General features: G+C 42.4%; 1 protein-coding gene and 1 long non-coding RNA gene across 3 annotated transcripts in view; both read left to right on the top strand.

Moving 5' to 3' along the window:
* The window catches only part of LOC120374620, a 6,883-nt gene extending 5,083 nt beyond the window's left edge, over positions 1–1,800 (top strand). The window contains exon 3 of the long non-coding RNA XR_005586177.1: positions 1,371–1,800. This is a non-coding gene — a long non-coding RNA (uncharacterized LOC120374620). The remainder of the gene's footprint in view (positions 1–1,370) is intronic.
* A 71,979-nt stretch (positions 1,801–73,779) lies between these two features.
* On the top strand, positions 73,780–141,987 carry ZPLD1 (zona pellucida like domain containing 1). 2 transcript variants are annotated; one of them, XM_039494233.1, is made up of 16 exons: positions 73,780–73,925; positions 94,090–94,213; positions 95,331–95,547; positions 95,644–95,782; positions 97,485–97,665; positions 97,790–97,902; positions 107,763–107,876; positions 120,735–120,955; positions 124,663–124,844; positions 125,537–125,609; positions 129,204–129,301; positions 131,469–131,549; positions 133,082–133,253; positions 135,107–135,215; positions 138,668–138,697; positions 140,101–141,987. In XM_039494233.1, the coding sequence occupies exons 7-16, from the start codon at positions 107,771–107,773 to the stop codon at positions 140,274–140,276; spliced, it is 1,248 nt and encodes a 415-aa protein (XP_039350167.1). In that variant the 5' UTR covers positions 73,780–73,925; positions 94,090–94,213; positions 95,331–95,547; positions 95,644–95,782; positions 97,485–97,665; positions 97,790–97,902; positions 107,763–107,770; the 3' UTR covers positions 140,277–141,987. The 2 variants fall into 2 exon arrangements, with proteins under 2 accessions (XP_039350167.1, XP_039350172.1); XM_039494238.1 differs by having other exon boundaries at positions 97,485–97,676.
* The last annotated feature ends 2,192 nt before the right edge of the window (positions 141,988–144,179 follow it).

The raw sequence follows: 144,179 nt of genomic DNA, 5'->3' as shown, positions 1-144,179 counted from the left end.
TTTTGCCTAGTAGTTTATGAAACCAAATCTCAGCCCATTGGGGCTTTGCAAACTGTTCACTTTGACTGCATGGTATTTGATTAGTCACATGGTATTGCTTCCACTTCCTGGTTGGATGAAAGAAACTTAAGATGAGACAGGGTTGCTTAGTGGCTAGAGCACTGAATAGGGAGTTGGAGACTTGAGTTCTTTTCCTGGCTCTGCTACTGGTCTGACTTTGGACAAATCACTTCCACGCGCTCTGCCTCAATTTCCCCATCTATAAAATGATACTGGCCTCCTTTGTGAAGAACTTTGACAGCCACAGATGAAAAGTGATAGGTATTAGTAGTAGTATTATGGCAAATAGCAAATGAAGTTATTTGTCCAAACAGCATCCGTTCACTGTATATATGTGTGTGAACACAAACCCACTTATACAGAAGTTTGCAAATAGTGAATGAGATGAATGTGGTTGAATTGAACAGCTGTTTGGAGTCTGAATGTCTGCAAATAATTATTCTTGCTGTATTCATCTAGCCTGACTAGCGTTCAACAGTCAAAAATGCCTCTGACTTAGGAACCCTTGAAAATGGGATTCAGGCTCCTAAGACTTTTGAAAATTTTACCCTAGTCAAGATGTAAATAGTAGTCCTTTAAGTAACTTACAACAGAAATTTTCTAGTCTAGAAAACTTAGTAAAAGTGTTTGCAGGTGTGTTTCTTACATTAATACATTCTTGTATTGTACTAATTAGAAAATGCATATAATTCAGAGATATACATGATACTTAATCCTGCTTTAGTGTGGAGGAATGGACTAGAGGATCTCTTGAGGTCTCTCCCAGCCCTACATTTCTATGATTGCTTCTCCTTATATCAGAAAGCGAGACATAGCTTTGTCCATGAGAACTAACAGGAGTTTCATGACTGATTAAAGGCTTTATCCTGCTAACACTGAACTTGGTTGCAAATTTCCTATTGACTTCTATGTATAGAGCCCTGCATGGATACAAAATTTATATCCACGTCCGATTCACCATCTGCAAAAATGATCTGTGTATATAAAGTGGATAGCCCTGCAAATCTGTGGATTTAGATATAAAATTTGGATCCACATCCATCTGCAAAAATGTTCTGTGGATATCTGTATCCATGGAATCAGTGGAATTCACATTGATTTGCTGTTTGAGTGTCAGACTCTAGGCATCAGATATTCTGATGTAGTGGCAAGGAAACTGGGAGTATAGAATCATGAGGCAAAATCTTCTCTGCTTGTGTAACTCTACTGAAATTTAGAATTACACCAACAAAGAATTTGGCCTCTCAAGTTTCCTTGGTGATTAGAAAGGGGTGGTTCAAAAGGGATCATAGTGTTTATCCTTCTTCCAGAAGTGACATGGAATTTGGCCTTTGAAACATGAGGATCACCTGCAGTCAACTGCAAGCCTTGTTCTTTTGCACTAACTCCAGCTTCACCCAGCACCTTGGGAACACAGTTCCTGGCCCATACTGCAGTGGGCTCCCCTGTTGGCAGGAGCCCACCCGGGGATTGGCCGTGGCGTGATGAGACAGCACGACAGGGTCAGCATTAACTTACTATGCATTACACATTGCATGGAGATGATGCTATGGAGAGCAGCCTGGATAGCCTGATCCTTGTACAGCTCTCATGGAAGAAAACTATGCACACTGCTCACTTCCCCTAAGTCCAGGGAAGTTAACATTTCCCTGTACTGGGCTGCTGAGCTGGGTTCTTCTGTGTTATGCCATACTTGATTTACAGAAGCAAAGGGGACTAAAAGGGCCCTTGTTTGTTAGCAGAGGGTATTTTGGAATTAAATTTTGAACACTTGTTCAAACACATTATTTTGCAATGGAATTATTATGCGCTGTGCAGTATACAGACTTTTTGCTGTATAGAAGTTTTTTTTTTTTCTGGTCAAGTTGGGCCACGCTATTACAGCAACAAATTGTCAGAACTAGATCATTCTCAGTCACTAAACAGAACAAGAAGTCATAAATATCCAACTGCTGTTATTTCTCACATAGCACTTCCTCTTCCATTTTGATGAGGAAACAGTCACTGAAGTCCTGCAGCCAGCTGGGGGTCAATTGAACCTTGGTTCTCTTTATTTCAAAGATGATATAAATCTTTTCTCTCCTTGAGATGATACAGTCTGTTGTGGGGGCCCAGGCAGGTGCTGCATGACATCAGAATACATGCTATAGAGCTGCAGAGAGGAAAGAGCAAGTAAACGTCTTCCACTTTGGGTGACTGTGTACTCTTCAGGGCCTGATTCTCCATTGCACTTTGCTTCCTCATTTGCACCTGTGGAAAATGGATGTAAAAATCCACCCTGTTGGAATTCTCCGTTCACTTCCCTAGGGGCAGCTATTTATGCTCACTTTGCACATTTGTAAATGACCAAAGAAAATACAAGGCAATAGATAATCAGGCCCAAAGGGTTCACTTTCGCTTTGGAGAGGGAAATGAAAAATACTATTCAACCATCTATCTATGGTACTTATCGGCCCCCCATCATAGTATCTGAGTGCATCACAATCTTTAATATATTTATCTTCACAATACCCTTGTGAGGTAAGAATAAGATGTTATCCTAATTTTATAGATGGAGAACTGAGGCAAAATGAGGGTAAATGATGAGTCCAAGGTCTCACAGGAACTCTGCAGCCGAGCAGGGAATTGATCCTGACACTCCCAAGTCTTAGGCTAGCGCATAATTGTTGTACCATCCAATCAATACTCTACTTCAAAATCATACCATGGATTAAAAAACGTACTCCAGCACCATTTTCCTAATCCAGTGCTCATCACTTGCCTGTCCCCAGGCTGACCTCATGAGCACAGAACTATCATTCAACAAGGAGACTACGTAAATAAATTTCTCATCTTCAAAGTCAAACAGCTTGCCGATTATAATGGAAGAGATGACACTGGAGATTGTGCGACCAAGACAGAAGGTAGGGTCACTGGTATATGGATGGGAGAAGAGGGTAGGTATAAATGGACAGCATGTAATCATAACTAAGCATGTCGTCTACAGTGAAATTCTAGATATTACTGCAGGAAAACTGAAGGAAGACAGAAAGATATTCCTAACTAATCTGACATCACTATCCTGGTGATAGTACCACCATCTACCAGCAGCTATGACTATGAACAAATGGACTGGGGTTAATGACTAATAATGGCAGATGTCTGATTAGATAGGAAAATTAATAAGTGGCTATGTTAAAGGAGCAAAGCAATGGTGTCAGCCCACATTCTGCTCTCATCTATGTTCTTCTTTTCTGTGCATCACAGGTCGATATCTGGCTTGGTCAATCATCCAAGCACTGCATCACCAAGCATAGCAAAGTGTTGCAGTTAATTCTCCTGAATTTACACATTGGGGCAACTCCCCTGAAGTCAATAAGTCTGCCTAGATGTAAAACTGCTGAATTTGGCCTGCTGTCTGAGCCATGACCTACATATCCCAGAAAAAGGGAAAACAAGAGGTTTAAAATGATCTTGGAAATTATCTCTGGGGATATATAGTTTAAGAGGAATTAGTGGGTAGGGTACAAAACAAAGCAGTATTTCCCTGTAGGATTCCACTTGGGTCCACTTGGTTTACATGACACTTCTGTACTGTACACTGATTCACTGAATATTACTCTGAAATGCATTGATCTCATTAGATCACAGGGGTGCTGCAATCAACAGAGCTGCTTCCACCTTTCACCACTGGAAAAAGCAATCCTGGGAGGAGGCAAGGGAATCAAATATAGATTCGGTGTGAGGAGAAACATTAGAGATGTTGTGGCCCAATTTTATCCTGGAGGGAATCTTCATCCCACAGTTATAGAACCCCAGATATCAAGCATTCTTAATGGAAAACCAAATAGTGCTACTGAGGGGCATTAGATGGGGGTGTTTCTGGCAAACTGAAGTAGTCAGTCTGTAGGAGTTCCATGCACACGTAGCAAGCAGAACATTTGATTTGATATTTCTCATGTGGCTTTGTAGAAAGGGAACAGTCATGGACTGGGGTGGGTGAGAGAGTTTTTTTTTCAGGATAATGGGGGCTGCAGAAGGACCCACACAGTAGAACTGCTGAGGGTCCACAGTAGGGTGAGGGGTGTTACTGGTGGAGAAAGTGAATGCGGGGGATCCATACCGTGTGTGTGTGGGGGCGAGGGGAGTGGGGTGGACTTCATGGGCTGAAGTAGAGGTTGTGTAGTTGCTGCATACGCTGACCATAACTGAGGGAAAGGGGATTCTATTCCCCTATAAAGTCCATTTACTTAGATTTTTCTGGGTGGGTTGTAAATTTCACCATTAGTGAAGACGTTGGGTTGAGTTTGAGTAGAAGTGGAGAAAAAGGGTTAAGTTTTAGGAGGGAACTGCTTTGGTCAGGCACTAGGGCCTCAGGAATGTGGGCTATACAGCTAACACACAGACACTAAAGTCCAGATCCTCACAGGTATTTAGGCTCTTAGGGAGTTAGGCACCTATAGCCCTTTGAGGATCTGACCCCAAAGCCTCAGCATTTAATGCTGGGCTCTCAGCATGCTGAATAAAGATGGTTTTTCCTACAAATCTGTCTGCTGCATCATTTATTGCTGTAAAACTCTGGCAACTTTTGGTTGAAAGTAAAAATATTGCCTTGTTATGCATTGGATTCACTACATTTCTTAAGTGATTACTACTGTTATATGATGGAAAAGCAAAGCCTGCTAGAGTGTGACAGTAATGCTCCAGTGAAAGCAGAAGAGCTATATAGCAACATTGTGCAATATCCAGTTATCACCATCGGGAAAGGAATCAGCCTGAACCATGAAAAGCAAATTATAGCTTAAAAAAACCCACCCTGTAAATATTTTAAAAATTCTTTCAACTACTTATTGGATTCTATAGTGTAGCTGCCACTTCATGGTGAAGCAAAAGATAAGAACCATAAAACAGATTAAGCCCCTCACCATATGAATATTTACTCCCTAAAGCCTGGGAAGTCCCTCTCAATTGTTTCTATTTCCCCTCTTCCACTGACTTCTTCTGTTAGGTCCACTAAGACTTCCTTCACAGCCTCATACTGCAGAGAACCACAGTAGGACATAAGGCCAGATAAACTGTAATACTGGGCTTTTCACTCAGTTTTATTGAAAGACAAGAATGCATGGTGAAGATCTTATTGTTATAGTTGTAAGTGTGCTGGGAAAGGTTACATTTAACAGTAGATGTTGAGAGTGACCCCTGATACAGCAAGAGCTACAATCCAGCTAGTACTGTAATATAGCAGCAGATCATCTGCTTTCTGAAGGAACCTGAATGCATGGCTCTCCTCTTACCTGTGTGGAAGGATGAGACAGAAGGACCAGATGACTCCGCAGCACTAATTTAGGTGCCCTTGACTCTGCAGTTTGTGGGGAGGGATTGAGGCTGCAGATGGAGGGTTATACATCATCCCCTGTGCCAAATCTATCTGGACTCTGAAGAAAAGTTAAAGCAGGTTGGGACTTCTTGAACTTTTCTGTGTCATCTCCCCCTTTAAGGGGTACATAGGAGCAGTAACAGGTGGAGAAGTTGCTGGGACTATAGCTCAATTGCATTTCCACTGCCAGGAAGCTGAAGTGAGGAACAAGGGTCTAAGCTGCAGGTCTGAAGAAACTGAGCCTACATGTGGGAGGCTCTGTATAGTTCTGGTGGCTCTTAGGGGATCCAAGGAATAACAAGGTGGCTTGCTCTGCTAGAGAGCCTGGGGCTAAGCCAACCCTGATTAATGAGCCCCACCTTTGAGGAATCAGGTGCTTCCAGTACAAAAGGAGCAGGAAGTTGTAGTAAAAGGGAGTCTCACAAAATTGCAGCTATGGCTGTAGTGCCTACAGAGAGTAGAAGAAGGCTCCTGTAGCCTTGAGTCAGGAGGGGGTAAAAGGTGCTACTTGAGTGATCCTGTGGAAAAAGAGATGCTCCAAGCAGGAAGCATGGTGGAGTAGACTGACCCTTGAGGAGGAAGGGTTGTGCCTTGCTGAGACTGGGATGAAGACTGTGAGTTTGTGTTCCATTTTCAAAGACTGTTACTTGGGGCTACTGGGAGGGAGAGACAAAACTAGGGTTGTGGCCTGGAGAGCCACTGTCTATCCAGAGGACTAAATCACTGGGACCCTTTGAGGGAATTATTTGGATTGGGGAGTTCTTAAGGAGCTCTGAAGAGGAAGACTAGAGGGCAGGCTGCTACAGAGTGATCTCTGCCCACGGGGGGCGGGGTTACGCTCAGGAGGCAGCTACTGCTTGTTAAATAAGCCTATGGAGGCTGACAGGGTGGGACCCTGTCCTCCCAAGGTGTGATCAGAGGAGCCAGTGGCATAACAGCAGTGTAAAGCAGATTAAATTTAGGCTTGCTAAGTGTGTGTGTGTGTATATATGTATGTGTATGTATAAACCAGGTCCTGGGATGGGACACCTGGCAGAGTAGTCACCTTATATCCTATGCAATGCTGGCATCATGTGGCCATTTCATTTTGCTCACCTAAAAAAAAATTGTGATCAGTTCTAATTGCAATGTTATACAATAGAATAACAATTGAAATGTATTAAATATTTTTGGCTATTTTCAAATATATTGACTTCAATTACAACACAGAATACAAAGTGTACACTGCTCACTTTATATTTTTGATCACTTTTACAGTGAAAATTATTTGTAGACAAAAGATAGTATTTTTCAATTCACCTCATACAAGTACTATAGTGCAATCTCTTTATTGTGAAGGGGCAACTTAAAAATGTAGATTTTTTTTGCAGTTACACAACTGCATCCAAAAATAAAAAAATCTAAAACTTTTAGAGCCTCCAAGGCCAATCAGTCCTACTTCTTGTTCAGATAATCGTTAAGACAAACAAGCTTTGTTTACATTTACAATCTTTTTCTCCCAAGTTTATCACCATCAAAGTCTTTTGTAAGGTTCTAATTTTCAGTCAAATCAGAATCCTGATTTGACTGAAATTTCTCTACCTTCCAAGGGGTTTCCTTAGTAAATGGGTAATGTCTTTTTTGCTTTACCTTATATTTCCCCAAAACTCATGGACTGCCAGATGCTGGGACTGGATGACAGGGAATAGCTCACTAGATAATTGCTCAGTTCTGTTCATTCCCTCTGAAGCCCCTTGCACTGGTCACTGTCAGAAGACAGGACACTGGGCTAGATGAACCATTGGTCTGATCTGGTATGGCCATTCTCAGGCAGGAATTAGTGTACTACTTTCTTCTGATTGGGGGCTTTAAGGCTGCATAGTTCAATGCCTTACATTGTGATATCTGCCCAAAGGCCAGCAGCTGTGCATTGCTTTCTCTCCCAGGGCTATGAACAGTATATTGCCAGCAGTTAAGTTACCACACAGCTCTTTCTAAGCAAGCACACTTATTCTGAGAGTAAAAGCATTACAGAGAACATTAAAAAAATAGAAGTTCATATATGTATACTAAAAGCTTACCAGAGGTCACCCCTCAGTCATCTTGCCCCCGTTAGGGGCCCCATTCTTTCTACCTCTTCCAGAAGGCTGGGACGGGAGTGCTTTGGACAAAAGGCCCTGTCTATTTGCTGGAGCAGAAAGAAAGCTCTATCAGTTCAAACTCAGCCTTCTAATATCAAAAGCTTCTCCCCCCTCTTTTGTTTGAGTCTCTGGAAAACACAACCTAAACCAGTATATGTAAATGATCTGGGGGTGATGCTTCTCTGGAGGAGTTTGCAGGCCCCAGGGTTAATCTCACACTTTTTTTTTTTTTAGTTCCTGGAAAAGCAGTGTGCTCCCGTATGCAGCAGAACACAATCCTACAGAAACTATTCATTAATTTAATACAATAGTCCCCAAAGCTACTGCATGGGGTTGCACCATATGTCAGTCTGAATCATCAAAGCTGTTGGGCTGCGATTCAGGAGACCTGGATTGATGAGTTATTGGGAGGATCTCCCACAGCTGTTTGTGCTGCACTAAGCGGTGCCACTCCATGAATTCTTTTGCAGTATATTGTGGGAGAACTTGCCTGTTCTTTCTGGGCCCCAGTATGGAAGTGCTCTTAACCCACAAACGTTTTAAAGTAAAACCGCTTCCAACTGTTGATAAGGCATGGATCCAACCCAGGATGACTTGTTTATATTGTTGGCCTCAATGCAGCTCTCATTTTGGCAACAGGAGACAGATGCAGAGTGTGAGAAGGCAGAAGGTATCTTGTTAGTGGCTTGTCTCCATGAGAAGGCAGTGGTGTGCCTTTAAGGAGCTCATGTGGACAGAATGCAGTGGAGACAGCAGCTGCAGGTTTTAATTACTTGTTTCCCCCCTCCTCCCTTGCTGATGGGCGGCTCTGGATCAGGACCATGAGCAAAATGTGGTGGAACTACTGACATGCAGATCTGAGAAGACGAGGAGTGGCTCCAGAACTTCTGCATGGCAAAAGTCCACCCTTTCCGGCAGGGCCGGCTTTAGGAAGTGAGGGGCCCAATTTGAACAGTTTCGGCGGGGCGCCAGCAGGGATGACTTTAAAAAAAAAAATGTGGGGCTTGTACTCACCGGTCAGTGCTCTGGGTCTCTGGCGGCACTTCGGCAGTGGGTCCTTCACTCACTCCAGGTCTTCAACGGCACTGAAGTATCTGCTGTTGAAGTGCCGCCGAAGACCCGGATCACCGCTGGGTGAGTAAAAATTAAAAAGGTGCCTCTAGCCAGGAAAGAGATTCTCACTGGGCAAGGGGCCCTTTTAGGCACGGGGCCCGATTCGGGGGAATTGGTGGAATAGGCCTAAAGCCGGCCCTGCCCATAGGAACCCTAACCCTAGGGCAGGAAGCCCTACCCAGAGAAACCCTAGGGCGGGGCGACCTACCCATAGACACCCTAACGCTAGCTAGAAGTGCCCTAAGCTTAGGAACCCTAACCCTAGGTCGGGAAGCCATACCCATAGGTACCCTAACCCTAGCTCCATGTGCCCTACACATAGGAAACCTAACCATAGGGCGGGGTGCCCTACCCAAAGTAACCCTAATGCTAGCTCCAAGTGCCCTACTCATAGGAACCGTAACCCTAGCTCCAAGTACCTTACCCTTAGGAACCCTAACCCTAGGGAGAGAAGCCCTACCCATAGGAACCCTAAACCTAACTCCATGTGCCCTACCCATAAGAACCATAATTCTAGGGAGGGAAACCCTACCCATAGGAACCCTAACCCTAGCTCCATGTGCCCTACCCATAGGAACCATAACCTTAGCTCCAAGTACCTTACCCTTAGGAACCCTAACCCTAGGGCAGGAAGCCATACCCATAGGAACCCTAACCCTAGCTCCATGTGCCCTACTCTTAGGAATCCTAACCCTAGCATCAAGTGCTCTAACTTTAGGAATCCTAACCCTAGGGTGGAGTGCCCTACCCATAGGAACCCTAATCCTAGCTCCAAGTGCCCTACCCATAGGAACCCTAATCCTAGCTCCAAGTTCCTTAACCTTAGGAACCCTAACCCTATGGTGGGTTTCCCTACCCATAGGAACCCTAACCCTAGCTCCAAGTGCCCTACCCATAGGAACCCTAACCCTAAGGGTAGGGCTTCCCACCCTAGGAACCCTAACCCTAGCTCCAAGTCCTGTACCCATAGGAACCCTATTCCTAGGGCGGGGTGCCCTACCCATAGGAACCCTAACCCTAGCTCCATGTGCCCTAGCCTTAGGAACCCTAATCCTAGGGTGGGAAGCCCTATCCATAGGAACCCTAACCCTAGCTCCAAGTCCCGTACCCATAGGAACCCTATTCCTAGGGCGGGGTGCCCTATCCATAGGAACCCTAACCCTAGCTCCATGTGCCCTAGCCTTAGGAACCCTAATCCTAGGGTGGGAAGCCCTATCCATAGGCAGGGCCGGCTTTAAGAAGTGAGGGGTCCAATTCGAACAGTTTCGGCGGGGCCCCTCAGGGATGACTAAAAAAAACCAAAACATGTGGGACTTGTACTCACCGGTCAGTGCTCTGGGTCTTCGGCAGCACTTCAGCAGTGCGTCCTTCATTTACTCCAGGTCTTCCGTGGCACTGAAGGACCTGCTGCCGAAGTGCCGCCGAAGACCCGGATCACCGCCAGGTGAGTAAAAATTAAAATGGCGCCTGGTCGGACTGCATCCCAGTTTATCCTGATTAAAAGAAGTGTGTGTTTGTGGGAGGGGCCAGGGATCTGTTACTAGTGATGGACTTAACATTGTTTTAGGCACTAGACTAGTGGTCCCCAAGCTTTTTGGCTGGCGGGCGCCAGCCGAAGGACCACTGCGGTGGTGGAACACCTGCCGAAATGCCGCTGAATTTTGGCGGCATTTCGGGGGCGACGCATCTCAATGACGTCGCTTGCCATCAACAAGCAGCGTCAGCGAGAGGGCGTCACTGCTGAAATTCGGGGGTGATGCCTCTCTGATGTCACTTGTCGATGGCAAGCGGCGTCAGCGAGAGGCGTTGCCCCCGAAATACCGGCGGGTGCTCTCCCGGGGGCCAGGACGCAGGAGCATTAAGATGCCCCTGCGGGCGCCACCACGTTGGGGACCACGGCACTAGAAGATGCCAACTTGCTGAAAACTCCAGATTGGAAGAGGACCTTTTCCAGGCCTCTGGTTGAAAGCCATCCAGCTAAACCATGGAGAATTTTAGTCACCCAGTGACTGACATGGAGATTAATGCCTGGTGGGCTCTAGTGAGTGGAAACCTTACTCTCCTTAGAAACCTGCAGCAGTTCTCAAACTGTGGGTCAGACCCCAAAGTGAGTTGCAACACCATTTTAAGAGGTTTGCCAGGGCCAGTGTTTAGACTTGTTGGGCCTGGGGTTGAAGCATGAGCCGCACTGCCCTGTAGTAATTTTTGTTAGAAGGGGTTCATGGTGCATTGAAGTTTGAGAACCGCTGTGACCGACCATCTGGAATTCTTTCTATATGAGAAATTCCTTGGCTTCATTACCCAGCAATGGACTAAAATTTGGGCAGGGTGCTAGACATGTCATTGCAGCCTCCCCGACTTTCCATGTGTAGTAGCCAGACCTCTGCAACTGTACTACTGAGACTTTGCACGTACTCGGGACTTAATTTTGCCACAGGCCATGCAATGGATTTAAGAGCCAGGCTGTCTCTGAAAACACTTTGCCTTGGGGTGGGGAGGAAGAAAGCATACTGCAATATAATATACATCTCTGCTCATTTCTCTGCATTAGCAGACATTGCTCTGCTTGTACGAATACCTGCTTTACTTGCATGCATCAGTGCATGTCCCTGTAAATTACTGGTTACTTGGAACCCCCCCGCCCCTGCCTTGGAATCAATCTTCAATTATATAGGGCCAGGGAGGGTGTGGGGAATAGTGGGGACAGGGAAAATGGAGGTCTCTACCCTCCAGTAAAGCTTGACTAAAAAGTCTGCCCCACAGCATGTAAAATCCCCCACTAAAGGAGTGATCTGGGTGGCTAGCTTTGCCGGTTTATGACCAATAACAATTTACAGACAGCTTATTTTTTACAAGGCTGCAGTGAGGCTAGGTCCTCTGCCATATCCTCCCTGGCCTGTTCTCCTGTCTCCTACCCAAAGAGGTCCTTGACCTCTGGCCAGAGATCATCCTGGCTGATCCCAGAAAGAGGGTGTTTACTCTGGTCCATCTGCCCTCTCTGGCTCCTAGTCCCAAAAAACCTGACTAACAGGAAGGCGGGGAGGGGGCTGCTGCTCAGGGCGGTGCTGAGCATTGAGTCAAACTGTTTGTTGGATGGGCACATCTTTAGGGAATTGAGTCTTTGTTTCCCTGAACTGAGATGTCTTGACAACCCCTTCTGCCTACTTCTTGAAGACTTCCTTGCAGAACTGCTTTTTTGAGGAGTGGGGGTGTGTATCTCTCCAAATTTTGTATCTGGTAGATCTCACACCAGGGGGTTGCTGGCAGCATACTGGGAGGATGATTTTTTTTCTAGATGGCATCTCTCTGTTCATGTGATGTAGCAGAGCATGTGCAATATGGGATTTAAACAGCTGACTTACAGTATAAAAATTGGAAGGTGACTGCAGGTGCAGAAGAAGGGAATATGTAGAGGGGAAGAATATATGGCTCTGGGGGAATTGTGAGGAAGGTGCTGGAGGACTAGCAGCACCTGTATTTGATTAGCCTGTGTCCTTACTGCAAAGTGGGAACCTGGGCTGTAGCCCATACCCTTACCTATGCTAGCTAGCCTGGGTGTAAAGTACCATCCAAGCCTGAGCCAGATGCTTTTGGGTTTGGCTGGTGCAAGGCAGGGTTTTTAGGGGCACTACCCAGGTTACAGCCTGGGCTAACTCTCTGCAGTGAAGACATAACTATGTGACCTTAGGCAAGTTACTTCATCTCCCTGTATGCTGGCTTCCTCATTCTTAAGAGAATAATAGTGAAGGGCCTGAAGAGACATGGGATGTAAAATGCTGATAAGTGTTCATCATCATTGGAATTGGTAAAATGTGTTAATTTCCAGAGTTTGAGAAAATCTGAACTGTTATGATTTTTCTACTGCCTAGAGAGGTGTTTGGGTGTGTGTGGTTAGTGGAGGGGGGGGGGAAGAAACAGTCTTGAATTCATCTCCCATCCCAACTCATTCTTAAACCGGCTCTCTTAATAATCAGTGGGTTCAGTTTTTGTAACTAGAATCTGAACCATGAGGGATAAGGGGCAAACATTTTGTGGATATATAATTAATGTACTCGTTTTAAGACACGGGGTGTGATCTTGAAGCCTTTGCTCACAATGGAAGTCTTATGAAAGTGGTCCCATTCACTTCAAGGCTGAAAGAATAAACAGTATGTGACCAACATGCAGTCATGTTGTTTAATGCACTACTGGAAGATGCTCAGATACACCAGTGGTGAGTGTGGTATAGAATACGTGAATAAGAACTACCGTCAGAAGTAATGGCAGAAGAGCTGGTTTCCAGTGCCTCTGTCCTGAAGCCAATAGGACTACTCGCAATTATAAAGTTAGGCACATGTATAAGTGCCTGCAGAATCCAGACTCTGCTTATGCAGAATTAGTTTGAAAAACAAGAAGAACATGATCTCTAAAGGCTTGTTCTTAATCCCCTTGGATTTGAAGGCACATGATTATAGTCATAGACCTTAAGGCCAGAAAAGATCGTTAGTTGTCCTAGTGTGATCTCCTATATAACACAGACTGTAGAAATTTAATTTTCAATTTAATAGGCCCTATAATTAAAAAACTAGCTGGATCACCCAAAATGTTGTAAAAGTACCTTCCAGCATACCACAACAAGAGTCTGATACCTAAATCAATGGAAACTAGGAGCCTAAATATCTTTGAGGATTTGGGCCTTAAATTAGCTGGATGGAGTTGCTTGAGAGAGAACTTGATCAGGAGATGGATGAATAATGCTACTGGTTTGGGGAAAAGTACTAGGGACTCTCCGGTAACCGCTCAGTCAGGACCTTGGTTTTTCCATCGCATCAGAAAGGCAGCACCTCCAGCAGTACAGAGTCCTTAGCACCCTGCTGGAACATGTGTTTGGCACTAACAAGCAAGACAAATGTTTTCTGACAGTTTCTTAGGCAATTGAGAGGGACGTGTGCTTTAGACAAATATACAAGAATACACATGGTGATATTGAATGAGGATGGATGATACTATATGTAGGTGTTTAGCTGCTAAGTCTGCACTCATGCACCTCCCTGTTGCTACTGATGAGTCTACAGTTCTGTTAGCAGAATCTGCAGGCCAGTCCAGTATCCTTACATGCTGTATCAGCCCAGCAACATAAAAATGGCTCTGGGAGTGAGGGTTTTGCAAAGTAGGATTGATCATGGAGGTAAACAGGTCTGGATTTAGAGGCAAGCAACCCTGGTGACCATCTAGGGTGCTAGGCTTGGGGAGTGCCAAGATCAGGGTGCTGTTTTTATTGTATAAACCCTTCCGTGTAAATTATCTTATATGACAGGGCTAAGTCAGGCATGCAAATCGTGCGTCCAAATCGTGAAATGTTCTACAAAAACAAAAAAAAATAAGGTATTTAAAAGTTTAACAAAAGGGGAGGGAGGCCCTGAAGATGCTCCTTGCCTGGGGTGCCATTTGGTCTAGGCCCAGCCCTGGAGGTAGATAGCATTGAGATTCCAGCCTTCTCAGTCAGTACTTATCTGGCACAAACTCTCTGTTTGACACCTTTGTTCCACTTTCCATCTTCCTTCCCTGGTAATGCTTTTTAGATTTAGTTCATAATCCTGGCTTATCCCGTCAGGTGCCTCTCTCAAAACAACTTTCACAGATGTCTGCCTTGAGGACATTTTGGTTATGTGTTTGTACAGTGCCCAGCACAATAGAGTCAGAGCCATGACTGGGGCTCCCAGGTGATAGAACTACTTCTAATACAAATAAATATATTTCAAAATCATTCTCTGATGACAATGGGTCTTGTTAAATTGGTTTAAGTTTCCTGTTGGGTGTACATTTCACAGACATTTGTCATGAGGTCATAGACTCTTCAGCCCATGAGCATATTCTTGCTTTTGGGTGATTTTTTTTTCTTTTTTCTTAACCAAAGGCATTACCTATGGACCTTTTTTTTTTTTTTAATGAAGCTCCAGTTTTCTTTAGACATGTCCATTACCAGTATCTCAAGTCTATATACCAAGGGTTGGCAACCTTTCAGAAGTGGTGTGCCGAGTCTTCATTTATACCCTCTGATTTAAGGTTTCGCGTGCCAGTAATACATTTTAATGTTTTTAGAAGATCTTTCTATAAGTCTATAATACATACATAAACTATTGTTGTATGTAAAGTAAATAAGATTTTTAAAATATTTAAGAAGCTTCATTTAAAATTAAATTAAAATGCAGAGACCCCCAGACCGGTGGCCAGAACCCAGGCAGTGTGAGTGCCACTGAAAATCAGCTCGCGTGCAGCCTTTGGCACCAGGTGCCATAGGTTGCCTACCCCTGCTATATACAATCGATCAAATATCACATGTCCTACATATATAGTGCAGTATGGCTATTGAAAGCTAAAGTGTGGGCTACTGTGGAATATTGTAGTGTGTTTGGGGCTGATGGCTGTTATAAGAAAAGGGATTTTGGACTAGTGGGGTGGGAGTGTTCTAGGCTAGACCTGTACCAAAGAGGGAGAGGAGAAGAATGGGCAGTGCCCTCACACCTTTCATACCAATACCACCTTTGCATTCACTACTCACTGGCGTTGAGGGTCAATTTACCTCTCTGCCACAGATGTAAGTAAGACTAGCCTCCTCTCTGGTTTGGGAAAGCAGTGCTCTATTAGCAAGAGCTCTCCCTCTTGTTTAAGCACTAGGTGGCCATATGGGTACAGGGGATGTTTGGGTGGCCTATTGAGAAGGGGCAAAGTGGGGTGATGGGAAGGGAAATGGTAGGATTCGGGATGGTGATTTGTGCGCAAGTAGGGATGAATAAAGACGTCTGTCTTCAGTCGGCTGAATTCTGTGCAATTTGGTCCAGCATAGTTTCTGTGTAACAGCTGCTGTAGCCTCTCTGTGGACCTAAACTTGTAATGGCAAATAAATCTCTCCCATCTCTACTTATTAGGAACTAAATGAGTCAACAATGTAACACTATTGCAGGGGGAAAAAAAGAACATCAGTCTGGGATGTATTAGCAGGAGTGTTGTAAGAGAGACAATGAAGTAATTCTTTCATTCTGCTCTGCCCTGACAAGGCCTCAGTTGGAGTAATGTGTCCATTTCTTTAGGAAAGATGTGGACAGTTTGGAGAAAGTCCAGAGGAGAGCAACAAAAATGATTAAAGATGTAGAAAACATGACCTACAAGGAAAGATTGAAAAAAAATTGGGTGCATTTAGTCTGGAGAAGAGAAGACTGAGGCAGGACATAAGGTTGTTATAAAGAGGAGGACTGGACAAGAAGTAATGGGCTTAAATTGCAGCAAGGGGGATCTAGGTTAGACATCATGAAAACCTTCCTACCTCTCAGGGTAGTTAAGCACGGGAACAAATTAGTAATGTCACTGGAGATTTTTAAGAGCAGGTTGGACAAACACCTGTCAGGGCCGGTCTATATCAGTGGTTCTCAAACTAGGGCCACCGTTTGTTCAGGGAAAGCCCCTGGTGGGCCGGGACAGTTTGTTTATCTGCCGTGTCCGCAGGTTTGGCCTATCGCAGCTCCCAGTGGCAGCGGTTCGCCACTCCAGGCCAAGGGGGCTGCAGGAAGTGGTGGCTGGTATGTTCCTCAGCCTGTGTCGCTTCCTGCAGCTCCCATTGGCCTGGAGCGGTGAACTGCAGCCACTGCGAGCTGTGATTGGCTGAACCTGCGGACGTGGCAGGTACACAAACTGGCCCGACCTGCCAGGGACTTTCCCTGAACAAGCAGCGGCACTAGTTTGAGAACCACTGGTCTAGATAATACTCAGTGCTGCCATTAGTGCAGGGGACTGGACTAGATGGCCTCTCGAGGTCCCTTCCAGTCCTGCATGTCTGATTCTATGTTCCTTAAAAATATTGAAGGAATAGTAAGCAAGCTAAGCATGACCTCTAGTGGCACATCATATAATCCTACTGTGAGGCAGTTCCGGCTTTGTTGGTATCCCAGTTATTCATCAGTCAAAATAGTGGACTTTCTGTGGTAAAGGTGAACTGTGTAAATCTATGAAAGAAAAAAATGAATACCAGAGAACCTTGATAATTAGCACAAAAATCACTGTCCCCATTTCTCAAAACAGTGTGAGGGTTTATATCTTGACTTGTCAAATCTCTTTAAATCTTTTATACCTTGCTGTAGTCAGGTTTCATTACTAAATCATGGATATGTTTACTAAATACACAACATTTCTTAGTATTCACCAGTAAAGAACAATGTTAGTGCAGAGTTAAGGCTGCATGGTGATAGGTCATCCCCTTGCATAATGTTGAGTTGAGCAAACCTTGAAACTCTTGCAACCTTAACTCTGCCCTCTTTCAGCAGTGCCCCAATATACTCTGTTAACACATACACTTTTACTCTGCCAGTCCCACACTTCCTGAAATGTACAAACTTTTTGCTTCCTCTTACATACTGGGCCAAATGAGCCTGTAGTAGGCAATGCTCATGCAATGATGTACTCCTTGCTCTCCCACAAACTTTGGTAACCTCATGATCGAGGAATTGTCCAGAATCCACATGTTGACAATCCTGGCAGCACACATATTTCTTTCCCCTCAGCAGTCAAGGCTCCTGCGCTGTCAATTCCAAACCTCTGTGCTATGGGTCTTTGGAAATGCCACATTCATCTGCCCCAAGACCAGGAAGTAGCCACTTGTCTCTCTGTGTTCCCCGTCTAGTCTAGTAAAATACAGATTTTTCTCAAACAGCCAATCCAAGGCTTGCTTAGCACATGGCCTCATTGCAGGGGGAAGGGACAAGGGCTATGCAAAGCCCTCTGGCTCCCCTGTAACTCCATATAACACAGCTTTTGGTTAGACTGGCTGCTGACTATTCTGCTGTATTCACACACATGTCCATTATAAACATGTACATTTTCTGAAATAGTGTTCTTAGTTTGGGTCCCCTAAAGATTTAGTGGGTGCTACCTTGGGTAAAGTTCAACAGAGTGAGACCATTTTGACTTGCAACACACCAATAGTTTGATCTCTAGCTCTGGGCAAAAAAACCCACCCAGAAACTTTTAAAAAACAATAGCTTTTTATTTTTCAGGGCTTTTCTCTGCAATCCTTTGCTGAAATTACTCCAGATTTGGGTCACTTTCCCTACCCTACAGCCTCCTGAGGCACACCAAATTTCAAAGAAATTTGACTAAGCATGTCAATTTCAGAGGACTTAGAAAAGTTGACATTAAACAGATGTGATGACGCAACCTTGCCTGGTACTGCACTACTCTAATATGATAAGGAGTTATAATAAATAATTAGTCCTAATAAATAACTAGCTCTGTCAGGGTACCCTCCCAACTCTGAACTCTGGGGTACAGATATGGGGGACCCACATGAAAGACCTCCTAAGCTTATTTCTACGAGCCTAGGTTAAAAACTTTCCCAAGGCACAAATCCTTCCTTGTCCTTGGATGAAGACTGCTGCCACCACCAAGTGAGTTAGACAAAGATTCAGGAAAAGAACCACTTGGAGTTCCTGTTTCCCCAAAATATCCCCCCCTCTCCAAGCTCCTTCACCCCATTTCCTGGGGAGGCTTGAGAATGACCAATGTGAGCACAGACCGGACCCGTGGGTTTTTAGAACACTAAAAACCCAATCAGATTCTTAAAAAACCAGAACTTTATAATAAAGAAAAAAATAAAAGAAGCACCTCTGTAAAATCAGGATGGAAGGTAATTTTACAGGGTAATCAGATTCAAAACATAGAGGATTTCCTCTCTATGCAAAATGTTAAAGTTACAAAAACAGGGAAAATTCATAAGCTAAAACAAAAGATAATCTACCACATTTTCTTGCTATTACTTACTATTTCTGTACTATTAGATGCTTAGTTCAGATACGGCTTAGGGAGATGTATTTTCCCTGCCCTGGTTCCTCGCTGACCCAGAGAGAATAAAGGAACCCAAAACAAAAACCTTCCCCCACAGATTTGAAAGTATCTTCTCCCCTTATTGGTCCTTTTGGTCAGGTGCCATCCAGGTTATTTGCGCTTCTTAACCCTTTACAGGGTAAAGAGGGATTTTATGCTACCCTTAGCTGTATGTTTGACAAGCCCTATTTGTCAAACAAAAGGACAAAGTAAATTGTAGGAGGCAATAGCTTTGGATTATTAATGTGTTCACTTATAAACATTCAGCAACTTGTTATAGGACATTCTATTCTTATTGAGCGGTTCTAAAACTACCCAAGATTGCAGCATTGTTATCTGCAATACAACAATAACCTGACTATCTTGGACTTCATGTCTGTCACTGCAGCGCCAGGTTAGAGCGGAAATCCTTCTGCTTTAAAAGCACAAGCCCTAATCGCTCCAGTTAAGTCAGAATCCACTTTAGCTATTAGCTGTATATGGCCCTGTGATACACAGTTGAGCAGCAACCAATTCACTCAAAACAAGTGATTGCATTACTAACAAGATATTGGTGAATTGGTCTGTTTATTTATCTGCCAAGAACAGAATTCCAGCTCCTGAATTTGTCCTGCAATAGCTGGTGACATCATAACCACTGAACTTCAATAAGACCTCACATGTCATAGATAAAGGGGGTGTCTGGATTCTAACAGCCTTTCCCCTTTTGTGGTCATTTACACCTGTGAAAAGTGTGTGGCATAATACTATTGTTCTGATTTGTTAATATTGTACAGTCACTTTGAACAGTTGTAAATGAGTAGAATGTGTATCATATACTGAGCACTCAGGGTTCTAGTGTAGTCAGTGTGAGTTGTGCCTGCCCAGCACCCCTGAAAATCAGGTCCTTGGTGTCTTAAGGTGGGTACCCGTAATTACTGCATTTGTTCCAGTTAGAGGCGAGCTGCGCTTTAGACCCCGTTTAGTCCTTTTTGAGAGCATGTGCATCCCTCTGGTGATGCAGGTTTCACTGCCATCACCCTTGCTGGGTGAAATCACATGGTCCAGCTAGTCTGGATCTCTGAGCTGCAGCCCCCCCCACTGCCCCTTCACTAATTGTGCTAACCTGACAGATCCAACTATCTTGGTCACGTGTAAGCCCCTTTCCTCTAGGAATCTGAGACAAGTGGCTGATTAAAGTGACTCAAAACAGCTTTTTCAAACTGTAGCATTTTTTATTTGCCCACAGGTATGTAGCATGCAGAGCAAAGGGATAAAATAACAAAAGACTATTTGCCTGAGTCTGACCTAAACTTTATTCCTTCCTTGCAAGTTCCATCTAGACCCCAACTGACTTGGAAGAGAGAGAGTGCCCCTGCCACATTCTCTGTGTCTTTGCCCGACATTTCCCTCCAGCTGCTGCTGCCTACTTCCTTTCCAGGCTGGGTTATTTAATGGGTTAATGTCCCTTTGTTTGTAGATTTGGAAAAATTTACCTGCTAGCCTGGTTAGCAGTAGGCAGGTGGCAGTAGCTGCCCCATTGCTCACTTAAGGGCCCTGAGTATTCTATCTGGTGTTATCTTATTTCTGTCATTGTTTTGTTTCCCAACAGCCTCCTTTGATTTAACTCCATGCAGTCAGGATAGTATCCAGCAGGTAAACAGGTGCATTTGATATCCATGAAAATGCTGATAACTCCATATTTCTGGACACTTATGAAAATGTGTGTACAGCTGTACCTACATATTTCACAGAGGAGTTAGGCTTAATGATGTGTAAAGCAACTTGAGATTGTTGGATGAAAGCTACTACTAATGCTAAATAAGTGTTAATGAAAGCACTCCTATATTCACACCCTACACACTTTTGTAATAACTTGTATACAAAATATACCTTGTGAAGTATAATCTGAAAACTAATAACACACTGGTCACTAATATCATGGTGAAAGATATGTAGCAGCAGTATATGTAAAGTTGTGAATTCCCCCTGTATGGTGTTACTAGCTTTAAAAAAAAAAAAGGAATGTGTGTTTAACTCAATTTACATACAAATTGTAAACAGGGTCCTCAAGACAGTAGGGGGAAGAGATGGCAGGAAACAGAACAACTTGCATTTTAGCAAACAAGTGTGGAAAGAGCATGGAGCTTCCTTCACCACCAGATTCCATGTTGCCTTCCTTATTGCTTGAATAAATGTTGCTTTGAAGGGTAACCGTCAGAAGAATCCACTTCAAAGGTTTACTGGACTATAAAAGAAAAGGGCAGAGAACCCCAACTTTTCTCTTTTGCCTAAGAAGACAAGGACCAGCACCTTTGAGCCTTTGGGGGAGATCCTGGCTGAGGAGAGGGTCAGTCACCATCTTTCTGGAAGGCTGTGGGTGAGAGAAGCCATCTTAACAAAGCCTTGAACCAAAATTTGCTAGACAAAGTTTTACATTTTTAGATGTTTTCATTTTTATTTTCTAGTACCTATTTCTAACTTTATCTCTTACACTCAAATTGTCTTAAAATCCTATCTTCTTTTGTTAATAAATGTTTTGTTTTTAATTGAAACCAATCCAGTGTTGTGGTTAAACAGTTTGGTAACTCCAATTAAAGTAACAAGCTGTTGAATATGGACTCCTTACAGGGGCATCAAACCTTAATATCTGAACTGGCCAGGAGAGGGCTGGACATTGCAGAACACAGGGAAAATCTGGGACTGGGAATGTGTTGAGGTCATCCTTCAAGTAGTAATCAAAGCTGGTGGAAGCCAGAGTGTGGCTGGAGGGTTGCTGACAGGCTGTTGGACGAGGGGCTATACATAGACACTCAGGGTGTGACCCGCAGGCTGAATGTGAGCAGCCCAGGTTGGGAGCTACAGCAGCAAAGCATTGTGAGACACCCGGAGTAGGTGGCGAGACATCCAATCACGGGTCTAGATGGCACCCCAGACAATATATATTTTTTAAATTTATCTTTATAAAGCTGTACTCTGCTTTGGACCTGATTTGTTTGGCTGTGTCATTTCACTGTTGGCAACTTATCCATGTTAGTGGAGACAGGTGTTGCCTAGAGGGTGGAGCATAGAACTGGGAATCAGAAGCTCCTTCTAAATTCTAAGGTCATATCTAGATGAACACTTATTGTGTAGCAAGCTTGGGTGTAAATCTACAGCATGCCAGCATGGCACATGCTAATTGTCCCTGTAGACATGGCTACTGTGCACTAAAAGTCCTTAGTACCCTTTGTGTACTCCTGTTTCAAACAGTGGTAGGTCAATGTAGCTGCTCATCTCAGCTGTGGAGCTAACCACCTTCTGGCTTTAGCCAAGTTGTTTGTTTGTGTTTCCCCTCCTGTAAAATGGGCATAATATAGCTACCTCACAGGGTTGCTGTGGGGCTGAGTGAGATAACATTGAGAATTTAGGGAGAGTGCCACAAGTCCCGTTGCCTACCCCCAGGCACTTCTGAGAATCTCCCCTTGAGTATGTTCGCCCCCAATTTATTTCAGATATGCTGATATTTTTAATAATAAACACTTGTGGTTTTTATCTTTGACTTTTATTAAAACACTCATCCTTTCTGACAGGGTTAGTCATCCCACCCCATGCTAGATCCCAAGTGAGAATATTCGTAGGGAGTTTTCTGGGTCATGTGGTATAGATCGCACACAATGGTCACTTTCTTTTCCTCCTGGCTGCACTGAGGACATAGTAAGAAATCTGAGAGCAAATTTCTCGTTAGACAGAAGCACCCTTTTCCCTTCTGTAAGGGTTGTGCAGGGCCAAAGGCTCTTTGTGGGTGCTGGAGAGAAAGCAGCCTTCCACTTTGTGTTTGTTCCTCTGGTTCAGTAGAAGCTATTAACAAGCTAACAATTGCAAACCATTGCTATACCTATTTCTTCTTGTAACTATGGTGGGGAAACTGTGGTGTCTGATACCGCTGCATGGTAACTGTATGTAAATGTGGACCCTACCTCTTACTCAGTGAATATGCCTCACAGCTGCCCCCTGGAGAAGCTAAGCCTGCCGACAGATTTTCACTGCAAAAAGGGCAGATGTTCTTCATATGAAGAACAGGGGATTGCATTTGGAACAGAAAGGGATATTTGAACAGTGGAACAAAAGGTGACTGTGTGCCAGACTCCGAGAACTGCATATCCTATCTGTGCTCCTTCAGCGAGAAGCTCTCGGACTACCACTGTGAGCAATCGCCTAGCACTCTGAGCACCTGTTGTGCTGAGCTGGGAGCATAAGGACAGGCAGGATGGAGTCAACTGCCTTGGTTTATGTATATGGTTAGTGTTCACTGCTCAAGTGGCTAGGGAGAAGAAGTCCTGTTAAGGGGAAAGGATTATAGGTAAAAAGGACAAGTTATGAAAGCTCCTCTTTGAGAGAGTATAATTTTCCCAGCATTCTGTGTTCCAGGTCGCAGGCTTAAAGTCAGTTTATTTAATAGTGAGAGGAAAGCAGGTTTTTCCTGATTTTATTTAACTGAACGAAGAATCATCGTAGATATTATGTAGGATTTTCTATACTGTATCAGGCCTTAATTTAATCTACTCTGCCTTTGTCTGAAGCATTGTCTAGTGCAAGAGTCAGAATAACAAAGAAACAAGACAAGTATCTAAAAACATCATAAACTATGCAGAGCCCTGCATGAGAAACCCACTTCCTAGTACAAGTGGGTGATCGGCTTGTGCAGTGAAGCATGAGATTTGATTATCCTTATCTTATTCCAACCTTATTGGACTTGGTACAGCTGAAAACATTATTAGTGGTGACAAAATGATCTGGCCCTTCTGAAAGTCGAGGCGCTGCAGCCAGGTTAATGATTTTCTGAGGCAGTGAATCTTACAGGCTGGCTATGTGCTGTTGAAAGCTTCCTTTCAAAGCTTCTACATTTGCTCTCCTTCAATTTCACTGAGTTTCCTCTTGCCGTGGTTGGATTGGCTAGGATAAAAAGACTGCATTATCAGAATGCATGCATTGCAAAGCATTGACCATTTTGTCATGCTACCTGGACTAAGATTCTGAATTGCATGTTTATTTAAAAAAAAAAACAACCACCGCATATCAGCCTAACGTATCTGGGTTTTGCAGGCAGTGCAGAAGCAGATTCTGCTCCTGTCAACATACAGCAACGTCAGCAGAAGTTTCAAGAAAACTCATTTTAAATTATACATTGAGACTATTGGATTCCAGCAATCTCCAGACTGTCAAACTGATGCTATTGAATCCGTGTACCCTAGATGGCAGCAGAACAGTGCTACATTGCTCAGTAGGCAGAGAAGACTGTCACATTACACAACTAGAACTAAAGTTTTGTCAACATTACTGCGGTTTTCAGGGTGGTGTTTTTCTCAATACTTATACAAAACTGCCTGAGACTGCAAACTGCACCTAAATTCTTGGCAATGTTTTTAGTTCGTTAGATTGAAGACGAATCATCATTTTGGACATTTAAAACATGCCTGTGAATCCCAAATTGGAGTTTGCATTTTTCTGAGCCATTTTAAGCACTTATGTATGTGGAAATCTATTTTGCTAATGAAGATACTAGACCAAAACATACATTGACTGTATTTACTTAATCGATTATGCAGGAATAGGGTAGTACTTCTGCACTACCTTCAGAGCAGGGTGCCTGGCCAACAGGCACTGCTCTCCGTCTGCCCAGCTTTGAAGGCAGCACAGAAGTAAGGGTGGCAATACTATGATCCCCTAAAATAATCTTGGTGACCCCCCAACTCCCTTTTTGGTCAGGACCCCCAATTTGAGAAACACTGGTCTCCCCCGTAAAATCTGTATAGAATAGGGTAAAAGCACACACAAGACCAGATTTCATGGAGGGAGACCAGATTTCATGGTATGTGTTGTGTTTTTCATGGCTGTGAATTTGGTAGGGCTCTATCCATAACTTCCTGACTATGTGTAGTTGAATGCAGTAATCTTGCACGCTCTTCAGAAAAGATGTCAGTATTCCAGTTTTATGTCTAGAGCTGTGTTTCTAATATCGCTTTCCACAATCAGCATGCAAAAGTGAGCAAGAAGGCAGTGTTCTGTGTAACTTGTTTATTCGGCAGAGGAACGATGAAACAAGATCAGACAACCTGCGTATGGCAATGTACCCTTCCTAAACCATGGCCGTCCTGGCTGCTAGCATGAAAGTGAACTAAAAGTAGGGAGCCTGTGACCATGAACATAATTGTTAGTGCAAAGAACGATTTTTTCCTTCCTCCTCACCAACACTTTCGCTGATCATTGGTATAGGAGATATTGTGCTCTTATAGGAGCTGGCTGAACTTGGATATGAAAGTCTGGGCACTGCTGGAGGCTCTTTGTGATTGAGACCTGGTCCATACTGGATTTTATTGGTAGATCATATTTTCTTTGATGGTTCTGTGAACTTGATTGGGCACTGTTACTTCACACCTATAAGCAAAAATTCAGGCAGAAAGGGCACTGGGAAGGGGATAATATTAGTAATCTTACTCTAATAATGCTGCTTGCTCAGGGTTAAAAGAAAGTGACTTTCCTTGATCCTTTTCTAGTGTGACATGACAGAACAATTCCTATACTATGTGTAGGTCAAGGCGATTAGCATTTTGTTTGTAAACTGTCTTTAAATCTTTTCCCTTTATGTTCTCTTCTACAGAATCACAGTGCAAGATTTATTTTTATTTAATGCACATCCATACTGGCATGATCCATCTCAGCCTGGCAACTGCAAGGAGCTTCATGTGCATTTGTCTGCTGCTGCTGCTTACTAAATCTCTTCCATTCTGAAGAGCTGTGAATACTGCCAGAGGGGAGTGCTCTTGCCAATATTTATTTGCACTGGCTTTCTCATGGCGCTTTTGCCTTTTGTGAACATTCATGAGAATAAAAATTCACTCATCAGAATGCTCAGGGGAGAATGGTCAGATCCTCCCATTGATGTCAATGGAAGTGCTGAAATGGATGTCAATGGAAATTGAGAGCACCAGAAAAGTGAGTTAGCAGTTTTTGCTCAATGAGATATTTGTTTGCTCTATATTCCCAGCTTGAGTAAGGATGTTAGGTTTTGGGCCCATTAGTTGGATAAAAATCCATAAGCAAATTAGTCCTGTGAATGATTGTGTTTCTCTACACTGTATCTGCATCTACAGTATAATTTGTGTTTATGTATCACTTAGGGGTCCATTTACTAAAGAAAATGAAACAAGTGGGCAACATGTAACCACAAGTTAACATTTTAGCCTAAAGGCAGGTGACTGGGAAAATGATTAATGCACAAAATAATCAAGGAAGACTTCACAGAAGGCTATGTAATGCTCATTGAATATGCCTGCTGTGGAGCAAGTAGGCTGCAGCACCGGTGTGTAGATGGCACTACCATTTTTACTGTTAGGATGAAGTGCCACCAGGTGGCAGTGCAATCCAAGAAATGTAGGAGCCTGGCACTGCGGTTTTTCATGACCGGTTCTCTAAGAACTCATCATGACTATTTTAAAGGTGCCGAACTTCTTGAATGTGACAGGTAGATTTAAGAAAAACACCACATCAATGGGCCTTCATCACTTGAGATGACAGACCATTGATGTCAGATAACTAGGTTTCTATGCATGTCCCCAGATCACCTAGGAGCCCTTGAAAGAGCTTCCTAGATGGTACTTTTTGGCTTATGATCTAATCTCTTTCTGATGCTGCAGCAGCATCTCTGAAAAGGCTGCTTTGCAGGGGTAATTTGGAGAAATAAAGTTAAGTAGAGTTGGGAGGCCATTACATTTAATCTGTTATCAAAGATCTAATCCAACCCTAGGTCTTCCAGCGGGTGAGAGCTTGCACTTTGGATCCTGATGTCATTTGTACTCTTAAGGTTTTATGCTGCAGCTCTTCTAATCCTTTTATAATGCACCCATCACCATGGTATCTAGGTACATCTTTCTGATGTGTTCAGAGTTCCGTGACCAGAACAGTAATTTTGTTACCCACATCACTGAAGAATGGTTGCTTTAGAATAATGTGAAATTTGTCATTGTCATGCTGAGACTCGCTGGTCAGGGTCAAAGTGTGTTATGTGTTATCCTCTGTGTTCTCTCTCTCTGTATGTATGTATGTACTATATATACTTAAAACTTCAGGGAACGTTTAGGTCATCAGACTGTAATCTCCTGAATTGGAATTTGGTCACAAGGGTAACTACCCAATCTCTTATGATAGAGGTTAAAAGATTCTTTGTGGCCTCCTCCAGCAGCCCGTGCTGGTTCATCGCCTCATTACTGACTCAGAGGGAAGAATTCCACCCACTGGATCAAACTACTTTTCCTGAAGCACGTATCATTGTTTATGTGTTATGTGCTGACAGTCTGATTGATGCTGTCTAAGACAGACACTTTTGACATTTTTATCCCATGCTATCTTCTAACTCCCATTTTCAATGGGCGTTAAGCACCTAAGCAGCTTAGGCACTTTTGAAAGTCCTACTAAGTGCATGGCTACATCTCTGGGTACCTAAAAACCTTATAGAATCTGGCCTTTAGTTGCTTAGGAGGCTAAATCCCTTTTGAAAATGAGTCTTAAGTTCCTAATTTACTGAGGGGCTTTTGAAAATTGAACCAGTTGTTCCTGACATAAGGAATTTACCATCTATATTAATGGTCTTCCATTCAAATACTCACTTTGTCTGAGCCTGCTTATCTTGTGAACTAAGACTGGATCAAGCATAAGGTGCTATGACACTAGGCCAGCGTTTCTCAAATGCAGCCACTGTGGTCATATGTGGCCACAGACCTCCTAGGTGATGATTGGGGAGGAGGGGAAGCATCGGTCCCTCTCCCTCACTTCCTCTTGCTCCTGGATGCACCACCCTGCACTGCCTCTGGAGACAGGTGGGGCACAGCGCTGAAGGAGCAAGGTGAGTTCTCTACCTATGGGGGGGAGGGCACAGTGGGGCTTAGGCTTCCACCCTGGGGTAGTTGGGTGGCGGGACTTAGGGAGCCTGGCTGCGCAGAGCAGGGCTCAAGCCATGGGGCTTCGGGCACTAACACCCGGCTCCAGCTGCAATGTTTCAGGTGTTGACCCCCAGCTCTGGCCACATGGCCCTGGGCCATCGCCAGGCCCATGACACTTCAGGCTCCAGCCCCAGGCTGTGCAGTGGTCGGCTCCGATCCCTGGCTCTGACCGTGCATGTTGCCAACCCTGGCCATGCGTTCTGACCCCCAGCTCTGGTTGCTGACCCCAGGCACTAGCCCTGGACACCAACCTCTAGCTCTGGCTGTGTGGCAGCAGGCGCCAAACCTGGGCACTGGTGAGTGCTGGTCCCAGGCGCCAATCCCCGGCAGCAGCCACTAACCCCTGGTGCCGGCCCCAGCTGTGGATCCCCAGCCCTGGTCACTGACCACAGGTGCTGGCCCTGGATGCCGACCCCTAGCTCTGGCTGTGCAGTAGTGGCCGTTGGCCCCAGGTGCCAGCCCCTGAGTCCTTGTCATGGTTGCCAGCCTGGGCTCTGTTGGGTGCCAATCCCCAGCCCAGGCCATGCAGCAGCGGGTGCTGACCCGTGCTCCAGAGGTGGTGGCCCTGGGCACTGAGCCACAGCCCCTGGCTCCAGCTGTGCAGCTCCTGGCCCTGGCTCCAGCTGTGCAGCACCTGCCCTGGGCACTGACCCCCAGCTGCACAGCTGCTGATCCCCAGCTCTGGCCACAGGACTTACCACCCACCCCCATCACTCCTGGTCCCTACTGCCTGCCCTGGCCCTCCATCCATCTTCCCCCGGCCCCATTGCCCGGCTGGACCCTACTGCCTTTCTGGCCCTGAATCCAGGCCCTCTGCCCCATTGCCCACCTGGGCCCTGCTGATTTCCCCTCCAACCCCCCCGCCCCATCCAGGGCTTAATTTTTCCTGGGGCTTGCTGTGAAAAGCTATATTAACAAACATGCAAATATCACTTTTCACAGCATTCTTTTTTGTGTGTCTGCCAAAAAAAAAAAAAAGACCCTACATAAATAAAATACAATGATTTGGCCATGCAAATGTGCATATTTTTCCTAAAGTTTATCAAGTATTTTAGGGAAAAGTGTCAGTGCAGCCACCAACAAGAGTTGGTGGCCACACTCTGGGGCCACCGAAATAATTGTTGCGAGAACTCCTGCTCTAGGCAAATGGGGTGTATGTGTCACTAGGGAGTGACACAAGAGGCACTTTAATTCTCTCCCTTTCCTTCCCGGGCCTCTCTCCATAATACTCCCAGTTCCTGAGAGGTGCAGAAGGAAGGACTGAGGTTGTCCTGACCTTTCTGCATGGTTGTACTGTGTTTTTGTTTCTGTGGAACTGGATAGGTTGCACTGTTTACACTGAGATTCTGAAGGGAAATGATGGGTTTGGTTGTGTGATAAACCAGATGCAAACTGCTAAGCTATTACACACAGCCTGTGAGTGTTTCACCTCTGTCCCTGGTTCTCTGGGAATGAAAGGAAACGTTTCGCTATTTGTATAGCTGGAAATGCATTTAACATGAATAATAATGATCTCATTAAGGTCTGACACCTGTTTTTTACATGGGGCGGTTTGCGTTTCCATAGATAAATTGAATGTTAGCCTTCGAGTATGTACAAACTTGTAGATAATTATAAATCCGGATTAGTCAGATAGTAGATGAAAAATGAGGGTCAAACACAAACTACTCAGGGTCAGGCACAATCGCCTTTGCTGTCACACAAGCTGGTCAGTCAGGTTTTGGATAGTTTGCGCTATGAGACCTTCTTAAACACAGCCAGATTTTAATAAGGTATTGGTAATTTCTGTAACCTATTTTAGCCAGAAGAATATACTCATCACCCCACTAACTTTCTGAAAACTTGACCAAGGTGTCTAGAAATGGATTTAGGAGCTCATATTTCTGACTTCATCCTTGGGGGTGGGAATGAGGAATCTTCCCCTTACTCTAAAATGTACAGGATGTATGTGTACGTTTAGGGCTGTGTCCACTTGGGATTTACGTCAAGGTATTTGTAATTCAGTGTATCCCTCCATTTTAACATTGTGTGCCTCCAGCTATCTTGCCTCCTGGCAGATATTTTATGTGGATGGTGGACAACTGTATTCAACTCAACCCACGTAAAGTGGAGATAATATTCATGGACTGAGGAAAATGTTTGAAGGAACATATCAGTAGTGAGGATTCTTACTCAGGGAGTAAGACACAGGTTCATGCGAGAGGTCCAGAATTTAGGAGTTGCTTTGGATTGCTCTCTGATCGTGGAAGCCTATGCTGTGACAATGATCCTGAATGGCTGTCCTCTCTGAGTTGTCTGGAAAGCATGCTCTTCTTTCTCCAGCATGGACCTCACTGTTATGCCAGTCCAACATGTTGCTACTAGGGAGGGTTCATGTGTAGTCCTGAGTCAACAGAAGCTAGAAGCACAGAGTGCTTCCTATCTGATTCTGTGTCCTTCATTTCCACATAGCAAAGTCAATAGCTCTGTGATTCTGTTTATCCTTCTAAAGTATTCAGATATTATAGTGATGGATGAAGTATAATTACGTAGGTAGAAGCCCCTTTTCCAGCCCAAGACCTCTGCCATTCATATTGCTTTCTGGCATATTGTGAGATCTACTGTTTATGCATATTTTTCTTTATACTTAGGTACCTAACAGCTGTATATAGCACTGGTCTTCAACCTTCTTAACTGGTCTGAGTTAAACTCTAGAGTCTAAGTGAAATTACTTTAGTAGGTGGTGGTTTCTCTTTTCAAAACTACATGTCACCATTCATTTAGTAATACTCCAAAGAGTGGAAACGTCTCTTTTGTCTTAGGAAAGTTAAACAGCACAAGAGATCTGTGTGTTCTGATAGGACACGGGTTTTGTGCAGACCCAGCTCTCATCATATTTTATTTTTAAATGTATTTTATTTATCCTTTATAACAAGCCTGCAATGTAGTTATATCTTGATCTCTTACTACAAAATTCAAACAGACCTAATTAATTTTTTGAGTCAGGGGAAAAAAAGTGCTTTTAATCAGAGAAGTCTATAAATTCAACCCGGATTGGGAAGAAATATTTCAGTGCGGAATTATTTGAATACATAAATACTGCACAGGAGAGCCAGATCTCTGCATTTCCCTGGGTAGTTAAAGTCAAGGGGTTGTGAATTAGAGTCTAGTGTGGCTGGAGTAAGATTTATGTTTTAAGTGGTGATCTCATAGACTTTGCCAGGGCTGTTGACATATCTGTTGTATAGCTGAGCGTAATGGAGTGAACCAGACACAAAGTAAATCTGGGACAGTTACTTTTTAAAAAAAAGTATAGGAGTGTATGGGCAGATATCTTAGGTACTTTATTTAAAAAATTAAAAAACCCCTAACTTTAGAGGTTCCAAATCCTATGAAACGCACTCAGTTTGTGATTAAAATAGGGTCCAGGATGAGGGTACACCAGGTTGTCTGCTGTATGCAAGTTAACAGGCTGTAGCACGCATTCTAAGTGAAGAGGAGTACACAGTCAGAACACTGAGCACGATGTAAGTGCTCTTTCATCAGTAGACCATAAAGAATTTTACAAAGATTGGTAAGTGTCCTTGTCCCCATTTTATGGATGGGCTAACTGAGGTGCAAAGTGGTAATTTCCTGTCTCATAGAAGAGCCAGGGATAGAACCCAGGTCTTGCATCCCAGTCCAGAGCCCTATCCCAGTCCACTAGGTTATCTTCAAATAGCCTCTTAAAATGGTATTTATAAGAAGCTGTTTTTCTTTTTACAAATAGTGGTCTAATTTCTCAGTAAAATATAATGGCCAGATGTTAGGGTTCCGCTTCTGTTCAGGGTGCATATATGGCTTTGAGATACCTTTGCACTTCCTTGATCCTGGGGTGAGAAGGGGTTCTGAATGGGTCCCCTGGCATAACGCAGAGCAGCTTGGCTGCTCTGTTCTGGCTGCCTCCAGCCCCAGTGGCCCTCTCCCAGCAAGACATCACTGGGAATAGGGATGCCCTGGCCAAACCCTTTCCCTCAGCTGCTCCATCTGTGCTGGCTGCAAGGAAGTGGGTGGCGTAGAAGCCATTAGAGTGGCCCTATGCCACCGGAGCACTTGCCAGTGCAGCAGGATTCCTCAGGGGTCCTTTAAAACTGAGGTTTGTTGGCTGGCGTAGTATCTGTTGTGGGGGTGGTGGTGTCAGGATCTGGCCCTTTACCCAGGGGCTCAGAAGAAATATTCCCCTCCAGTAGGGAACAATTCTGCCCCCCCGCCCCAGGAGCTCATGCAAAGAGGGTGGGTGAGATTCCTTCTGCCCCCATCTCTAGTATCTATGATGCGGTGATGACAAGCTCAATCCAGTACTGTTTGAAGGAGCAGAACCTTGATTTCCTTTAAATGATTTCTTGACAGGAAAAATGATCAATGGCAGGTGTGTTCCCTCATGGTGGCACCTGGGAATGTGCTGAAGATAGTTGGTGGCAGAGAGGACAAAAGTGCTCTTCTCATTCCCAAATCCAAGCCGGATGGTTCATCTGCTTCACGTGGCAGAGGGAGCCTGCCCAAGCGAGGGCCAAAGCAGCATAAGCAGGAGTGATAGCTCCACTGTCCAGACCCCCCCGTCATCCCAAAAGGCCACTTTCATTCCTGCACCTCTTCTGGAGTTGGGGCAGGGGCAGAGGGCACCAGGCTACTTGCTCCTATTATGTCATTGTCTGGGGCTCAAGGCACAGGCTAGGGCAGCCCCAGTGATTCTCCAATGGAGCCTCCTGCTGCCAGAGCCTGGATGCGGATTGTGGCACTGGGGATCGTCAGGGTGCAGGTCTGCTGAAGCGCCAACACTTCGTTCTTTGATTGGCCCTGCTCTGCCCCATCCTCAAACCCCACCTGTGCCAGGCAGAATGTACCAGGAATGGGGAGGAAGCTGTGGTAGCAGAGGGATGAATTTCACCCTCCCCACCCTCCGTGGGTTTGCAGAAGCCTATATGGGTAACATATGCTTGGGGACTTGCAGGTTTTGGGAGGACCTGTCCCAGGCCAGGGTGGGCAGAGGGAGGACCGTGAGGGATTGGCAGGGCAGAGTCCAGGAACAATTGCTCTGTACAGGATGCTCCACTGGGTGGCTGTCCCGCTGGTCAAACCAGTATTCATTCCCTCTGTGTACCCCCTCTCCCACTCACAATGGGGAGCAGGACACAGGTCTGGCAAGAGAACTAATGGCAACATGGCTCCTACAGGGGTTGTGATTTAGGAGGACAGTTCTTATTGCAGATGCTCTTAATTGCTTTGCAAATCTGCTGTAACACCAGGTTTCCAAGGCTACATCTCCTTGCTCCTTTTGTGAGGCTCCAAGCCCACTCACCTCAGGGAATCACTCCCCAGAGACTCCAGGAGTTCATTGTCTGTGAGCCTTTCCCCTGTTGTGAGCATTTCCATGGAGGGGGGCACGTTTTGTGGAAAATAACTAATTGTGGCTGGCTACTTACATGTTAGAATTGATTAGACATTATCTGCTGATAGTGGCCCTTATGATATAGATTAAATGAAGTCTGGACATAAAAGCAGTAAGAGAAGATACTTGCTTTTCATAGCTTGTCTGGAGTTCACAAACGTTGTGGTGTTTACAGCTGTGCATGCTTATGAGTTCTGAGAAGATTATTATTAGGCACTAAAGACATTTCATGGCAGTGATATAGCTTTCAATAACTCCAGCACAACCAAAGTTCCCTGCAAATAAAGAAAAAGTTGAGTCCAATGAATTTACTTTTTATTATTTGAAAATTGCTGCTGCAATTGTTATAAATGCTTGGGAAGCAAGAATAGAACATTATTAGAAACTTGTCCCTGCATGTCTCATACAGTATTGCTAGCAGAGTGGGGAGAGGGAAGCACTCGCATGAAAACAGCCAGGTCTGAAAAATACTGTTATAAGTAATATGCTACTAAAACTACAAACAAGTGCCCCTTTAGTGGTCAAGGAAATGAATGGTATTCCACCTAGCCAAGGATTTCTTTCAGGCCCCCCAAAAACGTTGTCCTTGCAATGCCTTCTTCCTATAATAGATCACAAAGCATTGGGGAAATGTAGCCGACAGCTGCCATTTGTATGTTAACTAAAAGTTATGGTTTTCCATGCATATATTTAATATCCAAAAATTCTAAAACAGTATGTTGAACAGTGAATAGACACTTCTGGTTTTGATCGATCTCTACTATTCGGGGAGGGATAGCTCAGTGGCTTGAGCATTGGCCTACTAAACCCAGAGTTGTGAGTTCAATCCTTGAGGGGGCCATTTAGGGATCACAGGTAAAAATCTGTCTGGGGATTGGTCCTGCTTTGAGGAGGGGGTTGGAGTAGATGACCTCCTGAGGTCCCTTCCTAGCCCTGATATTCTGTGATTCTATGCAAATGAGAGAGTCTCTTAGTTTAGGTCCTGATTCAGCAAGATACTTGAGTACATTCTTAGCTTTAAGCACATGAATAGTCCCACTGCAGTTAGCTGTTTTGAAGTCAGTCGCTTTATTCATGTGCATAAAGTTAGGTACTTGCATAAGTGCCTTGTTGAATTGGGACCATAGCAAACAAATCCAACAGAAAAGAATTGTTTATGGGAACCTGTTCCTACTGGAGCCAATTTGCAAAACTTCCATTGGAATCAATGGAAACAGTGTTGGGTTCTAACTGTTAAGTTTGTGCTCAATTTTTTGTTCTGAGCTCAGTAGTAAAGAGTTTCTTTCATATCAACAGTATAATCCAATTATGAGCAGATATGATGGGACACTTAAAATCCTAGGAAAATGTACTTTGGTACGTTAGATGTATAGCTTCAGGAACCAGCGGAATGCCTAACTGGTGACATAAACAAATTGTTCTCTAATGAGGATGAGGGTGATATTGTGTGTCCTGGAATAAACTACACCAACGGTTCTTAGCCTTGCCATACTGTAATCCCCATATTGGGGGGTCGGGGAATCTCTCCTTCCTTCCATCTAGCTGTAAAGAAAGGGAAGAGGATGTGACTCCTAGGTTTAGTACAGCAGCAAGACTAGAATAAATATTTGGGACCAAATTCTATTTTTCATTCCACAGGTGTAATAAAAAATGGAGCCAGGCATAATGGCAGGTAAAATTATTTGTGGACTTTCTGGTGAATAAGAAACTGAGTTTGGATTTGGCACTGTCACACCCCTGTTCTCATTTTCCCTAACATTCCGAGACAGACATGTATTCACCTGACTTCATATAAAACAAATTCCTGGCTCTTGGTTCTGAGATGAAACAAATTTGTTTCCAGCAGAAGTCTACTGTCATGGCCATCTAAGAATTCTTTTTGAGGGGGCAGGGAGGGCTGCATAAATGGAGATGGAAGCAAGTAAAGGTGAGAAGGAGAAAATGAATGGATGAAGAAAGGGTTGAGAGGGGCAATGAAGGAGAAACAGGTTTTTTTAATTGTTTCTGAAGGATTCTCAGTATCCTCCTAGATTATTTGACTGTATCTAGTCTAATAACCTCTTATTCTACTAGCTGCCCACAAGATTGGCTGCCGTTGCAACCTAATCAGTTGCTGCCCAAGGAATTGTCCAGGCAGGATGCTAAGGAACTGTATGCAGCAAGGTAAGAAGGGTCTTAAATACAGTTTTTTGAAGTTGTGTTTCTGTCTGGGAGTGTGAGACCTGATCCACATGCTTAATCTGCCAGCCAAAGTCCCTAACATTGGGCTGGGTGTTGCACAAGAAAAGGCTTTCTTGAAAAAATGTGTGGTGTTCTCGTATCCAATCCTGATTGGAAATACCTTGGATGCCCTTTCCTCTTAGAATTTGGCACTCCCAGTTCCAATGGGACAGAAAAAAACAACTATCCACTTACCTGAACGCTTCAGTACCCCAGAAAAGGTTCTCAAAATGGGGGACGGTTTGGTGAGTTTGATCTTATCTTTATATGAACCCGTTTGCCATTCTTCACTTACGAGACGTGGCAGCAAGTTGAGGATGCCTACAACAATTGTGTCACAACATGATGATTTTGTCCTGTGTGATGAAATGCAAAGAAGTAGAAGCTTTTACCCACTCCCCACTACTAACAGTTGAAGGTATGATTGTTACAGTAAGGACCTGAAATAGATGTTCAAAATCCCTTTAGCATTTAAAGCAAGGGGATGAATCCCCACAGCAAACCCTTGCCAATTTCAGCAGTCAAGACTTCTTGGATTAAAATAGCAAATTCTATTTGGATCAACCCAAGTGAGTCAAACATACCTGGATTAGGGGAGAGGAGGTTGGAATTGGAACCTTTTTCTCATGGCTAATGTATATAGATGATATTCTTAATAGTACAATATTTTTTGCTTCCCACTTCCCAGTCCCCTTCATCCCTTCAAATATTTCCATGGATAACTCTCTATATACAGCAGCTGTGCCATCTGCCTTAAATATTATTCCAGTCCTCACTGTTTTGAGATAAATTTCATGAAGTCTATTGCACATACACACATTTAATTGAACAAATGTGAAGCCTCTCCAGTTAAGAAAGCTTTGCAAATGACAAGCCATGCCCAATTTCCATTCAAATGGTTACTCTGGGGCTTTAAAATATGTGTGAATTCATCTAGCTGAGGCAGATAGTATATCTGAGGCAGATGGCTTGGTTCGGCATAGAAAAAAATGTAAGTGCCTTTTACTATCAATCGTATTTTTTGGCAAAGGGCTGACATAATAAAGATGTGAGTATTACTGAGAATGCTCTTTAATAATTATTCTACCTTATGTTTTCCCTTAAGAATATGGTTAACTGACTGGGAAAATCTACTCAGATTTTATGTTTAACCATAACAAACAGTTTAGGAACACCCCCTCCAGGAAAAGAATCGAGAGCACACTGGAAATCAAACACGTTCCTCTAACAAAGAGGATCAGCCATAGGTTTTCGTGATGCTCCATATGGAAGCTTTCATATAGTGTGTGACTGTTCTCAGGGTACCAAGGGCTGCGGCTACATCTACACTACACACCCCGGCGGTGGCATGTGGTGTATGCGTAGCTAGATGTTGCACTGGAACGCACTCTGTGGTGTGTAGCTACATATGTCGGTGAGAGGCTCTTGCAGAGGTGAGTGCTGGGGAAAGGCTCTGGCAGGGGGGAAGCAGTGGGAAAAGGCAGAGCCTTTCCCCGCTGCTGGCCCTTCTCCCTGTGTTGGGGGAAAGACTTCAGCAGTGGGGAGCTGGTGGAGTCTTTTCCGTGACACTGGACTGCTAAAAATAGCAGTGTAGACTAGGAGGCATGGCTTGAGCAAGTCGAGAGCCACGTAGGGTATGAACTGGAGTGCATTTCTGCACCCTTCATGCCTGTCTGTGTTCTACTCTCCTAAGGCGGGCCTCACTGTCTATACTGCTATTTTTACTCATGCTGTGGGGCAGGGATGTACTTTACACACTGCCAAAAGAAACATGCAGTGAAGATGCACCTTGGGAGTCACGTTGCTACCTTCTTGCCTCTAGCATGAAGTAGGCTTGCTTGTGCTTAACTGACATCACCAGCCTGTTAGCCACCCAAGCACTCTCACTCTCAATGCTAGACCTTAGTTTGTGTTGTAGGTTAACAGTTGGTGCAGCCAAATCTCCGAGCACTTTTGAAGTGTTCCTCTGTAATGTCTAGCCTTGTATCCACTCACAGAAACATTGAGTCTGCTGTCCCCAAGGGAATAGTGCACAGGCAGTTTGTATGATTCAAGTGAGCATCAGCACTACTGATCTATTGATAGTGAAAACAATACATTTATTATCAAAGATTCAAGTGCTAGTGCGGATCTTGGAAACAAAAGATTGCATATAAAACAAAATCCATAATGTGCTTTCTAGAGATTAAATTTACCTGTTGGGTTAACCTCCTGTCCAGTGAAGTTTCTCACCCAAAGCCCTTGGCGTAGTCTTCAACTTAGGCTGTTGTGACCCCATTTTTATGCATGTAAACGCACTGCCTATTTGCTTCCTAGGTATGTATTCTTTGCTTTCTACATATATTCTCAAAGTTCATTTTCTGTACTCAGACAGTACAACCCCACAAACTTGTTCTCCAGTCTCCTGCTGCTTTGTTGACTTCACATCCCTTCAATAATTTCATATGTAAATTGATATCCATTGTTTACAATGCTTAATTAACATCTCAACAGAGAGAGAGGTGAATAAACAACTGTTGTTTGACAGAATCTATTTCTCCACCTCTGCTGTGATACAGAATCAAAACACATTTCCAGTGTATATACATAACTCCTCACATAGCATCTGTATGTACATTTCACAATGATAATGTGACTCTCTTTCATTTAAGAGCTCACATGACATTGTTTGGAGAACCAGAATGTACATACCAGAATCAGGATATAGCTGTACTCCCTTGCACATTGGCATTAAGGGGTTCTTGGGTCACACATCTCCCCCCACCCTACCTCTGATAGCGTCCATTATGCACTTAGTGTTACCCAGAATTCCCTCTTTCCTAGGTGCTGCGTGTCTACTCTAAAATTAACGCTCAGTCTAGAGCTTTCTCCTTTCTCCTGCACCCGTTCATAAAGTTCTACAGTTCTGGTGACCTTACATGGAGTTGACTAGCCAAATTGCCCTTTGCTGGGGTGAAGGAAGTGGGAAATAGTAGGGAAGAGGAGAGGTATGTTAGAGAGCTTCATTCAGGAGTCAAGGGAAGAACTGGATGTCTAACTGAACCAGGAGATGATGGGTTGGGTGAGATGTGGTTAAGTGCACATCTCGTATGTGCACGATAGCACAGACCTCATATCACTAGAGACACACTATAATTTATTAGGGTAGTGGAAGACTAATAATCTCAAGCATTTATCTTGACAGGTTGTACAATTTAATGCTAATTAGCTGGTGGTGTGATCATAAACATTGATCCCTCCGCCCCTGTTGTTTTGTGGAAGATCATTAATGGGTCCCAGCAATGAAGCTCGAGTGTGTCTTCATTATGAACCTGTTTGGTGGGCAAAGAGTCAAGTGTCTGTTTTCATAGGGTAACTGATGCATCAGATATGAAAATACTTGCAGGTAATGTAGTGTGCTTGATATGGGCTGTATTGTCACCCACTGTTCTGAGACTTCTGTAGGAACTTCTTACTGCAGGATGAGCTGAACATGGAGGGGTAAAAATTGTTTGCTGTCGACTTCAGCTGCACAGTTGGACCTGACCCACAAGTGTGAGTAGTAGGGGTGGACAGCCTAGTTCTGTCTAAATAAGGATCCCCTCCACAAACTTAGTCCAAGCTCTGAATGTCCAGATCAGAGAGAAAATAGGTGATTGTTTGTTTATAATTGGATTCTCAAACTATTGTACAGTAAGCTGTAAGCAGGCCTGGAGGCTGTTTGGTAGAGATGGGCCCAAACCGAACCCCTGGATCTGCAGACCCAGAGGAAGAATTGGGGAAAAATGGTAGTGGTATTCTCCAAAGGCCCACCAAGATAAGATGCCACTCACAATAGAGTTGTTCAGCTCTCATGATCTACGATAACTCCTCACTTCTATTTTGTGTGCTTTGATCAGCAATGGAATAATTTAAAATATTTGAAATGATCATTTTTAAGTTTCAGAGTTAACACCCAATTTAGATGAGTAGGAGCCTCTTACAGGTATTGTTTCATGGTCTCTGTTACACTCTGTGCCCCTCAACCCTCTCTTCCATTCATACTCTTGCTTGGGAAGCTGAACAAAAGTGTACTACTGTAAACATGAAAGCTTACAGTAATTTCTCCTGGTGCCTCTTTGTCTTCTGTGGGTAGGGCTCTCCTTTCTCTACAGACTTGCCTTGCCTTGTACCCTCTTTGGATTGGGCTTCACTGACTGTCCCAGTAGAGAACAAAAATTCACCAGTTATGTTGCAGGGTCCAGTCATCTCCCATCACTGTTTATTGGCCCTTCCATCTCATTCCCTCTCAGACCTCATGGAGTGGCACTACTGACTGGGGTTATGGTTTGGAATTGTGTTAACCACTTTAGCTTTCCCTTTGAAGAAAGCACTCAAGTTAACTTTCAAAGATGCCTCTTGGATATAAATATCACTGCATTCTACCTAAACACAGCTGCTGAAAATAGACCTTGTTCTTCCACTGCTCTACATGTACTGGCAAAACATACTGCACTGGTTCATAGTTAGGCTATCCTTGTACACATAAGGGTTAGACACTTCCTTTTTAAGGAAAAGTCTAGTTCTAGCACAGAGAACGGCAGTCTCCAAGAAAAGCATTGGCTCACGGAACCACCATGAACTGGGCTGATTGAATACTATTGAACTGCAGGGGGTATTCTGAATAGAGCTGTAGATGTGGGGAAAATATATTTTGGGTTAAAACAAAAACCATCCTGGAATTTTCAGCTTTCAAGATCTGTATTTTCCAGCTCCAGGCCATCTTCATGGTACGTATTGCACTGAAGGTAGTGCAGCCAGCCTCCAAATGCTCCCCTGTCAATGGTGGGATCACGTACAGGCTGGAGATGCTAGTTTTGTTCTTGCTCATTCAGTAAAGGGCCTCCGTTTTTAGTGTCAGTTGTGGTGTGGACACTCATGGAATATCAGGGTTGAAAGAGATCTCAGGAGGTCATCTAGTCCAACCCCCTGCTCAAAGCAGGACCAATTCCCAACTAAATCATCCCAGCCAGGGCTTTTTCAAGCCTGACCTTAAAAACCTCTAAGGAGATTCTACCACCTCCTTAGGTAACCCATTCCAGTGCTTCACCACCCTCCTAGTGAAAACGTTTTTTCTAATATCCAACCTAAACCTCCCCCACTGCAACTTGAGACCATTCCTCCTTGTTCTGTCATCTGCCACCACTGAACAGCTGAGCTCCATCCTCTTTGGAACCCCCCTTCAGGTAGTTGAAGGCTGCTATCAAATCCCTCCTCACTCTTCTCTTCTGCAGACTAAACAAACCCCTTTCCCTCAGCCTCTCCCCGTAAGTCATGTTCCCCAGCCCCCTGATCACTTTCGTTGCCCTCTGCTGGACTCTCTCCAATTTGTCCACATCCTTTCTGTAGAGGGGGGCCCCAAACTGGACACAATAGTCCAGATGTGACCTCACCAGTGCCGAATAGAGGGGAATAAACACTTCCCTCGATCTGCTGGCAATGTTCCTATTAATACAGCCCAATATGCCATTAGCCTTCTTGGGAACAAGGGCACACTGCTGACTCATCCAGCTTCTCATCCACTGTAATCCCCAGGTCCTTTTCTGCAGAACTGCTGCTTAGTCAGTTGGTCTCCAGCCTGTAGCAGTGCATGGGATTCTTCCGTCCTAAGTGCAGGACTCTGCATTTGTCCTTGTTGAATCTCACTGATTTCTTTTGGCCAAATCCTCCAATTGGTTTAGGTCACTATGGACTCGATCCCTAGCCTCCAGTGTACCTACCTCTCCACCCAGCTTAGTATCAACTGCAAACTTGCTGAGAGTGCAATCTATCCCATTGTCCAGATCATTAATAAAGATGTTGAACAAAACTGGCCCCAGGATCGACCCCAGGGCACTCCGCTTGATACCGGCTGCCAACTAGACATCAAGCCGTTGATCACTATCCGTTGAGCCCACAACTAGACAACTTTCCATCCACCTCATAGTCCATTCATCCAGCCCATACTTTAACTTGCTGGCAAGAATACTGTGGGAGACCGTATAAAAAGCTTTGCTAAAGTCAAGATATATCATGTCCACCACTTTCCCCATGTCCACAGAGCCAGTTATCTCGTCATAGAAGGCAATCAGGTTGGTCAGGCATGACTTGCCCTTGGTGAATCCATGTTGACTGTTCCTGATCACCTTCCTCTCCTCCAAGTGCTTCAGAATGGTTTCCTTGAGGACTTATCCCATGATTTTTCCAGGGACTGAGGTGAGGCTGACCAATCTGTAGTTCCCCGTATTCTCCTTCTTCCCCTTTTCCAAGATGGGCACTATATTTGCCTTTTTCCAGTCATCCAGGACCTCCCCTGGTTGCCACGAGTTTTCAAAGATAATGGCCAATGTCTCTGCAATCACATCAGCCAATTCCCTCAGAAGCATTAGATCTGGACCCACCGACTTGTGCATGTCCAGCTTTTCTAAATAGTCCTTAACCTGTTCTTTCACCACTGAGGGCTGCTCACCTCCTCCCCATACTGTGTTGCCCAGGACAGCAGTGTGGGAGCTGACCTTGTCTGTGAAGACCGAGGCAAAAGAAGCATTGAGTACTTCAGCTTTTTCCACATCCTCTGTCACTGGATTTCCTCCCCCGTTCATTAAGGGTCCCACACCTTCCCTGACCTTTTTCTAGTTGCTAACATACCTGTAGAAACCCTTCTTGTTACCCTTCATATCCCTTGCTAGCTGCAACTCCAGTTCAGGGCTGGCTCCAGCTTTTTTGCCACCCCAAGCGGCGAAGCGGGGGGGGGGGGGGAAAGAGAGAAAAAAAAGCTTAAGCCAATTGGTGGCACTTCGGTGGCAGCTCAATCGCACTGCTTCATTCTTCTGCAGCACTCAGTGGTGGGTCCTTCACTTCTTCTCTTCCTCTTTGGCGGCACTTCGGCGACAGCTCAAAGAAGAACAGAGAGACTGAGGGACCCGCCGCCGAATTGCTGCCGAAGACCTGGATGTGCTGCCCCTTTCCATTGGCCTCCCAAGCACCTGCTTCCTTCGCTGGTGCCTGGAGCCGGCCCTGCTCCAGTTGTGTTTTGGCCTTCCTGATTACACCCCTGCATGCTTGAGCAATATTTTTATACTCCTCCCTAGTCATCTGACCAAGTTTTCACTTCTTGTATGCTTCCTTTTTGTGTTTAAGCTCGCTGAAGATTTCACTGTTAAGCCAAGCTGGTTGCCTGCCATATTTGCTATTCTTTCCGCACATCGGGATGGTTTGTTCCTGTGCCCTCAATAAGGTTTCTTTACAGCCAGCTTTCCTGGACCCCTCAAATTAGCCTCCCAGGGGATCCTGCCCATCAGTTCCCTAAGGGAGTCAAAGTCTGCTTTTCTGAAATCAGGGGTCCATATTTTGCTACTCTCCTTTCTTCCTTTTGTGAGGATCCTGAACTCAACCATCTCATTCATTTATTTCTGAACATTTAAATTTATGTTTCGTAGGGTCTTGTGTGCGTGTTTTTTTTAAAACAGGCTTGGTATCTAGCTGAGACTTTGGATGGCAGTTTTTTTAGCCTGGGACAAGTTTTACTAGTGAGTTAAAAACACCAGTAAAAACAAATTTATAATGGAAACATTGACAGATCCTTAACTATAGTAGTGTTGGCAAGCACCACTATAATATTCATATTTCAGCTCAATAATTCTTATTCTAACCATAATAAGCAGATATTGACTTCTGCTGAGTTCAACATCAAGATTTATTGACCCAAGAGGTAAATATTGGCTAAACAAAAGTCAGGGTCAGTATGTCTCTTAAGGGGCTGTTAATCTAGTGTAGACTGGAAAAAAGTCAATATCAGAATTATTACATACTTCTATTATAAAGATTTCTATTACATGAACACACAAAGGAAAAAAAACTTCACAAAAAAATAGCAGAGCAATTTTCTCTGAGGCCTATGACAACACTGTAAATCAGACTAGAGCACCCATACATTGAAAAAAATACCGTGAAAGAGCTCTTTATTTACCACCATACACTGTGTAGCACCCATTATTCAAAAATGGGGTGGGATACAGGAGGAGGGAACTGGAGTTTATATTGCTGGTCACACTAAGAACTCAGTCCTGCAAGGTGCTGAGCGGTCTGGCCCTGACCCAGCAAAGCGTGTGCTTTGCTTTAAAAATATGAATAGTCTAAGTCAATGGGAGTACCTCTATTTTTAAGCACTCATGTGTTTGCTTACTTTGCAGGATCAGAATACTCAGCCCCTTGCAGAATTGCATTCAAAATGTGGCTGGGTGAACTGGGTTGCGTAATAATCCCATCCAGACCTTCTTAAACATTCCCCTGAAATTGAACCTTTGCTGAGGTTAACTTTTTTCCTCATCTGTTATTTTCTGAGGCTTCTGCTCTGCTCCTCCAAGTTAACTGAGATGGAAGCATTGGAAATCTTAGAAGCCAGCTTGTTCTTGTCTGTACCTCCTCTAAGTTTTGTGGACTCAACTGCCTGCACCTGAAGTTTGGCATGCTTATCTATATAAGACCCAAACTCCCATCCTCTCAAGGTTCACCATTACTATAGCTGTCTGTTGCTCTTTTCACAATATACATAATATGAGGGAACAATATGGGCACAGTGGGGTTCAAATAACATTGCTTACTACCTATAAGCAACTTGCAAGGCCTAGCTACATAAGTGCACTGTGTCTCTGGCAGAGACCTAGTGGCTTCTGAGCAGAGATGAAAGTGGGCCAGTACGGCATACCAGCATGAAGTGGCCGCTGGTGCAGGTCCGTATGCAGCCAATGTTTTAACATCGTTGCCCCTTTTGCTTCCCTGCCTTGTGTGTGCGCGCTGCCCAGGCCCGGTGATTTAAAATGGGCCAGGGCTCCTGGCTGCTGCCGCTGCAGCAGCTGGAGCCCCGTGCCCTTTAAATTGCCACCAGAGCCCCAGGTGGCGTGGGCCAGGCAGCGTGGAAGGGCTGGTGGGTGGATGCTGAACCCCCAGCCCCGCCCCTTCTGCCCAAGGCCCCGCCCTTTCTGGGAGCCTGGAGGTGGGCCCCCGTACTGGTAAGTCTTTTATGTTACTTTCACCCCTGCTTCTGAGACAACATGAGGGCTACTGGAAGGGGTCACAAACTATTTAACATTACTCAGTACTCCCAATTCCTATATACTATAACTACACTCAGCACAAAACGAAGGGAATTTTCAAATGTTGATTTTTGATTTGAATATAATAGGGTAATTCTAAAGTGGAATAAAAGGTCCAGGAAGAATGAAACATAAAGCAAAATAAAAATAAACCAAAGAATTGACTAAAAAAAGTCTATAGGCTCTAGACCCTGGCATAGAGCTGAATGCGATGTAAAATTGCTCTGTAAGGCATCCAGGGTGTAAAAGTGGCACACATTTTAAATGTCATTTGCTTTTTTTGGTAATGCTTAATGTTGACCTGATATTGCAGTTAGAGAGCTTGCACACGTTTCCTGATATGCCATATCATCAACTACTAAGGAATGGAGCTCAGCAAACATCTCAGGTTTCAACAGAGAGCAAGATTTGCTGTTCATTATTCATGATTTGTTGTTTCTCATTTGATGATCTCATGTTTTTCAAGTTTGTCACCCATTTAGGGAACAGAAGTAATATTGTGTGACTTAGGAGACCTGTCAAACAGCTTGGATAGTGAGTAGGGAACAGTCAAAGTAAACAATCTTATAGGCTGAAATTGTCCATATAAATTATTTGGTGAATACTTGCAAATAAAAAATACATTAGTAGAAAGTAGGATTGGGCCACAAATGACTCTTAAAAAGGAAATAGGTTTGAATTCACCAGACCCATTTATTTGGAACAAATAATTTGACCAGGTGTCGTTATCCTAATGAAGAAAATATAAAAATAAAAATTCACATTTTGTAGGGCAAAATAAAGCATCTTTTATGCAAATAGCAATACATATGCACATTTTTATTTACATAAAAGACTATTTCATCCTGTAAAATATGAGAATTTTAATTGTATAGTACATTAAAAAATGAGTGTATGTTACTTGCATAAGAGATATTTTATACAAAAAAAGGCACGCACCCACAGAGAAATGTTTTCATTTTTGGTAAATGTCACACTAACTTATTTTACTAAGTTTTTTGTAAATCCTTTATATCACTTATTACAAAACATGAACTGTAGGCCTGAAATGTAACTATCACGTTCTAAATCTTTATATTTTGTGTAGCTAAATACTGTGTTTTTTGTTTCCCCCCCCCCCCACACTGCAGGACTGATTGGGATCCGTGCAGTGAGATGGTGTCACGGGGTGTATTCATCCCACACTGGACAAGACGGGATTAACTCCATACTGTGGTCCAAGGAAGCCATGCTCCCTCACCCCTGCTGGGCATGCTCCAACTATAATAGCAGTATAAAAGGGAGCATCTCAGTCTGGGCTGACTGCCGAGGATGGAGGATGCATCTTGCAGGCTCCAGCCCGGGGGCTGGTGATGTCCCAGACTGTGGAGGCCAGAGGCGCTGAGACCCCAGTGGATGCCCAGGTATCTATGGATGCCCAAGAGAGGTTAGAGCCATTGGGAGTTGCCCCGACCAAGGAACCCGGAGTCTCCCGGACCACGGCATCAGGGACATGGTAGGAAGTAGCCCAGGGGAACTAGACATTGATCTGGTTGTAGAACTGAACTGTAAGTCAGTGTGTTTCTGTTGGATCCCTGCTGGCTCAGTGGCAAACACATTTGCCACTGCCAGGGCCCTGGGCTGGGATCCAGTGGAGTAGGGAGGGCCCACTTTCCTGTCTGGCCACTAGGCCATGCAGCCTTGTGAAGGACAGCAGGCATATTGACTCTGGCCATTGGGCAATGTTGCCCTGAAGCTAAGGATAGCCAGTTGGACTCAACCGTGGGGCTATAATCAGGGGCGGCTCTACAAATTTGGCCGCCCCAAGCAATCATGCCCGGGAGGCGCCGAGCGCCGGAGCAGCGGCAGCGCGCGGCCATGATGACGGAGGAGGGTCCCGCTGTGCTCGCTGGCTCTCTGGGACCTCCCGCGGCTGCGGCGGTTCGGCTCTCCGGCGGCTCGCTTGCGAGCGCCCATGCGCCGCGAGGAGGTCAGCCGCCGACGGGCCCAGCGCCCTGGACTCGCAGCATGCCTGGTCGCGCGGTCCGGGGCCCCGGCGTGGCTCTCCGCAGGCATGATCGCGCAGGTCCGCCCCGGCGCCCCCCCCCCTGGGAAAGGAACCGCCCCAGGCGTGCTTTTGGCTCTGGGCTCTCTCGGCTATAATACCCTTCCCTCGCAACCCACAGGTGACGGGTGTCGTCGCCCATGACAGATGGCAAAAGAGGCCAGATGTGTCAAATTCTATGTTACCGCTTGTGCTTCTTCCAAAAAAGAATAGTCACCATAGAAAGTACTCCATCTGTGGGGGAATAAGGGTATCTATGGTGACTCATAAAGCAGGATTGCTTTAGCAAGTTATAAAACAGCACGTCAAAAGCTGACTGAGAACTGCACTGGAACTAGGGGACATTTCAATCCATTCAGCATATATGCAGTTTCCATTTAGTGGTGAGTTGAATCAGTAATAAGTATCTAGCAAAGAAAGTGAATTCTTATCTAGAGCATTTTGTTACATAAAAAGTTACCATAAAACTCTACTGATGCATATATGAATCTGTTGTTGTTGTTTTTTTTTTTGCCATCTCTGGTTTATATTAAACAAGAATGACATTTCCATATAGAAGTGTGACTAAGCCATTATTATGAAGGCTAGGTGAAGGGCCTCATCCAAAGGCCTCTGGTCAGTGAGAGTCTTTCCATTGACCTCAGTGTTTTTTGGATCAGATTCTGTATGAATTTGCCCTGAATATAACAACTGAGGCGGCTCCCATTTATTGTAATGGAGATTGCAGATGCTTGGGCTGCCAGTAAGAGACAGGCTGCAGTCACCAGAGCTGGATGGTCTGGTCAACACATGACACGTATGAGCATGGGAGGGTAAGTGGAGGAGCACTAATATAACTTTCAAAAACTTTGTTTTTGCAGAACACTTTGAAATGGCTTGTTTTCATTCTCAGTTGGAATGAAAACACATTTTTGAAATGTCAGAATATCCCACAGAATGGGAATTCCGAGTTTTGAATATCTCTAGCAAGTAGATCGACCTTCTTCATACTATTTATTATTTTGTATATCTCTGTAATATCTGCTTTTTAAACTAAACTGCTTTAATCTTTTCAGTCTCTCCTTATGTCAAAAGTTCTATCTCAAGCACTCACCACCCAGGGATAAGTGAGTATGATCATATATAGAGAGGTAAAATGTCTCTCCCACTCCTAAATCTCTTTAGCTCTATGTGATCCTTTTCATCTGTAGGACCTTCCCAGAATGCAGTGCTGTACACACACACTATGCAGGATTCAAGGAGCAGTGATAGGTTTTTTTTTCTATGTATGTGTTAGACATAATTAGACACACAAGGTGGGTGAGGTAACATCTTCTATTGGGCCCTCTTCTGTGGACCTCAAGAAAAGTTCTGTGTAAGCTCAAAAGTTTGTGTCTCTTGCCAAAGAAGGTGGTCCAATAAAAGATATTCCCTCACTCATCTTGAATCTTTAATATTCTGGGACCAACACAGCTTCAAACACACTGCATAGAAATAATTAGAGCTGATTACAAAATGGAAAGTGGTTTTTGTGTGTGTGTGTGTGCGTGAGAACTCTTTTATATAGAGTAACTAGAACCAGGTGAAAATGTTTGATTGGTAATTTTGACCAACATTTTTGTAAAAAATTTGAATTTTGACAAAGTCAAAATTTTTGCATACATCTCATCCCATTTTTCGACCAGCTATAGATTTGGTTAAAGATCCTCAAAATTCTAAATTGGAATGTATTTAATGTATTTGTTTTGTTGTTGAAATTTCAACAACAAAAAAAGGGATGAAACTTGAGTGGGAAATTTTCACTGTAATGGTGACCTGTTTTTCAACCAGCTGTTAAGAGTAACTTCCCTACATAATGCTCAGGGAAACTATACTAGAAATTTGCTAGTACCAGCCATGTCAATCCATGGTGGCTGTTACCATAGCATGGTTAAGAGATCCTTCAAGATCTGATGGCTTTTGGAGACCACCTAACTTTCCCTAATTAATACAAGGCTTGATTTTTCCCTTCAGCGGGATAAGTAACTCCTGTTTGTTTAAATAAGAATAATTTGTATCCTGGGGAGAAATAGGGCCCTGGGGGAAAAGCAACTGGTACTGAGATCCTCTCTGCTGAAAAATTCATTCTTTTTTTGTTTATGTGCTAAAGGATTGAGCAATATAGTATAACAGACTAGAAGCTATTGAAAAGTGGACCTTCTAAGCAGGAAAGTCTATCCTGAGGGACTGCACTTAGCATTATATGCGTACGTGTGTGACCTTTCTAGTGCAGTGGTTCCCAAACTTTAACATGTGAACCCCTTTTACTAAAATGTCAAGTCTCGCGAACCCCCTCCTAAAATTAAATATTTCAAGGGATTTTCTCTTTTACCTGAGTATAAGTTATAAAAGCAGTGATCTTGGAAATATTAAATTTGTTTTTATGACATGCTTATTACACACTATTTATTATTAATTATTATTTATCATTACAATATTTTTATTACATTATTAAAACAGCACCACTCTTCCAAGATCTCACTTTCGTAGCTTGTATCACTTTGAATAAGCCTGTTATAAGACAAGGCTCCTATGTTTAATCAAGGAATATCAGATGTGAAACAGCATGAAGGTATTTAAGAAGCCAACTCAAAGAGTTCCTCCTACACAAGCATTCAGGTCTTGAGCAGTCCAGGCAAACAACGCACGTTACAACAAAGCTTAAACTTGTTCTTCATAATAATTTTAAAAACAATACTAGTTGCCTATTTAATTTAAAAAACAGCAAAAAATATCCACCTCCCTTTCCATTACTTATAAGGAGTCTTGAAGTTTAAATCTCCTCAGTGTGATAGATATGCTTGCTTTGATCTGCTTGGCTCTTGGAAGTCCAGGTGCTCCGGGCTGCTGGCCCCATGGTGCCCGGGGTTCCTAGGGACAACTTTGTCCGCCATTAGGGAATTTTTCCCTGAGAACCCCCTGTAACATTTCACGAACCCCAGTTTGGGAACCACTGTTCTAGTGTGATGCATTGTACAAATTATGCTCCATTGATCTGTCATGAAAATACACATTTTATTAAAATAATCAGCAGCGTCCGAGTCAGACTCATGTTTCCCTTTCATTGTGGATTGGTAATGCATTTTGTTTGAATGATTATTGCGAAATTTCGGTTTCTTTCCTTTAAACACAAATGATACCAAGATCAGAATAACCTAGCAAAAGGGAGGAAATGTCTTCTCACAACCTTGATATTTGAGTGCAAATTGTCTCTGTAGCTGCTGGCTGGAAATTTTTGTTGCTGTTAGTATTAAACGAATGTTCAATTTCCATGCCCACAGCAATGGAGCTAAAGAACATTACAATCAGGATGACTATGGGAATCAGACACATGGCACCGGACTAACAAATCCACACACCATGCTTCACGTTAATTAGCTTTCTAATTTCTGTTGCGTTTCTTTTATAAGGTGCAAACTGTCCATTCAGACTGAAAAACAGATATTACACCATATGTTGGAAATGCATCAGAAAAGTTAAGATGATGTTAGGCTAGACAGTATCCATATTTCATCCTGGGTTAGCAGCATATTGGTAGTGCTTACAAGGACTATCTAAGCAGTCTCTCAACCCTTTTCTTTATTACTTTGGGTTGGCCCATCTCTTTTGTACATGACACTGAACAGTCTGTATTAGGGTTTCATTCAATTTCAGTTTTGGGGGGACTCCATTCTTTTCTCTCTCTCTCTTTTTTTTTTCTGTAAAAACCAGCTCACTGTAGCTTTCATAGATTTGGTGTATGAAAAAATGGCTGTATTGAGGGATATAGCTCAGTAGTAGGGCACATGATTTGCTTGTATGAGGTCCCAAGTTCAGTCCCTGGAATCTTCAGGAGATTGTTTCGGCCTCTTCCAGGATGAGACACATGGATCTCCCCACAGGCAGGCTTTGGGGGTTGGTGGCTGCTGCCTAGCCCTGCTGGGATTTTAGCTGCTAGAACTCCATGAGAGTCTGATGCTCATGGGAGCAGCTGCTTGCTCCTGCACATGGGGTGACTTCCCATGCCCATGTGTCTTGTGCACACCGTGGGGGTGCCTTGGGAACTGCCCTGCCAAGCTCCCATATGTGGTGTCAGCCCTGCTGCCCCCTTGGCTCTAGGCAGGAGGAGCCTGCCTGCCTGCCCCAGCACAGGTGTGGTGGGAGCAGGATGAGCTCAGGGGCTGCCCCTTTCCAGGGTGCTGACAGCCCTTGCAGACCCCTCAGGTCCCCCCGGCTGGGTCTGCCTGAGGCTGGGGCTGCCATCTATGGGTCAGGAAAGGTGAAACAATGCTGTGCCCAGGCTACCCAGCTCACTCCCTCAAAGGCTTGCTCTGGTGCTTGGCATATGGATGTGAAGAGCCCAGTAAGTGTGTTTGGCATGCAGCAGCTTCCCACTATGGCTGAGCTGGCATCTTGGAGGAAAAAGCCATTCCCTGTGCATGACGGTCATTTGCAGGAGGCTGTAATTTATTCCTGCACACACATGCAGATGGCGTCATGCTGGGCTGGGTCTATGCAGTCGTTCTTGCACCTGAGGTGGGGACTCACCCTGTTTTCTGACATTGCAAGTTCAGATGGAGCTACTCACAGAGCTCCAGGAAAGTGGGCTAACCCAGAGAACTTATGAATCCATTACTGTTCATCACAGATCTCCAGACCTATATGGGTGCAACTTCTCCTGGGTCCAGGCTTCAAAAAACTTCATAAAGTGAGGTGAACTTGCATACCCCCCGCCTCCATCCTGCTAGAGCAGGATGCTGAAGAAAGACTGAAACAGGTACTTTTTGCTCCAATAGCTGAAATAGAAGTCCAAGAAGGATATTTCTTCAAATCACCAGGAATCATAAGTGACTTCATGAAACAAGCAAGAGGGGCATACCTTCTAATGGAGGATAGACAACAGTACCTGGTCACTCGGAGCAAGCAGTCAGGGAGTGTCTCTGTTGTGGACTACATGGCATCTAGCTCTTTGATAGTCAACATGGGAGCAGTGAGTAGCTAGGTCTTTGACTCTGGTTGCCTTGGCTTAATGCACTGAATTGAAGAGCAATGAAAGGGAAAAGTCAGGCAGGCAAATCCAAACCAATTTCACTTTCAAGGTAGAAGTCAGTGTGTGATCTTAAATGTTTCCAGACCTAGTCCTCCCCTGGAGACCTTTGCCTGACAGCTCTGTGAGGGGGGAAAAATATCCATTCTAATTAATCCCCTTGTTTGGAGAGGCCTAGCTATGAGGAAACTTGCAATGCAATGTGGTGGGATCTTCCTCCACTTTTATCTAATGCTTGTTTCAGTGTCTGCACAAAATGCTCTGCCAATCCATTTGTTGCTGGGTGACATGGTGCCACTTCTGGCATGTTTAAATGGCTGTTGCAGGAGTCACACTGGATACTTTCCACTTTCATATCTTGATCTGAAGCCAGAGCAAAAAATAACTTCTGGACACCCCTTTCATTTTTACTACTCCTTGGTGCTGCTCCTGTAACTCCACTAGAATCTTTTTCTGTCAACTGTGTAGTAGTATTTCTCAGTCTCCATAGCAAACAATGTTCTCCATAGATAACTCCAATTTCTCAAAATAGTAAGGGCTAAGCTGCTCTTCTTTTATGTGATTTGGCCACCCCAAAAGTGTACAGTACATCACCATAACCAAAATGGGGTATTTTCTTGTTTCTAGAGCAATTTTCTTAGTCGTAATAGGGAGGTCATCTAGGAAAGAGACTTTATACCCAGAATTTTCCTCTCTTTCCCTGTGTGAAGGGGTAAACTGGGAGAGTAAATTTGCATTAGTGGGGTTTTTGATTATCTATCATACTGGTAGGCAGAAAGATCAAAGCCCATCTCTGCAATCTAGCTGCCGCTAGTGGAGGAGCTCTGACCTTTGGGACCTATATTTTTACCAGAGGTTCCAAGCAGGTACTCCTGGAATTTAATAACCCCTAAAATGATGCCTAAATCCTTTTCTATTTGTGAGTAGTTTCTCTCAGTCTTTGACAATGTTCTGGAAGCCAATGCTATGAGTTTTTCACTCCTATCTTTACAAATTTCTATAGGAGAGGCATCACTGGTTGTTATGGGAAGCTCTAGATTAAAATGTATCAGCAGACTGGCACTGCTCCATTTCATTTTTTTTTCTTCCTCAGAAACCTTATTCTCTTCTTCTGTCCAAACACACTTAATATTTTTAGGTAACAGGGCAGAGTTTGATTCCAAATTTATCAACATTAAATCTGCCTAGTCTTCCATAGTAGTTTAACATGACCAGAAACAATATAAAGTCAGAGACGTTCTGTGGTAGTGGTGCATTCTCAAGGGCTTTTAAATTTCTCTTTTACTGGGTGTACCTCTTCTGCAACTATACAATGACCCAACTAAGTATCTTGAGTGTGTGTTTGAGGAAAAAAGCTCATTATCGCAACATTAAAACCACATTTTTAGAACCTCCTGTAGGTTTTTAAAATGCTCCTCTGAATTCCTCTGTTATTAATGTCATCAAAATAACAGACACCACCAATTATCCCCTGCATTACCCAATCCATTATTCTTTGAAGCACAGCAGCTGTGCTGACTACCCCACAGGGTAATCTTTTATACCTAAATAACTCCTTATGTGTGTTCACTGTCAGATTTTTTTTTTAAATCTGTCTCCAATGTCACCTGCTGGAAGGCTTGGGACAAATCTCGTTTGGTAAACTTCAGTCCATCTGCTAGTTCTGCAAATAGATCTTGTGGTTTAGGAATTGGATTTGGTTCATTTCCAGCTTGGGATTTATGGTGACGTCATAGATCCCACAAATGCTTGTGCTGTCATCACCCTTCAGCATACACATGGCTGGTACAGTTCATTCATTGAACTCATAAATTAAATTATGCCCTTATTTGCAATTCATCCAGTTGCTTTTTTCACAGGCTCCTGCAGAGCATATGGCACAGGTCTAGGCTTCAGGAACTTAGGTTTTGTCAGACACAACCAGCCTCACAGTTATTCCTCTTTCCCAACTCATGTCTGTACTGCACACAGCTTTGTATTTTTCAATTCCTCCATTCTGTCGGGCATGCGGAGCACCACAATCCAATCCAGTTTAAGCCAGTTTGTGCCCATCGCTGAGGACCCATTTCCTTCACTCACAATTAACTCCTAATGGTGAACAGATACCTTTATGAATTACAGTGACGGGAGACTGCCTAACATGGCTATCTGCCCCTAATTGTAATGCTGTAAAATCACATTAGTTTCTCTTGATTTTTATCCAGGAAATGGTTTTTTTCGTAACCTTCCCCTCGCCCCCCAGATCAGACATGACAATAGAAGCAAATATAGGAATGGCCAATATCACATTTACCTTTGTTACCATAATACGGGGGATGATATGTCCGTCCATTTCCTACCACATACAGTTCTGTGAAATAATATAATTCATGCATGTTTTCATCCAGGGGACAACCTGCTTCTGAGCCAGGCTTCTCCCCAGTGACATAACTGGGACAGTGGCTCCTATTTGTAGGCACATATGGCTTCCTCTTGACATATCCTTTGCTGTACCCTGGTGCAGCCTGGAAAGCCTGCAGTCGTGTCTCCTCTTGAAGCCCTCTTTGCTCTGCAGCTTCTTAAGGAAACACTCCTCCTGCTTGTGTGATGTCTCTAAACCAGGGGCAGCTCTAGGCACCAGCAAAGCAAGCAGGTGCTTGGGGTAGCCCATTTGCAAGGGCAGCAGTGATCTAGCCTGGGAGCTGAGAACCAACAGGGGGCCCTGGGAGCTGTAGTTCCTTGGTTAGCTCCCTGCCTGTAGAGCCAGCCCTGGAGCAGGGAAAGAACTACATTTCCCAGCATTCCTCTGGCCGCTATCAACCGGAAAGGGAGGGGTGTAGGGAGTATGGTAATTGAAACCTCATGTAAAAGCAGCAAAGAGTCTTGTGGCACCTTATAGACTAACAGACGTTTTGGAGCATGAGCTTTCGTGGGTGAATGCCCACTTCGTCGGAAACCTCATGCTGCAGCTTGCTGTGAATGGAGAGCTCACTAGAGCGGGGTGGCACTGTGAATGGAGAACAAGTGTGCCCAAGGAATAGAAGGCTTTGGCCCAGATATCACCCTCAGAAGACTTGGCCAGACTGGATTAAGGATACTGGTGTGACCTCACCTTGTAGCCCCCAAAGAAGGAATTGGGCAGACTAAATGGACAGTGCCCCTCTCTATCTGAAGCCTAGCAAGGGAGGTATGTGGATCCCACTAGAATTTAAAATGAAAAGTAAGGGAGGGGAGGCTCTGGCCCTGGGCAGCTTTAGATACAGTACCAGGCACGTAGGAGGATTTCCACTTTTGAGCCATGGAAGCAGAAATTGACTTTTCCTTTCCAGATTTAGCTAATATTCAGAAAGGGAATCTAGCACCTGCCTTCCAGTTTTGAACACCTCAAAATTCAGGAGTGCTCAAGCTCAATTTGGGCAGCTGTTACTTCATTTCTCCCAAATCAAATAAACTGATCCACTGTAATTTGCTGTAGAAAAAGTAGGATAAAATTGAGCAAGAAATGCTTCCCAGTGGTTTTTTAGGACTGGAATTGCTATTTTCAACAGCCATTGCCTTTTTAATTTTTTAATTTTTTTACAGTTTTGTTTAAAAGGAAGACAGTGATATTGCATTGGGAAATTCCCCATAGAAACAAAGAGTGGAACAAAAGAATAATAAAGGCAACTCAACTTTTCCTTATTTATGGAGGACAGTCTTATAATATGCATCCAGATATCCTCCAATCACGCAAGCTGAAAATTGTTCCACTTTACTGCAGTTCTGTAACCACATGGGAACCAATCCTGTCTGTGTTCTGTGCACATCCAAAATTCCTGCTGAATGACCTGCTCTGGGAGCAAGTTACCAGTGACGGGTAGGAAGGAGGGTGCAGAAGGAGGGTGCAGGTGTGGCGGGGGAGAACTCAGGCCTGGGGTGGCAGGGAGTGTGGGTGGAGCGGGGAGAGCCCAGGGCTGGGGCAGCAGGGGGTGTGTGCGTGGGGGGGCACTGGTGAGCGGGAAGGGGGGAGCCCAGAGCTGGGGCAGCACGGGGTGTGTGTGGGGGGAAAGCCCAGGGCTGGGATGGCAGGGGGGTGCGGGTGGGGGGAGGCCCAGAGCTGGGGCAGCAGGGGGTGCCGGGGGGGGGGGGAGCGCGCGGGGCGGGGGAAGCAGGGAGCCCAGGGCTGGGGTGGGGGCAGCCAAAATTTTTTTTAATGGTGCAGGAAGTGAAACCGGATATTATAGGGATAACAGAAACATGGTGGAATAGTAGTCATGACTGGAGTACAGGTATTGAAGGCTATGTGCCTTTATTTCTGTCTTTCCTAAACAGCAAAGGTGGTGGAGTAGCATTGTATGTCAATGATGAGGTTAACTGTAAAGAAATAAGAAGGGATGGAATGGATAAGACAGAGTCTGTCTGGGCAAAAATCACATTGAGAAAGAAAGCTACTAGAGCCTCCCCTGAGATAGTGCTTGTGGTGTGCTACAGACCGCCGGGATCTGATTTGGAGATGGATAGAGACCTCTTTAATGTTTTTAATGAAGTAAACACTAATTGGAATTGTGTGATCATGGGAGACTTTAACTTCCCAGATATAGACTGGAGGACAAGTGCTAGTAGTAGTAATAGGGCTCAGATTTTTCTGGATGTGATAGCTGATGGATTTCTTCATCAAGTAGTTGAAGAGCCAACAAGGGGGGATGCCATTTTGGATTTGGTTTTGGTGAGTAGTGAGGACCTCATAGAAGAAATGGTTGTAGGGGACAACCTTGGTTTGAGTGATCATGAGTTAATTCAGTTCAAACTAGATGGAAGGATAAACAAAAATACATCTGGGACTAGGGTTTTTGATTTCAAAAGGGCTAACTTTAAAGAATTAAGGAAATTAGTTAGGCAAGTGGATTGGACTGAAGAACTTGTGGATCTAAAAGCAGAGGAGGCCTGGAATTACTTCAAGTCAAAGTTGCAGAAACTATCAGAAGCCTGCATCCCAAGAAAGGGGAAAAAAATCATAGGCAGGAGTTGTAGACCAAGCTGGATGAGCAAGCATCTCAGAGAGGTGATTAAGAAAAAGCAGAAAGCCTACAGGGAGTGGAAGATGGGCAGGATTAACAAGGAAAGCTACCTTATTGAGGTCAGAACATGTAGGGATGAAGTGAGAAAGGCTAAAAGTCATGTAGAGTTGGATCTTGCAAAGGGAATTAAAACCAATAGTAAAAGGTTCTATAGCCATATAAATAAGAAGAAAACAAAGAAAGAAGAAGTGGGACCGCTAAACACTGAGGATGGAGTGGAGGTTAAAGATAATCTAGGCATGGCCCAATATCTAAATAAATACTTTGCCTCGGTCTTTAATAAGGCTAATGAGGAGCTTAGGGATAATGGAAGGATGACAATTGGGAATGAGGATATGAAGGTAGATATTACCACATCCAAGGTAGAAGCCAAACTCGAACAGCTTAATGGGACTAAATCGGAGGGCCCAGATAATCTTCATTCAAGAATATTAAAGGAACTGGCACATGAAATTGCAAGCCCATTAGCAAGAATTTTTAATGAATCGGTAAACTCAGGGGTTGTACCGTACGACTGGAGAATTGCTAACATAGTTCCTATTTTTAAGAAAGGGAAAAAAAAGTGATCCGAGTAACTATAGGCCTGTTAGTTTGACATCTGTAGTATGTAAGGTCTTGGAAAAAATTTTGAAGGAGAGGGTAGTTAAGGACATTGAGGTCAATGGTTATTGGGACAAAATACAACATGGTTTCACAAAAGGTAGATCGTGCCAAACCAGCCTGATCTCCTTCTTTGAGAAAGTAACAGATTTTTTAGACAAAGGAAATGCAGTGGATCTAATTTACCTCGATTTCAGTAAGGCATTTGATACGGTTCCACATGGGGAATTATTAGCTAAATTGGAAAAGATGGGGATAAATATGAAAATTGAAAGGTGGATAAGGAACTGGTTAAAGGGGAGACTACAACGGGTCATACTGAAAGGTGAACTGTCAGGCTGGAAGGAGGTTACTAGTGGAGTTCCTCAGGGATCAGTTTTGGGACCAATTTTATTTAACCTTTTTATTACTGACCTTGGCACAAAAAGCGGGAATGTGCTAATAAAGTTTGCGGATGACACAAAGCTGGGAGGTATTGCTAACACAGAGAAGGACCGGGATATCATACAGGAAGATCTGGATGTCCTTGTAAACTGGAGTAATAGTAATAGAATGAAATTTAATAGTGAAAAGTGCAAGGTCATGCATTTAGGAATTAATAACAAGAATTTTAGTTATAAATTGGGGACGCATCAGTTGGAAGTAACAGAGGAGGAGAAGGACCTCGGAGTATTGGTTGATCACAGGATGACTATGAGCTGCTAATGTGATATGGCCATAAAAAAAGCGAATGCGGTTTTAGGATGCATCAGGCGAGGTATTTCCAGGAAAGATAAGGAGGTGTTAGTACCGTTATACAAGGCACTGGTGAGACCTCATCTGGAATACTGTGTGCAGTTCTGGTCTCCCATGTTTAAGAAGGATGAATTCAAACTGGAACAGGTTCAGAGACGGGCTACTAGGATGATCCGAGGAATGGAAAACCTGTCTTATGAAAGGAGACTGAAAGAGCTTGGCTTGTTTATTTTAACCAAAAGAAGGTTGAGCGGGGATATGATTGTTCTTTATAAATATATCAGAGGGATTAATATTAGGGAGGGAGAGGAATTATTTAAGCTTAGTAACAATGTGGACACAAGAACAAATGAATATAAACTGGACACTAGGAAGTTTAGACTTGAAATTAGACGAAGGTTTCTAACCATTAGAGGAGTGAAGTTCTGGAACAGCCTTCCAAGGGGAGTAGTGGGGGAAAAAGACATATCAGGCTTTAAGACTAAGCTTGATAAATTTATGGAGGGGATTGTATGATGGGATAGCCTAATTTTGGCAATTAATTTTGCAATTGATCTTTGATTATCAGCAGGTAAGTATGCCCAGTGGTCTGTGATGGGATGTTAGATGGGTTGGGATCTGAGTTACTACAGAGAATTATTTCCTGGGTGCTGGCTGGTGAGTCTTGCCCACATGCTCAGGGTTTAACTGATCGCCATATTTGGGGTCGGGAAGGAATTTTCCTCCAGGGCAGACTGGCAGAGGCCCTGGAGGTTTTTCGCCTTCCTCTGCAGCATGGGGCACAGGTCACTTGCTGGAGGATTCTCTGCAGCTTGAGGTCTTCAAACCGCAATTTGGGGACTTCGATAACTCAGACATAGGCTAGGGGTTTGTTATAGAAGTGGATGGGTGGGATTCTGTGGCCTGCATTATGCAGGAGGTCAGACTAGATGATCATAATGGTCCCTTCTGACCTTAAAGTCTATGAGTCTATGAACCTAGAGCCAGTCCTGCTCTAAACAATAGAAACAGGGTTCCTTCTGTTCTGTTTGGATCTTGTAAGAGATGCCAGCTGCTGGTGGTGGTAGTTTCTACCCCTTGGTGAGGCCTTTCTTTCCAGGCCTGGCATGATGATGCCAATTTATTTTCAAATTTCGGGTACGTCTACACTACGGGATTATTCCGAATTTACATAAACCGGTTTAGCAAAACAGATTGTATAAAATCGAGTGCGCGCGGCCACACTAAACACATTAAATCAGTGGTGTGCGTCCACGGTCCGAGGCTAGCGTCGATTTCTGCAGTGTTGCACTGTGGGTAGCTATTCCGTAGCTATCCCATAGTTCCCGCAGCCTACCCCGCCCCTTGGAATTTCCGGGTTGAGATCCCAGTGCCTGATGGGGCAAAAATCATTGTTGCGGGTGGTTCTGGGTAAATGTCGTAAGATCAGCCAGGGGCGCAAAAGCCAAAATTGGGAATGACTCCCTGAGTCAATCCCTCCTTTTTGGTATCTAAAAATAGAATCAGTCCTGCCTAGAATATGGGCAAGTGTACTAGAGAACCACTGTATCAGAGAGCACAGCTGCTCTGTGTCAGATCCTGCAGAAATTATGAGCTGTATGCTATTCACAGGAGATGCTCCTGCAACAACCCCACCTGTTGATTCCGTTCTTCCCCCAGCCTTCCTGGGCTACCGTAGCATTGTCCCCCGACTTGTGTGAAGTGCTGCCACTGCTGCCCCTGAGGCTCCTAGCACCTTGTTGTATGTGAGAGCTAGGGCAGGGATGAGTATAAGTGATGTACTGATGTCTGCCTGAATCTACAGCCTGCCTGAAGCAGAGGCAGGAAGCTGTCTGACACCACACTCTCCAGACTCCCTCCTGGCAACTCCAAGCCCTGAAAAGTCATGTCAGGCCCCCTCCCAATCCTGAGATGGCTTAAATCATTTGATACGTGTTTAGTTCTTTTTCTTTGCCTTCTGGCTGTTTGAGCCTTTAGGCTGTATTCAACTCACATGTTTGAGCTTTTCTCTGCAACTGTGAAGGCTGAGAAGGTGAAGGCTGAAATTCCCCTGAATCCAGGAGCTGGGGCTTTAGGGAGAACAATATTTTAGCCAGCTCTCCAGGGGTGGGAGACAGACTTCAAAGCGGTCGATTTTCTGCATTGTCCTTTAAGTATCCATAATAGGACTGTGCTGTTGGTAGGCTGAAGGGCAGTGGGGTTGTGTGATGGAGTGTGCACCCCCGCTAACCATGATAGAGTTAGTGAGGGCCTGAGAGGCTGGTTAGGTCACCTGAGAGGAGGAGGATATGGGTTAACTGAGAATGAAGCCCAGCTGGGGAAGTGCTGGGACAGCACTATGAAGCTGAGAGTAGAAGGGGGCTGCCGAGGAAGGAGTCTGCAGTTGCTATCTGGGAGGAGGGAGGCCTCTGGAGAACCAGGAGGAAGTGGTGGATGGGGGAGACTCCTGTGATCCTGCCCTGAAGTAAGGAGCCTAGGGGCTAGGAGTACATTACGTAGCCATGGGGAGTAGAGTAGGCTTTAGGGGTGAACCCAGCAGCAGGCAAGAGGCTGAGTAGGAAGGAGCCCAGGGAAACCGTGACTGAGGACCTGAATTGCTAGTTGTAGGGTCCATGGGCTGGCATCTGGTATAGCAAGAGGGGTCTAGTTCTCCTGCCAGCCACTGGTATAGTGGCACAGAGCCCTAGGCGGGGTGGACTAAATGGTGACCTTGCTGGAGGCCCAAGTTACCAGCAGACAAATTCATGCAGAGTGAGTAACGAAAAGCAACTGGACATCTGATGCAGCGAGGATTAATTCCCAGACATAGACACAAGGAGGTGCACTAGTGGTGAGTAGCAACCTTGTTACAGGGTGTCTGACATATATGAACTGTGCTATGGATCATCTGCCCCGTATTCTTTCTGTTAGTTGTAATTTGCACTGTGCTTGTGAAAGCCAGGGGGAAATATGTGCTGGTGACTGGGAAGGAGAGGTGTGAAGGTTTCTGATACGAGACCCATTACTGGCAACATTGCCAGTACCAGCGATGCCAGGGTCAAAAATGCTTTGCTTGTGTATTTCAAGAACAGGCCACTGTGGCTTATTGCTTTTTAACAGGACATGTGCTGTTAAACAAACAAATGATATCTTAGCCATTCCCTGGTTGTCTGTCTTACCGCTGGGATCTGTGCTTTTGTTTGACCTTTATCTTGTGCCCCTGCTGTGTTGCTTTTGTGCTCTGGATTCTTCCCTTTGGTTCTTTACCTGGACATGTGGAGTTGTGAATTGCAGACTGACTCGTGAGCCAAGCTTTATTTTGATTAGCTTCTTGCTGGTCATGAAGCCTTGTTTTAAAACCAAGGATGCACCTCCATTGCTATACTGAACACTAGCACCTTTATTAACCACTGCGACAAAGTTCCTCCTCTACCTTGGTGGGTCCTGCGCTTATTGGCAGATTTGCTCACCTCAGTGATCTTCCCCCACAGTCCGGATCAACTTCTCCTGTGTCTGATCAGGAGTTGGGAGGTTTGGGGGGAACCCAGGCCCACCCTCTACTCCGGGTTCCAGCCCAGGGCCCTGTGGATTGCAGCTGTCTATAGTGCCTCCTGTAACAGCTGCATGACAGCTACAACTCCCTGGGCTACTTCCCCATGGCCTCCTCCCAACACCTTTTATCCTCACCACAGGACCTTCCTCCTGGTGTCTGATAACGCTTGTACTCCTTAGTCCTCCAGCAGCACACGCTCTCACTCTCAGCTCCTTGTGCCTCTTGCTCCTCACACGCACTTCCTCTCCTCTGGCTCCTCCTCACCTGACTGGAGTGAGCTCCTTTTTAACCCCAGGTGCCCTGATTAGCCTGCCTTGATTGGCTGCAGGTAATCTAATCAGCCTGTCTGCCTTAATTGGTTCTAGCAGGTTCCTGGTTACTTTAGTGCAGCCCCTGCTCTGGTCACTCAGGGAACAGAAAACTACTCATCCAGTGACCAGTTTATTTGCCCTCTACCAGACTCCTGTACCCCACTGGTCTGCGTCTGTCACACCACACTAAAAAGAACTTCAACGAGCATGCACCACAAGCAACAAGGTTAAACTGTAACCTTGAAGGCCTTCCAGTTGCATGTCTGAGGTTTGTGTCCTGCCTGGTAAAGCTCTCCTTGTGCTGGGGAGTAAGGGGTTAGTTCTCCAGTACCAGGCACAAGACAAGAGGTGGGTGTGGTTTGCCATTGCTGTGTCTCTGTTTATTAGGGGAACAGTTTCTTTTGCATTTTCTGGTCCATCTCTGTGCTCTGATTAACCTGTAAACAACATCTGTTGCCCCTCTCTGTGCGTTTCTGGCTGCACTTTTCCCCTCACCTCCTTCACCATGCACTCCCTATCCGTGGACCTCCTGGTCAACCTCCTCCTCGCCCTGGCTAAAATGGCCATCTACGTGACCAGGGAGAAGTGGTTGGCCAATGGAGACTCCTGCGACTGTGGGGCTTGTTTCTGATCCTTAGTCCGTTCACGTCTCCGGGCGGAGTTCCTCTGGGCGGCGTCCGCTGGCTCCCTCGACACCTTCGAGGAGCAGTGGGCGCTGTCTGGGGTTCTCTGATCGGTGTCCCCGTCAGGCTCCCTTCTTATGACCCTTTGACCGCACTCCTGTCCCTGTTCTTTTATTAGTTGTCCCCCGCAATTAGTGGGTTTCTGAGGCCCTGTGGAACCTCCCCTTAGGCTGGGGGGGGGGATCCGTTAGCGAAGCCCGCCCCGTTTCCCAGAAACCCAATAGATACTCTTTCTCCTGCCATGGCTCCTCTCTCCATCTCTGTGGCCCAGTGCTGCGGCTGCTGCTGCCACACGTTGTAGGGTCTCTTTGTGCCTCTCTGGGATTCACTCATCAGTGAGTCCAACAGAACCTCCCTGGTCTTTCTTGTTCTTGACATCAGACCTGTGTTGCTGTGCAGATGTCAATGACTGTCCAATCGGCTCTTCTGTGGCTGCTGTCCAAAGAGAAGACGAGTCAGTAACCAGAGTGAACAAGGCAGCGACGGCAACCCAACCTTCCCTGGCCCAGCCACAACAAAATAAATGATTTTACCAGCCTCAATCTAGGGCACCATGAGGTTGATAGGAATCTTCAAACTGCCACTTTTGAGACTGGTGACAGTCTCTCATGCACCATCAGCCTAGGATTGGAGAACACACTTTTGGTGTTTTCATGTGCTGTAGAGCCCCACACATGTAATAGCCCCACAGAGAGCTGGGAGGGCCTTTGCCCTGTGTGCACCAGAAGCCCACTACTAACGGACACCAGTCCTGGCCTCTGAACAGCTAATGGTGCTCTGGAGATGAAGTGATGGCCTCCAGACACCAGGGAACCCCCGCCCTTCATGCCCAGAACATGAAGGAAAGCCATTGCTGGCCTTCATAACTTCTGTGCTCTGGAGATGGAATGGCTCCTCCATGCCTGGGGACCCTCTCTTCTGCTTACCTGATCTCTCCCTTATCCCTGACTCTGGCTCAACCTCCTGGTCTAGGTAGGAAGAATTTGAAATTGTCCCCCTTGAAACACTTCAGTTCTCAGCCACCTGGGAACTTGCCTATTGCTCAGTGAAACTAAAGTCAGTGAATGCTGAGTTAAGGTTGAAAGATCAACTTTATGTCTGCCCCTTGTGCTTCTGTTACAGACAGATCTAATTTAAAGGCAATAGTAAACTAGTGTCTCATGATGTAGGGCACCAGAAGTTACAAGCTGGGATAGAAGCTTTCACATGGTGAGTTCCAGCATCCCCCACATACTCAGCGAATGGGGCCAATTGTCTGACCTTCTGCTTGTCACATCTAGGCAGTTTGCAGCACAGTTGGAGCAGCCCGTGGAACAGTGAGTGGAGCGGAGCCGAGCTGAGTGGTTTGCGATAAATTGACCCCCGGGCGCTCTCCCATCAACTCCTGTACTTCAGTGACATGAGAGGCACTGGCAAGTCGACGGGGGAGCGGCAGCAGTCGACTCACCGTGGTGGAGACACCACGGTAAGTCGATCTAAGTACATTGACTTCAGCTACATTATTCACGTAGCTGAAGTAGCATAACTTAGATCAATTTTTTTCCTCCCTCCCCCCCCAGGTGTAGACCAGGGCCAAGTAAGTACCCAGGTTGCCTGGGCAGGCTTGTACAGCCTGCATTGAAGCCTGTGCTGCTGCACTTTCACTGCGATTGGTACTTGTGCTACCTAGATTAAAGCCAGCTCTGGTATGTCTACGTGTGGTTGTCTCTGACTGAACTGTAGACATACCCTAAGGCTACATCTACAGGGTGAGCTTAAGGCGGGTGATTCCCTGCTCGCATACTCATGTTAGTTGGATGGAAGCTAGTGCGAGTATAAATAACAGTGTAGCTGCAGTGGCAAGGGCTTAGCCATGATGAGTACATACTTGGGGTTCAGGTGTGTATGCACCCTGTTTGGCTACACTGCACTATTGCTGCCGCTGCTAGTGCTAACGCAGCTATGTTACTATTTATACTCATGCTAGTTCCCATGGAGCTAGCGCAAATTTGTGTATGTGAGCTGGGTATCACACCCCTCAGTTGTACTGTATTAGTTACTTGGGCAATGAAAATGAGCTATGGTTTACAGTCAATTTCTAATATTGCTGGTTCTAGTAAATTAGCAGGATGCTAGAATATTTGGATTGCTGTGTGTGTGAGGGGGAGGAATCGTATTCATTTCTGATCAAGTTAGGTTGAATAAGAGTTCTTATAAAATTGAATGTTGGGCATAAATTGACCTGGCAGAGTCCTTTATATGAAACTATGTTTACTATATTTCAGTTTCCTCATTTGTAAATTGACAGAATATCCACAAGCAGCTCTTGATATATTTGTTACTCAGTAAATATTGTTATATTTAAGAAATGATCATGAGGACAGTTCTGGAAGTATTTATTTTTTTGTGCGCTATTTGAGCAGTATTGATTAGGAGTGATTAATTACAGGATATTCATTCTGTTCCTTCTCTGGCTGAGTCCATTGCCTGTATAATTTTATATAGGAACCTTTGCATGAGTGAGAGAGAAACTTGTTTTTGGCGAATACTCAAGCATGTAACTCTGAAATTGTTACTGGCACAAATCCTTGCAACAATGACAATCAATGACGTGAATATTTGTGAAAAGCAAACACAAAAGAAGTGAGCATGGTCAAAGCAATTCATGTAAACATTGGCAGACTTTTTTTAAAAACAGTATTCACCTGTCTCTAAGCAATACTTCCCTAACTCAAACGGATGTTGCGATGGCTAAAGTTCATAAGGTGCTTCATAGATATGCTATACCTCATCAAGTGTTAATTTTGAAATTGCAATTTTAATCAATTTCTCTGAATATAGCCAGCCACTCAGTTTGTTCTGATGATGCACTGATTCTAACCTGGTATTTCATTGGTTGATTGAGTCATGATATCCCTGCTGGAAAAGATGTGGGTGGAGCTCTGAGAGGGGCCTTAATTATTTATCTCTGTTTCATCAGTTTAGCGTAGCTCCATTGTTACTTTTCTGACTCACAATACTGAATAGTTTCTACATGGGGGTGTAAATCCAGCATTATGTACATTTTAAAGTTTGGCATCAAAGGGACCAACAGTTATATGATGCTGCTTTGTGAGAGAATGAAAATAAGGCCCAATATCTAGATGGTGCTGTCCCTCCTAGATTCCTATGGATATAGATAACACAATGATGTAAAGTAGTGCCATTCCTACTCATTTTACTTAAGGAGTCTTATTGAGGCCAACAGAACAATTTTTTTGAAGGCAAGCAGGATCTGGCCCTTAATGTCGGGCTCATATCCCAATTACGACCAAAAGATGACAAGGGTTAAAAGCATGAGCCTCCACAGGATGTTAGAGTTAGCTCCTTTAGCTGTAACAGATTTTTATCCTCTGTGGATCATGCATGTGAGGAGGGTGTGTAATACACATGAACAGTGGGTTGCAATGACACAGAAGTTAGAGCTAGAAGATCTTTATTAGGCCATTGTCCAGCCCCATGCATGCAGGAAACAGGCCACTGAGAGATGTATGAGAAATTAAACCAACACTACATATGCTCTCAAGTCAAAGGTGCTGAGTTTCAGCTTCATCTCTGCATGCCCTCATTATGGCGGTTCTAAGTCAGATCCTTTCTGCTGTTGTCACTTATTTTTTGGTTCAGTTGTGTATGGGTAAAATATCTTGCGCTACAGTGGCTGAGCTGATATTAAAATCTAAGAGACTGTCTGACTGATCTGTATATAAATCTGATACAGGTCAAAATTCAAAGCTCCATCTTATTCTTTCTGAGGCAATAATCTACACAACCGAGCAGTTTGTGACTGCATTAACTCACTACAATTTTTGACAGAAGAGACCTTGTTTGCACAAATCCCTTGAATACTGATGGGAGTGTGATTACAGCTTTAACAAAAGTGAAAGCTGAATACAAATTTGGGAGGGCCAGAAAGTGTTTGGTATCACTTAGTGTTTTCATCCAAATTCAAAATTTTATTCATCCAGATGACTCTGATCTTCGTATCAATGCACCAAAGGAAAAGAACAGAGGAGCAAAAAGGCTTTTTGACTGAAGAACTGATTTTGTTATCATGTTACCAATGCAGTCCATTTGGGATATTGTTCAAGGGCAGGATCAGTGCTGGGCTTTTATTAGAGACCTTATGTTTAGAATACACTCCCTCTCCTGGGAGTTAATCCAATGGAAAAATGTTAAATTCAAGTCAGAAGATACAGAAGGTGGGATTTTGCTCAGCACGTTGAATTTTGCTGGCAGAGTGACTCTGCCATAAGCTTAACACTAGCCTGATTCTTGTGAAAGCTTTCAAACTTAATAGCTAGATTCTATTTTCCAGTGTCAGGTTTTGTTCCTGAAACTAATTGGCAATTAGCCACCAACCAAGGGAACAAAGGGGGTTTTATTCCAAGTAAATGCAAGCATTGGCGCTTGTCTTGGTATCTTTGTTATGACATTAAAAATAAAGGTGTGTATTTTTAGCTGAGTAAGTTGAGCAGAATTGCGTATTATATTTAGGGTAGCTATTCTTTTCTTCTTGGTGTTCAGCTGCTGTACGCATGCTATAGCTCTAATATCACTGCTTCAGGTGTAGCAGTTTCAAAGTGTAAATGGACAAATGGTTGTGGTTGGCCTCTGCAAGATGGGGACAGGGAGAAGGCACAAGGGTCCCCCCATTTTGTGCCCCTTTGCATAGACTGGCCAGTATCCCCTTGGGGAGCACAGTCACTGCTCCCTGCAAGTACTCTTCTTGGTGTCTGCTGTCTGAAAGGGGGCTTGGGTGAAGTCAGGGCCATGGCTCTGCCTCCTGTCTCTGTCCAAGCCTGCTGAGGTGTGTCCAGGTATGGAATATGGAATGGCTCCCTCCTCTCCAAGAGCTGTATTAGAGCAATAGCAGGTGCTCCCCTGCAGGCCCCAGGAAGAACTCAGTCTGCCACAGGGAGAATTCTCCCTGGGGCTTCGGCCTACCTGTATCCTACTCCAGCACAGTAGGGGAGTGTGTTGCCCAAAGTTAATGTCGCATGAAGACCTTAGCTGAGAGAGGAACCCTTCTAGAGGCACTAGGTCCTGCAGTGAGCTGAACAAACTGGACTCCTAGAGAATTCAATGGGATTTGAGGGCATTGGGGATCAGACCAGTAACAAAGGGGTACTTTGTTCCACTCTGAGCACCCCAAACTCATCACTGTTCTATATTATTTAAGCTAGCTCAGAAATACTTGAGTTTTTAAAATAGTGCTTAAATGAGTCTTATGTCAGACCAGAACCTTGTGAGGGGAGAGACCACACACTGCACCTTATATTGGAAATGGCCATGTCAAACATGAGGTTAGGACAAAGTTCCATTTCAGTTCAGTACTTCAGTGGCAACTTCAGAGGTCTATATTCTGCATGTTAAGTGACAGTATTTGAGATCTGTGTTAATGGCAAGACTTGCTGGAAATGATGCTGGTGGTTCACGGCTTATATTTGGGAACCATTGTGTTCTGCTTTTGCTGTCCATTTTCTGGCAGACTAGCATCTAATGTCATATAAGGCTGTGATTATTAATTTTTTTTCAAAGGAGCCTATCAGAGCGAAGTTGCTCAACTCCCAGTGAAATTCAATGGGATTTGGAAACATCTCCTGTAGGCGCCTTTGAAAAAAACCACAGCCTTAGGCCTTGTGTAGGTGGGGAAATATGCTGGCAGAAGCATACACAATTATATTTATATAATTCCCTGTGTGGACACTGAGATTTAGAGGACCTTTTTTTTTGATGCATCTCGTCTCTTTGGAAGTGGTTTAAGCTAAGCTAAACCAAACCACTTTGTGGCCACATGCCTACTTCCAGAAATAATTTGGTAACTCCAAAAGAATATTCAGTATATTGCGAATACCCTTTTCTACATTCCTTCGTCCAAGGAGGATTTTTCTTTATCTTGCAAGATTCAAGCACACATCCTTGTTTTAATACTAGCATGGACAAATGTCATTAAATAGCTCTGCAAAGAAAATCTACTCTAACTTGTATTGCTGGTTTATTCTTTTATCAATACCTAAATGCTTCTGAAGTGAGTAGAGGTCATCAGTCTGAACCATCCAAAAGAATAGTTGTAAATCAGTGTTCCTCATCAATAACACAGAATGCCTAGGAAAACTCCCTCCCTCCCCAACCCTTCCTGGGCTTCAGAAGTCTTTTTTGTTTCTGAAAGTGGACACACCATCATAGGTACCGGAGATGGAAACAAAGTAAATAATAGAATTCTCATAGTCATTCAAAGTGGATCACTTCTGCTGAACAGATTGTGCCTCTGTGCATCCATGTTTTCTATATGGCTGTTCCACCAATCCATATGGTAGTGTTAGAACAAGACACCTACAGAATCAGATACAGGCTGGTGGAAAGGTATGTCTACTTGTTCCAATTTTTATGAGTGATGATAGACATTTTGACAGACTGATGCAGTTCTCCTTCCTTTGTCTTGTGATCCTGCAAGCCCTCTCCAGTGTAGAGGTCCAGTTTTGCTTCAGTAGAATGCTGCACTTAGCAGGCTTGGACCATGTATGAGCAGAGCAGTGGGTCAGATAGAGAGTGGTTATGCATAGCATTTAATAGCTGGTGTCAGTTTAGATGGGAATCATTGGATGATATTGGCTTTGTGATGAAATCTGTGACTAAACAGAAGGCTAGATGGAGAGTTCCCTGGCAGGCTCCTGTTGCAGGAGCTATGTCACCACAGGAGCAGCTCTGGAAAGACATTATGATTCAGCTGCCTCTCATCTGGAACTCTTGATTGCTGTATGGAAGGGAAGTATGCTGCATTTACCCATTAGCACAGCCAGTAGTATTTCTCTCCCCCTCCCCGCCTCCCGCTCTCTGCTGCATAAAGCCTGCTCTGTTGGCTGTCATGTGATCAAGCACTCCTATACCACAGAGATGAGTGTAGTCTGGATGGATATGTAAAGTTGAAGTGGTAAAGCCCTGGCACAGCCTACTCGTTGGCTCCTCTCTGCTCTCACTGCACCTCTCTCTGCTCACCTTGCTCATTGAGGGGAATATTGGGCACAAAGTTTCACTTTTCCTTCTCCTCAGACTTGGGATCCTAGTGAGCCCTGTGTTGCTGAGCTACTGGCAGGGCCAGGCCTTACAGCCTGTAAGAGGGGGCAGTCACCACTTTAGCACCTCCTGCTGCTGTGTGCAGTAAACAGGCCTTTTCCTGCACCTGGAGCCCCCTGTGGGTTATTGGCTCGCTTGGCGGCTCTTCAGTGGCTTAGCCCTCTGGCCAGGTTATGCAGTCAAAAATCCCTTCCAGGATAGCAAAGAGTCCAGCAAAAAAACCTGCCTGTCTGCCCTCACCAGGGTCTTCAGCCCTAGCTCTGGGGCCTTTTAATCCCGACCTTCACTTGGGCTTCTAAAGGAGCCTTGTCCCCTTCTAAGGGCTTAGGTTGCTTTGCCAGTGGGGGAACCCAGGCCCGCCCACTACTCCAGGCTCCAGCCCAGGGTCGCTATTAAGAGCAGCAGCATACTGCTCCCTTCAGTTAGTTGCTGCTACTTCCCTGGACCTCTTCCCACCCGGCCCCTTTATCGTCACCCCACCGCTTATGTTAAAGTCCCCTCTCTCTCCCATCTTAAGCAAATGCAGCCAGTTTCACTCCTGTGGCCAGAGCAGAGCCCCTTTCCTCTCCTCTCTGGTCCCTGCCAGGAACTGCCTGCAGCTCCTTTTATCCGAGCCTTCTGGGCTCTAAGTGGCTCATAAACTCATAGACTTTAAGGTCAAAAGGGACCATTATGATCATCTAGTCTGACCTCCTGCACAGTGCAGGCCACAGAATCTCACCCATCCACTTCTATAACAAACCCCTAACCTATGTCTGAGTTATTGAAGTCCTCAAATTGTGGTTTGAAGACCTCAAGCTGCAGAGAATCCTCCTGCAAGTGACCCATGCCCGATGCTGCAGAGGAAGGCAAAAAACCTCCAGGGCCTCTGGCAATCTGCCCTGGAGGAAAATTCCTTCCTGACCCCAAATATGGCGATCAGTTAAACCCTGAGCATGTGGGCAAGACTCACCAGCCAGCACCCAGGAAAGAATTCTCTGTTACCTGTTGTTTTTGAATCCAGAATTCTAAACTAGTTGGGCAAAGAACGCACTCCTTGTACCCAGGTAGAAAACTTCTGCATCTTGTTTTTGACAGTTTCCCTATCTGCGGGTGCCAAATGCTGAGTTATGCTGTTACAAGGTATTGTGGGATACTTAGCATAGAAGAACAAGATGTTTCCTTACAGTCTTTCAAGAATCAGAGGGGTAGCCGTGTTAGTCTGGTTCTGTAGAAGCAGCAAAGAATCCTGTGGCACCTTATAGACTAACAGAAGTTTTGCAGCATGAGCTTTCGTGGGTGAATACCCACTTCTTCGGATGCAAGCAGTGGAAATTTCCAGGGACAGGTGTGTATATATAAGCAAGCAAGAAGCAAGCTTGCTTGCTTATATATGCTTGCTTCTTGCTTGCTTATATATACACACCTGTCCCTGGAAATTTCCACTGCTTGCATCCGAAGAAGTGGGTATTCACCCACGAAAGCTCATGCTGCAAAACTTCTGTTAGTCTATAAGGTGCCACAGGATTCTTTGCTGCTTCTACAGTCTTTCAAGACAGGCTTGGAGGACCCACCTTCACCACTCCTTTCCTGGGTGGTGTAGAAGGACTGCAGGGCCTGCTGATCAGAGTTGCAAAGGCCAGGTGCAGCCCTTCACTCCCTCCCCTCACTCTCTGGTGTGGTCATGGAGGGCTCAGTCATAATGGAAGCCAAATATTAAATTCTTGTTTGCTACTGTTAGGTTGGCAGATAATCTGGATGCAGGTGTTGGCTAATGTTGAAATATAGCCATAAAAGCCACAATAAGCAGGCTTATAATATCCCATAGTGTATCTCCATCACAGGGCAGACTTTCTCCTACCCTCAGAGTACTGCCACCTAGCCTGTGCTTGTGGTCTCCTGATCACAAACACACAGAGGCTGTTTCTCTTTGACCATGTGGGCATTTATTCATTTCCAAAGCAAAACAGAATGTACCACAGGCATATACAACAAGAGGAGAATTAGGGTCTGGCTACACTAAAGAGCATACAGCGGCGCAGTGTCACTGGTGGAGCTGTGCCGCTGTAAGCTCTCTAGTGTAGCGGCTCTAAGAGGATGGGTTCTAAGAGGATCGCTTCAGCCCCCACCAGCGATGGTAGCTATGTCAACATCGTGCTGTCCACATTGATGCTTAAGTTGGCATAAGTTATGTCACTCAGGGGGTGGGGTGGCTAATTCACATCCCTGAGCTGCAGTGTAGCCAGAGCCTTCCGCACAGCTTTCTCTCTTACCCGCTGAGCTCCCCTTTTTTTCCTGTCCCTCCCAGCTACATACCCTCCTAGTTACTGAGCCAATTCCCTCGTCAGCCCAGCAATTCCCTCCCAAATGTCAGTAATCCTTAACGGGAATGAGTTACTTGCTTCAGTGAAGCCTGCAGCCTTCCTGGCGCTGCAGCAAACTCAGTGACCAGGATGCTACAGGTAGCACCTGTCACTATCTCACTATATGTAGTCTTGTCATCCAAATATCTTTCTTATGACAGTGATGAAACAATTTAAGACTATGCATAGAAATTATTGTTCTTATCAGTTATGATAAAATTATTCATTTGTTGTCTGTCAATATTTCATTGTTTTTACTCGTGGTCCAAATGCATCACAAAAATGATTGTGTAGTCAATTAAATCAAGTTGCTCTTTGGAATCTTGTGCTTCTTATTCTTTTGCAAATAGCCAGATGTCCCTAACTAAACTTTAATTGGTGTTCTTATTCTCAATTATCTTAATGTCATAGGATTTTTTTAGTACAGGTATTTATGGAACTCAAGATATTACCTATCGTGCTGGTAGTTCATACTTTGCTCAGTACTGTACTTCACTAGAGTAAGTTGGAGTTGGATGCTAAAGTCATGCTGTAGTTGGCTGGTGGAACTTTTTTGGTAATATCAAAGCCATGCCATCAGCCTTAGTGAGTATCTGGCTGAGATCTCCTCACTATACAATCACGTGAACAAATGAGACATCTCTATGACTAAGTCATAAACTTCCAGGAAGACAAACACCCCACTCAACTCTTGCCTGCCTGAGCTACCTTGTCTAAGGTTTCTTTCAACAACAGCCTGTGATTCATTTAAGAGTGAACAATTCATTTGTCATACCATGAAATACATCTCTTAGTTTCCGATTACTGGTTTGATGGTGCTCATTCTTTTGCAAGGGACCCGCTCCTCTTTCAAAGTTCAAGGTTGTTGTCTTTCACTAGGGTCTACTGACCAGGGGCGGCTCCAGGCCCCAGCACGCCAAGCGTGTGATTGGGGCGGCAAGCCTCGGGGGGCGCTCTGCCGGCGCCGCAAGGGCGGCAGGCAGGCTGCCTTCTGTGGCTTGCCTGCGGAGGGTCCGCTGGTCCCGCAGCTTCGCGGGAGGTCCTCCAAAGCGGCGGGACCAGCGGACCCTCTGCAGGCAAGCCGCGGAAGGCAGCCTGCCTGCCGTGCTTGGGGCGGCAAAATTCCTAGAGCCGCCCCTGCTACTGACCATTGTTTAGAGGTACTAAGCACCCACTGATTTCTGAAAAATCAGGCCACATTCTTCTACTCTAACATAAAAAGCCATTGCAAAAAACCCCTCTAGTTCTGGAACTAAACCCAAATATTGGATTTTGAATATGCTTTAATAGTGCTCATGGCACTTCTTGGATGGATGAAAGCACTTGCTCTTGAGGGTCATCCTTCACAATGATCTTTGGATTTTGCCACTGGCTAAGTAACATACCCTGTTCTAACTTATTACTTAGACCCAAAGTCTGCCCATATATGCGTGAGTACAGCTCTTATTAACTTTAATACAGTCAGGCCCATGTACCTGAGGCAGAATTTATCTCTTAATTAGCATGCCACAGTTTTTTCCAATTCTCTTCCCAGCAGAGCATATTTATATCAGCGAGGCATCCAGAAATTCCAAGCATTGCTTTTAGTGGCTGAAAGTGATGAGAATCAATATTTAGCTTGCCCGGGGAGATGGCTATTGTCTGTAGGCAGAACATAATCTGTGACTAATGTATTTTTCTTTGTACAGAGATCAGGAATACCTGAACATGTGGAGATGTTAAAAACAGGTTAGATGAAGTGCTTAAGAACAGTATATATATTCAGCAAGAGCAGCAGTCCTGCCTCAATGGGTGGGTGGGTGGGTGGACATAAATGACCTACTGCATCTCTAATATAGGATGTATGATTTTTTTTAAGTGAAATATTGTACAGTCAAGCAGAGCTGCTGTTGTAATCACATCACTATTTCAGAGCAGTATGTTTAGAAAGGAGTGGGGATGGGGCATATTTTCTAAAACTGGATTTTACACAGTCTTGGTCTTGAATTGAGGCTGAAACAAAACAACATTCAACAAAGTGCTTAAGCACATGCGTAAATCCCATTGATTTCAAGTAAGGGCAAGTCCTCAACCAAATTCCTAGCCTGAGTGCAGCTTATAAACAGGCATTGGGGAGGTAAATAATCATTGTCCCTTCCCCTTGTCCCCAGGTTACAGAGCAGATGCTGCGGCAGCCCCGAAGATGCAATAATTCTGTGGTCCTTATGCATCCCCTTCAGATGCGATTGGGAGTGTGAGATCCAGGAGAGGGAGGGTCTTCCTAGAAGTACGTTCTCTTGGCCTGCCCTTGCCTTGCCTCTGAGGAGCTGAGTTCCATGCTGAGCAAGAGGTATGTACTCCATGAGGGCAGGGGACTGGACTCGATGACCTCTCGAGGTCCCTTCCAGTCCTAGAATCTATGAATCCTTCTTCAGCTAGCCATATCCTGCCTTATTGCACAGAAGAATCACACCAGTTCTGGCCCTTTGTGGGACTGGGATTTTCCCCTTAGAGCAAAGTTTTCCTTTTTGATTTTCCTGGTGTATCTTGAACTCTCCCTCTTCTTGTACTGACATGGGAGATAGGAGACTAAATTAGTAGGGAAAGCAGAATAGTAGTCAAGAGTCGCTCTTGTGTGGCTGTGAGAGGAGAACTTTGCCCTTGATTTGCAAACATCTTTCACAAATCAAACTGCTATACGGCATCAGGGCGAGCCCTGGAAAAACTGGGCTTAGCTGTTTTGTGTGTGTTGCTGCAAGGAGGGAAGAAGGTAATTTGTCACTCCATGGACTGTACTGTGGTGGAATTCAGCTTGCAAGTAGTAAACTACTGAGTACCCTGGTGACAGGCCATAGTATTTCACTACCTCAGCCCCCCCTTGTTGCCCAACTCACAGGCAAACAACATTGGTTTCAGCCCACAAGGGAAAAGGAAAAAACTACTACTAGTAGTGCAAATGTAATAGCAGCATTCACACCTTGTGACAGAAAGTTAAGCCTAAGGGCATTTTTGATCATAGAAAGCCTTGTCCTTTCTGGCTGGCTTTGTAGCACTGCTGTCATTTCTCTACTCCAGAATACAATTTCATCAATCTCAGTGCCTGTGCCTGTTGTCCTGGAGGGAGGAAAGGTACCATAATAATATATTAAAAAAAAACAACCCATCAGAAGAGTATGAAGAACCTCCTACTGAGAGTGCATTGTAAGCAAATTGACATAGTGAAATGTACTTCAGCCCATTCCGTGCTTTGTTTCCTTGAATACGTTTTTGATGATGATTAGGAAAGTAATTTTTCTTGGGGTGTGGGCACTTGTTTTGTGTTTCATTAATAGCCATGCACTATACATTACTAAACAGGATTGGAATTTAGTAATGTATCTCATGTGGAATATGAATCTTCTGTTTAGTGCAGTTAAGTGTGTACATGTTTTGTTTTTCACAACAAAAAATACATTAAAAGAACATTAAGGCTGTGAAATGGAAAGGTACAGCTAAGGATGAAACCTGCACACAATGCAGAACTCCATGTTAAAGCTAGACTACTGCTACACTTTCTTGAGGTAGCCCCGGAGGGTTTGATACTTTGGTGTGAATTTCCTTGTTTGTTTTGCTGTGTTAGTCTGGATCTGTAAAAAGCGACAAAGAGTCCTGTGGCACCTTATAGACTAACAGACATGTTGGAGCATGAGCTTTCGTGGGTGAATACCCACTTCGTCGACTTCTGTTAGTCTATAAGGTGCCACAGAACTCTTTGTTGTTTGTTTGTTTTGAACTTTAATGTTCTTTACCTGTCTGGCTATGTGAACTGGGGGTGGGGGTGGGGGAAAAGGAGAATCTGTCATTTATCATTTATTTTTTTCAGTTGAAACACCTGTAACTAATGCTCCCATGAAACAATGAGCCATGCACAGAATAAATGTTGATGTGCTCTGTGAATTTCTTCATGTACATTTTTACTTGATTGTTGTGTATTTCCATAATTAGTGTAATTATACCTAATCACACAATTTATGTATGTATGTTTAATCTCATATTTACAACTGTTTTATAATGATAAAAATCATTAAGGAAGACAAATCTTTATTGGGCATAACCTTTTTGTATATTTAAATACGTGGTATATAAACCATGTACACAGGGCTTGAAATGCAACATCTCAGACATTTGAAAATGCGGTTACTTTAGTACAAGGGTTTCAAACGTGAAATAATGGCACAGGCCTTAATTTGGGTAAACTGATGTAATTTATCCATCCCAGAGATAATGCTGTAAATGCCACCTGCATCCTTGTATTTGTTGTCCTAGTGAACTTTGGAAATCCTATTTTATTAAACTGGGACAGGTCATCTGTGTTTCTTTTTTTGGTTCCCACTGTAAGATGCTTCAGTTTAGTAACACGGGTCTTTTCATCCTGATGTTATGGGGTAGAGGACAGTGAATGACATGGAATTTGAAGTTAAGCATAACTCTGAAAACTAGTTTTTGGGTTCACAAAAATAACTTTGATTCCCCCCCCCTTGTAATCTATAATCATGAGTGTCACAGTTCAACGCAACTGTACCTGTATTCCCCCTCTATGGAGCAGCAAGGGCATCCGGCTCCACTGGCAGTTGTCTCTCTTGGGTGGAGACCCATGTCACTCTCCCTTCTGATGAGGTATTTCCAGGCTGAACAGTTTCCTGGCCTCACTGTGTTATTCTCAGCAAGAGGCTCTGCCTAAGCAGACCTGCTTACTTTCTCCTCAGAGACTAATAGAGAAATTGCTCACTGTTATAAGTTACCCACACAGCACTTCCTATACAAGCCTGTTTTATTCTCAATTCCTGCATCAAGTCCATAACTTCTGGTTGAACTAGATCAGGGGTGGGCAAACTACGGCCTTGCGTCTGGCCCTTCAGATGTATTAATCTGGTCCTCAAACTCTTGCCAGGGAGCGGGTCAGGGGCTTGCCCCACTCCGCATGTGCTGTGGCTCCCGAAAGCAGCAGCATGTCCCCCCTCTGGCTCCTACGTGTAGGGGCAGCCAGGGGGCTCATCACACTGCCCCTGCCCCAAGCACCACCCCTGCAGCTCCCACTGGCTCAGAACCATGGCAAATGGGGGCTGCAGGGGTGGCACCTGCAGACAGGGCAGCGCACAGAACCACCTAGCTGTGCCTCCGTGTAGGAGCCGGAGGAGGGACATGCCTCTGCTTCTGGGAGGTGCTTGGGGTAAGCACTGCCCAGAGGCTGCACCTCTGATCCCTCCTATGTCCCAACCCCCTGCCCCAGCCCTGATTCCCCTCCTTCCCCCCAAAGCCCTTAGTCCTAGCCCAGAGCACTCTCCTGCACCCCAAGCCCCTCATTCCCAGAGCCTGCACCCCCAGCCAGAGCTCCCTCCTGCACCCTGAACTCACCATTTCTGGCCTCACTCCAGAGCCTGCACCCCCAGCCCACCCCCTCCCACACCCCAAACCCCAATTTTCTGAGCATTCATGGCCCACCATACAATTTCCATACCTAGATGTGGCCCTCAGGCCAAAAAGTTTGCCCACCTCTGAACTAGAGCATGTCTTTTAGGACCTTCAATCTTGACCTAAACCTTCCAGGTGATTGAGAATCTACCATGTCTCTTGGTCTGCTTTACAGAGAGAATGTTACCTTGGGACAAAAATCTAAAAGGAGACAGACTAAAAGGAAGGCAGTTTCCATTACCTGTAACTTTTGGTTCCCCCTCTGTGGTTATTTTGGATATTTGTGTTTGTGAATTGAAGCTTTCTGCTCCACAGCCCCTTGGTCCTTTTTTAGCCAGTCCTGCAGTGTGTCTAGTGACTGCTATAGAATGATGACTTCACAGCAGCAGGAGGTAGGTAGGGGAGAGGTAATGAGGGAGTACTCCCTTTGAAGACAAAGATCTTGAATAATTAACCAACATGGCAAGACAAATGCTATCAAAATCATGGCAGATAGCTTAAAGTAGATACGCTGTGGAAATCCAGCTCTGGAAATCAAAACACTTTAATTGTAAAGTAATATTCTTTTTTAACTTAGTTTTTTTTAGATAACTGGAAAAATAAAACATTAATCACAATCTAAAAGTGATCAATTTAAATATCTGCCTGCTGAGAGGAGTAAGCAGTTTAATTTTGGGAGCCTGCCAGCTTCTGCTTTATTCTCAATCAGCAGTGAGTTGTGCTCATAAATCTTCCATGCATCAATGGCAGATTATACACCCTAGGGCTATATAGTATACTCCCTTCAAGCCACACTCAGAATTTTCATTGACCGTAATGGGGGTGGAATGACGCCTGGTATGAATGGTAATAGGAAATCAAGTTAATTTCTTGGTTACCAGTCTTGATGCAGGGCTGCGGGAAGGTAAATTGATGTCTTGGACAACAAGTTAGGTATCAGCTACCATCTCCCACCACACCTTCTTCCAGGGGAGTCAGTCCTTACATCTTTACTTCCTCGCAGCCTCTTGTGTCTGAGCCCAGTGTCTCAGCTTCATCTACTGGTTCTGACAAGATCCCCTCCTCCAGGGGAGCAATAGAACTTGGAAAATTACATGAACATTTGTTGTATAAGAAACACTTACTGTTATAGTAGAGTACATAGATCTACCCTGTTCATGGATCAGATATCTGTGCATCTTTGTAATCAAGGAAGTTGGTACTTAAAAGCACATGCTAATATAGCTTAATGGATACCTAGAACTCTGGGTGCTCTCCTGTTCCCCTCACTTTTTTTAAGATAGCAGTATCTATTTAGGGTTGATTGTGGTTTTGAGCTTGTTTCTCAATATTTTCTGGCAATAAAATTCACCTGTGTAGGTCTGTAATGTTTCAGAGCATATAAAACATTTTAAATTATTCTCTTTTTGATGGATCATAATTATACATGTATATAAACAAAACACGGCTGTTTCTTAATCACGTGTACAATGTCAATGATCTCTCTGTGACACACCAGGCTACAGTCGAGACTAATGAGCAGTTGTGTGAAACCTGCCCTGCAACCCCTGGGTGCCTGACACTGCCTTCAGGAAGTAGCTCTCATCTGGACTGCTCAAACAGCCTTCTAGCAAGCGAGAGAGAGAGAGTGTGTAACTGCAGCCTGCCAGCCACACTTGGGTTATACTCTGGCTCTCACTAACCTTGGTTATACTGCAGGGTGACCCCAATACACTCCCAGTCTCAGATTTCCCCCCAGGAATGTATGGTCTGTACTGCCCAGTGCTCTCCTGGACAGTACAAAATATTTTAAGTTCATTCTTCCTTAAAGGGAATAATATGCCACCTTATTTCAAATGATTTTTTAATTTAAACACACTGGCTTAGATAAAAAGGTAAAACAGGTTTATGAACTACAGAGATTTTAAATGTGTACACATAATGAGGTGTCAAAATCAGAAATAGTTACAAAAAATAAAGATAAGACATTTACTAATACCTTACTTCACAAACGATATCAGTTTCAAGCAAAGTTGCTCACCGCATGCTGTCAGCAGTCTTACTGACCAAATGCTGTAGGTCAGGACCCCTCACCCATAGTCCAACAAATACTCTCTTTGTTGCTTCAGCTACAGTGAATGCAATGGTCAGGAAGAGAGACAGGGAAGATGCCTTGGGGTGTTTGTCCCTCCTTTTTATAGTTTCAGTTCTTCTTTTGAAAACACTTCCAGTTGGGCACTAGGAGACTGTCATTGTGGAAGGATGTTCCCTGGTAGCTTTTTCTCACCTGTTTTTGTTTTCCTTCCTCCCTGATGACTCTGTTTTCAGCTTAAATGCAATTTAATCAGAGCATGCATTCTGTTGTTTAAGACAGATCTGTTTGCCAATCTTTGTTTGGGCAGGGCTGCGGGGTATGGAACATGTGGTAATAACACCATACAGGGAAATCTTATAACTTTATGTACAGTGTTGCCACCCATTTTATTAGGGCAATACTGACCAACAAAGTATCAGTTTTCAAATGATACCTTCCAAGACATGCCTTGTACACAAATTATTACAGTAGTGTGTAAGTTGTAAACACAGGGGTATATTCTGTCACACTCTTGTTTCCTGAGTCAAGCATTATTGGTCTACTTGATTTCTTTGGAAAGCTTGTGGTGCCGTAGGATGCTTTGAACTATTTGTAAAATCTCTTCAAGGAATACGTGAGGGTGAAATACATTCCACTCATAGAAAGTTTGATTTTTGGGGGGTGGTGGTGGGGAGGGCTCTCTACATGTAGGGTGTAGAGTAACTAGGGAGGTGAAATCCACTCTCTCAATCTTCAGTAGAGCAAGGAGAAATTTTTGATGGGAAACGCTTTTTGGTGAAAAATCCAACTTTGGCAACACTGAAATGTTTCAGGACTTCATGTTAGTTTTGTCACATTGTTTCAGGGAAAAAATCCACCAGAACTAAATGTTTCATTCTGATATTTTCAAAATGAAAAACATTTTAAATATTTTGTTTCAAACAATGTCTTATGCAAAACTTTCCTTCAATTTAAAAACAACAACAACAACAACAACAAAACCAAACCAATCAAAATGAAATGTCTTGGTTTTTTTTTGTTTAAATGAAACTTTTGTTTGACCCCACAACCTCTCCACCCCCTGGAACTGCCAGTGAATTGAAAATTGTTATTCACACAGCTCTAATCTGGAGCCAGGGAATAGGGTTGCCATGCAGCTCCTTATGCCTGCTTGACCAGCCAATGGGAATATATTGCCAGTTGCACAATGAATTGAGGGCATAGGAGCTGTATAAAGGGGAATCCATTGGCCCCTCCTGGACATGCCTCCAACACGCCCTTCTGTAGAGCCTGTGTGAAACTGGTGCAGAGAGACCTTTTTTAACTATGATGTCTCTGCACAGGGCTTAGCAGCTGCATGGAGCTACATCTGAATGTTGCCCTGAATGAATAGTCCAAAGATCAGAGATGACAAAATGTAATGCAAATATAAAACACTTTGATTTAAAGTGTTTAAAGTCACAAAAGCATTCTCTACCCTAACCAGTTACAGAGACCAATCTGTTACTGCCAGCAACACCTCTGCCAGAGTTACAAAGAGGAAATGAATTCCTCGACCGAGAGCTCTCTGGCCTGGGGACCATCATCACTGTGGAGTTTGTTTGCATAGTCTTGTACAAGTGGCCCCTTTGGAAGTTAATTAGGCATTGTCCCAAATTGAAATTAATAAATAATGACTTCTACAGAATTTCCCTTGAGTGAGGAAGAGGACCAAGAACTAACCACAGCAGGGGTAGGCAATCTATGGCATGCATGCCAAAGGCAGCACACAAGCTGATTTTTCAGTGGCACTCACACTGCCCAGGTCCTGGCCACTGGTCCGGGGGGCTCTGCATTTTAATTTAATTTTAAATGAAGCTTCTTAAACAAACATTTTAAAAATCTTATTTACTTTACACACAACAATAGTTTAGTTATATATCATAGACTTATAGAAAGAGACATTCTAAAAATGTTAAAATGTATTATTGGCACATGAAACCTTAAATCAGAGTGAATAAATGAAGACTTGGAACACCACTTCTGAAAGGTTGCCGACCCCTGAACTACAGGCTTCCAAGAACTGAGTACACATGCCACAGTTCATACAAGTCATGAGATTGCGCCTAAGGATTAAGAAAAAAAATCACATTGGGACTTCTACCCATAATGCTCTCTGGTTAGAGAGGGCTCTATCTACCTATCTTAAAGATTGCCAGTGAAATAATTGTAGCCTGTAGTTATAGTGCTATTTAGTCAGTGTATTATTACACTGTGCATGTGACACAACAATATTATAGCATTATATAGAATTTCTCCATGATACTTAATGTTACAGTTTAAAAAAACAAAGTGAAGTTAATTTTTTTGGAAGTACCTTTACTGTTTTCGGATGAATAACAGAGCGGGGTGTGTGTGTGTGTGTGCGCGCGTGCATAGAGAGCACAAGTTACAACATGTTCTTGAGTATTGCTCTTCTGGCTTTGAGTCTTTCTGTATGTATGTGCTTCATCCTGCAGTTTCTGCCCAAGAAAGCCCAAAGATGCTATTGGATAGTAATGGTATAAATTAAACGGAGATATTTGCTTCCTCGGCGCTTCTTGCTTACTCCATGTCTCCTGACTGTAAAAGTGAATATCTTTTATTTCCTGCACACTGCTCAACTTCATATTTCATTTCATGGCCTCTGTTACAAATCTGAGCATAATAGACTGTGATGGGCTGGAGGGGGTTCTCTGAGCTGATTTCCCAGCCTTCTCTGCCTGCCACTAAATCAGTCCTGCACAGATTACTTATCCCTGAAGCTCATAAAAATATTTCTGAAGTGCAATTTTTATTTGCTTTCAGAATGGACTGGATTGCGCCAGATAACATATTTTCCAAAGATTTCCCTGGGGCAGAACCCCCCTGGGTCTCTTGCAATAATTTCATACTCTCTCACTTTCACTGCATATTCTAAACAATGTAGTATACTCAGCAGCATCAGAGTTCTTGTGCGTGCAGATGATGGAGGAGGAGCTAGGGGGAAGATGACTTTAAGACACCCTGGCACTCTCCCAACTCCCAGGACAGTTGGATGCAGGGTCAGACCCTAACATAGTTTACAAGTACTATAGCTTTAAAGTTGCTCCATATTCTGCCTGTAACAGCCCCCCAAGGGCAGCTATGCCATTTAGGGATTGCAGGAGTGCAGGCCCCTCCTGCTTCTGGCATGCTCCCTAATATGGGTGGGTGGGGCCACTCAGAGGTGACATTGAGCTTACGGTGTCAGCTCTACACCTGCAGAGGAGTCCACTGAATGGTTCAGGCTCAGGCCGACTTTTTTGTGTAGGAACCCCTCTCTTTCATTACCTCCTTCATGTAAATGTAGGGCCCAATTGTGCCCAGTTTCTCCGAGTTGTATGGAACATTCTATGCTGCACTCATTGCCATGGCATTGGAGGACACACAAAATGTGGTACCATTTTTCAAAAGCACCAAGTGACTTAGGAACCTATTTTAAGACATGATTTTGGGAGTTAGGCCCCAAGTCGCTTTTGAAAATGAGATTTAGGGTCCTAAGTCACTTATGCACTTCTGATCATTTTACCCAAGGAGACTAATGGCTATCAAATAGGATTCCTTTCCAAACCTCTGCACTGGGTAAAATTACATGCAAGCTAATGTTGTTGTTGTTTGTTTAATTATTTGTGGTCATGGACCAGGATCAAATTGTGTTATGTGCTGTACAAACACAGAACAAAATGACAGTCTCAACCCCATAGCACTAGCAATCTAAGTATTGTCTTCTAAGGGTTTTGCGGCGCTCACAATTTGATTGCTAGTCTCGCAATATGTGGTGTTTTTCCAGGAGCTGAAGTGTTAAGGGAGGCTGTTATTATTTCATGCAACTCTGGGCTTTCTTTTCTTTTCTTTTCTTTTTCTTTTTTTTTTTTAGTTTCTAGTCTTCACGGTTATGGAGTAAAGCTTGAAAATATGATCCCTAACGGATCAAACCTCAGAGGTAAATAAAAAGAGCCCTGGATTTATTATTTTGTAAATCTCACCATTTTAAAGCCAATCTCATAATTTTTGTGTCTTGACTCTCGAATTTTGAATGGTTGGTGTTGGCAATGCTATGAAAGGTGCAAATCAGACTTATGGTCGAGAGAATCTGCCCCACTATGTAGTTGACACTAATGCTCAGGGATTCCTGTTTCCTTTCAGACCATCCCCAGACTTGCATTCCAGAATCTCCAGTCCCATACTAATGTATATCCCTCTAGGAACACAATCCTCTTTCTTCAGTTCCACGCCTCATACTATACCCCAAAAATCTGCTTCTCATCATTTCTGATCCATTTGAGTTAGGCAACTAGTATATCAACTAATATTATGCTCACCACTGCTTGTTTTCTCTTCACAGTTAATTTTAAAATTGCTGCTTGCTATGCTGCACTAAGTAGAATGACTGGTTCTGCTGTTGGGTCAAATAGGATGTATTTACAGATTCGTTTAAATGAAACTCTATGCTCTGAAATGCTGTCACATTTTTTTAGTGCATCGAAGTTGTCTTGTCTAATCACCAGTCTCAAAAGTGTACTTAGGCTTCAGTAATTCTTAATAAATCTAGCACGATAACATACTATGCCCAGAAATTGGTTCATGTCTTACTATATATAGAGCTAAGTCTTTCAGCTTCATTAATTTCTTTCTCTTTCATAGACTCTGGACAAACATCCTTACTGGATAATGCATATCCTTTGCAGTCTTCCTCCCCACCCCCCATTAATTTAGTTTTCTTTAAGAATTCTGTTATGATTTTAAAAAATCAGATACTTCTCTTGAGGCTCTATTGTGGTTTTCTTTCTTTCTTTATATTGTTCCAGAATATCACCACTATAATTAAATGCCTTCACTACAAATTGTATCACCTGTCTGATTACATCTTGGAAAAATTCTACTGCAGAGGAAAATAAAAATGATTTAGGAAGGAAAGATGGTGTGTGGGACTGGGATTTAGGAGGTTGGAGTTCAGTTTTCAGTTCTGCCACAGACTCCCTGTGTGATTTTTGAGTAGGTCGCTTTATCCCTTGGTGGCTCAATTAATCACCTATGAAATGTAGAGAACGTATAGTCTCACTCTTAGTCTGTTTTGTCCATTTAGACTGCAAGCTCTTAGGTGCAGGGACTCTCTCTTACTATATGTTTGTATAGTGTCTATCTAGGACAATGGGGCCCAGATCTAGGCTGGAGTTGCTAGAGGATTTCCTAATACAAATAAGCCCAATATGAACAGATTAAATAAATACTGAGCTGGAGTCCTCTTCTGGTTCTAATTAATGACTATCTTTGAGATGCAACTTAGAAAATGTTTCGTTTCCATTTACCATCTATAAACTCTCATTCATTGTATTTGTAGAGGTGGGTGAATACTATGCAAAATTGTTCATGAGCACTTATTCATATGTGTAAATTCATTGGCTTTGCATACACACATGACCATAACATGACCTTTTAAAGCTATTTTCTTGTAGTTGTGATCAAAGAAGATAGAAATAGGCAGAAGTTTAAAAGGAAAAAATAGGAATAGGCAGTGTCCTTTAAAATACAAGATTATTTTTAAATGTTTTGGGAAAATTGAGTTGTACACGTGTGACTCCCTGTACCCCATGTTCACCCCTGTTATATGGTTATGATATAGTTTGTGAAAAGCATGCCTTTGTGACATATCATTTGAAAACTCATAATCTGCTGAATATTCATATCCTGTTGAAATGTGTGTAAATTGACACTGCCTGTCAAATTATGAGATTTTGTTATATGATTGCTAATGAAATATGCTGTAGTTCTGGGTGGACTAGATGGACCATGGGTCTGATCCCTTGGAGCAACAATTATGTTGCTAATCAGACTTCACATAGCTTTTCAACTAGGCAATAATTTTATTTTCTTGGGACCCTTCCCTTATTTTTAGTTCAATTCAGTTTTAGTTTCTCTTGGTTGCTGTTGTAAAGTTGTCCTGAAAAGAAATGATGAGGTCAGACAGCTTGTTACATTAACAGAAACATTCATTTAAAAGTCTTCTTCAGGTGGAGCACATAGATCTGCTCTATCCAGGGATAGTATTAATCCTTTGCAGATCTTTCTAGTCAACCAAAATTGAAGCATTTGATTGACATCTTGCTTAGGCAGAATGCTGGTATATCTTGAGCCTGCAGAGATGATTCCTCAGCTCAGGGGTAAGGCACTTTGAGGAAATGTTAGTTTTGACTTCATTGTTAAGGTTGCACTCAGGCTTTCATTACAAGCCTTCTTTTAACTGGCTCCCTTAAGGACTTGTAGGTAGGGTAACTAAATATCCCAATTAATATCAGGACTGTCCCGATATTAGGGGCTTTGTCTTATATAGGCACCTATTTTCTCCCCCACCCCGTCCCCAGCCACCATTATCCTCCCCTGTCCCAATTTTTCACACTTGCTGTCTGGCCACCCTAGTTGCAGGTAAATTTACCAAATGGGCTATGAATTCGCTGGAAAAAAGGTATGTTTTTTACCTTAAGAGAGCTAACTTGGGATAGCTTTCTCAATGCAAAATACTAATGGAGACAAGGCACAGGTGGTATTTATTTCATTGTAGGTAGCTGAGGTAAATTCCAGGGGGGAGGGGGAGTACAGTGATGATCTCGACTAGTTACACTGAAGTAAAAACTACCCGTATCCCCTAGGATTTTGTATCCGGACAGCTATCTCCAGATAAAAACACACCTTTTTTTTTTGCAGCGAATACATGATAATAATCATTGGCTCCCTCTCACTAAAGAATTGGCAGTGTAAACTTGGGTTACTTAAGTATGATGAAGGTACTTCAATGTTAAGCAGCAACCTTAACTTCAGCTAAACAACATATTTCCTCTGTCATAAACAGAGGACTTCAGTTCCCAATTTTTTAATTAGCAATAAGTTCATTTAAAAAAAAAATATTTAAAAAAAAAACCTCCTCATGCTGCCCAAATTAATTAATTAATAATAAAATAAACTCACTTTCATCTCAGAAGGGGTCAGGACCACTACTATCATCTAGTCTGACTGACCTGCTGCACAATCTCACCCACACAATCTCACACCACCTAACCTACCCAAACTGTACCCTATCCTATGTTGAAGTCCTCAAATTGTGGTTTGAAGACCTCATTGATAGAGATGCAGCACAGAGCACAGAGATTCCGTGAGACAGTGAGAGTGACAGTGAGGAGCTGAGCAGTGAGTGAGCCACTCACCTGCCCTGGTCCCTGTGCTGTGCTGTCCTGTCACCCCACCTTCTTTGCTGTCACTCTCTTGTGTTTTTTTGTCTTGTCTGGGTGCTTATCTGCTTGCTGGGCTGCCTGGTCTGACTGTCGCTGCTGTCTCTGATTGCTACCCTCTCTTGCTGAAAATGAAATGTGGTTTCTGGAGCTGAATTCTGATTAAAGAGCTTTGACTGAATAAATAAATAAATATGAAAGTGGACTGGAAATGGGAAGAAATGGCTCAGATAGAAGAGCTGGAGATGAGAGAGGATCTGTGTTTCATTTTTCATTTTTTTATTTTATATTTTTTTTTTATCACTAATCTAATTGAATCATAATGTTTCATTTTCATATAAATTTTTTTTTGTTGATTTTTCTTACTACTTCTTCTTGTTACTGTTATATGATATCTACTTCAGCTTTCTCTCTTTCTCTTCTTTTCATGAATGTAGTAAGCCTATTTCCTTGTTTTTTCATATGCTTATTTGATTTCTTTAAATGGTGCCTAAAACATGCTAGGATTTTTAGAGGATGGCAGAAAAGGAAGTCCCTGCCCTAAGAGCTTGTGATCTGACATTCAGACACAATCCAGTGAATGAGAGCAACAGGCATTGCGGTGGGCATAGGATGTAGAAGGAAAAGGTTTAGAAAGCTTAGGCTGTGCAGTTACTTGATATGCACAATGGATTGTTCTATTAAAAATACAAAGAGCTCAGTTCTGCCTCTTCCAGGGAGGAGATTTCTAGGGGGAACTAAATAGGCAGATGCCTTTACCACAGCCATGGCCAGTATTTCCCTCAGCTGCTCTCCTGCTAACACTTGCTGGCATGCAACGACCAGGCCCTTGCCTCCTGCCAACCATCAAAACATGTAATCCCAGAGGACTTAACCCATTGCTCCCCTAGTGTCTGGTGAAGCTAAATGATGGCTGATTCCTGCATAGGTGTGACAAAGGTAGATAGGAGAGAAGGAACTGCATAATTTGGCCTAAAGAGCAGAAAGAAAAGACTCCCTCAGGAAGACGTAGGGGTAAAAAAATGAAAGTGCTGATATACTTTAAAATACGACAGTGAATTTCCAAAATTTTTTAAAAAAATTAGTGCCCTAAGTTAGTTCTTTTTCCCTATAGGAGATAAATGGCTCCCAAAGAAAAACATTTTTGCTTGAATTTTGCAGTTAACAAACACAAATCATGTCCAGCTCTGAGGTGAGCCAGAACATGGGATGAGCACAGCTTTAAAGAAAATAAAAATAAAAAAGGTAGGAGGGTGTGGGTGTGTGTGCGTACGTTTAGAGCATAAAGAAGTGAGACAATGGAATAGCAGACAGAGAGCTGGTACCAAACAGGCAGATTCACAGGAAAGGGCAAGCCATCGGCAGATGAGATGAAAACACTTCAAGATCCAAAAGTGACAGCATAGCATTTTAATGCTTACTTTGCAGTTTCAAACCGCAAATAAAATCTCTAGAGAGACAAACTGGCAAAGGGGAAAATGTAACTCTTAGAGTCCTGGATCTAGAATGTCATCTCCAACACAGAAAGGGGAGAGGAATGGAGAGGCTGGGAAGTGCTATATCAGGGGTAGGCAACCTATGGCACTCACGCCAAGGGTGGCACGCGAGCTGATTTTCAGTGGCACTCACGCTGCCTGGGTCCTGGCCACCAGTCCGGGGGGTTCTGCATTTTAATTTAATTGTAAATGAAGCTTCTTAAACATTTTAAAAACCATATTTACTTTACATACAACAATAGTTTAGTTATATATTATAGACTTATATAAAGAGACCTTCTAAAAACGTTAAAATATATTACTGGCAAGCAAAACCTTAAATTAGGGTGAATAAATGAAGACTCGGCACATCACTTCTGAAAGGTTGCCGACCCCTGTGCTATGTGGTTCACCTTGAGGCGATCCCAGGAAATGTGTTCTCAGGTGGGAGGAATTTGGAGGCTATGAAGTAGAAAGAACAACAATTTCTCAGACTCTGTGGGGAATCCCCACATAGTGCATGATAGGTCCCTGTGATACGGTTATGACCTCTCTCTTCCCTCTGCTGACATGGCTTCATCGGATGGTATATTGGAGGACTGTCTCCTTGCCAAGACATGAAGGAGAGAATATACCCATATGCTTAATTTGCTAAAGTGAAGTATCAGAGTGGTAGCCATGTTAATCTGTATAACATTCAAAAACCAGTCGGAGAACACTTCAGCCTCCCTGGTCACTCGATTACAGACCTCAGAGTTGCAGTACTCCAACAAAAAAACTTCAAAAACAGACTCCAATGAGAGACTTCAGAATTGGAATTAATTTACAAACTGGACACCATTAAATTAGGCTTAAATAAGGACTGGGAGTGGATGGGTCATTACACAAAGTAAAACCTATTTCCCCATGCTATTTTTCCCCCCTACTGTTACTTACACCTTCTTGTCAACTGTTGGAAATGGGCCATCCTGATTATCACTACAAAAGTTTTTTTTCTCCTGCTGATAATAGCCCACCTTAACTGATTACTCTCATTATAGTTAGTATGGCAACACCCATTTTTCCTCTGTGTATATGTATCTTCCTACTGTATTTTCCACTGCATGCACCCGATGAGGTAGGTTTTAGCCCACGAAAGCTTATGCTCAATTCGTTAGTCTCTAAGGGGCCACAAGTACTCCACTTTAAAAACAAGAATGAGCAGTGCTAGCTGGTTTGTTTTCTGCCAGAGATAACCAAGTTCCGAGTTGAATAATAATCTCTCAGTATTGTACTGAAGTTGGCCTGGTTGGTTTATAAAGTATCCAAAGGTACTTTCATCACAAGTAATAGCATTAGAGGCCCTTTCAGGGACTAAAACACCAGATGTAATTGATTTGGTGATGATCTTGCTGTTTCTTAGGCAAATGCTTTCTGTTGTGCGGCTGTAACAGTTTCAAGCTGATGAAACGACAACAGAAAACACACAGGGAAATTGGTCACCCTGCCAAAGACAGCTGGGCATAGTTCCCTCTTCACAACAACTACTAAAAAGAGGGAATTAATTGAGTGTTGTAATAACTCACCATCCTTCCAGTGCAGAGGATGTTGCCTTTGGGACTGTGCTGCACTCCTGGCTCCTGATTGGGTGTGGGAGTGGGCAACAGACCAGGGACCCGTTCCTGTATTGCGTTGTCACTAGATCTCCAGGCCAGTCTTATGTTCTCATTTTGATAGCTATGTTTAGGTGTCAGCTTTTCATTTGCTTCAAGGGTTCTTTAGATCCAGTGGATGATTTTTTTTCCAACCTAACTATTGCGAAAAACCCCTTAGAAATACCACTGTATGCAATATTAGTATTGTGCTGCATTCAGTGCCTTGTACAAATGCTGGAGTCCATTTTGGTGCATGGCTTGTGGTGCTTGGAGGCAGAGGGATGCTCCAGTTATGCCATGTGCTTGAGAATATTCTAAGCCCAGTGAAATTGGTGCACCCTTGGCAAATGATGATTTGGGAGCTCATTATCTCTTTTGAAAAACTCATTTTCCAGCCTACTGATTAAGGTTATGAGAGCCTAGTTTCAATATGCCTCCTGCTCAGTTTTTAATTCCCTGGCTGACAGAAAAGAAAATTCTAGCCAATTGTCAGGACAGTTTATATTATTCTTTTGTCTGGATGGCACATTGATCCTTGAATGTGCCTTCTTGAAAAATGAGTTTGTCTAAAATCCAGCTTGCAAAGGGGAGGTATAAAGGTACATAGAGTTTTCCTCTCACTGGGGACCTTTCTGTTGTTCTGTATTTTGGTACAGAGTATAATTTAGAGTTATAATCTAAAGATCAAGCCTCTTGCATGGGAGAATCTGAATTTTCTGTTTTATTGTGCTTGATAGGGTATTCCCTGATTGATTGATTTTTATGAATGTGAACTTCCCCAATAAGATTGTTTTAGTAACTAACATGACCACGTTCCAAGACCCTCATTCAATTTTCACTCTGTGTTCACTCATTACTTACCTAGGAAAGTTCCAGAGAAGCGGGTTGCAATCTGAGTAAATACTGAAGATTAGGGGATTGTCCATATAGGAAAATTTTACCAGTTAGACAACTATAAATAGTAGTATAACTCCTCTTATGAACCACATTCTAGAATAAGAGTGTTTTTCTTCAACTGATCTTAAACCCCTTTTACATGTCAGAGACATAAGCTAAACTAGAAGAGGGGTCTCTTATACCAAAATAAGAGTGTTCATATGGGGCGTTCTATGATATCACCATAGAGTATGCATTTAAAGCTCTATCTTATGCCAGTATATCTTTCCCATGTAGACAAGCACTAGATTGCGCAACTGTTATTTGCATGATGATCGCTGATTCATGCAAGTAATCCACTTATTTCTGTTCTATTCAGTTCTTGTAGCACCGATCACTGTAGCATCTGGGAAGGTGTGTATGTAACTTCTCACCGGTGTGAATAAGGATTGAATATCTGAGTAAAAGCTAAATAAAGGCATCAGGATTTGTTCCCCAAATAATGGAAGATGCAGGCATATTTCTTTGTAATGCAAGCTAAACTACCCATAGTTTTCAACCAAATAATTATTGCTTCACTCACCCTACATTCTAAAAATGAACAGACTCCCAATCATATGAATGAGATAATCTTTCAGCAACTTAACGCTAAACTCCAGAAAAGGTGAAATCAGAAAAGCACTTAGGGCCATCACAGAGCGGCTATTTTACTCTTTCTCAGAAATACAAGATTTACTATTCAGCACCTGCAGGTGTGTAGGGAACTATTTGAATGGGAGACTCTGTCCACTCCTCTAAGTACTTAATGGGTCGCTTATTTCTTCTTGCCAAAGAGAGACTGGTGATGCCTGTGCTTTGTTGAAGTAGCTAATGGCAGAGGGAGGGGAAGGGCACTACTATTAAGCAACAGAGAACTAGCTTAGTGTCACTTTCCAGAATTAAAAGGCCCCCACTACACAACCTCCTAAAATTCTTATAGGTCTCCACAGAGGAAGAAAAATGCACTGAGTTAATGAAAGATGTAAATATAACACAATTAACAGGGAGAAAGTGTAGGATAATGGTTAGAGTAGGGGTTGGGAATTGTCCGTATTAGTAAACAGGACTCTTGCTTGATTAATAACTGAAGGATAGATTGTTTAGTGTTAACTTCATTTCAGTAATGTATAATTTTGTCTGTAGGACTAAATGTGATGGCAAATGTTTTGTTGAAAATTAATTAAAAAAATCAGAGATGATCCCAAAGCAAAACACTAGGTGTCAATATCCCTGAACTGAGAGGAAATGCAGATCCAGATCTGTATTTTGCAGCTGGCATTTATTACTATAATGGGCCAAATCAAAAGCCTGGGTCCTTCCAAATGAGCTGAAGCTGATATCAAAGTCTAGATTCAAAATTGGATATCCATTGCTATAAAATATAATAAAGAGAATATTTTAAAATGAAGAGGAGTTTTAACACAAGAAATTCACTGCTCTGCTGTTCCAAAGCACACGTATCTAGTCACTGCAAGGTATTTGTATAATCAGGGAAAAACTGGGAGTAGCCTGGTGCAGAAACACTCACAGATTTTAGTTTCAGTTAGCAATTGGTGACAATGTTCCCTTCACATCAAATTTGCCTTGCAAATAGTAACAGCATTCTAACCCTGTGATGGGTGTTATTAGGGTTACCATGACTTGTGCGGATTTACAGGTCCCAATCCTGCAGTCTTTATTCAGACAAAACTCCAAATGATGTCAGGACTGTAAGTAACCTTTCTTGGGAAAACATTTGCCTTCAGTAGTTCTACATGTTTAAATTTCATTTGGGCCCAGTGTGATATCACAGTGCAAATACAATGTGATCTTCATTTTTCTCATATGTTCTCTCTGTTCTCCTAACAGGTTGCATTAGAAATATTTACATTTAAATTATTCTGGCAAGGTAGAATGTGAACTGCTTGGCTTGGAGCTAGCCAGTCTCTAATAAACCATTAAATTATTTAAAATGGGTAAATCTACTCGCTACATCCTAATAGATCATCTAAATAGACATCAAAGTTTCTAAACTGGTTTCTCTGTCTTTGTATGAAAAAACCGCTTAAAATGATTTCAGTGTTGATGGCTTTTCCCTTGCAGCTGCAGTTTTCAAAACCCTAATTGAAACTATATATGAAGGAATAATGTAAAATACTCATATACGCTCTTGGATTGTAAATTCACTATAATCTCCTGAGAAAGAGACGTAGATATTCCTGTGAGTAGCTCAAAGTGTACTTGGTGGTCAGAAAAGCAAACAGCGTTTGGATGTATAGAGAAAAGGGTAGAAATGAACACTGGACATAATGCCTGTAAATAAATCAGCAGGGCACATCTTGGCGTGTAATACTGTTGTACTAATGACACTGTATCTCAAGAAATGTATAGAAGAGGTTCAGAGATGTGTGATTAAAACATCTGGAGGCATGGAAAGTTTTCACTATAAAAAGAAATTGAATAGATTATTGTAGGTCATTTAGTTTACAGAGGAGACAAATAAGAGGGAATATGATAGACTTGTGTATAGATACAGTGTTTGGTGTACAGAAAATAAATGAGGCCATTCCTGATTACTGTCTTCTAAAATACAAGGATAAGAACCTATCAATGAAATAGAGAGGAAAACAAAGCTGTGAGGCACTTAGCTGCACGACATCACTGAGGTTGAGTTTACCATGATTCACAAAAGGATTGGATATCTAGATGGATGACAATATCCATTGTTACACATGATGGAATGAAAAGTTATAAGATATGTAAATCACCATACATCAGGACATAATGATTAACTCCATGATTTAGGAAAATCTTCCCTTGGAGTCGTATTATTTCATAATTGTCCATTATGAATGTTCTTGGATCTTCTTCTGAAGCATCTGGTGATGGCTTTTGTCACAGACAGGATTCTGAACTACATGGACATCGGGACTGATCTGGTCTGGCAGGAATAAAGACAAATTTTGGTTGCATAATTCATTTTAAAACCATGCACAAAAATTACTGAATGAATCATCTAGGGCCCATCCAGAGACAGTATAACGTTTATTTTGAGTTTGATCAAATGACTTGTGGGAACTAAGAAAGGTTTTTTTGTTTGTTTTTTTTTACAAAATCCATCTGGTTTTGTTCTTGTGCTCAAGCAGCAAACTAGCTAAGTTGTGTGTGGTTTCAGATTTCATTGTGGAGTTCTAATGGTGACTCAGACGAGGTGATTTCAAAACTATCAAGGAGGAACACTGTATCTTGAGACCTTTGTAAGGGATGCTGATGATGGCCCATTGACTTATGAGGGAATTCAGACAAGGAAAAATATGTCATTGGTGACTGTCTTGTTTTTTTTTATGCATAACACTGGTGCTAAATGCATAATAAATAATGAGAGTTATGGCATTTGGCTAAATATTTGATATTTAGAAAATAAAAGCAAGTTATTTTAGAACGTATCATTATCATTATCATTATTACTATTATTATTATTTGCATCTACAGTTCTGAAAACCACTTTTTTTAAAAAAAATGTTATCATAGAAAAAAGTTTTACCTGCTGAGAAATCTTGGTTTTTTTAAAAAAATCATCTTGGTCCAAATCCCGAAGCTTTTACTCAAACAAAACTGCAAGAGGAGCTTAGGTTGAGAATGGACTGTGTGAGAATTTTAACATTTGTCTCATTATTAGAAAGTAATATTTTCCACTGAGCTGAGCAATCCTTTGGACCATACTTTTCCTTTCCTTCTACCTCAGCATAGCTCTTTGGCTGCCAAGGCCAAAAAGTGTATCACCGCTGGCTTGCTTTTAAAACCTCTTTCAAAAAAATCCACATGAAGAATCACCCCTCCAAATAGTAAAGGAGAAAGCTTGAAATAAGGTAGGTTATTTATTGACCATGTATAAAGTTTTCTAAACTATCAGTTCTGAGCGTCAGCAGTTCTGATTTCAAATAATGTACAAAAATGAGTAGTGAGATAGGAAAAGGCTGTGTGGAATGGATTAAATTTGAGTTTGTAATGAGTAAAGCATGTTGGAATTGTAATGAGGTACGTTTGAGAGCCAGAATAAGTAAATGTATTTTGTTTTCTCTTATGATATATGCATAGCACCGAGCACTTATATTTCCTGGCGAGAATGACTGTTTGAAATTTTGCTATAGAAAGTGCAAAAAACATTGAATATTTTACACAGCAAAATCATTTCTCTACAAATAAACAGCATAAAGTCAAAGAATCAAATGTCTAGCAAGCTCATGCTTTGTGGAAGACAGTCAGTCACTTGCTATGACCCTTAAAGCTTCTTCAAAGGAATGAAGATAATCTAGTTTTTGTTTTATTTTTCCACATTAATGAGTAAAGGGGATTCCTATTCTTTAAATGTAAAGGGTAGGTAAACACAATGTATTTAGCAGTAAAATTACTGAATGCCATTATTGATAGAGACCTGGATAATGTATCCTTTTGTTTTTATGGGTGCCCTTTAGATTGTACCTAGTACAACTCAATATTGAAGTGCCCATTTCTAAGAAGTATTGAGATTTGTTAATTGCTTTCTATAAATAACCAGATGAGTTAATTACCATTGAAACACGTTATTTTTCCTCTGCTATCTAATGTTAATGGATTTAAGGCTAAATTGTGGCCACACCAATGATGGCTGGAAAAGTGAGTGGGGAGGGCACAGGGAACCAGGCTCACCACCAGTGAAAGCGGCAGCTGTAATTTTGATAGTAGTGGATAGAGAGAGAGGTGAATTGTTTGTGCTGTTGGCAGTGTTAATGACCTATGAAGGAGTATGTCTTACCAGAAGGAAGGTCCCAAGTCTTCATAGCTGTACAGTGAAGAGAACTGGGGTACACTGCCTGGGTCTCTTCTCACTTATACTGGTACAACTACTGACTTCAGTGGAGTTACTTCTGGTTTGGTTCAGTGTGTGAGAAGAATCTGGCCTCATTGTGCCTTTCAAAGACATAATATTATACCTCTTTTGTACAGGTCAGGCTTTGAGGATCTTTCACACAGCCCATAGCACCTCATTCGTAACGGAATTATTTGCTTTGTATTGAAATGAAAAAATGAAACTACATATCTGGATCTGGCCCAGGATTTCACCGTGTTCCTATACAAAGGAAAACAGTCCAAACATCATTGGAGGTCTCTGTGAAGCTGCATTTGCTGTCAGCGGTAATGGAGAGAAACTGCAAGCAGTGTTGTAAGATGATTTTATGTTTTTAATCATCTCATTTCAAAACCAGAAACCAATATTTGTTTATAGTAATGGTGCTTTTTTTTTTTTTTTAAAAATCAGGAGATTGGCATATTGGAAATCTGTTACAGGGTAGATGATGCTGTAAACACTCTTGTCTGTGGGACTGAAATTGCACTGAAATATTCAATCGTAGATTTGCTGGATGCAGAAAGCAAACTTGTCTAAACTTTAGTAGGAGGTAAGAGATGCAAAACTCCTTGTTGCTATGTTTGTCTTCGTTTTGTATTATTAGACCAAACCTGGGCTCTTTACTGTAGGCCATACCACACTGCTGATGGCATGGAACGGACTTTACATAAGAACGGACATACTGGGTCAAACCAAAGGTCCATCTAGCCCAGTATCCCATCTTCTGACAGTGGCCAGTGCCAGGTGTCCTAGGGAGGAATGAAAAGAACAGGTAATCCTCAAGTGATCCATCCCCTGTCACCCATTCCCAGCTTCTGGCAAACAGAGGCTAGGATCAATGTCCCTGCCCATCCTGGCTAATAGCCATTGATGGACCTATCCTTCATGAACTTATCTAGTTCTTTTTTGAACCCTGTTCAAAACTTTAGTTTTTACTGAGTCTTTACCTAACCAAACTCCCATTAATATTAATGGGAGGAATTAGCCTGAATAAGGGTATATGAATTTGCCTGGGTAAAGACCCCCCCTAGTGTTTGGTCTATAATAATAAATCAGTCTTTATAATAATAAATCCTGCAGTCTTTACTTGGTCAAACTCCTGTTGAAGTCAATGAGTTTTGCCTGTTTAAGAAATGAGGAAGGCAAGATTTGGTTCTCTGTGAATCAGTAAGGGCCAGATTCTGCCTGTCTCTTATGTGAGTGCACAGTGTTGGATGACTCAGCAAGAGGAGCACAGGGACTGCTTCCTCCCAGTTCTTTGGAGGTGCACAATGTGCTGATGGAGAACAGGACAATGGCATCCCTCCACACTGACCAGTGGAGCTGGCTGGCTGTGCAGGGGTGGGGGATTCTGTACCTCACGAAGGGGCATGGCAGCGTGCACACAGCCTCTGCCTTGGGGAGGGTATTTCTTGATGTTCCTACTGGAGCATTTTGGCTAGGCACCACTCCGTACTATGGACTGTACCTACATGGCATAACTGAGTCCTTGCTATTTAAGGAGCAGTGTGATGGCTTATTTTTGCTATTGTCATTAAACACTGGTGGTATCAGAATGATAATCATGAGCAGGACATAAATGCATAACCTCAGCACAGCACGTGCCATTACTGCACTTAGGAGATGACTGCTGGAAAAAATAATGCAAATGGTGTAGGCTTGTAAACCTACTCAATACACTTCAATGTTTAGAGTGGTATCCTGAATGCAGTAATGGCAGAAGCAGGGCTTTGCTCTGTTTTTAAAAAATCAACCAACCAAAAAACAACCCACCACCCATGAAAACCCCACCTCACTCAAACATTCCCTGTAGTGCCAAGAACTGTAGGTTACCATTTCCTTACCCAATGAGTAATAATAGTGTATAGGTACGGACTGTTCCAAGTAAAACCAAAGCAGGGAGAAACCCCCTCCCCGCAAGGTGCTTTTTAAAAAAAAGTAGAATTCCAGAACTACAGAAGTAGATGTTATGAAGCAGGTTCAGTTTCTAGCAGCTTGATCTTTGCCTTTGTGCGTAGTTGGCTTTGTGTGCATTGATGTCCTGTTGGTAATTATAGTTCTGATGACACTCCGTATTCATGATGACACTCCATATCACAGTTTCATCGCAACATGAAATGTTGCTTTTTTTTAATGAGTTTAACCCAGAATTGAAAAGGCTAGACATTTCTCACAATGGGACATGGATAACCTTGCAGATTAGCTACTGATCCTATCTCAGTGCTTGTCTCTCACTCTTTCTCTTTTTTTAGGCAGACAAGGGTTTCCCTCAACAAGCTGACGACAGAATAATTTTTCCAGGTTGATTGCTCGCTCCACATGGACCTCTTGAGATAGTTCTACAGAAGAAAAATGGAGATCAAACGCCAGGGAAATGAAAAAAAAAAGAGAGAGATTCAGGATTGAAAAAGCTACCATAAAGAACCTGCTCAGGTTTCAGTCTGGTGATGAACAGACCTGTTAAGAATTCTAAGACCTGTCAAATTTTCCCATCCGAAATCCAGGCATATTTTTAAAAGAATTTTCATAATGAGTGTCTCTTTTCCCCCATCTGAAGGGTCGGAGTATTTTCTGAAAAAGTTCTGCAGGGCAGAGAAGTCAAACACTTATTCACATGCAGCAGTACAGGATAGATGGAGTACAGTTGACTTCACAGCTACAGGGGATTTGGTAAGTGCCCATCATGTAAGCCACCTAAAACTTTCTAGAATACTGGCATATTTTTTAAAAGACTGCATTCTTTGATGTTTGTTTATCATTTTATCACCTGTTAGGCAAGGCTGACCTTATTGGGAACTCTAGCGATGGAGGAGAGGGCATTACATTAGGAGCTGACTATGAGAAAGGGGAAACAAATGTAAACATTTGCCAGTGTCAGTCTGAAAAGAAACATTAATTTTTCAACTTGGATTTTATTTGATGAGATCCAGTCCAGACCCACATTGTTATCTTGATGTGAGAAGGGTCCTCTCAGCAATTCCCTTTCAACCTTGAGGTTACTGCTGCAAGTCAAACACAGTCAAACCCTCTCAAAATGATTCCATCAAGGAAACAATCTTATCTGACTTGCAGTGTCAGTCTGCCAGTTCCCACACTCCTTGCATTGACAGAGACAAACCAGCTTTGATAGGCGAGAAGTCTTATCAGGGTCCCACTGCAATTGAACAACATCAGTTCATTGATTGGAACTGACATCTTGAATTACACAGATGACTGGATATACTAATTGTACTAGCATTGTTTCTTAAAATAATAATAATGACAATATATTCTTGACCAAGAAATAGCTGGAATTTGAAATAGTCTTTCTGTTTAGCTGATTAACAGATACAGGTCAAGCTGACATGGTTATTGTAAATGTTTATATGCACTGTGAGACATACTGTTATCCTAGTCTGAGGACAACAAAAGATTGTCTAGAGGCCAAGCTTTTTGACTTTTGTGTTCTCTTGATCAAAGAATATTTTATCAGTGCATGACATTATTGTTTTCATTCAATTAGATCTTGAGCAGCATCCTTCCTCTCATTCTAGAGGTTGATTTGAATGTGTTTTCAAACCTTGTTATGAATCCAGGCTGTTTATGAAAGGGACTCAAAACAAGGTGAAAGAAATGTCCATAAATGAATTATTTTCCCATTTCAACATGGAACCCATTTGTTTTTCTTTTTTAAATAAAAATCTGGCAATATTGTGTATGTACTCTGACTGAAAAGATTTTAGCAAACTTATGGTATTCTGTGCTTTCTCAAAATGAAATACTGGAAGCAAAAATTGTGTAACCTGTAGGGATTAGATAAAGCTGTAGTGTATTGCAGCAAAAAATTTCAAGTAATTTCTTAAAACCAGGAGAGCTAAAGTGATTCTGATAGAATAAACTATTGCTAGTTTGGTGCAGGGAAGTCTTGTTTTAATGGTGACGTGGCTGCAGTATCATCTATTTGCTAGTGATATTAAACAGTTATTTACTAAAGATTTATATTTATATGGCTCTCTCCAAAAGTGTAAAAGGAGTCACTAAAATAGAATGGTATTCATTTAGATATTTATTTACCTGTGTGACTGGATGACAGGCATAAAGATATGGAGCATCTCACTGCTAGATCGCTGGTTTGAATCCAGCCCAGGGTTAGAAGCAACTATAGGTCATTAGCATCTGATGCCTTTTTGGTGGCCTCTGTAAAATGATTTGATAGTCCTTGTAAATTTCCAGGAGGACTGATGCCATCAGTCAGTTGACTTGAACATGCATTGACAATGAACTACTTCTTACCCCTACCCCTGTTCAGCATAGGATTGAGAAAGGTTTTTGGGCCTGCATGGGGAATTCTGCACAACTATGGACTGGGCTGTGCACAGAGGACTTGAGTCATTTTGTCTGCAATCTGGCCACTTTTGCAAATAATTTACTCACACAGGGCTGCCCGGGCCCCATGAGAATATAGTATTCTATAATATTCTATAATATTGCAACTTTTTCTTATGGAAGGGGCCCCCGAAATTGCTTTGCCCCAGCCCCCTGAATCCTCTGGGCGGCCCTGACTCATAGCTGAAAAGATCTTGGGCTGATTCTTATCTTATACTAGTGTAAATTAGGAACAACTCCAATGAAGTCAATAGAGTAAAACCAATGTAAACTGGCATGAGAGAAATCTGAATCAGACCTTTTATCCCTCTCAGTGGTGAATATATTTTAAAAAGTAAGAAACACTGTTTATTTTACAAATGTTCTGCTATTATTTGACACATTACAAATTCTTCTGGAATACACAATCTATAGTTAGTGCTCGTGAAAACTGTAGACTGTATTGGGCAGTCATTTTAAAAAAAAATGATCAGCTTCATGCACTTCTTTATGAATTAACAGCATATTTGTTATATAGTATATTTATTACCTGTGCTACCTGATCCCCTAGTCCCTAGGCAGGTGAAACTCCCACTGAGCTCAGCTAGAGTTCTACCCATCTAAGGATTGCAAGATGAGGTGCCAGGAATTCATACACTATTACTGATCTTAAAACAAATCTTTGCTGATTCCAGCAGGAGTTCTTCATAGGTTTCTGGGCATTACATGGCTTTATTATTCAGCATCTACATCTAACTCTTGTTGGCATCAATGTGACGAAGATCAGCCTGAGATGCATAATTCAGATGCACATCTATATTTTGAACATTTTCGCATTCAACGGTGCTTAGCGCTGGTATTTTGGTTTGACTTGTTAAGGAGATGGGGACCATTTGTACTTAAAACTACCTCTGGGTTTGGATTTTAGTTGCCCACACAGAATTCAGATCTGGGGTTGAAATCTTCTCTAACTTACCCCCAAGCCCAAACTTCAGTTTGGTTTGGCCTCCTCTTGAAATGTGATGGTTTTGTATGTTTTTAGAACTTATATTTAGTATGGTTTGAATATATTTGTAACATGATGTCCATTTCTCTGTCTCACTCCTGTGTTTTCCCTGCTTAAAAATAAAATGTTATCAGACAGAGATTGGCAAATAAATCAGAATATTGGAAACTTTTGCTTTAGTTTGTTTTACTCCAATGTGTTATTTTCAAAGAGCCAGATCCTGATGTCACTCAGGCGTTCATCCTGCAAACACAAAGTGTTTGATGGTTCAGGGTCTTAGTAGTTATCTCTTTATTAAGGCAAAACATCCATTTGATTTCAGTGGGGGTTGATTAAGGGCTCAGGATTTTGGCTGAAGGTGAATTACAAAGATGAGTTGAGAATGAAATTGTCAGATTTATATGTTGACTCATACTAAGAACTGCAAGTATACAAGGATGATCCTGGGATCAAATATTTGATGTTAAATGCAAGTATTATGCCTCACTATAGACACTCCTGCATATTCTATGCATGAAATTTGTTGCATCATCTGTACGTTCTCCTCGCCCTATTGTCAATATAATGGGATGACCCAATAACTGAGGGTGGGTAGGGATGTCAGAGAGAAATGAAGCTAGCAAAGAAGCAGATCTTAATTTACCTTTTAAAAAAAGAATATCTCTTTTTCCCTTTTGTAAAATCCCCCGGCACATGAATGCATTGATCTTCAACATAACTGATTCCCTTACTTCCATTTAAACATTATTTAACAACAAATTAAAACTTAATTATGGGCTCAGTGCTTCGAAAAGGCTGGCTAGTGGGCACGTTCAGCACATATTTGTGGGCTTAATTCGGTTTCCAGTTTAGCATTGTTTGGGGATTGCTGATCTGCAGAATTTCTCTCTGCACATCTGTGAGATTTTTCTGTTTTGTTTGATTTCAGAATTAGAACTTCATGGTATGGTTTGAAACTAGAGAAATCTAAATCTGAAAAGGAAAACAATTCTTTGTTCTTCAAAGTCTATGGATTGTTCTCCCAACATGATTGTTCTGTCCACTAGTAAACCTTATGGTTGAAGCACATCCTACAGCTTCTTTATCTCCCAGGTGGAAGTATGACCTGCCTTCCCTAAGAAGCTATCTAAAAACATATGCGTTTAATTATTGATATGCCTATATTTTAAAAAAAGGCAATTTTAAAGACCAGAATCCTGTTGTATCTGTGTCAGAAGACCCAAGGATTCAATGCACTGATGAGAAACAAGGGAAGACTTAGTATTAAAGACATGGGTAGGCTGATGATAGTGTCTGATCATTTAGTTAAAATGGGATATGTTACAATAGGGATTTGGCCTCGTAACAGGAGGAAGTTAGCCCATATTTAAAATGGCTACTGCCATCCATGTGGTGCTGCCCATTTTAATTGGTATTTGTATTTATTTTTCCACTCATATTCACTGGAATATGAATACTGGCAAAATGACCATGTAGACATATGGAATGAATAAGACTGGAAGAATTGTTCCATAATTACAACTCAAGATGTTTCACCGCATCCATCACTGATACAGACTCAAGGTTTGAAATCAGATACAGTATTTTCTTGAATAAAAGTGGTGATTTCTGTATGCTGTGATTTGTAGAGTCACATTATACGTTGTTCAATAGCATTCAGATAGCTAGTAGGCATGTGTGAAAATGCTTGCAAACTTCAAATGTTTTGTAATTTTCATCATGGATTTTTTCATGTCTGAATATTTGTGTTGGAAAAGTCATCTTCATTATTAATTCTTTTTAAAAAAACATGTTTGAGTCATCCAATGAGGGAGCATAAAACGTATCATGTGAGTTTGCTGATCTGTCATACACTGTGAATAATGATAGATTTTTCTCATGAATTATTTGGTGAATACTTAAAAATAATAAATATATTAATGGAAATCAGGATTGGCTCACAAATGAATTGTGATAAAAATATAGGGCTAAATTAGTAATGAATCTTGTTTGTAATGAAAATCCAACCAGCCCTACCAAAGAATCATGTCAGATCTTGATTTCAAGATGGAAGGATGCAAACAGACGAAAATAAGTATGATAGACATAGAGCTTATTTGTCAGCTGTAGAAGACCAGAGAGAGGGGCTCTAGCTGGATAATCCACAGACAATTATTTTGCCATAAACATCATGTTATAGACTGATTTAAACAAAATGTTTTTGTATTCAATCACAAATAATGCATTTAATTCTGGACATTTGGGAAGGTTTTCTGGCATGGCAAAACTTGGGAAAGCAGGGTCAAGGTTCCAAAAAATGGTGATAATGATGTTACTGGGAGGTTGTTGTCACCATGATCTGTTTCTTTATGATGCAAAGTGTAGAACAGTCAGAACTGCCTCTGTGCTGTGCATATAAAGAACCAACTTGATTCAGTAAAGATCACTGCTAGCTGTTTCTATATTGTGAATATTTTATTGTTTCATTAAATAGGGCCTTTAATTTGTAGGACCATTTACATTTTGAATTGATTATTGTTTAAAAGAATGGAATAAACTGCAGTTTACAAAATGACTTAATTAACCTGGCTTGATGGGTCTTTTTAAATCTCTGACTGTCCCTTTGTCCGTGTCCTTTCTATTAATGCTTGAGATATTAATCAAGTGAACGTCTGTGGGTGTTAATGGAAGTCTTGTACACAAATTTCACCTCTGCCCCTAAATCCATAGGGAAAATAGAGCCTTTCAAAGCAGAAAATACCATACTTAATACGAGGGAGAGGGCAGGGGGAAAATCATTTAGAAGTAAAATTATTAAACTGTTTAGGAACATATTTTGGTGTGTTTGGGCCACATTGTCAGTTTTCTTCACAAAGCCAAAGCATTACAGTGTTTTTATAAACAAAACACTTCAAATCATTTGAACATTAAAGATTACTTGAGAAAACCCTCAGCAGAGACACCAATGGGAAAGGAGGACTTGGAAAAATAAGTGAGAACTCAGCATGTCAGTCGAAATTGGATCAGGTTTTTCAGCTAAGGATTTCATAGCCGTTAAGAATCATATTTCCCTTATGGCATATGTCAGCATCTTTAAAGGCATAAAACTTCAAACTGTTTTTTTGACAACTGACTATATTTCTTACCTAGGCTAAGCAGCATTTTCAGGAATGTGCTGTGTGTGTTTTTCTTTTTCAAAATAGGCTCAAAGGACTTCACATAGTAGGGTTAAAAAAATTGCAAAATTATGTATACCATGATTAGATGCTCATTTTTTTCTTGTTTAAATAGAAAAAAATATTTTCTGTACCTTGAATCTAAATACTGAAACTAGACTTAACTCCCACAAAAAAAATAAAAAAATTCAGTCATGACTTGATTACAGTGTATAAATATCTTCACAATGAGAAAATACAGGATACTAAAGGGCTTTTTAATCTAGCAGAAAGAGGCATTATGAGATCTAATGGCTGGAAATTAGTCAGACAAATTAGAAATAAGCCACACGTGGTGGGGGTGATTAACCACTGGAACAAACTACCAAGGAAAAGTGATGGATTCTCTATCTCTTGAAGTCTTTCTAGAAGCTATTCTTTAGTCAAACACACATTACTGGGCTTAAAACAGGAGTAACTGGATGAAATTCTATGGCCTACGTAATTCAGGAGGTCAGACTAATGATCTAATGGTTGCTTCTGGCCTTAAAATCTATGAATCGGTATCTATCTACCATTCAGCAAATAGTCCCGGTAAAATGATGAGGTTGATAATTATAATAGTCTGGCCATATGAGGTTGTATAGGTATATAATTTTACATGGACTGTTTGGTGCTAGTGTTGGTCCATTCACCAGCTGAGTAGTCACTAGCACTTTTGTACTGGAGTATTACAATGAGTACTCTGTGTTTTAATAGGCGGTGGACATGTGATAGGGAGAGTTGGCCGTAGGTGTGCTTGCACCGTGGGAGGCTAGCTCAGACTATTTAAACAGTTTTTAATTCAAAATATGGTGTACTAAACTTGAGCCAGTGGTTGCTGAGGCTGTTCTTTTCTGTTTTGCACAGGTTTTTAATACTGCACTCATCACTTATATTATCTGCCATAAGATCTACTCCATCGCATCTTGTATATAAATATTTCCTTTGGTGTGGAATAAGTAACATAACTACTGAAGATGCAACTGATTATGTGTCTCAGCTTATACTAGTTAGGAATGCGTGCTACTTTTTTATACCTCCTTGGAGAAGAAATCCTAAACCTCAATGGAAAATTATCAAAGTCCCACCTTTAAATTGTTGTTCTAAAACTAAGATGGGTAACATGAAGCTATTGAAATTTTTTTACCCAATTTTTTGGAAAAACATAAGTTGAACAAAAAAGTAGTCAGGCCCCCAAATCAGATTGCCTGGGCATGAATATGAAATGAAGGATCCACTAGAGTATATTATACCCATAGCAATCTGAGTATGTCTGTCTTTAACATGCTAGCTAGTCAGAAATATACAGTGGAATCCTGCCAATGCTTGTTCCTGCCCCTATGAAATCTGTTGGAGTTGTCTTTGACTGCAGTTCCCAGGCCAGATCTTGTACTCTCCTTATCCATCTGTGGAAGGGACAATCCATGCATGAATCTCACCTCCACTAAATGGAAAGGGTGTGGGCTGCCTCTGCCCTCCCATACCTCCATCTTGTCCTGCACTCAATAAAAGATGACTCATGAGTGTGGAGTTCCATGAAAATCTCAGAGATGCATGCTACCCCTTAGCTCCTCACACTGGTTTTCGAAGGGTTGGTAGAGGTGGGAAGATGGGGAGCAATTGAGCTCTCTGCCCTTAGTCAGACTTACATGAAAGTCCATTGAGTAAGAGTAAGTAAAAACTGAGTAGGCTTGTTAGATTCTGGACTACTCAAGAGGTTACTGGAGAAGAAGTGCTGCAAAAAATGTTATTTATTTGGGTCCATTTCTTTCTTCTCTTTTGTTCCTCTCCTGCTAAGACAAATAAAACAGCAGCAGCTGAGGTTGGGTTAAATATTTAAAATTTTAGAATTGACAGTAAAATCTGTTTTCCATCGAAACTGGAAAGGTTACTGTTGTTCAGTGTTTTCCTCAGCTGCTTTTCAGATCAGAGATTTTGGTAGTAAGAAAACCAGTGTAGCAGCTAGAGAGGTAAAGCCAGATGGGTGTAAATCCAGAGTCATTCACTGAGATCACAATGTAACTGGATCAGAATCTGGCCCATATACAGCAGAACAATAATTGCAACTTTGTCCATCCAGTACTATAAAAGCAGAGGCATTGGGATCTTTTACTGCAGGAGAGATGTCATTTTCCTGAATGAAAAAATATGATTCTTACAAAATAAAAATACAAATTGTAGGGGAAAGAGCATTTCCAGCAGTGGGAAACAGAGGCCAAGGAGGAGAAAGTGTGAGAGTGCAAGTAAAGGTTTCTGCAGCAACCCATTTAGCCAGTTTCTTCCATAGCTTTTTCAACTCTTCTTGTCAACATTCACTGACAATAGGATCTAATGAATGAACTAAGAAGGCCAAAATGTGCTCTCATTAACAATGCTTGAAATAAAATGGGATCGAACTTTTGTGACCGAGCAAATTTGGCCCAGAAGCTGCACAATTGCAGTAAGACCAAGTGTGTTTTGGATGGACCAATCAAAAATCTAGTTTGATTATAAAGTACCACATTTAATAAGAATCTATTATGTACAGTATTCCATTTTTTTACTTCTTGCTTGTTCAAGCAACGTTGCACAGAAATTAATGGGTCAGATTTCTTCCGATTACACTCGTATCTCCCTTGACTGTGCTGGGATTGCAAAAGTGTAAATGAGAGCAGAATTTGGTTCAAGATTGTATATGCTCCAGTTGCTTAAATTTTGCTTGGAGGGGAGGAGGAATTTTTGTATACAGGGAATGTACCATATGAGGTGCTTTCTGCATGAACCTTTTAAAAACTCATGTTTTGTTGGCTCTATGGGTCCCATCCAAAACCCAATGGAGTTCATGGGAGCTTTTCCATTAATGTCAGTGCGCTTTGGATCAAACCTTGTGCAGGCACTAAAGATCCATTGGTACTTTTGCGAGAGTAAAGGGTTTAACCTAATGTCACTGGCTATAACTTTCCCTCACCCTACAGTTGTCAACTCTTCTGCACTATGGCTGCCGTTCGCCATGCTAGAAATGGCTGCTTTTCAGTCATGTGGTATTTATACAGCTTGTGAAAGACTTTGAGATTATTTGGGATGAAAGACTGATGATAGTAATCTGAGTAATGTATCAATAGTACCAGCATTACAGAAACCCAAACTTCATAATTTACCACCTCTTAGAATTTCATAGCATCTACTGTCTGGAAACATACAGAGTATCTTAAGAGCTATATTAGAGTGCAGCTTTCTTTCCTAAAATGAAAATGTTCCATTTCTTTTAAATTCTGCAAGTTGTAGATCTTTTGTCAAACATTTTTGACATTTTGGTAAAGCAAACATTCTTCATGATTGGCCTGTGTTATATATCTATTGCATATACATTATACCTTGAGGGTTTTCTGTCAGTCAAGGTGTGCTCTAAGATGTCCGTTTGTTCTGATTTTGTAGCCTGGTTGCCAAATTTCACTTCAAATGTTTTCCGTTTCTATGCAAACTCTCTCTAGTAAAGGGCAATGCAACTGCAGGCATGCTTCCAAGGGCAGAATTTGGTGATAAGATATAAAAAGACAGATTTATTCCAGCACCTTAAACTTGAGAAGTAATTTACATACATTTAGCTGTATTGTTTTCAATGGTTTACTGAAGCAAAACTGTTGTTCTGTCAGATATATCTAATTTGGCATTACCTCTCCTTAAGTATCTGAAATTAAAAGAACAAAAATACTCTCTGTATTTAACAGTTAAATGCTCTATTAAATCTGTAATATACTTTTGAAACCTTTATTTCTTAGCTGTTTTAGGAGCTTTTTGTTTGCCATAGAATATAGGTCAACTCCATAGAAATCAACAGGCATTACTCATATCCAGCAGTCGGAGAAATGGGACCCCCTGCCCGTGGTGTGTCAATTTGGTTTGTGAGCCTTGTTTCTGATTCCTGGGTAGAAAACTTGAGTGGCTATAGAATCATTAAATCTTTGCATTAAGTCTCTTTAATGCAATAAACAAATGCATGCAATAACTTCATAATGTCTTGCTAGGTTTTGCAATGGAACGAATATGGTTACTGCTCCTCCTGACAATTCAGGTGCTTTCGGTGACTGCACAGTTCAATGGATATAACTGTGAGGCCAACCTACATAGCAGGTTTCCTGGTAAGTGTTAATGGGCTTTTTAGAATGGGCTCTTTATTATGATTTCCAGTGATGATTATTTTTAAGTACAAAGCTTTAATCTGCAAGAAGTCTAGAAACAGACCTTCACATAAAGGAATGTTAACTGTCAAGTGACAATGAAACTCCTTTGGAGTTGCATGTTATGCCAACAGTAATGGGGAAAAGGCCAAATTCAGTTCTGGTACAGGCAGGTGTAATTACATTGACATCACCAGGGTTTAACCCATTTATGCCCTTATATTGTATCCAGAAAGTTCACCAGAGTTAATGTTGCTAGAATGATTGCTCCCAAATGTAAAAGGATCGGCCACTTGGTATAAAAACTGGGTGCAGCTAACTTTTTAGACATTTTAAACTGGAATTTTTTACTTTTTACAGTTTTTACTCTGATAGCATAATATGGTCGTTTAGTGCCCCCTTACGACAATACATTTTTTAAAAAATCTAATATTGAGGAAGCTTAAATTAGGACCGGCACAGAGTTTTGCTATTGACTTCAGGATCAGGCCCTTAATAACTAGACACATGAGTAAGTCAGTGTGTGTGCATATATATATGCACACAGTGTGTGTGTATATATATATATATATATGCACACACACTGACTTACTCATGTGTCTAGTAATATATAATATATAATAAAGAAAAGATGTACACTGATGTTTACACAAGAAGGCTGGAATTGCATAGGGAACTCTGGAGACATCAAAAATAATTAAAGCAGACCTTGTGAGATACGTTTACATAAATCAGAGCCATAGTATGTATATTGGATTATGTGCTGAAATGACGTACTCTGTCTTTGTTTCTTGCCTCACTCTCCCTTCTTTGTTTCTTGACTGCAAAAAAGGGAAACCAGTGGATAAGGGCAGATATCATGGTCTATGCTTCTACTAGTAATTGAATCAAACAATATAGCACTGAACTCTTAGCACAGTAGTGTGCTGTAACACTTCTCAAATACTTTTTACAGTATTTAGCTTGGATTTGCTAGCATGAGTCAATTGTTATTGTCAAAATTATGAGCCAGCAGCAAATCTACAATATGTAGTATTACTATTTTTTCCATGCTGCCAACAGTGTGCTACATGCCTGTGGGCATGTTTAAAGACAAAAGGTTTGATTCTCATCTCACTTAAACTGGTATAAATCATGGGTAACTCTGCTGAAGTTAATGGAGTTACTCATGGTGTGAGAGGAGGATCAAATGTGTTGGATCTACCTTAAAGAGTTTACCATCTAAATACACCTACAGGGAGAGCTTGCATTACAAAATTTAACTCTTGTCAGTTACTGACATTGCTAGAGTTGTGCAGCTGTTCACTGTACATGTTTTTTACTGGTACCATTCAAGGCTTCTTGCTTCTAAGTGTTAATGAGGAGGCCGGCATGTTATTTGTAAATAGTGGCCTGAACTAGATCTTGAATTCAAATACCAGATTCATCAGCACATTACATTAAAAGTACATCTTGAAACTTACTTCAGGTTTACTCTAAGAACTTGTCTACATTTACAGTTCTGCAGCACTTAGTGAAGACTCTATCTATGCCATCGGCAGAGCTTCTCCCATGAACATAGGTACACCACCTCTCCAAGAGGCAGTAACTATGTCGATGGGAGAAGCTCTCCTGTTGAGGTAGCACTGTCTACACTGGAGGTTAGGCTGATATAACTACGTTGCTCAGGGCATGGAAAATCCACACCCCTGAGTGACGTAGTTATACCGACATAAATTGGTAATGTAGACCAATCTTAAAACTGGGTAATTCTCCTCAGACAATCAGAATTTATGGCTGCCTGATTCATCAGCAGCATAAAGTGGACTCTCATTCCACCCATCTGTCTCCTTTCTGGTGTAGGGGGGGCGGAAAAGAGGGTGTCTGGCAAAGACAGGGACGTGGCAAGGCCAGATGTAATGTAACTTATAAGTATCATTCATGTTATGAACAAATCATATCTAACCATCCTAATAGCTTACTTTGACAGGGTAACAAGCGCTGTAGACAAGGGGGAAGTGGTAGATGTGGTATATCTTGACTTTAGTAAGGCTTTTGATACTGTCTCGCATGACTTTCTCATAAACAAACTAGGGAAATACAACCTAGATGGAGCTACTATAAGGTGGGTGCATAACTGGTTGGAAAATCATTCCCAGAGAGTACTTATCAGTGGTTCACAGTCATGCTGGAAGGGCATAACAAGTGGGGTCCCACAGGGATCGGTTCTGGGTCCGGTTCCGTTCAATATCTTCATCAGCGATTTAGATGATAGCATAGAGCAGGGATCGGCAACCTTTCAGAAGTGGTGTACTGAGTCTTCGTTTATTCACTCTAATTTAAGATTTCGCGTGCCAGTAATACATTTTAACATTTTTAGAAGGTCTCTTTCTATAAGTCTATAATATATAACTAAGCTATTGTTGTATGTAAAGTAAATAAGGTTCTTAAAATGTTTAAGAAGCTTTATTTAAAATTAAATTAAAATGCAGAGCCCCCCAGACCAGTGGCCAGGACCTGGGCAGTGTGAGTGCCACTGAAAATCAGTTCACGTGCCACCTTTGGCAAGCATGCCGTAGGTTGCCTACCCCTGGCATAGAGAGTACACTTATAAAGTTTGTGGACGATACCAAGCTGGGAGGGGTCGCAAGTGCTTTGGAGGATAGGATTAAAATTCAAAATGACCTGGACAAACTGGAGAAATGGTCTGAAGTAAACAGGATGAAATTCAATAAGGACAAATGCAAAGTATTCCACTTAGGAAGGAACAATCAGTTGCACACATACAAAATGGGAAATGTCTGCCCAGAAAGGAGAACTGCGGGAAAGGGGTCTGGGGGTCATAGCGGATCACAAGCTAAATATGAGTCAACAGTGTAACGCTGTTGCAATAAAAGCAAATATCATTCTGGGATGTATTATCAGGAGTATTGTAAGCAAGACTCGAGAAGTAATTCTTCCGCTCTACTCCATGCAGATTAGGCCTCAACTGGAGTATTGTGTCCAGTTCAGGAAAGATGTGGACAAATTGGAGAAAGTCCAGAGAAGAGCAACAAAAATGATTAAAGGTCTAGAAAACATGACCTATGAAGGAAGATTGAAAAAATTGGGTTTGTTTAGTCTGGAGAAGAGAAGACTGAGAGGGGACATAACAGTTTTCAAGTACATAAAAGGTTGTTAGGAGGAGGAGGGAGAAAAATTGTTGTTCTTAACCTCTGACGATAGGACTAGAAGCAATGGCCTTAAATTACAGCAAGGGTGCATTAAGTTGGACATGAGGAAAAACTTCCTAACTGACAGAATGGTTATGCACTGGAATAAATTGCCTAGGGAGGTTGTGGACTTTTAAGAGCAGGTTGGACAAACACATGTCAGGAATGGTCTAGATAATACTTAGTCTTGCCTGGAGTGCAGGGGACAGGACTAAATGACCTCTCAAGGTCCCTTCCAGTTCTATGATTCTATGTATTGGCGAGTTTAAAAAAAATTAAACACTCCTATAGTTTAGAGCAGCCCTACAGCTGGGGTATCTGTGCTCAGAACACTGCCAGTATGACTGTATGCTATGAGAAGGTTATCTTGGGAAAAGCAATTTCATCCCTGATGTTGAGCCCTCTGAAACATAGATGTGTGTTTTTGATAACAAAATTAGAGCTCATTCTACAGCTGAGCAGAATTTACACTCTGACCACAGGAGAGGAGAGGAAAGTAGCTCCAAGCCAACTTTCTGTACCCCTGTTCCTGGTCATCTTGGAGCCAAAACAACTTAGCTAGCCACTGCACCGGGTGGCATGCCCACTATATGGTGGAGAGGAGAGAATGAGTGGCATAGAGCCAGCTTACACCATCTTTATTCCAGATGACAGTTCCCCTGTGGCAGAGGGATCTTTGGCTGCCCATTTGGGCTAGGTTTAATTTGGGTTACACTGGCATAAAACCAAAGTGAAGCAGTGGAGAATCATGCTGTGTGTGTCTCAGGCCCATCTTTAATTATTATACATGGAAGTCTGTTTCAGGCTTCTTAAATTAACTTTTTAACAATGTTGGGTGTATGCTTTCCTCTCAGTGTGTGACAAACTCTGTTAGGATAATCCTTTCCATTGCATATGCATCAAGAGGTGTATATTTGCTATTTGATACTCATGAACTACTCAAACTACTTGTATTAGTTTATTGTGTGCATACAGAGGACAGCTTTAAAGTGTGGTTTCCACTCTGAAAATGTCTCCATAGCAATGGTCCTGTTGGATGTCATGTCTATGGTCTCAATGATTCCAGATAAAATTTGTTCAGTTTGCCAGTAAAAAGATGCTCCCCCCCCGTCCCACTGCCATTCTCCAAACTAACCCTGGGTTGTGAGTCAAGCTGAGTTATTGTTGGTGGTGCACAAAGCCCTGCATGCTGGATCAGAGGGAGTTCCCCCAGAGCACATCTCCCCAGCAGGCAGGTGCATGAGCTCACAGGTGGGCTCACAGTCATGTCCATGAACCCCACAAAGCAGAACTACATCAGCTTCACTGCATAACATATATCTGCTCTCTGTGTGTATTCACAGTGTAACAGGATGGGCTAGGCTCAGAAGGCTCAGGGTCCTGCCACACCCATCCCAGGAAAGGGGCAGTGGAGCTAAGTCCTCCAAGCCGCCTAGAGAGACTGTGCAGGAAGGAACCAATCAGTTTATTTGAGTCTGAGTTCCAGGGCTCCATCTGTAGCCCTCTGGGTTCTCTCCCTCTGGGCCTGGGCCAATGCTTCCTGCAAAGCCAAGCACTGGCCCCTCTGCCCCTGGACTTCCACCTGTGCCCAGGCCAACTCCTGCTCTGGACCAGCTGGCTAATGACTTTTCCCTCAGGAGATGTTGGCTGCGTCCAACTCTTGTTGGCACTTCCTCAGTGGGTCCCTCACATCTGGGGTATTCTGATCTTGCCTTCAGGCTCTTTTCTGGGATCTTCTTACCCTGGATCCCAGCCCTTCTGCTTTCCTTCCCAGCTGAGCTTGGACTCTTGATGTCCTGGGTCACTGTCCTGGTCCTGCCCACATGAGGGCTGAGTAACTCCCCAGTCTCTTCCCAAAATCATGGGCCATGGAAGGTCCTTGATCACACCAGCACAGTTGAGCTCTCCAGCCCTTTATGTCCAGTCCAGCTTCTGCTGTGGGATAGACTCAGGTCTCCCGATTGTACACAGGAGACATGTACTGGGAGGTGCCAATCCAAGCCAGTTGCTGTCAGATGGTGGTCCCACACAAAGGTGTACCCACACCCTGGGTCTACCAGACCCTTAACTATGGTTCATCCCATCTTGACTGTCACTACCCATGGTGGGAACACCCTGATCTTTGGAGTATACCCCCACAGATAGGTCCCACTGTAACAAGTTTAGTCACACTCCATTACTGGGCAGTTCCTTTTAATATGCCTATGCTGGCCACACCTGTAGCAGACTATCGGGTCTCCTGGCTTCTTCCCACTAGTACTTCCTATAGGCTGCAGGGTTTCCTGGACCCCTTGCTGTTGCAGTGCAACCCCTAAGTCTAGAAGCCTTGGGGCTTTTCCCCCTTGTGAGCTTCCCTGGGCCACCCCCTGGTGAATGCCTCTCAGTTCACCAAGGAGCTTGGGCCATTCCTCTCCTTAGGCCTCAAAGTAGGCCTCATCTTGCTTGACTGCTTCCCCCATGGAGGCCAGCTTGAAATGCCTTACCGAGCTCTGTACCCCTCCTGGTAGGACCTGCAGGAATTGCTCAAGGACCACATGATCCAGAAGCTTCTTCACCGAGCTGGTCTCTTGAGAAAGCCAGTCCATCTCCAGGTCCTGTAACTTCTGGGCCACTACCCATGGCTGTGCTCCTTGAAGGAATGATTCTGTCCAGAACTTGTGCCTGTATGACTTTGGAGTCATCCCTAGCCAATCTAAAATGGCTGCCTTCATCACTGGGTAGGAACTTGCCTGCTCATCACTTACCACTCAGTAAGCTGCCTGTGACTCACCCATCAGGAACGGTGTTATAAGGGCCACCCAGTGGACTCTTCCCATCCTGCTGCCTTTGCCACACACTTAAAGGTCCAGAGAAAGGACTCAGGGTCATCATCCAGCCCAGTCTTTGCCAGGCCCAGTGCCAGTGGACCACCAGTTCCATCACCAACTGGGTTCTTGGGTGTGGCATGACCCAGCCACCTCTGTATCCACTGCTGCTAGCTGGAGTGGATCTCCTGCCATCACTGCTGTGCTGCAACCTGAGCTTCCTGTTTCAGCAGGTTCTCCATCAATTGAATCAGTAGGGCCTGGGTCTGCTTCTGCTGCACAGGAGCCCCCTGCAGCTGCTGGCCTTCCACCCACAGATGAATCACCTCTTCCATAGTCATGCCCTTTGTTGATCAGGGGTCGGTCTGAAAGATCACCACTTCTGACACCAAATATAATAGTGTGGCACCCACCTCTTGAGAGCACCCATTCTGGTCGGGTGTGTCTGCAGTCTTTAAACAGTCCCAGCCCTGATATTGATCCATACCCCCAGAGCCTCCTCCCTGGAGGCAATGGTTTTGTCCTTTGTGGGCAATTCTGGCCTCAGGTCTCTACTGGGCCACTAAGTAGTTCAGATCCCCTTCTGGGAGTTTATCATTGTTCAATTGTAGGCCACTTCACCTGTGGCTTGTGTGGGGTGCTGGAGTGGGGTGGTGGTGGTGGGGACCTGGCCCATCCACTACTCTGGGTTCCAGCCAAGGCACCCTGAGAATAGCAGCCATGTGCTGCTCTGTCTCTTTAACAAAACTGCTTTCAGTTCCCTGGGACACTTCCCCGCATCCCCAGCCTTCACTGATGCTTCACCCTTACCTCAGGGCTTTTATATGTTCAGCCCCGGCAGCCATCCAGGAGCTCTTCCTCACTCCCCTGGTCCCTGCCAGCCCTGAGCTGTCTGTAGTGCTGCAGTTCCCTTTGGCCAGTCAGGAGCAACCTCTGTACTCCTCTGGCTCCAGCAAGGACCTGACTGTGGTCTGCACTACAGCTCCTTTTATATTAACCTTAAACGCTCTGCTTGGCTAACCCCTTGCAACTTTCCCTCCTGATTGGCTGCTTTCTTCACAGTCTCTTTAGGCAGCTTGGAGGACTTAGCTCACTGGGATGGGTGTGGAGGGACCCTGAGGCCTACTCCACCCATCACACTGTGGATACACATACAGAACAGATATATGTTATGCAGTGAAGCTGATGTAATTCTGCTATGTGGGGTTCATGGACATCAATGTGAGCTCATACACCTGCCTGCTGGGGAGATGTACTCTGTGGGAACTACCTCTGTTCCAGTACACAGGACTTTGGCACAGCTTATGGGCTTGACATGAGTATGGATCATGGAGCCTCTGGCCTGCCTCTTCTCAGATGAGGCAAGTAGGGGGAAGTGCCACCAAGACTATTGCAATGATGAAGGTGTGACAGCAGTCCCCGAGCCTTAGTATGGTAGAGATTACCATTTGTTCCACATGCAGAATTTCCCTTGATGTTTCTTGCTTGGAATTCCCCAGTGGCAAGTGCAGAATTTCCAGCTGAGAACTGCCCTGCAGATTCCAGATGATGTTTTTTTCCTGAAAGTTGTTTTGCACAAAAATAATGAAAAAAGGTTGGCAAATATATGCAAGTTTGGCTTCTGCATGTGTAAACAAAGGAAATAAAATCTCCCTAAAGCAAAATCAGAAAAGCAGCAGCAGCCTATCCATTTTTCATTTGATTATGTTTTTATCATTTATTGCTGGGGTGGCATCTTGCAGACCTGTGGTGTTGCATAAATAATCTCACACAATTTTGATTTATGCTGTTTGAAGGTTGATTCCAAGCTAAGGCTTGAACTAGTCTGCTAGATAGAAGAAAAAGTATTATTCTGATGAACTGAAAATCATATACCTTAATATTTGAAGACTAGAACTTTGTAGCACAGACTAAGTTTTGCTGGCATAGTTCTGTCAGCTAGGGGTGTGAAAAAAGTAATCCCTCCCTTTAGCTGAGATAGCTAGGCTGTCAAAACCGTCAGTGTAGACCCAACAATGTTTAAAAATCAAGTTTAATTTTTCAAATTATACTTTCAAGGATGCTTTACTTACATGAAAATGACATTGTTCTTTGGTAACCCTAGAAAAGTTAGCATTGAAATGTAGGACTGAAATTCATGTACCAGTTGAAGTCTTCAGTGTCATCTTCATCTAGGGCGATATATTGTCATACTGATCCTTGTCCGTGCCTCACTTGAATATTTTCCTACAAGGGAGGCTGCTTGCCAAACATTTGCAGGGAGGTGTGCATCTGGTCTTTGCACATGAGCATTTAATTAGCTGAAGGATTGATTCATGAGGGCAAGGTATTTGACAGGTGGCTGGTGTGATCAGTTCATCCTCCAAGACCCATCCATGCCCAATAGGGGAGGGTAGTTTTGGATGCACTCGGTCATCCGGCAGCCATTCCATTGCTTGATAATCTGCCCTCTTGATAGAAAATGCAAGAGGGCATTGATAAATATGCAGCTTGTTGGTGGCAATTTTTCTTTGTTTGTCTTCTTCTTGGAAAATATTCACTGATTATAGCGCTGCATGTGTCACATTGTTGGTCTTCAAACAGTAAACGCAGCAGATAAATCCCTGGAGCGGATTTATGAACTCATCAGTGACTGTTTCAGTTGTTCTTGCTCTGAAAGTGCTTGGAAGAGCCTTCAGAAGCTGAATCAAATGCCTTCTGGTAAGATAATTTGGTCTTTCCAACCAACCTGCCAGAAATGTCGCATTCTGAAAGGGCATGGAAACCTAGCAGTGTGTCAGCTTTTAATAGCCGGAGTGATAGGAAAACATTTGTGAGGGATATACAGTGATTCTGTACCCCAGCAGCCTGCATAAAAACAGACTCTTGTGGAAGTTTTGGGTAGAGTCTTACAAAGAGCACTAGAACATCTGTGTCTTGTGCAAAAATCCAGAGTTTAGCAGCACCTCTCTCTCTGGCACTGATCGCAGGCAAGATCATTTTAGTGTCCGCCTCCTCATGGGAATGACGAAGAAATTCCACTGAACAGTGCAAGGCAGCAGCTTCATTATGCCATGCAATGGTGAAACTCTTAAAGCAATTCTTCATAAGCTGGAGCATTTTTCTTGCCAGATATGTGCTTAACTCATCCTTCATGTGAGTATGGGACACTAGGTTCTCCATTGTGACATTGGAGATGTTTATGGAATCAAACATTTTATATTGCACAGGTGTAATACCATGGAGTCTCTTCTTTCTGGTAATATTTTTTAATTGATTCCTCTGCATACATGTCAAATAAGAGGTGGACTTCATCATAGGTCCAGTATTTTCTCTGTAGCCTCATAATGAAGTGATCAGCCAACTCTCGGCAAGTGTTAACAGTTTCTGGTTTGTTGAGAGCTTCTACCTCAGCTGTGTCTTCTAGATTGCTACATTGAAAGGCCTCTGCTGGCATAAAGTACTAGTCATACTGTCAGTAGATGCTGGTTTAGGAAGACCACACAAGAAATGCATGTTTGCTGTTCACCTAACAAACATGCATTGTTCTGTTGCATTCAAACATCAATTTGGTACCATGGAGAACTCGTACTTAACCTATGTGAGACTTTGGGAAACATCACGGTGAGATCTTGACATGATCAGGAGATGAGCAAACAATGACCTGTCTGTGGTCAGCTCTGAATAATCCCTGCCACCATCATTCTGAATGTCTCCTTTGCATTAGAGCACAGCTTTAGGCTGCTATTCTTGATTCTATAGATTTTTATGAATCAAATGACACCTCCCTTACCTTTCTGTTTTGCCCACGGAATTGCATGTGCTCTCAGACTAAACAGCTGTCTTTGGGTTGAAAGCACAGTTGCCAACTTTCACACGGTAAATAAGCACTCCGACTTTCACAGTAAGCCAAATATGAAGCTAATCCCATTTCAAAACAAGACCAAGACAAGCTAATCTCTTGAACACCAACACTCTATGTGAGTAGATCCCCCCAACGTGCAATCTGGGACTGTGGTGGGCCTGCTGTGCACTTTTGACTCTCTACTCTCTTGCCCCTGCTTGCTGGGAACTGATAAAAAAATAAGCAAAAAGCTACAACAAGCAGCAAGCTACAAGCCAAACAAGCTACAAGCCAAAAACTAGCCAACAAGCAACTCACAAGCCAATTAAGCCAAAAACAAGCCCAATTTCTGCATTTTTAACCCGGGTTTGGCATGTCTGGTTGAAAGGCTCAAATTTTCATTTCAGATGTTTCTCTCTCGCCCTCTCTCTTTCTCTTCTCAGAAATGACCAGAGAGCAGTAGACCTCAAAAAACATCTTGATGAAAACTTAATCAAAACAGATAACCTCTTCAAAAGGTTCTGGGTTTGTCAAAGCTGAATATTTTGATTAAATTTTATGGTGTCTGAAGTGTTCCAACTAGCTTCCTTAGTCTACTTTTAATTCAGTTGGTTCTAAGGCAAACTCTCTCTCTCTGCTCCTGTTGTTTATGAGTAACACAAAGGAGATGCAAGTTGCAGTGGGAGTGTGAAAAATTTGTAAATTAGGCCCACACATGTAAATTACTAGTGTTCAATGTCATAAATTCAATAGAAACGAGCCTGAATTAGAGCATTCAGGAAGAGGTGGTAGGGGTATTTGCTTCTGGGTTCAGACTCATCTCTAACATCTGTACTCTGTTTTTATGTTGCAGAATGGGAAAATTATACAGGAATAACCCTAGGTACAGTGACAGGGAAGAACTTGGTATTGGGAAAGGCCAGATTGTTATAATATAATCCAGAGGTAATAAATATATAATTAACTGAGCTAGGGCACCGCTCCTCTTAAAGTCAGTAAGAGTTTTGAAAATGACTTTAAAGGTAAAGTAAAAGCACACTTCAAAAGTTGGTAGGAGTGAGAGTGAACACTTTTATTTTGCATTTACATTTGGCTGGTGTTAACACTGCAGGATAACCTTAATGGCACATTCCTGTTGCTATGTCCTCTTTTCCTGCTGCCCCCTCCTTAACATATAACTGCAATGAGTGACTTGTTACCCATATCTACTGAAGGCAAAGGGCCTGATTCTACTCATACCTTTGTAAGTTGGGGAGTAATTCCACAGAAGTCAACAGAATTGCATAAGCTTATGTGTGAGGAAAATCGGAGCCCAAGTCAGCCCAACTCCTCCTACTTGCCTCCCACACCCATTTCTGCCCAGTGCTTAATGTCTAACGTGTAGAGCAGGACAGAGTTTGGCCTGTTTTGTACTGTTTTTGATTATTTTTTCTTTAGTGCCACCATTTAAGGCTGCATGTAGTGTTGCTGTAGCTGTGTTGATCCCAGGATATTAGACACCCACCTTGTCTCACTATTGAGGCTATCTAAATGAAATTACCTGGGCGTCTGTTGCATGGGGAAGAGCCAGTGCATTGTAATGGAGATTCATTTCCTTCTGCTGGGGCAAATGCAGCACAACACTTTATTTGAGCAGTCGTAATGGTAGAGTATTGACTGAAGTTGTTCTGCTATTTTTAATAGCACTAAATCTTTAAGCAAATGCAATAAACTAGTTGTCGTTTAAAGGAGTAATGCCTGCATTTAACATGCTGAAAAAATGTCTCTTTGCAGAGCATTGAAAAAAATGTGTAATAGTGTGCAGTCAGGAATGTGTCTGAAGACAAAAGCTATATTATCTTGCACTGAAGCTAAACATAACTATCACTTGTTCCTCTAGCCCAGGGGTTCACAAACTGGGGGTTGGGACCCCTCAGGGTGTTATGAGTTCATTACATAGGGGTTGCGAGATGCCAGCCTCCACCCCAAACCTCGCTTTGCCTCCAGTATTCAAATATGTAAAAAAGTGGTTTTAATTCATAAGGGGAGGTCGCACTCAGAGGTTTGCTATGTGAAAGGGGTCACCAGTACAAAAGTTTGAGAACTACTGCTCAAGCCTGTTGTGATGTGTACATTTTTTTCACTGAAGATCACAAGAGTCTTCAGGACTTTCAAGCACAAGGTCATTCTTCATCTAAAAATGTTTGGAACAGAAAGATGTGACTAGCTCTAATTGTCATTTTCTAGGTGTTTTGTATTCAAGGTGTTACAATGTGCAGTATGGTGAATCTCCAACATACTTCACTGTATTGATCACTATCTCTCACAAGCCAACTGATTTGTATTAATGCTAATGCTGAGTGTTCTTAAAAAGGAAAGCTTCAGAACAGTCATAATAATATAATATAATATAATTCTTATAAACTGTTGATTGCACTTCAGTCCTTTAACTGTCCTGTTTGAGCCTGTACTTGGCACCTGAAGTGGACTCTGTCCTGCCTCAGATAAGCACTCTCAGCTCCTATGAGAGTTGTACAGTTGCAATGGAGGGCAGAATTCAGCTCCCTGCATTTCTATTGAAATCAGTGGGAATTACAAATGTGTTTATACAATGCCTAGCACAATGGTGTCATGTTCCACAAAAAATAAGGGCTTCAGGATCAGGCCCTATACATTTAACCCTTTGCCCATTTGTATCCCTTGGCATTCTCTCAGTTTATCAATGAGATTATGATTTATTTAATGGTGAGATTTTGGGTAGTCACTTAAATTCCATGGTAGATTATATTGCCAAGTATTTTAATTCTGATTCTTCATCAGCCTAGTTAAAGAACAGATTAGTGAGGTTTTTACTTGATAACACAATACGGATCAACCCCTCTGACAATAGTATGAAGAGTGATTTGATAGAGCTGTAGAATATAACCAGACTAACTGATGTAGGAGTCATCCTAGCATTCCTATATAGTTGTCAAATGAAATCCCAGTTCTTACATTTGCTTTTCCTGTATTTTCCTTACAGCTGAACGAGATATCAGTGTCTACTGTGGAGTACAGGCAATTACTATGAAGATTAATTTTTGCACAGTTCTTTTTTCTGGTTATTCTGAAACAGATCTGGCCCTGAATGGGAAACATGGGGACGCTCACTGCAAGGGGTTTATAAATAACAACACCTTTCCAGCAGTGGTCATTTTCATCATCAATCTCAGCACTTTGGAGTCCTGTGGAAGCACTCTAGTGGTAAGGCAAGATCACCCACAGATTGTATAATCGCTAGTAGTGCCTGGAGTAGAGTGTGGGGGTTACTCCAGCATTACAAAACCCTCTGAAACAGTCTTATACACTTAGTAAAATAGTTCACTACACAAAAATTTGTTTTTTGAAAGAAATTGATAGCTCATCAATTTGAGTGCTGATAAGAAGCCAAGGACTAGGATATACTGGTTGACAACAACTTTATTCTTATAGAGCTGGTTGGGAATTTTCCTTCAAAAGGCCTTTTCACTGGAAAATGCAGTTTCTTCACAATCAAAACTTTCTGCAGGAATGGTTCAATTTTGTGTAAGTTTTCCAAATGTCCATCTGGAAAAATGAAACAAATATTTTATTTGGGGTTGGTTTTTCATGGGAATTGTAGTTCAAGCTCCCTGACTGAACTACATTTCCCATAGCACAACATATTCTGCCCTCTGAGTGGCATGGTGCATCACGGGAGTAACGTGTCTGCAGGTTCATCATGGGAGATGTAATCTGGCCAGGAATCCTGACCCTGAGTGGAGAATGGAGACATCAGGTATCTGAACTACAGCTCCCAAGAGGCACCACCATTGGGAAATATTGTGTAATGCTGAATTGACCTGAAACAAATGCTTTGCCATTTCTGAATCAAATGTTTTTAGAACTTCTCATTTCAATATTTGAATTTTTCATTCGATTTCAGGACAAAAATAAACATTGAAACGTTGGAATTTCCCACAGGAAGGAAATTCAGATTCTCACTCAGCTCCAATTCTTATTTAATATACTGCGAGTGTATGTACCAGAGCTTCTGCTGGATGGTGTAAGACCTGCTCAAATGTCTGATTTATGTTGCTCTGTAGTGGTTGGTCAGCAGAAGGATGGAAGACTTAATAGTGCTAACAACTAGTTGAGATTCTCTTTTAGTGGAAGGGGTAAATACTTCTGTTTCTAGAGCCAAACATCTTAGACTTGATATGCTATGCAGCATAAATGACAGCTATGATATCTGGCTGTGTGCAGACAGCCACAAATTTGTTATACCCAAATTGTCACTTAAGGCAAGATTCTGGTACCTTTTTCGCAGCGCTGTAATTTAATTAACTTTAATGGAGTTACTCCTGATTTACACCAGTGTGAATGAGAGCAGAATCAGGCCCTCAATATTCTAAACTGTCGTGTCCAACAATGCCTCAATCTGTGGGGCAAGCCCAGATTTTAGACTTGAATTTCCTTTTACCCTTTATGAATTGTTGTTCAACTTTTCACTATAGGTAGGATCTCTGCAGTATGCTTTCAGATGTCAGATGGGGGTTTCTGACATGCACAGGGATGGTCTGGGTCACTGAAGATGCCAAAATCTTTATTAAGTAATTTACAAAAGAATAACAATTTATAATATTTTGCCAGGTTGCCATTTATAGCCAGAGTTGGTAATGACACTTAAATTTAAGTTCTCCCAGCACTTTCTGTTATATGTCCCTGTTTTCAGTTGCTTATAAGTTTGCCAAAGTGTTCAGGCTGAAACTTTCTATGTGCATTCTCTGTCTTAGGCTGAATTTTCTTTTTAAAGGTTCAGCAAAAATAGTTCAGTTGTTTCCAAGGGTAAGGTTAGGAAAAATGGGTAGCGTTGCCAATGCTAAAAAAACCCTAAACTGTGTGGCTTTTTTATTTTTTAAAAAGAGCTCTACCCCTTCCATAGTTTGGAGCAAGGCCTTGAAATTTGGAAGATAGCTCTAGGGCCAGATAGATGTCTTCTGCTGTCCCCATGAAAATTACCCAGATTGGGTAAAATTTATAAGCCTCTGAAAATTGCTATTTTGACATGTTCATAGAGCTTGTTAGAAATTTGCTGTTAAAATCTCTGACCATTCCGATTGCTCTGTGCAGGCTCTCATTCCCTTTGGAGCTCCCTATATAGCAAATTCTCTGAACGTTCGCTCACGCCCTGCAGGGCTCCCTATGTGTATCTCTATGTGCAAAGACAAAGCAACAGCTTTGGGGGAAACAATAGCAACCCACCACCCCTATGGCTTAGGAGTGCTGGGCTGTGAGCCAAGAGGAGACCATGAATACTGATCTCAGCTCTTCCATTCACAGGTGTTAATATACCACACATTTCATAGCCCTTATTGCTAAGCAAGACTCATACCTCTACTTCATGAGGGGGGCAGGCATCCTTCATTTTACAGATGGTGTAATTGGGAGGCTGTACTTCTGGAAAGGCTGGGAACACAACACAGAACTCTAATGTGGTAGACTCCCTTGACATCCCCTTAACCACGCCAGCTTTCAGAATTAATGTGCAACATTTTTGTGCTAGGCTGTACTGTCTGTAACCTCTAGGCCACTCCCTCCTCCAGAGCCAGGAACAGAACCTAGGAATCTGGATTCCTAACATTTTTCTGCTGTCTAGCAAATGGTTATGTACACCAATGGAAAAATGTACAGGGAATAAGAGCCTACTATTGCTACCAGGTTTTCCTTTACTTCAAGAAATCAAGTTGTGCTATGAATCTAAAGGTCCTGGGTTCAAATCCTGATGAACTACTCAGGTGGGCAGTGTGATTTGATGAATTCCTGTTTTTTTCCCCAGTTTTTCTTTTTTAAAGATATGGGAGATTACATACAAAAACTACATCAAAACATTGCAAAATCAAGCAACAATTAGGTAACGCCACAGTTAATCTCATGCAACCTCAATGTGACCCTGTTGTGTACATGCATTATAAATACTCTTAATTACATATTCACATACTATTTTCTCCACATGACCATTAACTCACATAGTACATGGGATATATGGTGAATGAATCAGTGGGTTGCAGGAAGTGAAAGGATGTTCACTTGTGTTTTGAAGGCATGGGATGGGGACCCAGGAGAGCTGGGTATTTATTTCTGTGTCAATTATATACTTATGTGATGATGAGCAAATCAGTCATAATTCAGACATGCCAGGGGGCTGAATTAAGGTTACACAGCCAACTTTAATTGTGGGATTGTCTAAATATTGAGTGCTTGGATTTGTAGCATTGGCATTCTTTTAATTTAGTTTTTGTGTGAGTAATTTATCATATATAGATATGCAGCTCCACACAGACAGACACAAGCATTGACCAGAAATTCAATTGTTTGGCTTGAATTGCTTTACTGTCTCATTAATATCACTTTAAAAATATTATAACTCTCCCATTTGCATCATCTATTATGTGATTTGGAATCCTTCACAAGCCAACATACCAGTAGTGGCCACAGATCACTTCAGTGAGTGGGATTCTTTGTAAAATAACTTCATTTTCAAGTATTAAAAGCTCCAATATTTTTTTACCTTTCAAACTGAAAAGAACTGCTTCTTCAGCCCCCCTTCCCCAGTGATCCAGGGGAATTCATCAGGAATGGTCAGAGAAAATGCCCATCTGAAAAATTATTCACGGGACTTCAGGTCTGTGTTTTAGGTGCTACGATGAGCCATATTTTGCATTCAGTCAGACCCTTGTAATCCCAATTGACTACAGGCTCTGCAGGTAAAATAGAAAACAGAATCTGATTTAGTAAGCCCAGTTCATCCCTGGTGTACTGAATGAAGTTACACCCTGGATGAATTGGGCTCAAAGTGGCAGAATTTTTCAATGTGTATTTCTCTCTCCCTCTCTCTCTTTTTTATGTGCTTAACCTTCTGGTAATGTCTGTTTTCATACCTTCTTCAATAGGTATCCTCCGTTTCAGGCATCAATGCCTATGGGAATGTATCAGTGGTACAGATAGGTAACGTTTCAGGCTACATAGATACGCCAGATCCACCAACAATCATCAGCTACTTACCAGGGCTTCTGTACAAATTTAGCTGTAGCTACCCATTGGAATACTTGGTCAACAATACACAATTGGCTTCGTAAGTATTCTTTTCATTCTTTCATATATATTTATATGTATAAGGGTGAGGGTATCTGTCTCCATGCATCTGCACACCCCAACATTTATCTCCATAAAAATTGTGCTCTTGAACTGATGGTGAAAAACGTAAAACCAAGATTGTGGGAAGAAGTGGCAGGGAGAAAGTGGAGATTGAAGAAAGAAGAAAATTTTACTAGAGGATCTGTATAATAAAATGATTTACCAAAAGCTATTGTAGTTTGTTGCCTGACTAGTGTAAAAATTTGCCTTCTAAATGCATGTGGTTTTATGACTGAATACTACCTGCATACACATTTTAAATTTCCCATGCAATATCATTTTTTGTGTAGGGTAATCTATGACTATGTAGTGCAAGGAAACACATTTTCCAAGAGCAGATACACTACATCCTGGAGAACTGGTTCTTTTATGCCATTTTGCCTTTCTGCTAATTATTTGCCTGATTCATGTTTTTAATAGCCTCCATTACTGCCAGTATAGTTACTGGTCCTATCATTGTCTCCACTATAAATTCCTATTTTCAGAGGCTTCTAACACAAACCTTAAAAAAATCACTCCTTATGATGTAGCTCAAGAACTGATTAGGAGTAAAAAAGCACTGAAATAGGAAAACGCAAGCAAAAACAAACAAAACCCTTAAACAGTTTCTGATTTCTAAATCTGTTTTAGGTCCTCAGCTGCTATTTCTGTAAAAGAGAACAATGGGACATTTATCAGCACTCTGAGTTTGCTCCTTTACAATGTAAGTATAAAATTAGTAAAACAATTTATATGTAATATTCTGTGAATTACATGGCTGCAGTTCTCATTGACAGAGCAGAATTAGGCTCCTTATGTGTTCATTATGTTCTATTTTCCCCAGAAGGGAAGCAGGCCTTTTCATACAGTTGTCATTCATCTAATTCTTACCTTGTGCTTGTCCTTTTTTTTTGGAATGTACCTGTTTTCTCTCTTCTTAGTCTCTGCCCTGAATGACCTACCATCTCTCTCCTTTTATTCTGCGTTTGCACAGCGCCTAGTGCAATGGGGGTCCTGATCAACAATTAGGGCCTCCAGACCCTATGGCAGTACAAATTATAATAAGTGATGCACTAGAATTCATATCTATTGCATATTGTACCTGCATATTCTATCTATTCTAAATATGATCATATAACAATATTGATATGTTAAATTTCTCACAAACATATGTAGATTCAAGCCTTGTCCAAATATGTTGACCATTTTAAATAGGAGTGAATTAGGCAGGATTTCCACCCAGGGGCGGCTCCAGGCCCCAGCACGCCAAGCGCATGCTTGGGGCGGCAAGCCACAGGGCGCACTCTCTCCCACCTCCAATTAGTGTCTGCTGGTCCCGCGGCTTCGGCGGACCTCCCTGTTTTCTCCCCAATCTATACATCCATACAAGTGCTTTATTGCATGTACTTTGGATACTGCACGGGTTAATATTTTTAATAAAAGCTTTTGGCTGCTGACACTTCTCTCATACTTTTTCAGATAATTCGGTTTGAATATACATCATTGTATAAACTTTTATTATGTAAATATGGACAATGACAGTAAAACATAAAAAATGTATGGACTTCTATTTTTAACAGCAACATTAATCCCAGAAATATTTTTTGTTGATTAAAATTTTTATTCATACATTATAAATACCTGATTTAAATATCAATTTTTCAATCTATCAAGCAACATTTTTGTAAATTATGAATCTGTTTTTTTTTCCGCTTTATTATTCATGTCATCGTGATGCTGAGTTATAATTCATGCAACTGATTTAAAAGTCAATGCTTTTTTCTTGGAATATAATGAGCTATAAATATTGTAACAAGACATTTTCCAAAGGCATTTTTTTAAAATTCATGTTTGGAAGTTTGTCATTTGGCAGAGCAGAGTTCTTAAAAACAGATTAAAATGTGTTAGAATGAAGATTATATTTCTCCCATTTTTAAATAAATTTGTAGTCAAAAGGAAAGAGAGCCAACTTCCTCAAAACTACAGGAATTGAATAGTAGATAGGAAGAGCCATTCATAGTTTCTGCAGTGAGAGAATAATAACATACATTAATATCATGCCAGAAGATGCCCCAAATGAAGTGCCCAAGCTTAAAGGGCCTGATCCCGCCCAACTAAAGTCAATAAGGTCAGATCCAAGGTATTTAAGTAATTAAAAATGAAATCATTGGTAATTGACTCTGAGTTTTGATCTTGTGAGTTGCTCCTAGAAGAAATACTGCAATTCACAGAAGCACGAAAAAGCAACCAAACAAAAGTATTAAGATAATCCTAGCAATTGTAACTATTTTTAGGCCCTTGCACATAGATGATCTATACAGTATATTTTGCTCCTGTTATTAAAGACCAACATTTACAAATGCAGACCCCAAAAACAGACATTTAAAGGCATATATAAGTATATAAAAGTCCTGCTTGTCAAAGGTGTTGTGCATTTGTAGCACCCAAAGACTCTGTGGCTGTGAAAATCAAGCCACTTTTTAGGTACCTAAGTTTAGACACCTATGTTTGAACGCTTTAGACAGGCTGTTTGTTTTTTGTCACTTATTTCTCTAATGTTTATACTCCTTAACCTCAAATCCCTCTTCCCTCCCACCCCGACTTGTTGATGTTTTCATTTGTTCTGTTGTGCTACTTCATGCCTTTGCCGTGTGTGAATCCATCTGCAAAATTCCTGGATGCAAGCACAAAACTAGCCATTACGGAAAAGACCTGAAGAGATTAATAGGGATTAAGGTTTGGATTTTCAAAGGAGCCTAAGGGATTTAGATACCCATGTGTAAATCTTTTGGTGTGACTGCAGCATGTCTAGCTCAGGTACTGAGTTAGCTTTGCTCTAATTAGTTTGCTAAAAATAGCACTGTTGTCATGGCACCACAGGCAGTGCTACAGGCTAGCTGCCCAAGTACAATCCTTTGGGTATATACTCAGGCAACTAGCCCATGCCATGGTCTGTGCTGCTGCAGCTATAGTTAGCAAGATAGCATGATCAAATTTAGCTACACATGTTGCAGTCGCCCCTCCCAATTGCAGTACAAGACCTGTCTTTAGACTCCTTTGAAAATCTCAGCCTAAACCAATAGCGATCTATAGGAATTGCTCCAAAACTCTGTAGGACATAATAAGAGTGAGATCTTTTCTACAGATTCTCTTAACCAACCTACAGATTTAACAGAGAAGTATATCCCTGCTATCAAATTCTACTGCTTGGTTTAAAAGTTCTATAGCAAGTTTTCTCTCATTCTCTTTAACATTCTAAAGGACACTTCCATAGGGGTGAAGTATATAGAAAGTTATAAATTCTGTTTTTCATTCCATTAGAAAAATCATAGGCTTTGCGCATTTAATTTAATATTTTCCAAACTTTCTACACCATCCTGGTTTTATTGTGACACAGCTTCTGCAAGGCAGGACTTTTTGAAAATGTGGACTGAGTCTTGGGTATCCTCATCTCCCACTAGAGATCTTTCTCCCATATGCTGAACCTCCCCCACCAATCCCCTATTTCTAATGCTCATCTGCAATATATTAAATGATGTCCCGTCTAAGTGCATTTTGTATTGCTAAATTATGTCTTTGTGAACGGGTTCCTACTTCAGCTCCTGGAAATCCTGGCTGGTAGGCCCTCTTTGTGAATTTAGCAGCATACACAGAGCACCAGGGTACATCCACCCAGTGTCTTTGATTGTTTATATTCCATGTACATTACAACATGGTGGGTGTTATGCTCCCTTCCTGCTCCCTGTCTCAACTATTTACACGGCTTGATTTCTTCTCAGGAGTACCCAGCTGGTGAGCTAATTACCTCATTAGCTCATCAGGCTCTCTACAGGTGCAAGTGATCCCTTTTATCCTTCCAGATCCAAACAACCTAAGTCATTTCTTCTCTAACTATACCTGGTGCCCTGGGTGTTCTAAGTGACCAGGGTGCTGGCTTCCAAAGAGCTCAGTTTATAACTGCTTACAGCACCCTGTCTCAGTCTGACACACCATATTCATTTTACAACATTGTACAAGCTGTGATTCTCTCTCTCTCTGTACACACACTTACACTAGTTAGGTAATGGAGCTTCTGAAAGGAGATGATTTTTAAATACAATCTTTGTTTGTTACCTAACACTTTTAATGTGTCATTTCCCACTAAAGCTGCATTGTGGAGAGCAAAACATCTGTTCTAATCATCTGAGGAAAAACCTTGAACTGTGCGAAACTTGATAGCACTGCTGTTTCCACTAAACCAACTGACCAAAAAAGCTTTTGTGTTGCATGGTGTTGATATTGCCATTGTGTTACAGCAACTGTGTGTTTGTTTTTTCAGGACTCAACCTACAGCCAGCTGCTGGTTATCCCCAGTATAGGTTTACCTTTGAAAACAAAAATATATGCAGCAGTGCGAGCAACCAACCTAGATGGCAGGTACAGTAAAAGATGTTGTTTCTTCCCTTTCTAATTTTTGCAGCTCTTGAGCAGCATCAGTCACCATGTAAATTAATAATTCTGTATGTCTCTTTTTTTTTGGACAGTCTTTTATATTGCGGCTTGGTAGAATTTGATATTTTTTAAAATAATTTTGATGGATAACTGATTATTTTCAAGCATTGCTTTTTATTAATTTAAATGTTTGCAGGTGTGGAAAACTATGGGAGTGTCAGACAATAGGAGAGTCAATTATTTAATGACAGTACACATTGAGATTCAAAAAGTTAAATCTTTATAACTGTTAAAATACAAACTGTCAACATCATGTCAAAATACATAAAGTAAATATCCTTACATCAAACTCTTATAACTTCTCAAGCAGCATTTTCTTACTTTTTCTACCTGTACATTTTGAGTATTATTGATGGAAATATTTTTGTAGGTTTGTGTCTGTACAGTGAAATCCATGTTTACTGATAAAAATCTAATACTTCCAACCCTATTTACAAGTAATGAAATGGTCAATCTGTGTGAATCACTTCCCTCTGTTGGACGGATTCAGATCTGTTTTGTTATGTGTCACAGGCCTTTTATGGGTAATCATCAACAAAGATTCTCCTTGAGCTCAAGGGAGGGAGTCTTGGGCTTTTGTAAGAGGAGGAAACAAAAGGGTAGGAATAAATGGTCAGTTTCCAGAATGGAGAGAGGTAAATAGTGGTGTCCCCCAGGGGTCTATACTGGGACCATTCCTATTCAACATATTCATAAATGATCTGGAAAAAAGGGTAAACAGTGAGGTGACAAAATTTTCAGATAATATAAAACTAGTCAAGATGGATTGCAAGGAGTTACAAAAGGATCTCACAAAACTGGGTGACTAGGCAACAAAATGGCAGATGAAATTCGATGTTGATAAATGCAAAGTAATACACACTGGAGAACATAATCTCAACAACATACAAAATGATGGGGTCTAAATTAGCTGTTATGCACTGAAGAAAGAGATCTTGGAGTCATTGTGGATAGTTCTCTGAAAACATCCACTCAATGTGCAGCGGCAGTCAAAAAATCAAACAGAATGTTTGGAATCATTAGGAAAGAGAGAGATGATAAGGCAGAAAATATCATAATGCCACTATATAAATCCATTGTATGCCCACATCTTGAATACTGTGTGCAGATGTGGTCATCACATCTCAAAAAAGATATATTGGGATTGGAAAAGGTACAGAAAAGTGCAACAGAAATGATTAGGGGTATGGAACAGCTGCCATATGAGGCGAGATTAAAAAGACTGGGACTTTTCAACTTGGAAAAGAGACGACTAAAGGTCTATAAAATCATGACTGGTGTGGAGAAAGTAAATAAGGAAGTGTTATTTACTCCTTCTCATAACACAAGAACTAGGGGTCACCCAATGAAATTAATAGGCAGCAGGTTTAAAACAAAGAAAAGGAAGTATTTCTTCACACAACACACAGTCAATCTTTCAAACTCTTTGCCAAAGGATGTTGTGAAGGCCGAGACTATAGCAGGGTTCAAAAAAGAACTAGGTAAATTCCTGGAGGATAGGTCCATTAATGGCTATTAGCCAGGATCGGCAGGGATGCAGAACCATGCTTTGAAGTGTCCCTAGCCTCTGTTTGCTGGAAGCTGGGAATAGGCGACAGGGGATGGATCACTTGACGATTACCTGTTCTGTTCTTTCGCTCTGAAGCACCTGGCATTGGCCACTGTCGTAAGACAGAATACTGGGCTAGATGGACTATTCGTCTGACCTAGTATGGCTGTTTTTATGAGGATGTAAATCCTGTCCAATGCTGCCATGAAATTCTTAGTGGAGATGATGTGCAGCAAAGTGATACCCATTGAAGTGCTCTGTGGCCACTGATCTGTAACAGCTTCTTTACTGTGGAACAGATGGGTGTAAAATCATGTTGGTTGAATTGTATCATTCATGCACTGTGCAGTAATGTAAGTAATGCAGAAAAATAAAAACTATTATGCTGACATAGAATGGTCTCAGTGAGAATGCAGGGATTCTATACATGGCTTATAACTGTACACAACTGTTTAGGTTCATTTCATCAGCTGGTACTATCAACTTGTGCCTCAGTTTTTTTTAAAATCTTTTTCTCTGACAATTATCTTGCTCCTCATGCAGATGGAATGTTTTGATGGACTATTGTTACACCACTCCATCTGGTAATCCCAATGATGAGCTTCGATATGATCTCTTCTTTAGGTAGGTACTTTGCAAATCCAGCATTTGTATGTAAATGCCCTCCTTTTAAGACCACAATTATGAGCCTCTGTATGATGGCGTGATGCTACATTTCTTGACGGGCATGAGGTTTTTAAGGAAGGCCCAATGTCTACGCTCGTAAATAACTTATTAGTCACTTACCTAGCTATTTGTGGACATAAATATTGGGTAAGTGTGCACAGGCATGAAAATTGTGTGCACCAATGTAGATGTAGAAATAGTCATTTTGTGTGCACATACTAGGGGCCTTCTACTCAAATTTCAGTGGGTATGTATTAACATATATTTTAATGCCAGCAAGTGGGAGGATGCCCTATGGGTAGATGATAACCATCTGACATGTCTAAGGTGCTGATTCAGGAAAGTGCTTAAGCAGAAGCTTAAGTGCTGTCCTGAATGACAATGGCTTCCTGAACTGGGACCTTAAAAAGGCTAGAAAAGTGCAGCTTGGTGTCTCAGCAACACCACAGATTAAATCATATCAGTGGCTCTTGATGGAGCTGCTACCTTCTTTCAGAGGTGCTTATCTATACAAATTAGCTTACCTGATAACTTTTTGTTTCAGGTCTCATAATTATTTGTAAATTTGAATTTAAATGGAACCTGGAGCTGAGCTACCTTAGTTTTGGTTTTGATGTTGCAAAATACACAATTCAGTACTGCTTTAAAGAAGAGTGTGTGTGTGTTTGTGTGTGTGTGTGTGTGTGTGTGAGAGAGAGAGAGAGAGACATATATATATATATACACACACATACCCTTTGTGGGCCTCTTCAGCAGTGGCCCTCCTTTCAGCAGCCACCACCAGTTGCCTTCTTTCTTGTCCCAGGACTCCTCTTTTCATCCCCCACCAGCAGGCCCATCTCCTAGTCACCTGACAAGGAGTCAGGTGACTGGACTTATTGCCTCCATCTAGGGAGGCAGGCCAAATCTGGCACAGGTTCAGCTCAGCTCTAAACCCTCTTAAAGGGCCAGATCAGTTTGTGACAGAGTGCCCTTATACATACAATGTCAAGCAGACTTGATTTCCAGTTGTCAGTATTGTTAGGTCCCTATCTGCATTAGCTAAGAATGCAAAAGCAATGGGACAAAATTGTGCTCTGGTATAACTTCCACTAATGTCAATGGGTGTAAACACTGCAGGATCAGGGCTAGTTATCTCACATCCTGTGTGTTCCAGACAGTCTAAGGCAAGCGACTCACCTAAAGAAAATATTGGAAATGTGGCATTCTTGAACACAGATCCTTTTTAGTGTTTCTAAGAGTAATTCTGACTCTGAACCTTTTGTTCATTGTCATTCTCTGCCTGCCTGTGCATCTGAGCAGTGCTCACTGCCATGCCATCTCAGCACTTGGCCTACTCATAGCTGCCCATTTGGGACATTGTGGTGCTGTCTTGTTTTGCACAGAGCTTAAGCATTGATCTTGTTACTTATAGTCCCTTATTCTCAGTTAGGGGCTATAAATCAGAGGTACACATGGTCATCCCAGTTTTAATCTTTTATAACCATTAGCTGTGACAAGGACCCACAGACCACTGTAATTGAGAATGGCAAGAGCCAGATGGGCCGGTTTTCCTTTGAGGTGTTCCGCTTTGTGAAGCACAAGAACCAGAAGATGTCTACAGTCTTCCTCCATTGTGTGACAAAGCTGTGCAGAACGGATGACTGTCCCTTTCTTGCACCAGTAAGTTTTGAGGGGGGCTCTGTCAATCTTTATGAATCTGTGCTGTGCCAGAAGCAGAACTGTAGGACCATTCTACACCTGTAATTTGCAGATGGATAGGGGAGGTGGAGGGCATCTGAGTTGTGCAGATGAAGACAGCACCTAGAATTTGAACTTTTCATCTGTCCTTAGTGAATGTGAATGCAACACACGAAGAGCGGCATTTCAATGTCATCACCATTGTGTGACATAACACTGGGAACTGTAAAGCTTAGGGAAATTGGGCTTGGCATAAGGAGTGTTCACCTTTAGGTTTCTGGGTCAAATCATGCCTCGGATGATAGAGATCAAAGGTGACCATTGTCAGAAAGCCATTCAGATAGTTTATGAAAAATGAGCTGGTGGTCTCAGTATAGCTCCTAGAAAAACGTTATTTGCATCACAAGGAACCATAAGTGTGTCTTGGGAATAACATCAATAGAAAGCTCAAGGATAGAGAGTGAGTTTGAGCCTTAGACTGACCTATCTGCTCATTTCTAGATGTGATCCCCACAAGACAAAGTTGAAGAACATTCATAGGGTGATTGGGGGAATGTTGCACTTCCCCCTGCTATACCTATTTAGTGGGTAGAGTTCGAGTCTTTAATACCCCTAGCCTAGCAGTACAGCTAATCAAAAATATTCTGATAGATCATTTTTTCCATCAGAAAACGCCATTTTGTTGAAACTCAAACTTCCTGTGGGAACGTGTCTATTTTGATGAACTTTTATTTCAGGGGGGAAAAAAAGTGTGTGTGTGGCGGGGGGAAGAAGCATTTTGATAAGGTCAGAACTATCTGTTCGGCAATTTTAGAAATGTCCATTTTGCTTTTTATTGTTGAAAACAACATTTCACTTAGACATTTTTTATGACAGAAAAATGACAAAGTTGAAATGGAAACAAAACTATTTGATCAAAAGAAAATGTTCCGATATGATTTTTTTTGTTGAAAATTTTGTTTTGTGGGAAATTTTAAAATTCTTTGTTTTCATTGCAATTTTGAATTAAACAAATTTTGAAATTGCAGAATTTCCTGTGAAATGGAAATTCTGGTTCCCACGCAGCTCTGTCCAGCAGTTTCCATGATCACTAAAAATGTTTGATAGAAAAAACATATAAAAATTTACTCATCTAAGCCCCAATTTAGCAAAGAACTTAAAGCATGTTCTTAAAGTTAAGAATGTGCTTGAGGGCTTTGCTGAATAGGGCCTGAAACATGAAGTATTAAAAGAGTCAAATTGGAATGATTGATTTTAGGTCTCAGCATGGTTTGCATCCCTAAGATATGTGTGGCCATGTTGGATGGGAAAGAGAGGAGGGTCAATTAAGGATGGATTACAGACACTCCAACATGAGACTATTCTAATATGAACACTAATAATAAAATGTAAAGCCAACTTCATGCTGTTGTTCAGAATATGAGTAATCCAACATAGCTGCCCTTTAAAAAAAAATAAAGGGTTTTCTAGGATCTCGACTGTTATATCTTGTATGTCCCTAGTCTAGCACGTAAACATCAGCTGGGATGGGGGCTATGAACAAAGCCTTGGTAAATTAATTAGTGAAAAGTTTATTATACTGTAATATGCATATCGTACAGGAGAGCAATGCAGTTCCATAAATGAAATGAGGCAAAATACAACTGGAAGCCAGTCATTTACAACATGCACTCTTAGGGGATATTACATCTCTTTTTATCGCAAAGTAATTGAATACATACAAGAAATAAAGTTGTAGTATCACTTTTAAAAGAGCTGGCGTTAAAAATGAAAGCACAGGAAGGCAATAATTCTACTCCACTCTGAAACTGTGATTGTTTTGATTAACTGCTCAGGTTTGCAGTAACAGAGAAAGAAGAGATGCTGTTAGGAGAACAACTTGGAGCGCTCAGAGCACCTCTGGAAATGCTGTAATCTCTGCTGGCCCCATCATTACAAGGAGTGGTAGGAATTCTCAAACCTTTCTGTATATTGCAGGAATTTAAAAAACACGAGGAAATGCTTTGCTGTTTAATGAGAGTTTGCAGTGACTCAAATAAAAAACCCAGCTAACTTATTTGGGTCTATTCCTACTGCTAGACTAAACTTTCATGTAAAAGTTCTGAGCCAATTGTTCTGGTAATATATGCACTGAAAACACCCAATGAAGTCATTGTGGATTATGTGCATGTGTCTGAGGCCACCATAAACACCTAAACTCAATAGGCTAAATTCTTGTTGGTCAGACAGATTCAGCTTCCATTGAAGATAACGGAAAGTGCACCCATCTAACTAAGAAAAAAATGAGCCTGATTTATTTTGCTTAAAATCACAGCTCGAGATGGGAAAGCCGCAAAATGAAAAAAATTGTTTAGAAGCTACTGAACACCCACTCTAACACTGACTACTCCTTGCCTGGCTCTTCCACTTCCATCTTAGGGTATGTCTACACTGCAAAAAATGATGTGTTCTTAACTAGGGTTAGCTCACTTGATTTAAGTTAGCAGTGAAGACATAGCAACTTAGCTCTTAACTCACTTTAAAAGTTTGAATTAAAGCCTATAGGGCTGCTAACCTGAGTTAAAACCCAAGTGGCTGTGCATTCACTGCTATTTTAACCCAATTTAGATAAGCCGAGTAAAGAATATAACATTTTTTCCAGTATAGATGCAACTTTAATGACATTAACTATGACTTGCATTGGTAATATACTTTTTGCTCAGCTTTCAGCTGTAAATAGAGCCTGAGGCAAACAGTTCAGGTTTTCAATTTAAAGACAGTTGCCCAGATTCTGTTCTCACTTAAACTGATACCTATCCAGAGTGTAATTCCACTGATTTCCGTTCTCCTAGAATTTTAAAGTGTTTCAAATGCATCTTGGAATTTCTGAGAAGCATTCATTTTGTGAATACCTGTGGTAACTAGTAAAGATAAAATATTTTGAGCCAAATTCTGCTGTCAGATGCATGTAAGTAACTGTCATTGGGTCAGTGGTTTCAGTGGAGTCAATCTGGATTGAAACCAATGAAACTGAGAGCAGAATGTGATTCCATAGAGGGAAAAGAATTATTAGGATCTTAGGACTAAATCATCTCCTTTTGCTATGCAGTGGTGGATGCATGGACATATGCAAGAGGAGAAATTTGCCCATAGAGAATTGAGAATGTATTCTGTTTTTTGTATGTGCCTGGTTAGAAAAGGTTTTTTATTAGTAGAATTGGATGAATAATGCCAAAAAATTCTGCACATATTTGAAGTAGATAGGCATTTACTTCAGCCATGCTCATGGTCCTTTGGAGTTCACTTTTCATGAATGTTCACTTAGTTTAAAAATATCTGGGGAAAACTAATTTCAGAGTTGCAAGCATCAGGAAACTGAATTTCAGATTTGCAGTTATTTGCACCAGACATGATCATTCAATCAGGGAATAAAAACAAGTCCGCAGGATTTATCTGAGCAGTCATAAGCAGTACAGCTCATATTTTTAATATTTGGGATCAATCTATAGAGGTTTACAAAAATAGAAAAATATTAATCAGTTGCCTTTGGATATGGAATACATTCAAGTAAACCACAAAAAGTTCATGGATATTCCATGAGCAGAAGAGGTGGCTAAATTCTTTAAATACATGATTGTTGAAAATTCTTTGCTTAGGTCTAGTTTAGCCATGAATAGATTTGAAAAGAGGAAATAGAGGAGACTAAGGGGGGATATGGTAGAGGTATATAAAATCATGAGCGGTGTGGAGAAAGTGAATAAGGAAAAGTTATTTACTTGTTCCCATAATATAAGAACTATGGGTCACCAAATGAAATTAATAGGCAGCAGGTTTAAAACAAATAAAAGGAAGAAGTTCTTCACACAGCGCACAGTCAACCTGTGGAACTCCTTGCCTGGGGAGGTTGTGAAGGCTAGGACTATAACAGGGTTTAAAAGAGAACTAGATAAATTCATGGTGGTGAAGTCCATTAATGGCTATTAGCCAGGATGGTTAAGGAATGGTGTCCCTAGCCTCTGTCAGAGGGTGGAGATGGATGGCAGGAGAGAGATCACTTGATCATTACCTGTTAGGTTCACTCCCTCTGGGGCACCTGGCATTAGTCACTGTTGGTAGACAGGATACTGGGCTGGATGGACCTTTGGTCTGACCCAGTATGGCCATTCTTATGTTCTTAAATAATCATTTTGCAATTGTCGTCTATTTCAGAACTGGAATTCAAACGTGTTATGGAATATATAGAGGACAATTGTACTTTTATTTATGGCTTTTAGGTTGCACAGGTAGGAAAGATAGTTGGGTCTATAAAGCACTGGACTATGACTTGGTAGGCCTGGGTTCAATTCCTGACTGCCATAAGTTTCCAGCATGACTTTGGGCAACTCAATCTACCTTGTGTCTCAGTTCCCCTTTTGTGAAATGGGGCATGGTACTTCCCTACCTTGAGGCTAAAATCTATTAATGATTGTAGGGCTGTCAGGTATTACGGTTATGAGGAGCCATATAGAAACCTAGATAGTCACAAGCAGCAGCAATCCTCCCTCACTCATGTATGTTTTAAGCTATTCTAACACTGTGCTCTTTCACAGAGACCTTGCACTTGTTTGTTTATCTATAATAAGTCATTTTAGACAAAATACATGGTTTTCTCTCTGTGTATGGAAACAAAATAGTTATCTACTTGTGAGGGCAAAAGTGTTAAAAATTAAAGGTAGCCGTTGTATGTCCTAGTTAAAAATAAGTACAAGTCAAGACCTTGAAATAAATGTACTTTTGAGCTGTGATTGAGGCTTACAGACAGAAAAGCAAAAACAAACAAAGATAAGATATTTAGTTTCAAGACTGACAATGGGGAGTAAGTAAAAATTAGGGAAAAAACGTCAATTCATCCCTAAAAACGTAAACTCATCCCTCTGTGCTCTTGTCAAGAAAAAAGTATGTGTGGAGGAGAAGTTTTCTAATGATTTGTAGTCACAGATTTCCTTGAAGAAACAAAGATAAAGTACCTCCATGATCACACAGATCCTTCCCCCTAATACAGCAGATGGTGAGAAGTAGTAGTTCCTGCTGCATTGTCTTGGGTCATATTTTTATGAAATGGAACATAAGAGAATTAGCAACACATTAAGATAACTGGACCTTGAATAAAGAATTTATTTATTTATTTATTGTAGAGTAATAAGTGGTGCATAAGACCAATATCCTCACAGTAAAAATTAGGAAGCTTCTTATAGTGAATGTTCTTAGCCTGACTTGATCAGAGACAATGATTGTGACAAGCCACCATTGCCAACACAGTTGCTGAGTTTTAGGATAGTCCTCACTTTATTTTTATCTGGTTTTAGTGGGAGTGCAGAGAGGATGCAGATATTGATGACTCTAAAATATAATAGCTCCATTTTTATATTTTTATACAGATGAGACACCAACCAACAATTCGCAGCTAGGTAAGTTAATCAGAATAAGAAAAACACAAAAGAGGGGTATTACAGGAGTGCTACACTAATGAGTAGGTAAACCATTTGGATTCCGCTATATGTGTTGAAGTTTTCCTTATTACCATTAATTTAAAATGAGAAAATATGAATGTGTTCTAAAGAAAGCAATTGGTAAATCTGGAATGCTCAGTTAAATTCATATGCCCAACAGTTTAGCAAATTCCAATCTCTACTATGGAACTGAAATTACAAATCAAATGCAACCCTATTTATGCTGCTATGGCACATTAGGAAACAGTGCAACTACCAGAAGCAAAATGACAGGTTTAAGCAATAAAGTCATTTCCTACAACAGATGAATTGAACCACAAAATGGTCGTTATAGTGCAGCCTAGCCTGGCTGACTTCACAGCTCAAAAAGGTAAAAGAATCCTGTTTCGGCTCCTGTAGTCCCTGACCTTTGGCCTGGATGTAACCATAGGAACCACACAAATGGTCTGTGGTAAGGCAGATGGGAATGGGCAACAGGAGATGGATCACTTGATGATTACCTGTTCTCTTCATTCCCTCTGGGGCACCTGGCATTGGCCACTGTCAGAAGACAGGATACTGGGCTAGATGGACCTTTGGTCTGACCCAGTATGGACATTCTCATGTTACAGAGCCCAGTGCTTCTGCTCTGGTGGTTGAGGAAGTAGGCTGTATAGAAAAATAATGGGGTAGTATAGGGTAGAGGAGGTCTTCAGATTGTCAGAGTGCGCCTCCTCGTGATCACCTGGAATTCTTTTGGGTGGAGAAATAAATCTGTAGTGTGTTCCTGGTTTCTCTGTTACTGTTGTCTGGCTGATCACTCTTTGTCAATATTTACTAGGGAACCATGTACAAAAATTCAGCTGCTATCCCTCCTGAAGCCTAAAGCAACTGGGAGAGAACCCCTCCCCTCCCCCGGTTCTCCCTTCCTCCAACACATTTGAATGGTGGGGACTCCAGAACCATGTTAAGGGTCCTCCTCCATAATAAAATCATGTAAAAAAACCTAGCATTAAATAGAAAGATTTAGTGTTCCTGTCAGCTGACATCCTGCACACCTGAGTATGGAGTTCAGGTCAGCTTATGCATTAAATATTGTCATCTTATTTTACACACACACACACACACACACACACACACACACACACACACACACACACACACACACACACACACACACCACTATCATCATTGTGAGTGTGAGTGTGAAGGAGCTACGCACCTACAGTCACTCCCTAAATACATTAGATAGAGTTAATGTGAAGTTCAGTATCAACCTGTTAACTGTAATTTTTGTATATAAAGACATTGTGGCAGGAAGACACAGCTCTGCAGAGAGAGATTCTGATGAGACCTTTCTGTACCTTTTTTTTCTCTTGCAGCTCATCCAAATGGACCTCCTTTCCAGCTGAACTCAGTCACCAGTGCACTGATTTCAGGAATAGTCATTCTAGGGATTATGAGCATTTTCTTTTTTGTATGTTCTCTCACCCTCCTGCGCAGGAAATGTCCCAGCAGCTCAATTTTGGGTGGTGTAGGAAACCCAGTTTTCAACTAAAAGGAACAATTAATTTGCACTTGTTTTGGGGGTGGGTGATTGCCTTCGTTGTCCATGAAATATACTTTGTTATAAATTTACCAAGGCAATATTCTGCCTGTATCAAACTTCAGCTAGTCTTATTTGTAGTGTTATAGACTTTATTGTATAGCTAAACAGTCATAGTGATGGCAAGACTCCTACGTAATTCCTCTCATTTGTGTTTGTGATCAGACTATTGAACTTTTTGCCTGTGGGTGTACTGACAATAAAATTGGTGTCCTACTTCCAACCGGGGTCTTAAAATTTAAAGATGTTTAGGATAAAACACATTTAAATACACCATTATTAAACCAGGCCTGGCCAACCTGCCACATTCATGTTTAACCACTGCTTTTGATAAAGACTGCCTCTACTTTTACTTTTTCTCTGTATTTACCCACTTTATTGTGGAGCTTATCCAGCAAATTATTGTAGCTCAGAACCTACATTTTTATTTTCTATCTGGACTAAAAATAACTGCAGAAAGAATCAAAATAAGTGGACAGTGATTATCATTCATGTGGAAATGGGATCATATGACACAGTGGGCAGACGTCTGCTCTGTCTTCTAATTCCATTGGATTCAGTGGGATTGCACACAGTTTAAGTTGAGTCAAACTTTGTCACGGTATCTGTCTGTCAAATTGTTTAGTGCTGAAAATTCAAAGCCGTTCCTAGAGTACAATCCTGACATTCACTGAGACAAAAAACTCTCACAGGGAAGTCTTTGACAACTTTAATGGGAGCTTGCCTGCCTCATCAGTTGTTCAATTTTTGCTAAGCCTAGATGCAGTCAGCACTGCTATTGCCTTGAGTCAAACTCTGCTCTCGTGGACATGCTAGGGTGAAAATAATTTCTTCCTTTATTTCTAAAACCCCTCCCACCCCTGAACAACAACAACAACAACAACAACAAAAACCCAACACTTGTCCAGACAAAAGGATGATTTAGGGCCAAATTCTGCAGTTTGAGCAAAAACCCCACGGAAGTTATTTGAAAGGACCAATTCTGTCACATCAGTTGCACAGTTCAAAAAATAAGGTGGTCCTTCTACACAGAACTTTCCACAGAGTGATGCTTCCCTTTGGCTGTTTTCCCTATGAATTAGACTTCCTCCCTGTTTGGGGGAAAGCCTTGCAAGAACAGGCCATGTGCCTGACCAGACTCTCAACTCCAGCTAATCTGATAAACCTGAGATCATCTGAATTAAGTGTGAATTATCATGTGTCTCTTTCAGTAGGTATTTATGAATAGGAATTTAGGTACATCTATCCAGGAATCTGGAAGAGGATATTGGTACTGATAACAAGTGAGGCAATGGTAGATACAGTATATATATTAATTTGATTGCTAAACAGTTAGGGTTTGGGTCTAAGCTCAGTAAGTAAATTCTTAACTTCATTGACCATGTACTGTACATATTGGCTCAGCAGCACTTCATTGTTATTTATCACTTTTTCCCGTATTAATGATGTGTCTGTTTTCTACGATGTGACACAAGTGGTTAATGTTCAGGGGTCTCTGAATCTCAAGACTAAATGCAAATACAGACATGTCATATCACCCTTCCCTGATCTAGACAATGCTGTATAAAGGCCTGTTCAGAAATTATCCAGCCTGTTGTAGTATAGGATCTTTAATAATGACACTGTGCATGTTTTCCTCCAGTCTTAATACCTCAGAAACAATTTTTTGCACTTCAGGGGTTAGGTCTGATGACATGTAAAACATGATTGTTTAATAAAATAAACTGAAAAATATCAGAAGAAATTTGTCTGAATGTATTTCTTAGAGGCAACACATGGGAGAGGGCATGGGGGGGTGTCAAGTGCCCCCCCCCAGAGTAGCCTGTTGGGAGTGGGAAGGGAGAGGGGCTCTGTCCTCTCCCTGCTCCTCCCCCATGGCATGCTCTGCCCCTGTCCCCAGCAGCCAAGCCTGGGCAGGGAGAGGGCCGCTACTGCCTCCCAGCCAGGTTCTCTCAGGCAAAAGCAGATTCGTCCCATTCCCTGCCCAGCTGCCAGGGAGAGCGGACAAATGTGAAGGGAGGAGGCACAGGAAGAGACGTCTGGAACCCCACCCCCCACCCCGCAGGTAATGTGGGCGGGGAGAGCGTGGTGGCCTGGGAGGGGCACAGGGCAGTGAGGTCCCTGGGCAGAGGAGGCACATGAGCAGTCACATGTCCTCCCCTTTAGATTGTTTCCCCCCAATACGGGGAGGTACCAGTCGTCTATGGTTATTGTCTTGATTCTGTTTCAAATTAAAATACTTCATCCTACAAAGGTGAAAATTGGGATCACATGTTTAATCTAAGTAAATTTCTTGTATTGTGACTAGAGCTGGGTGAATTTTTTTTTTTTTTTGGTTAAATAGTTTATTTGCCTAAAAATGCAAACTGTTCATGAATTCTGGTCAATTCAGCTAATATTTTCTGCTGAAAAGTGTGTGTGTGGAAGGAAATGCCAAAAAGTCAAAATGTTCATTTTGATATATTAAAAATGAAGTATTTTGACCTTTTGTTTTAAAATTTAGCTAGATTTAATTAAAGAAAAGTGGTAAAAAACCACCGCAGAGTGAAACATTTAGTTTGGGGAAGAATTAAATGTTTTGTTCAACCCCAAAACAAATTTTAGTGGTTTGTTTTTGTTTTAGAAAGAAAAAGAGAGATTGTTTCAGGGAAACCTGAAATTATTTTTTTTCAGATACACCTCTACCTCTATATAATGCTGTCCTCGGGAGCCAAAAAATCTTACTGCGTTATAGGTGAAACCATGTTATATCGAACTTGTTTGATCCACTGGAGTGCGCAGCCCTGCCCCCCGGAGCGCTGCTTTACCACGTTATATCCAAATTCGTGTTATATCGGGTCACGTTATATCGAGGTAGAGGTGTATTTTGGTTTGCTCACTAAATCAAAAAATCGTTTTACTGGCTGAGCTCTTACTATGACTTAATCTAAACAAACATCATATAGTCATACTGAATCTAAGGGGAGTAGGGAGAAACTGGAGATTTGCATCTGGAAATGAGTGAGATTCAGATTTAAAGGCTTATGAGTCATAGATTTATTTTTTTAAGGCCAAAAGAAACCACTGTGATCATTTAATCAGACTTCCTGTATAACCTAGGCCAGGGATGGGCAAACTTTTTGGCCTGAGGGCCACATCGGGGTTCCGAAATTGTATAGAGGGCCAGGTAGGGAAGGCTGTGCCTCCCCAAACAGCCTGGCCCCTGCCCTGTATCTGCACCCTCCTACTTCTCACCCCTGACTGCCCCCCTCAGAACCTCCGGCCCATCCAACCCCCCCGTTCCTTGTCCCCTGACCGCCCCCTCCCAGGACACCCCACCCCTGACCACCCCCCACCCCGCCAGGACTGCACTCCCTATCCAACCCCCTTGCTCCCTGTCTCCTCTGTCCCGACCCCTATCCACATCCTTGCCTCCTGACAGGCCCCAGGGACCCCAGGCCTATCCAATCCCCCCCGTTCCCCATCCCTTGACTGCATCCCCCCAAACCTTCACCCCATCCAACCGCCCCCTGCTCCCTGTCCCCTGACTGCCCCCTGGGACCCTCTGCCTCTTATCCAATCCCCCCACCCTCTTACCATGATGCTCAGAGCAGCAGAACTGGCAGCCGCAGAGCTGGAGGCATGGAGAGCTGAGGCTGCGGGGGAGAGGGGACAGCAGGTGAGGGGCTGGGGGCTAGTCTCCCCAGCCAGGAGCTCAAGGGCCAGTCAGGACAGTCCCGCAGGCCGTAGTTTGCCCACCTCTGACCTAGTCCATAAGACTTCCATGAATTAATTCCTGCCTCAAATCTAATAGTTGGGATTGAATAAAAACAGCTCTTCTAGAAAACATCCAGTCTTCATTTAAAGATTTGCAGC

This window comes from Mauremys reevesii, linkage group 1, assembly GCF_016161935.1.
Source record: "Mauremys reevesii isolate NIE-2019 linkage group 1, ASM1616193v1, whole genome shotgun sequence".
In the NCBI taxonomy this organism is placed as follows: domain Eukaryota; kingdom Metazoa; phylum Chordata; order Testudines; family Geoemydidae; genus Mauremys; species Mauremys reevesii.
The sequence above is the reverse complement of the archived record's forward strand: the minus strand, read 5'-3'. Positions and strand labels throughout refer to the sequence as shown.

Coding starts and splice junctions, on each gene's coding strand:
- ZPLD1 (XM_039494233.1), top strand. CDS start 107,771: ATGGAACGAATATGGTTACTGCTCCTCCTGACAATTCAGGTGCTTTCG. Junction 120,956..124,662: donor CCTGTGGAAGCACTCTAGTG/GTAAGGCAAGAT, acceptor CTTCTTCAATAG/GTATCCTCCGTTTCAGGCAT. Junction 135,216..138,667: donor CCCCATCATTACAAGGAGTG/GTAGGAATTCTC, acceptor ATTTTTATACAG/ATGAGACACCAACCAACAAT.